At 35.6% G+C, this 144,179-nt stretch overlaps 9 protein-coding genes and 1 pseudogene across 15 annotated transcripts in view; 3 read left to right on the forward strand and 7 right to left on the reverse strand.

The window, feature by feature from the left end:
- Positions 1 to 3,492, reverse strand: part of LOC116138858 (ATPase 8, plasma membrane-type-like) — a 3,877-nt gene extending 385 nt beyond the window's left edge. The window contains exons 1-10 of the mRNA XM_031424517.1: positions 3,445 to 3,492; positions 3,006 to 3,362; positions 2,593 to 2,907; positions 2,162 to 2,488; positions 1,957 to 2,076; positions 1,644 to 1,871; positions 1,234 to 1,543; positions 649 to 1,163; positions 326 to 499; positions 51 to 233 (exon numbers count right to left, since the gene is read on the reverse strand). Coding sequence (XP_031280377.1) covers positions 51 to 233; positions 326 to 499; positions 649 to 1,163; positions 1,234 to 1,543; positions 1,644 to 1,871; positions 1,957 to 2,076; positions 2,162 to 2,488; positions 2,593 to 2,907; positions 3,006 to 3,362; positions 3,445 to 3,492 — 2,577 coding nt within the window. The remainder of the gene's footprint in view (positions 1 to 50; positions 234 to 325; positions 500 to 648; positions 1,164 to 1,233; positions 1,544 to 1,643; positions 1,872 to 1,956; positions 2,077 to 2,161; positions 2,489 to 2,592; positions 2,908 to 3,005; positions 3,363 to 3,444) is intronic.
- Positions 3,493 to 9,028: 5,536 nt separating this feature from the next.
- On the reverse strand, positions 9,029 to 9,701 carry LOC116138921 (60S ribosomal protein L39). Its single transcript, XM_031424598.1, has 3 exons — positions 9,598 to 9,701; positions 9,359 to 9,462; positions 9,029 to 9,275 (listed from the first exon to the last, which is right to left on the reverse strand). Exons 1-3 carry the CDS (start codon positions 9,598 to 9,600, stop codon positions 9,227 to 9,229), a joined length of 156 nt encoding a protein of 51 aa, XP_031280458.1. The 5' UTR covers positions 9,601 to 9,701; the 3' UTR covers positions 9,029 to 9,226.
- Positions 9,702 to 12,977: 3,276 nt separating this feature from the next.
- Positions 12,978 to 17,071, forward strand: LOC116138918 (DCN1-like protein 4). Its single transcript, XM_031424595.1, has 10 exons — positions 12,978 to 13,262; positions 14,405 to 14,474; positions 14,919 to 14,993; positions 15,086 to 15,122; positions 15,323 to 15,406; positions 15,542 to 15,602; positions 15,716 to 15,822; positions 15,976 to 16,041; positions 16,515 to 16,650; positions 16,757 to 17,071. The coding sequence occupies exons 1-9, from the start codon at positions 13,184 to 13,186 to the stop codon at positions 16,605 to 16,607; spliced, it is 672 nt and encodes a 223-aa protein (XP_031280455.1). The 5' UTR covers positions 12,978 to 13,183; the 3' UTR covers positions 16,608 to 16,650; positions 16,757 to 17,071.
- A 2,559-nt stretch (positions 17,072 to 19,630) lies between these two features.
- Positions 19,631 to 22,153, forward strand: LOC116138801 (class V chitinase CHIT5a-like). Its single transcript, XM_031424469.1, has 2 exons — positions 19,631 to 21,644; positions 22,006 to 22,153. The coding sequence occupies exons 1-2, from the start codon at positions 19,631 to 19,633 to the stop codon at positions 22,026 to 22,028; spliced, it is 2,037 nt and encodes a 678-aa protein (XP_031280329.1). The 3' UTR covers positions 22,029 to 22,153.
- A 1,463-nt stretch (positions 22,154 to 23,616) lies between these two features.
- LOC116138775 (vegetative cell wall protein gp1-like) lies at positions 23,617 to 24,321 on the forward strand. Its single transcript, XM_031424447.1, has one exon. The coding sequence runs from the start codon at positions 23,621 to 23,623 to the stop codon at positions 24,197 to 24,199; it is 579 nt and encodes a 192-aa protein (XP_031280307.1). The 5' UTR covers positions 23,617 to 23,620; the 3' UTR covers positions 24,200 to 24,321.
- A 1,325-nt stretch (positions 24,322 to 25,646) lies between these two features.
- On the reverse strand, positions 25,647 to 27,315 carry LOC116138937 (class V chitinase CHIT5b-like). The gene is made up of 2 exons (XM_031424621.1): positions 26,188 to 27,315; positions 25,647 to 25,730 (listed from the first exon to the last, which is right to left on the reverse strand). The coding sequence occupies exons 1-2, from the start codon at positions 27,296 to 27,298 to the stop codon at positions 25,687 to 25,689; spliced, it is 1,155 nt and encodes a 384-aa protein (XP_031280481.1). The 5' UTR covers positions 27,299 to 27,315; the 3' UTR covers positions 25,647 to 25,686.
- A 9,661-nt stretch (positions 27,316 to 36,976) lies between these two features.
- On the reverse strand, positions 36,977 to 39,836 carry LOC116138802 (annotated as a pseudogene).
- An 82-nt stretch (positions 39,837 to 39,918) lies between these two features.
- On the reverse strand, positions 39,919 to 81,587 carry LOC116138879 (putative receptor-like protein kinase At4g00960). Of its 7 annotated transcripts, XM_031424555.1 has the most exons (10): positions 46,307 to 46,537; positions 46,045 to 46,226; positions 45,288 to 45,935; positions 45,083 to 45,214; positions 44,848 to 45,008; positions 44,524 to 44,734; positions 44,197 to 44,434; positions 43,956 to 44,106; positions 42,633 to 43,886; positions 39,919 to 40,478 (listed from the first exon to the last, which is right to left on the reverse strand). In XM_031424555.1, exons 3-9 carry the CDS (start codon positions 45,922 to 45,924, stop codon positions 43,578 to 43,580), a joined length of 1,839 nt encoding a protein of 612 aa, XP_031280415.1. In that variant the 5' UTR covers positions 45,925 to 45,935; positions 46,045 to 46,226; positions 46,307 to 46,537; the 3' UTR covers positions 39,919 to 40,478; positions 42,633 to 43,577. The 7 variants fall into 7 exon arrangements, with proteins under 7 accessions (XP_031280415.1, XP_031280412.1, XP_031280411.1 ...); XM_031424552.1 differs by having other exon boundaries at positions 45,288 to 46,226; positions 46,392 to 46,547; XM_031424551.1 differs by having other exon boundaries at positions 45,288 to 46,226; positions 46,314 to 46,543.
- On the reverse strand, positions 57,090 to 57,728 carry LOC116138880 (G-type lectin S-receptor-like serine/threonine-protein kinase At1g67520). Its single transcript, XM_031424556.1, has 2 exons — positions 57,560 to 57,728; positions 57,090 to 57,393 (listed from the first exon to the last, which is right to left on the reverse strand). The coding sequence occupies exons 1-2, from the start codon at positions 57,725 to 57,727 to the stop codon at positions 57,268 to 57,270; spliced, it is 294 nt and encodes a 97-aa protein (XP_031280416.1). The 5' UTR covers position 57,728; the 3' UTR covers positions 57,090 to 57,267.
- A 770-nt stretch (positions 81,588 to 82,357) lies between the features above and the next one.
- LOC116138803 (probable cyclic nucleotide-gated ion channel 10) lies at positions 82,358 to 96,937 on the reverse strand. The gene is made up of 6 exons (XM_031424470.1): positions 96,738 to 96,937; positions 96,567 to 96,655; positions 96,244 to 96,464; positions 95,940 to 96,128; positions 94,196 to 94,385; positions 82,358 to 82,632 (listed from the first exon to the last, which is right to left on the reverse strand). Coding segments are annotated over exons 1-6 (966 nt in total). The 5' UTR covers positions 96,740 to 96,937.
- Between the last annotated feature and the right edge of the window lie 47,242 nt (positions 96,938 to 144,179).

Here is a 144,179-nt window from a genome sequence, read left to right on the forward strand (position 1 = left end):
TGCGTTTGTTTTATTGAAGAATTTTTCTGACGTTGGTTTAGTGTAAAAACCTTGTTCTGGAGCATGTTATCCCAGGCCCTGCCACTCAATGCATAGCGAATGAGGAACTTGATGGGATCAAGAGGGAAGTATGTGACAATGCTGAACAGCCAGATGACTCCAGCCCATCCCCATCCAACGCCGTCAACTCTTGCAAAGCCCCAGCTTGCATATACAGCGATAAGAGTGGCAAGCTGTGTATAGAACAAGCACCAAAAAGTTAGAAACTAATATTGATTCAAGCATTGTCTTGTGCAAGTGAAATTTTTACATGAAATTTACTGACCAATTGTGCTACAAGGAAGGCAGTAATAAGCATGAAACCAGGGCGCTCCAGGAAGGACCAGCTCCTTGACCTTGTTACAAAGATAAGTGCTTGACTGATGATGCTCACTTGGAGATACAGAGCTGATGCAAGCTGATCTGGTTTGTCAAAGATCGGTCTCACTCCAAAGTTTTTCTGCAATTTTTAAGCTTATATTAGCTTCACTTTATGAATCCGGGTTCCAAACTGGAGACTAGCCGAACCCTACAGTCTCGAACTCACAAAACCTTTGGGAGCAAACTACATGTTTTTGACTTTATATTCTTAGTGAGTTAGTTACTTACAGAGAAGAAGTTGGTGTCATGGACAAGCCAGAAGAAGATTGCAGTCCAAAGAGCCATGTAGGTTCCGAGGACGATACCAGTGGCAAAGATCTCCTTGAGCTTCCATGAGTCGGGCATTGGAGATGGCTTCACTCTATCCTTGGAGATGGTCATGATGGTACCATCATTGAGTACGGCAATAATCAAAACCATGAATGGAGGGAAGTCGAACTTCCAGATGAGAGCGACGAGCAAGAATCCCAACACAACTCGGATGGTAATTGAAACTGCATATATTGTGTAGTTCTTCATCCTTTGGAAAATGGCTCTGCTTGTCAATACAGCACTGATGATCACACTCAATCCGGGCTCAGTTAACACAATGTCTGAGGCACTCCTGGCAGCATCGGTCGCATCCGCGACTGCAATGCCGATGTCTGCCTTCTTCAGAGCTGGGGCATCATTCACACCATCTCCTGTCATACCACAAATGTGTTTCCTCTCCTGTAGCTTCTTGACAATCTCATACTTTTGTTCTGTATAAATTAAAGCACTCAAATGAGATATGAATCTTGTGTTTAGTTGATGAAAATGAAAATTACATACCGGGGAAGACTCCAGCAAATCCATCAGCCTTCTCAATTAGCTCATCAACTGGTATGGAAGAAATTGACTCATCCTGGCTCTGACCAAGGAGAGAGGATGAGGGGTACATATTTGTGCCCATCCCAAGTCGACGACCGGTTTCTTTGCCAATAGCGAGTTGATCACCGGTGATCATCTTAACATTGACACCAAGGTCAAGAGCACGGCGGATAGTCTCTGCACTGTCATGCCTTGGAGGGTCAAAGAGAGGCAAGAGACCGACAAACTCCCATGGACCTCCAGGACTTTCCTTGGTATTCTCTGGGACTGTCTGCAAATGGAGAGAGCATATGGCCCAATTCAATTAGTTAGGAATTCATAAGTACTGTAGAATCATCATGAACAAGTACTGCATATTTAGGAAAATTCACCTGTCTGGCAACTCCCAAGGAACGCAGACCGCGTTCAGCAAAATTGGCAATGATCTCATGAGCCTTTTTCAACGTCTCACCACGGAGCTCACAGAGATCAATGATCTGTTCAGGAGCACCCTTGCTGCTTCTGTACCAGTCCCCATGGTTGTCAATGTAGGTGATTGCAGTGCGCTTGTCCACTGGATTGAAGGGTAAGAAATGCACCTCAGTGATTCCAGCTCTCGCCTACAATACGAAAACAATAATTTACTTCACTGAGTCTGAAGAATCTACACACAACCAATGTTATTGAGATGGATATTGTATATACCTCCTGGGGGTCACTCAACATTCCAACAATTGAAGCATCAATAGCATCCTGATTTTCAGTCCTGGAAGCCCTTGCTGCATACAAAACAAGGCCATCTTTGTCGGTGTCCTTTACAAACACCTGAAATTGTAGATATACACACCATTATTATAAGGAGTCAAATTTTTTTTTTTTTTTATCCATGGCATTGGCTTCAGACACCAACCTCAATAAGGCTTTTATCTACTGTAAGCCTGTTGAGGGTGAGAGTTCCCGTCTTGTCACTGCAGAGAACATCCATTCCAGCCATTTCTTCAATGGCAGTCATCCTCTTTGTGATGGCACCTTGCTGTGACAGCCTATGTGATCCAATAGCCATTGTCACTGACAATACTGTTGGCATGGCAATTGGGATACCTCCAATAAGAAGCACCAATAGATTGTCAATACCATCTCTGTAACTCCTGCGCTGGATTGGATACATCACGATGATCTCAAGCAACATCCCCACTGCAATCGAGCAGATACAGAAGTTACCAATGGCTGTCAACACCTGGACAATCAAATTGAAACAAAACAATGAGTTAACACTCAATTCATATGTGAGAATTTTTATCATCAGTAATGAGAAAAGTCACAAATGAAGGCCAGCTTTACCTTTTGGAAGTGGCCAACATTGTTAGTGTTATCGACAAGGTGAGCAGCTTTGCCAAAGAAGGTATGGACACCAGTAGCAATGACAACAGCCTCAATTTCACCTTGCTTGCAGGTTGAACCGGAGAACACCTCTTCACCAGGGTTCCTTGTAACCGGGAGGGACTCACCAGTGAGGGCAGCCTGATCAATCTTCAGTGGATCTCCCTCCAAAAGACGAGCATCAGCCGGTACAATATCTCCCAACTTGATACTAATTATATCTCCTGGTACCAAAATCTCTGCCTCTTGCTCTCTCCATTTCCCATCCCTCAACACCTGCAATACAAGTTATACAGTTATTCTCAAACGCAGACGTTTGCAATGTCAGGAAATTATTTCTGGCTTCACAAAATGCGAAGTTAAAGCAGAATTACCTTAGTTTTAGGGGCAAGACCAGCCATCAAAGCAGCTGCAGCATTACCAGCATTGTTTTCTTCAATAAAACTAATAGTAGAGTTGATAATCAACAAAGAAACAATACCAATGAAGTCAGGCCAATCCGGCGGCTTGCCACCTCCATTGGCTAAAACAATGGCCATGATAGCAGCAGCTTCCATAACCCATGATAAAGGATTCCACATAAAACCTAAAAACTTGAGAAATTTACTCTCCTTTTTCTCCTCAAGTTTATTCATACCAAATATTTGAAGCCTTTTTTCTCCTTCCTCTTGTGTTAACCCTTTTTCTGTACATTTTAGCTGCGCAAAAACTTCTTCCATAGGAACTTTCTCCTGCACAAACACAAAAAACAGTGATCAAACACAACTCATTGAACAAAAAAATTAAGCAAAAGGGTAATCAAAGTTTACTTACAAGATCAACATTTTCTTTCTTAATTTCTTCTAATGATATATCGGCCATGCTGCAAGTTTATTACAAAAAAGTAGGGAGAAAATAAATAAAAAAATTGCTAATTAATGAAGAAAGAAGAAGCTTTGATCAGATCACAAAACCGCCCTTTATTGCTCTTCTTCTTTCTTCAACTGTCTAATTTATTCAAGTTATTCTAATAAGGCCTCCTCTTCACCCATACTCTATTTTATACAAAAAGAGAGAGAAAGAGGAAGAACGAAATTTGTTTATTTGAAACCAATATTACAGTGAGGCAGCTAACTCTTCCCTTCAATTCTGATTAGTTTTATAGCTGATTTTTTTGTAGGAAAATTAGAGGGAAAGAGTGGAATTCGGAGATGGTTGGTTTTGCTTCCAAAAATGTCTCCGGATTTTTCTTCAAATTGTTGAACTAGGCTCAAATAGTTGGATCGGTTCTTCTCTGTTCAAATTTGGTTAGTGTCTGTTGAATCATTTGTGTCAAAAATTTTGTCGTTAAACTCTCCCCCCGCAATATCAAAAACTATATCATATACTAAAAATGATATTCCAATTCTGTACTTATAGTCTAATTAACTTATCTTATAATTAATTTAATCTTAATGAACTTCAGACCCCTTTGCTATGGAAGCTTCATTACTGAATGAGATGGTGATAACTGGTGCATAAAAAGGATGTCAGTGGTAGCCATGGATATGTTCTCCAGTATAATTGCCGCATAAAAACTGCATTCGATCAAGTGACATTACATACTATACACAAACCATGGGGGAGAAGATCTATCTTTATTTCAGGACTTTCCAGTCAATGGTAACAACAGTATGTGTGCTCCGCAAGAATATCCCATTCTCAATGAAACTACCCAATCTACTAGTGAGTGATATTGTCATGAAGTAAACCCTCCAATTGCATGTACCTCGACTAATCTCCAAGATCCTGAAGTTAATGATAATACACCCAAGAGTTCTTATCGTTCCACCCGGCCATCCAGGGGTGGTTCACATTCTACTACATTGTATACACAGAATAAGCAAATTAAAGATGTTTATGTACATATAACATCATTTGGATGATGAAATAATTAAGATTATAGAGTTTCATTATTATTATTATTATTAAAGTATTGGAGGAAATTAATATGTAAGTATAAAAACAATTCATATTTTCCAATTACTGACTTCACTTAAATTTTGCAAGTTATACACCAAAGAGAAGACTGAGATTTGTCTATTTGGAAGCAATATTATACTTGGGCAGCCAGAAATGTCTCCGGAATTTGCTTAAAATTGTTGAACTAGGCTTCTCCTTGGCCTCTCTTTTGTAAATTTGGATTTCATGGGTCAAAATTTTAGCCATTAAACTCTCCCCGTTGTATCAGAAACTACCATATACTATTGAATCGTTAATAATTAAATGTCTACTTAACCTAAGTTATAATTTATTTAATATTGATGAACTTGAATTTCTTACAAAGTTGATCCATGTATACATCTTTTATTAGAGTTAAATGGTGTGGATGTCCAAAATGAAACTGCTAAAAAGGTAAAGATCACCAATTCATTCGGATCACCAGTTCATTCAAACCCCTTTGGTATGGAAAATTGACCCCGTGGTAGGTACAAGTAGGGCTGCAAACGAACTGAGCTGTTCGCAAACAGCTCAATGTTCGTTTGATAACAGTTCGATTCGACTCGATTACAAATTGTTTGTGAAGAGTTCGATATTCGTTCAATAATGTGTTCGATTCGAGTTTAGATATGAGGTGTTCGTTTGATTATGTTTGCAAACATATTGCGTTCGAGTGATCCATCCGTTCGCGAACATCCTGTTCACTTATTTGTTTGTTTATGTTCAAAAACATGATATAGATTATTATATATATTTATATGGTGCTAAATTTATCTAAGGATTTTCTATAGCTTAGTGTTAAAAATGCAATTCTTTTTACTTTAAGGTCCTTAGTTTGAATTGCATTAATATCATATTTGTATTTTTTTCTTTTTTTTTCTTTTTTATATAATGTTTGGTTTAGTTTGGATGAATTTTTTTAATGGTAATCAATAATAAAATATTATGATACTTTTTTTTTATATATATATAATATGTTTAGATTTTTTTTTTTAAATGTCATCAATAATTAAATATATAAGTATATAACATTTTAATTAATAATTAATAAATTATTATAATACATAACATGACAAATTTAATAACATAATAGATTGTATAATGAAGTGATATACTCCCTCCGTTTCCAAATAAATGACGCTTTAGCTAATTACACACTTTTTTATACACTGATTTTTTTAATGTAAACAAAAAGAGAGAGGAGGCGTGGGCATACAAAAAAGTGGAGAGAGAAGATTGAGGCAGACACGTAGAGCAGAGAAAGAGAGAGAGAAGAGATGTGGGCCATCGCAAAAATGGGAGAATAGAGATATCAGACAACTGAGACAAGACAAGCGACACTTATTTAGAAAAAAAATTATACCCTCAAAATGACACTTAAAAAAAAACGGAGGGAGTATAACATAGCAAATCTAATAACATAATAGCTTCATATTTTTCCAAATGTAATCAATAATTAAATATTATGAGATAGCATTTCAATTAATAAATAATAAATATAATATGGTAAATTGATGAACATAGCATATTGTATAATCAAGTGATATATATCATGACAAATTTAATAACATAATAGCTTAATTAAATATAAGTTATATATATAACAAATTAATTATACATTTGTATTGATCATATATTACAATAGACTCTCATACCACTATGAATTTATAGGTATTGGTACAAAATATATATGTAGAGATTTAAAATATTTATGATAATTTATATAATGATAATATACATATATATATATAATTTTGATAATTTAATAACATATTTAACATATTTAATTTATAATTAATATATTTATGATAATAATTTTGTATATACACAATAATAATAATAATAATAATAATAAAAACTCAAATCCAACAAACTAACTCAACTATTCTATGTTCGTTCGAGTTCAAACACGATTTTGAACAACCCTTTGTGCTTATCGAACGAAGGTGTTCATTCATGTTCGATTCGTTTGCAACCCTAAGTATAACCAACCAACCAACCAACCACGGGATGAGTCCATGGTTGGCTGGTTGTACATATCGACATGTGTGAAAGATTTACTCATAAGGAGTTATTTTATTTATTTATGATAATTCAAAAAAGAACTTCCTTTTTAAAACAATAAGGCTCCGTTTGATTCATTTTTTTACACTTTTTAGAAAAGTTTTTGGATAAAAGTTAAAAAAAAATTGAATTGGACGGGTATTACGACGTAGAATTTGGAAATAAATAAGAATACCCCCTGTGTTTGTTTATTTACTAAACACCCCCTGTGTTTGTTTATTTACTAAACACCCCTATAATAAAACATTAAAAGTTAACAAAAACACTCTCAATCTGTCCATTAAATATGGACAACCGGCCACCACCACCGGAGGGTGGTCGGAGTCATCGTATCGGCGCATGACCAGCTGGATCTTGCAAGTCGTGTGCCGATATGACATTTTTCGGCCAGATCTACGGCTAGATCTAGCCATTGACGGCCAGATCTGGTCGTATTTTCTCGCCAATGACGGCCAAAGATACGACCGTCGTTAATGGTCAAGCCAAAGATACGACCGTCGTTGATGGTCAACGACGACCATGGGTTGGCCGTCATTGATGACCTGCTATAGCCAAAGATCTGGCCGTCAACAGCCAAATCTTTGGCCTTAGATATGACCTTTTCCGACCAGATCCATCGTAGATCTGACTGAAAAATGCTAGATCGACGCACTACCGGCCAGATTCAACTGGTAGTACGCCATTGTACTAGATTCCGACCATTTTCCGACGGTGGTAACCGGAATCTGGTAAATATAGGTTGCTAGGGTTTTTTTGAAATTTTTAAAAAAATATTTAAGGGTTTTTAATTAAATTAACAAATTTAAGGGGTTTAAAAAAAGTTGAATAATATTGTAAGTTTTTACAATTTTACTATTTAACTTCATTGAAAATACTAATAATAGTATTCCCAAAAAGGAACAAAACAAAGCCTAAAACTACACTTACAACTTTTTCATGTAACTTTTTTATACAACCTTAAGGTGATAACTCAATTGATCTGTTTGTATTTGGACAGATGAGACCTACTGCTACTTTACCAATTGCAAACTGCCACATCAAGATTATATGAAAAAGTTGTAAGTTTAATCCTACTCTTTCTAAAATAAGCTGACATTATATGCCTTTTTAAATCGTTCATGTATATCAAACACCGTCCATGATAGGTCAAACAATCAGATTAGCACACATTAATCTGTGTATAAACCACACATGATGCACCTTGACCAGACACATGATACGCTTTGATCGGCCGGACGCACATTAATCCATAGACCAGACATGAGCCATACCATACAAATATGATAGACGAGATTGGTTAGACACATAAACAAGGTATAAGGAAGTTGTTTCCATTCAACTGAAACACATCAACAGCTCCATAAGTGCATTTAACAGTCATTATTATCAAATCTAAATCTCAACAAAGTAAAATTTAAACAAAAGAATAAGTAATGCAAGCAAGCATGTATCTCTAAGCGTACTATTGTTATGATATGGTGATAATTGGAGCACAAAAAGGATATCACCAGTAGCCATGGTTAGGTTCTCTAGTATAATTGCCGCATAAAAACCGCATTCGATCAAATCACATTACATACTATACACAAACCATGGGGAGAAGATCTATTTTTATTTCAGGACTTTCCAGTCAATAGTTACAACATCAGATGGGCTTAGCATGAATATGCATAAACATGAAATCAAAATGGTTTTTGAAACTCCTGATGTATTCCATTGTTAATCAATATCTCCACTTCCCTTCCCTACAAAAGCTGATATAAACAATCAACAAGAAAATGACTACTTACATCTATCTGGATAGATTTCACAGCCTCTCTTTACTCACTAATTGAACATATGCAGAATTCTGGTGATAAGGCCACTGTCTCTACACCTACCAACCTCAAATAAACAGACTCCTCTGAAGAAAATGAATTTTTCATCTTCAACATAGCAACTAAAATTACATTAAACTCTTCGACCAACTTCACAAATTATCTTCTACATGTTCAGTCTCCTTGATCCTCACTGAACAAACTTCAATTGTTTTTCATGAACATCTAGTCAACGGATCGATCATAAAAATGAAAAACAACCTTATGCCTGAGATTCTAATGCACTGTGCCACTCAAGTACAATCAGCGTAACTCTTCCTCTAACTTATGCTCACGCTAATAACTTCTGACCATAACTAGGTTCAGATTCTTGTGGGGAAAAATACCACAATTCCTATGCAAAGATGATATTACCAGAGAAGACATGCATCCATCAAAACCATACAATCCCATTAGAAAACTACCTTACTTTGAGTAAACTCAACCACACCCCATCGCATAGGAGAAAAGAAAATAACATTGAACACATTCCAATAACAAAATGATTAAGAGAGGCATTAGAAAAGCAACTTGAACATCTCACATTGAGATAGATAGATTAGTTAAGGTCAAAACCATAACTCGAAAAAATAAAACATACAATAAATCTCAAAAGATTAATCTCTCAGTAGCTCCAAAAATTAAAACAAAACTCAGTCTTGCAATTAAACTAATAAGACTTAAGAAAATCAAATGCTTAAACTAACTCATCCATCTTAGAACCCTAGCTTGGTACGGCGCCAGTGCCTACGCTTCGCATTATACCTGCAACAAAAACAAACAAAACAAACCCATCAACTAAAATGCTTTCAACTCCAACAACAACAAAAAAAAAATCCCATCAATACCTGATAGTGTTGTCTGTGCGCATACGGATCCAGTGAGGGATGGGCCTGTTCTGTCTCATCTTCTTCGCCAGCTTCTTCTTGATGATGAACGTCTTGTGTGACGGCTACACACATAAAAACTCAAGTCAAACACTTACATTTTTGTGACATATATATATAAAAAAAAAAAACTAGAGCTTAGGAGCCAAAAATAAGCTCGACACAGTGACCAAAAGACCTGAAACAAGATGGGGTTTTACCATTTTTCCTTGCGGAGCTTCGGAGACCAGAGGTTGACGAACCTAAAGCTGCTGCTGCTGCTGGCGAATAAAACCCTAGTTCGAGACGGTTAGGTCGGTTTATATAGTACAGTTATTTCAGCGGTAAGCACTGAGTTGGGCTTGTGTTATAATATGGGCCTTTTTGGTAGGATTATTAGAGGCCTTTTATGATGAATGCATTTGGGCCGTAATTCTCTTAGCCTTGGAATCATATGACTAATATACTGAGGTCATCTAAGATCAAAAGTCAATGCTAAGATAAGTTTACTCTAGCCACCCCTGCGGGCGGATGGGGCAATATAAACTCTTAGGCGTATTATTTAAGAGGTCTTAAAAAAATTAGTAGTTAATAGGGGTAGTCACTGAAGGGTTTATTTGGTCATTAACTTCAGGACCCTAAGGAATTAATGAAGGTATGTGCAAGTTAGCCTAAACACCATAGGTAGACCTGGCAAAACAGACGGGTGGGTCAGGTCTAAACAGGTGCAGGTCTCACGGGTACGGGCTCAAAACGGGTCGATTTAAATAGGCTAATATTTTGGACTCGCACCGTATCTTATGCAGGTATGGGTGGACCTGCGGGTGCCCGTACTGTTCATTCCAGTTTTAGATTTTTGTAGTTAAACCCCAAAATCTTCCTAAAATCTTGATTCTTGAGCAAAATTTAAATTTGTTACCAACCAAACAGAAAAAAGAAACCCAATTTTTCTCCCAAGTTTTCTCACCAACCAAACAGAAACCCAGAACCTAACAAAGAAAAAGATAAAAAAACTTTATCGATTGTCCTTTCATTCCTTATCAACCAAATAAACCCACATAAAAAAAATCTAAAAAAAGAAAAAATTTACAGAAGAAAAGCAACAGCGGGCTGCCGGAGAATCGTGTTATAGTGGTTTCCAAAAGAATACAAATGATTGACATTTGTTATCTGCAGAACAATAAGAATAGAGCAAGAAGAGCAACCCTTAATGTTACTAGATTGTAGCTGAGGAGAAGCTAAAGAAGCCGGAGAATCGACTCCAAGAATTGGAGAGCTGCTGAAGAGTGAAGAGTAAAGACGAAGGAGATGAGATCAAATCGGCGACGGTGATACACATACCTTGATGCGCTGACAATGGAGACTGCAAACGTGGCTGATGAGAAACAAAGACAGGAGAAGCGACGACGATGGAGTTAGGGATTTTGGTGACGATGGGTTTGAGAGAAGGTTGATGAGAGACGGAGAGAGTGAGTTTGAGTTAGGGATTTTGAGATTTGGGGCAAAATGAAAAGGGGAAAGGGTTAAAAAAAAAAAAAAAAAACAAACGGGTACCCGCGGGTGTACCTGCTTGACATGTTGGCAAAACGGTTGGGGTCGGGTACGGCTAGAAGAAAAACGGGTCCAATATTAAAGACCCACACCCTATATTTTTATCCAGGTTTAGGGTTGACCTGCGGTCCAGACCTGTTTTGCCCGGTCTAACCACAGGTCACAAAAGAAAAAAAAAAAAAGTTTACTCTAATAGTGGATCAAAAGAATGACCAAAACCTATTATATAAAGATCGAAGCGTCACTGATTGGTAATCTTGCTCTAATACAAATGATTCTCATTTGACTTAGATCAAATCATTAGTTGTGTTCTCACTTTAGTGTACCATTAGATCACTACGATGACCAAGATCCATAAGACCAAAGATTGAAGCATTAGTAGCGAGTAACCTTACCCCAATACAAATGATCAAGACCTATTAGACCAAAAGTACAATATTAATAGTTTCTTTAGAGTCTGTTTGGGAGTTTCATGGTAGCAGTTATGAGACCGTAGCGGTTTTGAAAGGTTTTTAGTAGCGGTTTTTAAAATACCCAACTTGTGCTTGAAAGTTTATTTTCCAACGGTTCTGACAGTTTTTTAAAATGATAAATTTATATATATGCCCATAAAAATACTCAACTTCAACCAATTCTTGGGAGTTTTGTTTTTTCAATTACAAGGTAAGAGTTCTTTATTTGTTTTATACTTATTAGTATTTTATAACTTCAAATGCTATAAAGTCTCCTTATCATTCTTCACAATTTTTTGCAGCATCTGGAATGATTGAAAAATTATAGCTCCACTTCTCTAATAAAGCATCTAGAAATGAGATTTTAATAATTTTTTTTTATTTTTTTATTTTTTTATGATTGCTTAAAATTATTTTATATTTAATATGGTTGGAGACGTGCATAATACGGTTAAATTTTTTTTTTGGATATAATTTGGATAGTTTTGTAGTTGATAGAGTATTTATGAAATAAAATTTTAAAACCAACTAAAACATCCCGATTTAAGGTGTTTTATAAACCTCTAAAAAATACACTACACATGTAAATACTGTATATAGGAGTTTGTTAGACTTGTATAGGTGTCATTTGTTCATTGGTTGTATAGCTGTAGACAAATTGTATTTTTGGTTGAGTATATTTCTTCCCTGCTATTTATATCAGTAGTTTTACATTCTTTGTAATTTCTTCGATTAATCAATGAAGTAATTTTCTTCTCGTTTTTCTTCTCTCTGTTCTTGTTCAATACCAGTGGAAAAAAAAAAAAAAAACTCTCAAACAGACCCTTATGCTCTAACATTTTTGCCAATACATTATCCTAATTTTGTTCCGAATTGTATTCTCTAATAAAAAATATAGCTCCATGAGTAAAAGCTCTTTTCAGGATGAATTCTATGATGTATTGGCGTCTGGTGATGAGTATATATAACGCAGATTTAGTAATAAAGTCTTATGCTATGAAAGTATGAATGCATAAGCAAGTAAAAGAGTACATGTGTTGAGCTACCAAAGAAATAATAACCCTGAAGAGGTTAAAGCAAGATCTAATTGAAAATGAAGTGAATTATTATTATTATTATTTTTTTGGGTAAACTAATAATTACCTCTTCCACGACTTAAACACAAAACAACGGCATATAACTAATTTCATTAATTAAAGAGTTTGTTGTTTAGCCACAAAGAAAATGAAATGAATTATTGATTGTGTCATAAAGACACTTATGCTCGATCGTCCTTCTAAGGAATATAAACTTCTAAAAGATCTTTTATACTGTGTCCGATCCCAAAATTATATTGAAATCAATACTCACTTAACCAAAACTGAAGCTTCAGTAATCTATTAGACTGAGATCGAAGCCTCAATAACAATTAATCTTTACCTTAACAAAGATAACCAAAATCCATCTAACCAAAATTGAAGTATCATAGTGGGGTACCGGTGATGGGTAACTTTACCTGTAGTGGGGTAACCTTACCCTAGTAAAGTAGGTACTGATTCCTGCATTATGACGGACCAAATTAGAGTTACATTAACATGAAACCATAACCCACACCTAACTCCCGAACCTAAGCGTATGAGGAAACGGTATATATATACCTGTAAGTACACAAGCTGCTCTCTCTCAATCTCAAATCTCTTTCAACTGTTAGTCAAACTGGGATTTTGTGGTAATCAGATCAGGCGGTTGTGGTTGGGTTCTCGTTTTTTGATCTCCAAGACTTTTCAACAACGAGAAATTCATTCAAACACCATCAGTCACCACAATGCCTCGCTCTTGCAAGAGAAAATCATCGGCCCCACCTAGCCCTTCACGTGTCAAATCTTTTTCTGACTCTCGTTCTGGTACCCACTTCTATTTTTCTTTTTAATTTTCAGAAAGTTCTTTACTTTTATGTTTGTTTGCCAAGAAAACGCGGGAAAGTGGAAGAAAGATTGAAACCTTTAGCTAATTTATTAGAATTTGTAGTTGAGAAGATACTTGTTTGTTAAACAGCAAGGAGAATCGATGTAAAAGACTTTTATTTATTCATTTATTTATTTTTATTTGGGGTTTGTTCAAGTTTTGTTATTTTAAAGGAGGGATTGATTATGTGCTGAAAGTTTCAATCTTTTTGTTTGATTGCCTAGAAAGCGCGGGAAAATAGCAGAATGTTAAAAAGGAAATAAAAAATTGAAACATATAGCTAAAAGGAAAAGAAAGATCGAAACTTTTAGGAGATACTTTAAAAACTTGTAGCTTTTGTTTATTCGTGGACTGTTTTGAGATGAAAATTGTTTGTTGAATGGCTAGGAAAGTTCAAAAAATTTCTTTTTGGTTCTAATCATGTTATGTTATTTCTAAGGAGTGGGAGTAATTAGATCTTATTGTTGTTGTAGTTAAGTTTTTATCTATTAATTTATTGCAATAATTAGAGAGTTTACAGTTTTGATTTAACAAAGAGGGTTTCGGATTTAGGATTTGGGGTTTTAACTTTGGTTTTGCGATTGAGTTTACTACACTTAGTAAGTTTAATGGTAGACAGGTGAGGGACTTGGTGGGGCCTATGATTTTGGGAAAAAAAAAAAAAGTGTATGTGGCTTGTTTTTGTTGGATAGACTTACTGATGACGTGTTACGTTTATTCCGTACAAGTTTTTTCCATGTTAGTAGTATCACCTTGCAAACTCTTATATAGAAGTTAATGTAATATAAAGATAATCCAAAGGGAAATTAAAATAGATGATATGATGAAAACACGGCAGTATTAAATCATTTTGTATGTAAACATTGATATAATGAGTTTGCAGGTATAATACTCTATTCTTCTAAGTTTTAACTGAATGCATGATTTGCAGGTGTGTAAACCTGGGGTATGATTTTGATTTATTTGTGTCTAAATATTGATCACCTACAATTTGCTAGAAGTTGTGTAAAAGTTTTGTTTTCATCTGTTTAACCATGGATCCCGTAGTGTCTAACCATATGATGCTTGTTTTTCATGTTAGTTAAAGCTAAAACAAAGGATGGGGAACGAATAGACTTGTTCAATAAATATGCAAACAATGGTATAATTGAGTAAGTATCTACAATTCTAAAACAAATTTATCATGTTTGTTGTGTTCTTGAAATAGTCATTTAACTGCTATCATGCTAGGTAATTACTTCTTTCGTTTGTATATCTTTCCTATAAATTTATTTTTTAATCTAATTTCGTAGGAGTTTTGTTGTACGGCATGTGTGTTTATTAATGACGGTTGTCTTTACTTCTTGTTTTCTTGTTCATCAGCCAAAATGGCTAATGTTCCCTATTTAAACTGAAAAAAAAGCTCTTTATTTATGTATTTGTTAATGAAGAAATCTGTCCATCTTAATATGAGAATTATTAGAAATCTGTTGTAATGTTACAACTGTCTGAAAGTTGATGTAAGCACAAACGGTGGTCAATGAAGTTGATGTTATAGATTCTGCATATTTGATATTATTACTGAATTTTTCATATTTTTATGTTTTGATGAGCAGTCCAGATGGAATTATGGTTCTTTGCAAGGATCTGGAAATGGAGCACACTGATGTCAGGATATTGTTGCTTGCTTGGTATCTATTCTAATGTGGAATCAGTGCTGGTTTGTGCTTCATACTGATTAACTTTTTAACTGATATTTAGTTTTGGTTTTCTGTAATTACAGGAAATTGAAGGCAGCAAAGCTGGGTTATTTTACCCAGGTAAGCCATAGCAGTGATTTTAGAAACTTGTAGGCTTATACTGCTATTATAAATTTATTATTGCTCTCAGTGGTGTTGTACTAGAACAAATCACTATTCATCTAATGTCTTTTAATTTCACTGTTTTCATCTAATGTCTTATATATATATACATGTCTTGTATGCATTAATTATGTGATGATTGATCCTAATTTTGTCAGGATGAGTGGCAAAAAGGTCTTAAAACCTGTAAGGTTGACTCTCTTAGGTCACTGAAGAAAGCAGTTTCAGAACTGGGGAAAGAGGTATTTTCATTCGTTTCGTATAGTTTCTTGACTTACTTGAACAGTTTTTGCAGTCATGTTTTGTATGTGATAATATATGCTTCTTAACAACTGGCAATTGGGTGAAAATGCTTCATGTTTTTGTATCCTGTAAAGGTTAAGGAGCCGTCACAACTTGAGGATTTCCATTCTTTTGCATTCCGCTACCACTTAACAGGTGAGACATATCTTTTAATGACATGGAATTTCCATTTTTTTGTTTCAATGAAAACTCTCTCTTCAAATTAATATTTCAATAAGCCCTGATATTTTTTTTTTCAATTTCTTCAGAAGAGAAGCAAAAGTGTATAGACATTGAGACCATCTGTGAATTGCTAAATCTTGTTCTAAGGTCCCAATTCTGTCTCCAGGTTGATTCGTTAATTGAGTATCTAAAGGTTGGCAGCAAAACTAACTTCTCATTTCTTTTTTTGGCGCACTATTCTTTTGAGATTTACTAATGAGTTTGTTGATGTGGAGTACATGTTGTCTTCTCAGTATTTCCTCTAATGAAACTTTTTTGCCATGGTTGGGTTTGTTTCTTCTTTCAGGTCCAGAGTGATTACAAGGTGATAAACTTGGATCAGTGGGTGAATTTTCTTCGCTTTTGCAGAGAGGTAAGCTAATCGTTTGTAATATATACATCTTTTTGAAATTTTGCTAAGTCTTCTAATCTAATCAATGAACTTCTCAGATCCCAATTGGATTAAAGAGCCCACTAAGTAGCTCTAATTTACAAAATAAATAACACAAAGTGATTAATTTCCATTTTCTGGAGGATATATGTGATCAGGATCCTATTATTAGAAAACATAAAGCAAACATGTTTCTCTCACGTTGCACCATTCTCTAAACTATGTTTTAACGGTTAACATAATTTTGTCTTTACAAATTATTTCTAAACGACAGGACAGTATATGGCAGGAAAAAGCTTTGTGTTTAATTGTCAAAGTTGTATCTGTTAGCTTTTCACTTTCTCGACGTAAATATATGTGCATTGCATTCTACATGGGAGTAAATTCATGTTGGAGAATGGTACTTGGCCGGTTTTTTTGCAATGTTCAACCCATTCAATATTTCTTCTTGGCAGATTAGCTTTCCAGATCTTCAGAACTATGATGAAGCCCAAGCTTGGCCCTTGATCCTTGACAGTTTTGTTGAGTGGTTGAGAGAAAAGCAATAGATAGTTTCGACATCTAATTGTGCTATGCTTTTTTTTATACAAGGTAACTATCCCTTCTTAGACAACTGCTTCTGAACTCTAGAATTCTGGAGTATACGTAAGAGAATCCCGAATTCTGAACAACTTTGTTTCGATGGTTTTGTCTACAGCACTTTGCAGAATCCTTAACCATGCTTGCTCTTCTATAAACCACTTATACCGGACAACTACATGGAGACACGACAATTACTCAAAAAAAAATTTTCTGCAACAATTTTTTTTTGATATTCGATTGGTTAATTGTTGAATTTCTCCACTAACCGGTTTGAGTTCAAGAGCCAGTTTTGGTTAGAGTAATCGCTGTATAAGACTAGATTTTCAATCTAAATAGTTATAGCATATTCTGTTACATTCTTTGTTCAGTTCTGTCTGTTTTACCTTCCATCTGCCTGATTCCAGGTGCTTTGATTGTGTGGCCACTTTAATTGCTGATCAGGTTTTTTTATTTTTTTATTTATTTTTTTTATCCTACAACGGATTTACAGTCGACCAACTAATTATAGGATGTTACGTCGACATGTGTCACATTCGTTCTATGATTAGCTGGTCTTACCATATATCTGGTATTTGGAAACCAAAATGGTGTTAAATTAAACAAAATATATTAAATGCAGGACTAGTTCTTTTAGTATTATGTTATGTTTTAGTAAAAACTAATCGGTGATTTTATTAGAAGAAAGAAAATTCTTAATATAAAATAATTATAATTAAATTTTATCGATCTATGTTATCAACCTCCATTTCTCTGAAATTTGATTTGAATACTGATTGGTTCATCTATAAAATAAATTTTTTTATTTTTTCAGTCGCCCTATTCGATCTATTACCAATATCTTGTTTTGTTACGTACTTTGTTATATTCTAAGCAATCGAATCACTTGAATTCTAGCCCAACTTGCTCTTGATCAACTGAGTAAACTGCAGCTCTTCTAACTTGCTTTCGTGATAGCCCAACATTCTTGAAATTACACACCGGCAACTAAACTCCCCTACTATACCGCTACTTTCCCTCTCCTGATCAATTCTAGCCTGGTCAGGCGGCCGGCTAATACCAGTGCAAGCACGGTTCTGTACTTGTTGCAACCGAAGGATATAAAACAAAAGGATGGAGTTATCCTTTGCCTTATTGGAAAGGAACAAGGGAAGTGCTCCAGTCCGAAAGAGGAGGAGATTTAGAGTTAGATAATTTTTTTTTCAATGAAGAAGTCAATTGGTAGATCCGAGAAAACTGATTCAAAAAGACTATGAATCACCAAGTATTGTCCGATGATTTAACAAAGGAAACACATAAATTCTTCAAAATTCTATTACCATCTTCCTTACACATAATTATCCTGTGTGAATTTCGTTTATGTCCATCAAAACAGACAACAATATCCACCCAAATCCTGAAACAAAACTGACAGAGTAACCAACAGGAAACAAAATTCAAAGAGGTTGAAAATGGCAGGGCCAGACCAAGTAGCACAACATTCATCAGAGGTTCTTGGCCAGCGTAAAAGCCTTGGCCAGTGTCCGATAAAAATGGCGATTACAGGATTTGCTTGTGCCGGCGTCATTGGCTACCTTGTTTTGTACTCCAAGAAAAAACCTGAAGCCTCGGCTCTTGATGTTGCCAAGGTTACAGCTGGTGTTGCCCATTCTGACAACACTCACCCACCCAAATAGATTTTTCTGCCATTTCCAGGATCATTTTTAGTATTTGATTTTGCTGTTTCAACCTGTTTGGCATTGTTATGGGTTTGAAAGATTCCTTTTTGTTGTATTGTTTCACGATTCTTAACAAATAAAATATATTATATGTAACACTATTGTCCTTTAATTTTTCGAATCATTTTTTTAACATCAGATCTTTAAAAGTTCAGCAAACTCAGTTTAATCGAAAACCCTCTTTTATTTTAATAAAAGGAATGATATCTATATACATAAGTGGACTAGAGATTCACAAAGAGAAACTTGTATAAGATAACAACACTAATGTTCAGTTCTGTGTGTTTGAACAAACAAACTATACAAAATTGACTCGAAACCCTGTCGCAATTAACATGAATTAACCAGCCTAATATCGATTTGATAATGAAAGGATGATGTAAAGGATCGGATGAAGCCAAGGAAGAAGATGATCAGCTATGAAAAGTAAGCAGAATAAGAAGAGAATGTGCTTTCAGTAGTGAAAACCAAGACCAAATGTTCATTGAGATTATGTAATTTGTCATCAACTTATGAGTTTCCAAATATTTATTTGCTTTTTATGAAGTCAAACTATGCTAAAGATGCCCAGAAAGGTCTTTGATTTTAGCTTTTATTTTTGATCTTATTGATCAATCTTGTTTTATAACAAGAAAGATGCTAGAAATGTGATTGTCACTTGGTTAAAATCCAACACAAACTCCAGGAAAAAGGTATATTTTGTTTAACGAAGTACAGAGGAATAAAAATGGCATTTAAAGGAAAAAAACCCCCAAACATATCCAGGTTTGATGAAAACAACAAAAAGTCAAGGTTGGTGTTACCAACCAAATCATTGAATATGAGAAGCATAAGAAACTACACAATTGGCATTCTGCTACGAAATTTCTTAGATGTAAACTTAAAGTTTAGATATAAAATTTTCACTATCAAAAATTGACTCTTGCTGTAAAAGCTGAAATGAGTTTGCAAAATTTTAACTTTTAATGAAAAAAATTATAAATTTTCATGAACTGCTATCGAAATCCTGTTTTTTGAAAAATACAGACATTTGTATGAGATGCGGATTAATGTGTAATAATATGTAGTGTGACCAAATCAAAGCTCAAACTTCTTCTTAGCAAGAGTCTGAGCGCAAACCTCCAAGCATATAACCAAATAAAGCCATTAATGGCGATAAAAACATAGCCTTATTGCACCATCAATGTCCTGATATATAAGCATATGCTTCTTCATGGTAAAACTAAGAAACCTGCAATTATCACTAGGCCTTGACCATCAGGAAAATTCTGACAATGGGTAGGCTGAAAACTATGTCTTTTTTCTGGACCATTGTCCTGATTGCTTGTGCAATCTTTCCATTCTCTACAGGATTTCCTTACAGGAGTCTCACTAATTATCCACCAGAAAATCAATATTCTCCAGGGCCTGGAACATCAGCTCCAAAATCTTCCCCAGCTTCATGGTCTCCTGCAGCGTCACCAGATCCTTCATGGCCTATACCATTGACCCCTTCAGAATCTTCATCTCCATGGTCTCAGCTTTATCCTCCAGCTCTTTCACCGGCTAAAACAAGGCCTGAACCATCCACTCCTGAAGCATCTCCATCTCCATGGTCTCAGCTTTATCCTCCACCATCAGAATTCAGTCCTATATCTTTTTCACATTCATTGCCTCCACTTGCAGAATTGGCTCCTTTCTTGCCTCCATTGCCAGCATTGCCATATCCTGCGCCTTCATCTCCAGCACCAATGCCTTCTTCTGTGACTCCATATCCATATGTTGAACCTCCACCTCCAATGTCCTCTTCCATGCCTCCATCAATGCCATATCCTGAGCCTCCATCTCAATCTCCAATTCTATTATCAATGCCTCCTTATCCATCTGTTGAACCTCCACCTCCAATGCCCTCATCCATGCCTCCAACAATGCCATGTCCTGAGCCTCCTTCTCCAATTCCATCTTCAATGCCTCCTTATCCATCTGTCGAAACTCCACCTCCAATGCCCTCTTCCATGCCTCCAACAATGCCATATCCTGAGCCTCCATCTCCACCTCCAATTCCATCTTCAATGCCTCCTTATCCATCTGTCGAAACTCCACCGCCAGCTTCTATGCCCCCAACAATGCCATATCCTGAGCCTCCATCTCCACCTCCAATTCCATCTTCAATGCCTCCTTATCCATCTGTCGAAACTCCACCGCCAGCTTCTATGCCTCCAACAATGCCATATCCTGAGCCTCCACCCCAATCACCAATACCATCTCCAGTATTTCCTCCCTCCAATGGTATCAAAGGGGGATACTGGCCTGTCTGGATAGCTCAAGATGTCCCTCCTTCAGCAATTCCGATGACATATTTCACACATTTATTCTTTGCCTTCGCTTCTATAAACTCCTCAACTTATAAGCTCTCCATCACTAAACTTGAGGATCACTGGATGAAGAACTTCACAGCCACTCTCCACACTCAAACCCCACCGCTAAAAGCTGTCCTATCCATTGGTGGAGATGGAATAAGCCCTGATACTTTCTCCAAAATGGTCAATAAAAGTGAAAATCGTGCAATCTTCATCGAATCCACCGTCCAAGTAGCAAGAAAATATGGCTTTGATGGCCTAGACTTCAGCTGGGTATTCCCAGCCACAAAAGAAGACATGTCAAACCTTGCACTTCTGTTCAAAGAATGGCGAGAATACGCTGAAAATGTGTCGAAATATTCTGCAAAACCTCGCCTTCTCCTCTCCGCTGCAGTTTACTTTTCTCCTGATTTTTTCCTATCAGATGTTCCCAGGAGCTACCCTGGAGTTGCCATTAGAGACAATCTTGATTTTGTCAACATTATGAACTTCGACTACCATGGAAGTTGGGACACTTCAGCCACGGCGGAACATGCTTTGTTGTTTGACAATACTAGCAGGATTAGCACAAGTTATGGAATGGATGCCTGGCCTATGGCCGGAGTACTTCCTGAAAAGATTGTGATGGGGCTGCCCATGTATGGCAGAACCTGGAAGCTGAAAGATCCTGAAGAACATGGAATTGGTGCACCAGCAGTCGGAGTTGGCCCTGGAACGCAAGGAGTTATGTCATACAAGGAAATAAAAGAGTTCAATGAGGGCAATGACACCACTATGGTGTATGATAATGCCACAGTTTCTCAATATTCTTATAAAGGAACAGACTGGATTGGGTATGATGGACCTAGTTCTATCGACGATAAGATTGAGTATGCTAAGAGAAATGAGCTTCTTGGGTACTTTTTTTGGGTACTTGGGTATGACAGTGATTGGGAACTCTCCCTAGCAGGTAATTTTTCTTGCATTATTTCATGATTTGGGTGACATAACAATTGAAATTCTGAGCTGTGGACGTTAATATATGTTTCTTTACAAGAAATATTTTTATATATCATGTTACAATACAATTCGTCAATGAGAGTATATCGTATCAAGCGTTGGTAGAGAATATTTGATTTCTTGTCGACTGATTATATTACAACATGATGCACAAAAATATATTTTTGGTGTTTATAGTACAAGAATTGGAAGACAAAATTTTACAATTTTCAACATGGCAAAATTTATCTGAGTTTTCAAAAATATTTTTCATTCTTTCATGACTTGTAATGTTAGACTAACTGAATGAATTTTGTGTTTCGTTTTGGCAGCTTCAAACGCATGGGAATGGTAGAAGATTTCTGCTTATTATCATGAGCTTTTTCTATATTTACTTCTTAATTTGGATGTGATAAATAAATTTCATATTCCATGCTTGTAATATCATATAGTAACTTTGATACACTATTTTCCCCCACAGGAGGACATAAATGATATGGATAATGGTTTAACAAGTTTATGGGTTGACATGAGTATATCTCTATCGTTAAAAGTTACTATTAACAGATTTTTTTTTTTTTTTTTTTTTTTTTTTTTTTTTTGGGTGTTTTAGTTATTAGAAGTCATTGTTAATTCTTACAAAATCTAGAGATCGACTTGTAAAAAAAGCATCCGACATGGTGCATCTTGTATCATTAGCAAAAATATTTGTAATTTGGTCTATAAGATTTGGATTCTCATAATTAAATAAATGTGTTTTAGGTGAATAATGATTACTGAAGTCCAAAAGTAAACCCGTGTGAGTTAGATAAAAACAATATATTTACTTATAAAAATGCTTGTGTGAACCCAAACTTTTACAGACAAAGATTTTATAAGACAAATATATATATATATGTGTGTATTTTGTATCTTAATGGAATCAGTGTCGTATCTAATTAGGGATTGGTAACGTTTCTAAATACCAATAAATGTGCCTTATTGTTCATAATATTATATTAATGTATTCTTATAAAATCTAGAGATCAACTTCTAAAAAAGCATCGGACGATCTTGTATCATTAGCAAAAGGATTTTGTATTCTAGTTTATAAAATTTGGATTCTCATAATTAAGTAGACGTGTTTTGGGTGAATGATGCTTATTGAAGTCCAAGTAACCCGTGTGAGTCTATTTAAAACATATAATATTTACTTGATAAAAATACTTGTGTGAACCCAAAGTTTACAGGAAAAATACGTTATAGATAAATACAAATATTCAAAAGAAACTCCAGGAAAAAGGTATATTCTGTTTTACGAAGTACCATAGGAATAAAAATGGCATTTAAGGTTATGTGTGAAGCACTTTTAATCAATTAAATCACTTTTTTGTTTGTTCTGTGAAAAACCCTTTGAAACACCCCCAAACATATCCAGGTTTGATGAAAACAACATAAGTCAGGTTGATATTACAAACCAAATCATTATTGAACTTGACAAAATTAATATACCGGCTTATGGAAGCTAAGAAACTCCACGACAGTCTTTCTGCTATGAAATTTTTTAATGTGAACTTAAAGTTTAGATATAAAATTTTCGCTATCAAGAATTGACTCTTGTATGTAAAAGTTGAAATAGGACTGCAAAATTTTTCTTTTACAATAAAATATATAAATTTTCGTGAATTGTTATCAAAATCTCGTTTTTCAAAAAAAAACATATGTAAGAGACATGGATTGATGTATAATAATATATGTATGCGACCAATCAAAGCTCAAACTTCTCTTCGCAAGAATACCTCAAGCATAGAACCAGAAAAAGCCATTAATGGCGATAAAACATAGTCTTCTTGCACTATCACACCCTGATATATAAGCATATGCGTCTTCATGGTTAAACTAAGAAACCTGCAATAATCACAGGGCCTTGGTCTTCAGGAAAATTCTGACAATGGGTACCTGAAAACTATGTCTTTCTTCTGGACCATTGCCCTGATTGCTTTTGCAATCTTTCCATTCTCTACAGGATTTCCTTCCAGGAGTCTCACTAATTACCCCCCAGAAGATCAATATTCTCCATTGCCTGGAACATCAGCTCCAAAATCTCCCCCAGCTTCATGGTCTCCTGCAGCTTCACCAGATCCTTCATGGCCTATACCATTGACCCCTTCAGAATCTTCACCGCCATGGTCTCAGCTTTATCCTCCAGCTCCTTCACCGGCTAAAACAAGTCCTGAACCATCCACTCCTGAAGCATCTCCATCTCCATCTCCATGGTCTCAGCGTTATCCTCCAGCATCAGAATCCAGAACTATATCTTTTCCATCAGCATTTCCATCTTCATTGCCTCCACTTCCAGAATTGCCTCCATTGCCATCTTTGCCTCCACTTCTATCATTGCCGTCTTTGCCTCCAATATTGCCATTATTGCCATATCCTGAGCCTCCATCTCCATCACCAATGCCTTCTTCTGTGACTTCATCTCCTTCTGTTGAACCTCCACCTACAATGCCCTCTTCGATGCCTCCATCTCCATCTCCTTATTAGAAGCTAATCGTCTATGAAGATTATTGCTTATTATCATGAGCTTTTTCTATGGTTGTTTCTTAATTTGGATGTGACAAATAAATTTCATTTTCCATGCTTTTAATAGTAATTTTGTAGCATTTTGACACAGTATTTTCCCCCACACGAGGAGGAGATAAATGATATCCATATTGGGAAAAATAAATCAACTATATTATATATATTTCTTCAATCAGGGACATCAAGAAATAAGTAAAGATCAATGTTAATACTTTTTTACTCATTAAGCAATTAATTAAAAGAAATATTTCATTACACTATATATCTTGAAGGCCTTGATCGTTATAAGTTTTTGTTAATTATAACTTTACCGTTAATTTTGGTACCTCGTGAACAATTTAAATAATGATATTGATAGTGGTTTTAACAAGTTTATGGGTAATAGGTGTAGATTAGTGTTGAAACCACAGCCAAAACACATACAATGATAAAGCAGACAATTGATTTATCCTGGTTAATTCTAATAAAGAAATTACGTACAACATTCAAATAAAGTATTTTATTGAGTTTCAGTAATTTGTAGAATACGATAATAATAAGTATTAACGGTTTACTCTCATGCTCTCTATTTTTCACTCTCTGGATTTTTTTATTATTATAAAATGCATATAATAGAAAACCTAACCTTGTTTGGGCTTACTCGATCTAACCTAGCCTAGACCCAAATATTTGCAAGTCAATTCTAAACCCAATTACTAATTGGGCTTGTCATGAAGGGGCAGCGGGACCTGAATGCGTCTGCGTTAGCTGATAATCCGTTAAGGTCATGCGAAGTATGAACCATATCCAACAATTAGTATATCTCTATCATGAAAAGTTACGATTTACAGTTTTATTTATTTATTTATTTATTATAAGTCCATTGTTATATTCTTATAAAATCTAGAGATAGACTTGTAAAAAAAGATCGAACGTGACACATCTTATATTGTTAGTGAAAAAGGATTTTGTGATTCAGTTTATAAGACTTGGATCCTCGTAATTAAGGTAAGTATACATGTTTTGGGTGAATGATACTTACTAAAGTCTAAAAAGTAAACCCGTTTAGATTTAGATCAAAAACAGATAATATCTATTTGATAAAAAACGCTTGTGTGAACCCAAACGTAAATTTGTGAACTTGATCTTAAAGCCAATAAGATCTACTTGGTTGAACTTGACGGAATGTTATAAGACAGGGATGTAATTTGTATTAACGTTTCTAATTACCAAATCAATGTGCCTTATTTTTCATAATATATTAATATTAATATTTGAGTGAATTCTTATAACTAAAACATCTCAAGAGAGTGAGGATTTAATTATGGCATTGTGATTTCCTTCATCCTTGGATGCTCTTCTTTTCAAATGCATAAAAAAAAAAAAAAAAAAAAAAAGCAGAAAAAATTTCATTACATGAATTATTAATCAACCCAACCGAAAAAAAAAAAAAAATCTCCACGCTTGAACTACGGAGTTTCATTCCAATCATTGAGAATCCATGCCCTGGAAGCTGCAAATATAATAAATAAAAATAAAAATATGAGTTATGTGGTTCGTTTAACTCTAAATCAGTGAAATTTCATCCAATAAAACAGAAGAATTATAAATCTCCAAAATAATATATAAGAATATCGGAAATAGGACAATTAGCCTGCTACATCCATCAAAGGAGTAGTTCCTCGTCTTTTTAAGTATTTTAGATCAAACAACTCAATTTTAAATAATTGAAACCGATCAAAATCAATCAAATAAGACTATTATCATCGATCCCTCGAGAATCACTTAATTTTATCGACATCTATAACTTTCAGAATATAAAAAAAATCCTTTAAATGACTCATCTAATTATAGAAAACCCCTTTAAATAATTGAAAGATTGTTATATTTTCTTGAAAATAATAGATGTCGATAAATTGGACAATCATTTAAGGGGTCTTTATGTAATAAGAGGTGGAAAGTATCGTTACCTTGGGTTGAAATTTTCCATTCGTGATCGAAACTGACGGCCCAAAAGAAGTACCCACGAAGCCCAAGGGCCTGCGCATACCCAATTTTTATAGTGGTTGATATGGGATCATCATACCCGATCCATGTTGAGCCCACAAATGAATATGTGGATACACTTTCCAAATCATAAATCACAGTGGCACCATTCTTCTTATTAAACTCCTCCACTTTGTAGAAAACCAGCACACCATCCTCTCCTGGGCCAATTGCAAGTGCTGGTGATCCAATCCCGTTAGAATTTGGTTCCTTTAGAATCCAAGACTTCCCATAGAGAGGAAGGCCCATAACCAATTTGCTTTCCGGTACACCGGCCCTTAGCCACGATTTGAGCCCGTAGCTTGTGCTTACGTTGCTCGTTGGGTCGTACAATGCGGCGTGGGCTCCCGTTGTCGTGTTATCCCAAGACCCGTGATAATCAAAGCACATTGGACTAACCCAATCTAGATTTTGAATAATTGAATCAACTGGGTATTTTCGGTAGATTTTGTCAACGAAAAAGTCTACGGAGAAGTATACGGCAGCAGTGAACAGTAGAGGAGGTTGGTTTGTGGCCTTAGCCTCGTTGTCAATTGCGAGCCGCCATTCGTGAAATAGGTGGCCCAAATCATGCATCTCTTTTGGGGTTTTAGGGAACTCCCAGTCAAGGTCCAGCCCATCAAACCCAAATTTACGTGCAACCTCAAGAGCTGAATTTATGAACACTTTACGTGACTGAGGATTGGAAGCTATGAGAGCAAAGAGTGTAGAGTCAGAACCACCACCACCGATTGAGAAAAGCGTCTTCACCATTGGAGTTTTGTGGTGGAGGGTGGTGGTGAAGTTGGACAGAAGAATAGCCGTCGAATTCGTGATTTCAAACTTGTATGTAATGTTACTCGGATTAAGAAAGGCATAGTATATATGTGTGAACAAAGATGTCTTTATGGCTGATGGAGGGAAATTCTCAGACGATGAAGGCCAGTAAGCAGCTTTGACTGCCGGTGGCGACGCTACGACAGAGCTGGTGGCAGCCATGGTTGTGAGGCAAATAACCATAGAAAAGAGAGACATATAATATTTGATACATGCCATTTTTCTTAGAATAAAGTTCTAATATTTCACAAATGCACCCCCATAATGAAAGAGGTTGCGTTTATATATACACATAATACAAGTAATGTATAGATAAATAATTCAAAGGGGTAGATGAGAAGACAAATATTTTTCAAAGTTTTGGAGGGTTGTGTTTATCCAAAGGCAAATGGGGTTCAGATTCTTGAGGTTAACAAAATAATTAAGGTTTGATTATAGTTAAAATGATAGTTATGTATATTTCTTGAGACTAGTCTAGTTGATTAGGTATTTTTCAATTAATTAACACTTTTTATGATGACCTATTCAAAGTTGTGTTAGAAAAATCAAGTTACTTTGTCCACTTCTTATTGGCATCAAGCTTAATGTTTGATTGAATTGGTTAATTTGCTTCATCAAATAAATATTGTTTTGTATAAATTTAAGAGTAATTAGCATCAAAATGAATTTATTTTTGGGGCATAAAGAGAACACAATAATATTTATAAATTAACCACCCCTGGGTGACTGGGTGGTCAAATATGTACTTTTGGGTGTATTACTCAAGAGATCATGAGTTTGATTCCCCTCGGTTGTTAATAGGGATGACTTTGAAGGATTAGTTGAGGTGTGCGTAAGTGAGCTCGGACATCTCTGGTCACCAAACAAATAATTATAAATTAGTCTCAACTAATCTTAAAGATTTAAATGATTAAACTTCAATGAATTTTAGTTCAAATGGTTGAGATATGAAAAGTCATAACAAACGTTAAACTTGGTCTCTTAAATAATGCATAAGATTTAGACTTGTAATTTTCAAAGTACCATAAAAAAAAAAAAAAAAAAAAAAAAATTATATATATATATATAAAAGTCTGCTTAAGGACCCCTTTAGTCTCAATGGTTTACCAAAAAAACAATTGAAAGAAACATCAACCCATGAAACATGAGGGAATAAATATATATAAGAGAGAGATTCAAATGAAAATAATTAAATAATTAATTTTCAATTAATCAACTAGAAAATTTCTAACTTTTATTGGGTGGTTCATGTGTTTGTCTAGCATTTGTGTATGCTTGTGAAAGTGAAGGGACATATGGAAGGAAGATGATAATGTCAATGATTTTGAAAGGTGTAGGTTTTTAGCTATTCTATAATCAAAATATTAAGCACTTTTAAATAATATGACAACTTTTGTAATGCTTTTATATAGAAAGTAATATCCCCTGGCCACTTCGTTGAGTGGGACTTGGAGATTATAAAGATCACATATTATCCCACCACTTAAATAGTGGTAATACGACGTAGCTTGATACTGTTGGCAAATGTCCTAATTATGGGTTAATATGGATTAATATTTTGATTTAATCAAACTGGGTAAACATAGTCCAATGAGATATTTTAATGGGTTTTGTGATCATTTCTTGAAAGCCTGATATACTTCATATTTAATTGATCTGGGTTATGACGATGTAAGTGTGGACTACATAATTCATTGAGCCTGTAATAGGAGGACCCAATAAATTATTATTAAAAGGCTAAGTCGCCTTTCCAGATGTATGATCGATTACTCTCATTAATTTGGAAAGGATGATCGACAATCGATCGATTCAATTGGAAGATTCTGTGCATTCAATAATGGCTCAAATAGGTTTGTCCGCTCTCTAATTTTATTTAGTCAATATTTTATAAACTAATATGTATATCCTGGGTTATCATTGAATTGAATTGAGATTATGTATTGTTTTTGTGATTCAGTGATGAGATTGCATGAATAAATTCATGTTAAAATTTATGCTATTAATCTTAAAGAAACATGACTTGAGATATAAAGTTTATGATGTGTTGTGTTAGTCTAAATAATCAATCTAAAGCCTACAATCTCATCTGGGTTCCAACTATGGGAAATTGTGAATCATTAAAATTTATGCATGCCTTTTAGGAACATCAATAGACGTATTGTATCATTTTTGAGCATTGAAGAAACTTACAACATAGATGGTCTGTCCACTGGATTTTCTTGTACACATAACGGTGCAACTTAAATACATCTCATAATTTTACAAGGCAAAGATGAATCATCGAGTGCCAGGTCAATAAACTCCATACTTCTGCTGTATTTCCATTGTTCATATGCCTGCTTACAAGTCAAATGCATTTTATTTCAAGAAGATTCAAACTCTCATTTGTGCCATAAAAACATGCACTCCTCCTGCCACTTATGGTTTGCAAAAGTAGGACTCCAAAGCTATAAACGTCATATTTCATGGAGTATATCCCTTTCTTTACATACTCAAGAGTAGAGCTGGGCATTTGGGACTGGGCCCAAAAGCCCAGCTCCAAAACCCGGTCCTAGGACCGGTCCTTGAGAGGATCAGACCTAGGAGGCCTGGTCCCTAAACGGGACTAGACCTAAGGAGGAGGGCCCTCCTCCAAGTCCCAGGCCTGGGCCCAAAATTTTTTGTATTTTTTCAATATAGTCCCTTGTCAAATTACATAAAACCTCCTATTAATTTTAAAATAAATATAAATTACGAGGGTTAAAATTTTTTTTACAAAATTTATAAAAAAAATCTTCCAGGTCTAAAAAATTTATAAAATTTATAAATTTTACCCCTAAAAAAAATACTAAAAACCCCCTATAAAATTTTGTTTTGCCCCCAAAATATAAAAAAAATTGAGAGGGGAAAAAAGATTATCCAAGCCCCATGGGACCAGTCCTTGAACCGGCCTTGGGCCCATGGGACCAGTCCCTACCAGGCCTAAGGCCTGGTCCGGGTCCTAATTTTTCTCATGGGCCTGGGACCGGTCCTAGGCCCATGAGTGACTGGTCTCATTTGGGACCAGTCCCAAACGGGCCCAGGCCTGGGCCTGCTTGGGACTGGTCCCTACCCACCTCTACTCAGGAGGAATGCAGCCACTGCAGATATTGAATATCAATGAAAATTGGTTACTATATGGCAAAGGAAGCATAATAAAGATAATGTGAAGTGAATTACTTACTATATTCCAACAAGTCTGCCTGTGTTTGCTTCTATACATGTTTCCTGAAAAGTCTAGCCATTCTGAAATATGAAATTTTGGGGTTCATCTCTCTGTCTAGTAAAATATTGCTAGCTTTGATCCAGGTTTGTGCAGCTGAAAATTGTAAGTGATAAGAAGAAAGAAAAACGAAAATTAGGAGGATGATATTTTTGCTTGCCATAGAAGAAAGTTAATTGATGCCGTGTCCCATAAACATATGTTAAGATATGGAAACCGGGAAATGAAGACTAATAAAGTCCAATTTATGATTAAAATGCCCTCAAAAGATATAGTTAGGTATATATAATCGAGAGAGTAATGTTAGGTCCACAATCCAGTCTCATCATATTTTTTCATAATCCCGATGTGACAACTCGTCATTGGTCAGCTTGTAAAATGTGTCTCGTCTGCTTATTTGCGAGCTAACCAATGACGAGTTACCACGTCAGAGATTGTGAGAAAACTTTGTAGACCTAACATTACTAATAATAAAGGTATAGTTAAGGGTAGCGTGCAAAGTTTATAAAATGATTCATGATCGTCTTCGTTAACATTGTCGATGTTGCAATACTAGTATAAACCAAGATATTTTTGAGCTTATTGATTGTCTATTGATTCATCTGATGGTAAAGGTACAAAGGTTGGTGGATAAAGTAATGTGATCCAGTTTAATGATGGTAAGGGCAAGCTTCTAAAGGTTGTTGGGAGAGGAGGGTGAAATGAATATAATGACTGACATAGTTGACTTAGCTTGCATGATTTCTAGAGATTGAATTCTGAATATTTACTGTCACGCCAATAACAAATTTAAAGGGACAATTTTGGCTATTACATAACAATATACAACTATACAAGTTGATATTGAGTTTATAAAATTTTCGTTTATGTTTTTGATACAATGTTGTATAACACAAACATAGGTGAAAGCCTCTTCCTAGACCCAAAGGTCCGAGACGACCCGATATAACATTATATTATAAATTTGTAACAAAACCTCAGAGGAAGGAGACAATTATTTTTCTTTCCAGTGAAATTCAAAGTTCGCCACTAACATTGCAAGTAAAGTTCCTCCACTACATGAACATTGTTCGATATCAAGTCTTATCCCAGATTTTGCATTCAAAGCGAACGAGTGTTTTCATATTTGGCAAAGTCAGTGAACGATGAATTGCCATGATAAGTAATACGGTAATATCGGAAATATGAAAGAAAAGCTGGGCTCATGTACATGTTTCCTGAAAAGTCTAGCAATTCTGAAATCTGAAATTTTGAGTTTCATCTCGCTGTCTAGTAAATATTGCTAACTTTAGAACTCGGTGAATGATTGTGAAATTCGAGTATTCCTGGAGATACAGAAGTTCTTTTGTAACCCCTTCAATGATGTTGACACACTTTGCCAATCTAATACATACCGTCTAATCAGGTCTGTAATGACAAGTTTAATTATATCACAAGTTTCTGCTTTCTGCAGCTCCATAATCTTATTTAATTAGCTAAATCTGGAAGCATCAAATGATGCATTCTAACCAAAGAGACAGAGATCCAAGCTTTTGTTTAACTCACAGTTTCATGAGTGGGAACATATTGAAAAGCTAGCGCTAATAGAAGTTCTAGCTCAGTAGTGTTCTTGCCTCAAAAGCAACAGCATCCCTCATTCATCTAAAAAGTTGCCATATTATTCGAAGTCTTTACTGTCAGGCCATAGCCAAAACAATCTATGCCTTGAAATCCATAACTCTTATCGAAGATTCAATGAAATCTTCCTGTGAGAAGAATCACTAATCATGAAGACAAAAGAAGAGTTCACTTTGTTTCCCAAAATGAATGACCTGTTGCATTCTGTCCATTCCAGATTGACAATAGAGTATTTATCAACTGGTTTTTGCGCCTGACGATGTTGGCAAAGGTTGAGAAGTATTTTAACTGGGAGGGATAGAAGCTGGTAGGTTGAAGAGTCTACATTGGCAAAAGCAAAATAAGGAGAGTAACAAGGCAGAATTTATTTCTGATATGGGAAATTCACTACCAGGATACTGATAAGTCTCAACTAATCTTAAAGATTTAAATGATTAAACTTCAATGAATTTTAGTTCAAATGGTTGAGATATGAAAAGTCATAACAAACGTTAAACTTGGTCTCTTAAATATTGCATAAGATTTAGACTTGTAATTTTCAAAGTACCATAAAAAAAAAAAAAAAAAAAAAAAAATTATATATATATATATAAAAGTCTGCTTAAGGACCCCTTTAGTCTCAATGGTTTACCAAAAAAACAATTGAAAGAAACATCAACCCATGAAACATGAGGGGATAAATATATATAAGAGAGAGATTCAAATGAAAATAATTAAATAATTAATTTTCAATTAATCAACTAAAAAATTTCTAACTTTTATTGGGTGGCTCATGTGTTTGTCTAGCATTTGTGTCTGCTTGTGAAAGTGAAGGGACATATGGAAGGGGAAGGAAGATGATAATATCAATGATTTTGAAAGGTGTAGGTTTTTAGCTATTCTATAATCAAGATTAAGCACTTTTAAATAATATGACAACTTTTGTAATGCTTTTATATAGAAAGTAATATCCCCTGGCCACTTCGTTGAGTGGGACTTGGAGATTATAAAGATCACATATTATCCTACCACCTAAATAATGGACTTCAAAGCATGTCTCTTAACTTAAACCTAGATATTATCTTTTCAAATGGTTAGGAGTAACCCAAGATATCCTAGTTTGAGTCGAGAGGACGCACTTTGAGCTCCATTAATTAAGGTGGATAAGAGATAAATCCGAGCTCTACCAAACATGATGGGTAGTACTATACATGATACTCATAATTCTTCGAGCCCTATTCAGTGAGGTGGATAAGGGATATTACAGTCTAAGGAAAAGGAGGCTGTTGAGATGTGAATTCACAAATTTCAGTCACCATAATATATGTGTAACTTTTAAGTTATCAACAATGCATAGCCAATATTGAACTGTTAAGAGTACCCTAAACAATTAAGTAACCAAATCCGAAGAATTAAAAGGGTAGAATACAAGAACATTGTTAGATATTTCGAAGTCTTATCCCAAATTATTCGTTCAAACTGATCTTGTAATATCTTCTACCCACTTTATCTAGTGAAGCTCAGAGAATTATGATCATCACGTATAGTCCTATCCACCTCATTTGATAGGGTTTAGATTTATCTCTATGGGATGATCTTAATTCTCCAAGCACCCATTAGATGAGGTGAATAGGAGATATTACAAATCTATTTGCCATTGCCAGTAAACGATTTGCAAATATAAGTAATGTGGTAATACACTAATGCCACAAGCCCCACTACAAATGGGTAGGTGATAGTACAAATCTATTTGATATTGTTGGTAAATGATGGATAGCAACGATAAGAAATGTGGTATTACAACGTAGCTTGATCCTGTTGGAAAATTTCCTAATTATGGGCTAATATGGATTAATATTTTGATTTAATCAAATACGATAAACACATAATCCAATGAGATATTCTAATGGGCTTTGTGATCATTTCTTAAAAGATTGATAAACTTCATATTTAATTGATTTGGGTTATGATGATGTAAGTGTGGGCTATAAAATTTATTGAGCCTGTAATGGGAGAACCCAATAAATTATTATTAAAAGGCTAGGTCGTCTTTCCAGATGTACGATCGATTACTCTCATTAATTTGGAAAGGAAGACAAGCCTCATGATCCACAATCGATCAATTCAATTGGAAGATTCTGTGCATTCAATGATGGCTCAAACAGGTTTGTCTACTCCCTAATTTTATTTATTCACTATTTTATAAACTAATATGTATTAAATTGAGATTATGTATTGTTTTTGTGATTCAGTGATGAGATTGCATGAATAAATTCATGTTAAAATTTATGCTATTAATCTCACAGATACATGACTTGAGACATAAAGTTTTATGATGTGTTGTGTTAGTCTAAATGATCAATAAAAAGCCTACAATCTCATCTGGGTTCCAACTATGGGAAATTGTGAATCATTAAAATTTATGCATGCCTTTTAGGAACATCAATAGACGTATTGTATCATTTTTGAGCATTGAAGAAACTTGCAACATAGATGGTCTGTCCACTGGATTTTCTTGTACACATAACAGTGCAACTTAAATTCATCTCATAATTTTACAAGGCAAAGATGAATTATCGAGTGCCTGGTCAATAAACTCCATACCTCTGCTGTATTTCCATTGTTCATATTCCTGTTTACAAGTCAAATTCATGTTATTTCAAGAAGATTCAAACTCTCATTTGTGCCATAACATCATGCATTCCTCCTGCCACTTATGGTTTGCAAAAGTAGGATTCCAAAGCTATAAACATCATATTTCATGGAGTATATCCCTTTCTGTATATATTCAGGAGGAATGCAGCCACTACAGATATCGGATATCAATGAAAATTGGTTACTATATGACAAAGGAAGCATAATAAAGATACTGTGAAGTGAATTACTTACTATGTTCCAACAATTCTGCTTGTGTTTGCTTCATGTACATGTTTCCTGAAAAGTCTAGCAATTCTGAAATCTGAAATTTTGAGTTTCATCTCGCTGTCTAGTAAAATATTGCTAACTTTTAGAACTCGGTGAATGATTGTGAAATTCGAGTATTCCTGGAGATACAGAAGTTCTTTTGTAACCCCTTCAATGATGTTGACACACCTTTGCCAATCTAATACATACCGTCTAATCAGGTCTGTAATGACAAGTTTAATTATATCACAAGTTTCTGCTTTCTGCAGCTCCATAATCTTATTTAATTAGCTAAATCTGGAAGCATCAAATGATGCATTACTAACCAAAGAGACAGAGATCCAAGCTTTTGTTTAACTCACAGTTTCATGAGTGGGAACATATTGAAAAGCTAGCGCTAATAGAAGTTCTAGCTCAGTTGAGTTTCTTGCCTCAAAAGCAACAGCATCCCTCCATTCATCTAAAAAAGTTGCCATATTATTCGAAGTCTTTACTGTCAGGCCATAGCCAAAACAAGTCTATGCCTTGAAATCCATAACTCTTATCGAAGATTCAATGAAATACTTCCTGTGAGAAGAATCACTAATCATTGAAGACAAAACAGAAGAGTTCACTTTGTTTCCCAAAATGAACTGACCTGTTGCATTCTGTCCATTCCAGATTGACAATAGAGTATTTATCAACTGGTTTTTGCGCCTGACGATGTTGGCAAAGGTTGAGAAGTATTTTTAACTGGGAGGGGATAGAAAGCTGGTAGGTTGAAGAGTCTACATTGGCAAAAGCACAAATAAGGAGAGTAAACAAGGCAGAATTTATGTCTGATATGGGAAATTCACTACCAGGATACTGATAACTAGCTTTGATCCAGGTTTGTGCAGCTGAAAATTGTAAGTGATAAGAAGAAAGAAAAGCGAAAATTAGGAGGATGATATTTTTGCTTGCCATGGAAGAAAGTTAATTGATGCCGTGTCCCCTAAACATATGTTAAGATATGGAAACCGGGAAATGAAGACTAATAAAGTCCAATTTATGATTAAAATGCCCTCAAAAGATATAGTTAGGTATATATAATCGAGAGAGTAATGTTAGGTCCACAATCCAATCTCACCACATTTTTTCATAATCCTTATGTGACAACTAGTCATTGGTCAGCTTGTAAAATGTGTTTCGCCTGCTTATTTGCGAGCTAACCAATGATGAGTTACCATGTCGGAGATTGTGAGAAAACATTGTAGACCTAACATTACTAATAATAAAGGTATAGTTAAGGGTAGCGTGCAAAGTTTATAAAATGATTCAGGATCGTCTTCGTTAACATTGTCGATGTTGCAATACTAGTATAAACCAAGATATTTTTGAGCTTATTGATTGTCTATTGATTCATCTGATGGTAAAGGTACAAAGGTTGGTGGATAAAGTAATGTGATCCAGTTTAATGATGGTAAGGGCAAGCTTCCAAAGGTTGTTGGGAGAGGAGGGTGAAATGAATATAATGACTGACATAGTTGACTTAGCTTGCTTGATTTCTAGAGATTGAATTCTGAATATTTACTGTCACGCCAATAACAACTTTAAAGGGACAATTTTGGCTATTACATAACAATATACAACTATACAAGTAGATATTGAGTTTATAAAATTTACGTTTATGTTTTTGATACAATGTTGTATAACACAAACATAGGTAAAAGCCTCGAGATTTTCCTAGACCCAAAGGTACGAGACAACACGATATAACATTATATTATAAATTTGTAACAAAACCTGAGAGGAAGGAGACAATTATTTTTCTTTCCAGTGAAATTCAAAGTTCGCCACTAACATTGCAAGTAAAGTTCCTCCACTACATGAACATTGTTCGATATCAAGTCTTATCCTAGATTTTGCATTCAAAGCGACCGAGTGTTTTCATATTTGGCAAAGTCAGTGAACGATGAATTGCCATGATAAGTAATACGGTAATATCGGAAATATGAAAGAAAAGCTGGGCCGATTTGGTTCACTATTATTACCCCATCCTATCTTAAAAACCTAAAAATATATTTGTTTCAATATTCTCAAAATCCAATTCTACTTTATTCAACTTTTAAAACATTAATAATTATTTTCCTCGTAAAGATAACCCAACTTTACTTTTTCCAAAATACTATTCTAACAATAGTGAATCTAACGAAGCCTATATTCATTAAAATGTTTCTGAGTTATGAACATTTAATCCATGAAACCCAGAAATCTCATCTGGGATCCAACTGGTAAAGTTGTGAATCATTAACTGAGCATATTTCTTGCCTGGATCAATGTTGAGCTACTTCCCATATTTTTGTCACGCTTTACAGGAAATGCAGGCCTTCTAGGAGTAGAAATAGCCATTGTATATTTTTTGAGCATTAAAGAAACTTCCAACATGGAATGTCTGTCCACTGGATTTTCTTGTATACAAAATGTTGCCACTTACGTACATCTCATGATTTTGCAAGGCGAAGATGAATCATCCGAGAGATGGATCAATAAACTCCATGCCTCTGCTGTATTTCCATTGTTCATATGCCTGTTTACAAGTCAAATGAATGTCATTCCTCTTAATTTGTATCGTAAAAGTAATTAAGTACATATTTATGTCTAGTCCAGCAGCACATTAGAGGAGAATCCTTTTTCAAATATGGTAAAATTAGATTCCATCATGCTCTTATCCACCATACCCTTAATTCATCCATCACATTCGTATGAATGTATCCTTAATTATGTGTTGCAATGATATCAGAATCAGACCAAATTTATAGGTGGAATCATGAATATTGATTGAGTCATGCATGTCATGAGTCATATATGTTTCAGAGAAATATGCTAATTGTTTCTTCTCATATAGCTATCTTTTTTTTTGGGGGGGTTTTTTCTTTAAATGGTTTTGAAAACTGAAATTCCCAGAATATCAAAAGTTCTTAAAGATTCTCAGTTCTGTGGTGAAAATTATCAATTAAGAATGTATATCTCCCTACCTGTCCGTGGTGGCAGCAACTTCTGTGAGATGAGGGAGTATTTTTCCATCAAGCTGCTTAATTCAGCATCAAATTCTTTCTCTAGCTCCAACTCTTCTTCTAAGTGCCTGCGCCTCATTGCGGACTTCTTATCTTCGTGGACTTTGATTTTTTGGTCCCTCTCCTCTACAAACTCTTCCATTTCTTTGTCTTGAAATTTAATGAAGTGGGCCATTCTCTCAACCCTGCGTAAGAGAAAGAACATATCAGGATTCTAAATTTCTAAAATTCAAGTGTAAGTAATTTATTTTAAAAGCAATCAATCTTAATTATATACCTCTTCTTGTAGTCTTCAGTGTTGGAAGGATTTTCAATTGACTGCTTCACCTTCTCTCGCTCTTGTTGCTGTACCATTTCAAAATCCTCTTCCTTCAAATCTCTAGCTTCGTGAATAATTTTGATTTGGTCCTTAAAAAATTGCTCTTGGAAGTCCATCTACAGAAAAATTACAAAAATAAATAAGAAAGGAGTTAAGAGGAAATAAGGGTTACACATAGGGGGTTGACCAAGAAGTACAAGACATTAATGAAATAATAATAATAATCAAGACAGCTAGCATAGATAAAAAGACTTAATCAACCATGAGTTAAAGGGTTCAGTGCAAGTAATAGCCATTTCTTCAGGGAATAAACTGTGCAACCAAGGACTTCGTTTACTAGCCTAAACCATCCATAAAGCAAAATAACACAGTTATTGGTCAGGTGAAGCTTAAATACACTTCAACTTCAACAAGGAAAAAGCTATAAGCAACTGAATATCATACCTCTTCCTTGTTTTGTGCGTGTTGCAACCTGGTTCTTTGTTTCACGATGCAGTTCTCCTCCATAGTCTTTCTCAGCCTCTCACTCACAATACTGAAAGATGCTTCAAGAGATTTAGAATGCCTTTGCGCTTTATCGACTATGTTCTTGAAATAGCCAAGTTGTTGATTGTCCTCACTCATTTGCCTAATTTGCTTGACAACCATTTCCTGATACGATCTCAACTCAAATTTCAGCTTGGATTTGCCTAATGGATTGCAAAGCATGTTAAACATAATTAAGAATTGTATAAGGAAATTCTTTATGTATAGAATACCAAAAAAAAGAGATGCTTTGATGCATTATGGTTAACATGAGTGTTCACAGGATTTATGATGATTTTGAACAAACCCCTGCCGCCATACATGTCTGTGTATATAAGACACACACAAATACATATAAATAGATAAATAGAAAGATAAATGGAGATAGAACCTTGTGAATGCTGATTAAAAAAAACCAAATCTCCTCAGCGCCATAAAACAATCAGTTGGCGCTTTCCACCAGGAAGGAATAACACCTGCCGATGATTCATGCTTCGTCGTGTTCCTTGCTCAGAAAAATGCTTATGCAGTCGTTCAGCCTCTAAGTAGCCCCCTGCAGAATTCTCAAAAATCAGCACACTAATGCCTGATGCCCTGTGGACCATAAGAATGTCAGCCTTCACAGCAGCGACGAACTGAAGTATGCAAGAAGTTCCTGATTCCCATCCCAATCCACTGAATGCAATACAATAAAAAAGATGAGTTATATTGTGAGGATCCAGCAAATGTACTTCTTAATGACAACACAATCAAGCTGCATTGTGATCAAAAAGTAAAATTTAACATTAAAATAACTCTATTGTAACCTCTATACAGAAAGCAAGGCAATGTAACTTTACCTTATCATTCTATCTTTCTCCAGTTTAGTGTTCAGAATGACCACCATCGTGGCCAATTATATCATGATCTTTGTCCTCATCCTTTAAACCTTTCCACTTTCCAAAAATTCAGCAACTGGGTAAGGCGAAGTTCCTCGTCTAGCGCTCCTCTCCAAAAGCTCAGCAAGTTCTCTGGAAGCTTGACCTCCTGATCCTTTAGTTTTTTGCATGGGTCATAAAGGCTGCAGGCCGTGGTACCAGTCAATAGCACCTGGACCACGTTGGCATGCAGGACAGTGCCACTGCCTTGCCGGTTCATTTATCTCTTCAACAGTCAAACTATCCAAACTTTCAAAGAATTTGCTGAACCATCTGCTCTCCGAGTCTCATGACTCTTTGACTGGTATCTGAATCAAGTCATCGCTAAAAGTTCATCATCTGAAATATCTACAGCATCGGATTTGTCATCAATGTCATCATCATAATTTTCATCAGCATCATCCTCGTAGGCTTCAGAGACACTTTTGTCTTTTTGGCCATCTTCAAAACCTCTTGACGGAGTAGAACCAGTCACAGGTTGTGGGGCCATATAATTTTTCTCAGGCATCCTGTTGGTTAGCCGTGGCCTTCGCATTACCTCAACTGGGTTGTGTCCTAGAGTCAGCAGTTTGTGCCCAGGTTTTCCCAGGATTCCTTCCAGAGCCCCCATTGTTGCGCATGCCTGATTTTTGAACCATATCTGGACGTCCCCATCCCTTTGTACTAGAATCTTGGGTAGCCCAGGGTTTTGCTGGACTTCCTTGCATAAACCTCCTTCGCATTACCTCAATGTCATCATCATCATCTTGGGCTGGATCCCCGCTGATATCATAGGCTTCAATAACATTTTTTCCCTTAAAGGATGGGTTGCAATTAGCACCAGCCGCAACAGGTATTTCACCGTTTCTTTTAGAACTCATCTCTGTGCACAATTCCGGATCATATTTTAAAATAAGACTCGCGTCAAAAAGTTTAACAAGTAATTTCACAAAACCAATTCATTTTTCATATTTAATTTTACACTTAGTCATGTAAATAGCAACATCAGAAAACCATTGATAGAAATGTTACACAAAGAACATTTAGGCCCTTCACGCAAAACTCAATTGCACTGAGTTAACATAACAATTTCTGAAGGCAAACCTGAGTTATAATCGCACCAAAACTATAAACAAAAATGAAATACATACGATTTCTTGAATAGAAAAAAAAAAAAAAAAAAAAAAAAGAAAAAAGGAGGAGGATTGCTCCATGATGAAAGTCAAGGTCAAAAGTGGCCCGAAACACAAGTTTTCAAATAATGCAAAAGATAAAAGTGCACAAGAACAAAGAACTCAAACTCACCGTCAGTGCGAAGATTCCGGAAACTGCGACTCAACTTAGGCCACGATCAACGACTAGAACACGACCGATTACAAACTCCACCGCGACGAAAAAATGCAGCCAATTTGAGCAGTCCCGCGAACTGAGTGAAAGTGCCGCCAACTCAACAGAACAAAGCCGCCAAGAGTCCGACCAAGATTCAGGCGAAAATTCCGTCAAGATGCCGCCGAAAGCGGGGGAGAGTAAAGAGAGTGAGAAGTAAAAGAGAGACTGAGAAGAGTTAAGCAAAGGAGTTTTCGAATTTGGATGGTTCACCTCATATGCTACACAATATTTCGGTATAGTACAAGAGATTACTTATAGCCCCTTATACTTTTAATTAATATCACATTTAACCTTATAATTTCTTAAAGCTTAACATAACTATATACATACTCCTATAATTTATTATTATCAAGTGAATTTCCAAGGGCAAACTCTAATTTATGATTAAACTGTCCTTAAAAACATATTTATTACTATCATTTAAGAGCTTATTGATAGTGTATTAATGCATTGAAAGAGAATGGTACAAAGGTTGTTAAATAAATAATAAATGTCATTTAATTAATTAGATATAAAATATGGTAGTAGAAACCATTAGTTTTGTAGTCGGACGACAAGACTTTAATCATCTGCATGGATTATCCAGAGGTCTTGTGTTCGAATCCTACAAAATATAGGGTGTTCAATGGACATTGGGATCCCGAGGATTAGTGTGAGAGACAGAGGATCATTCAAGTTATTTGCTAGGTATTGTAGTATAAATGTATAATACCTTGACTTACACTTCGACTATGGTCAAGAGTCAAATAGTGAGGCTCAAAACACATCCCTCTTGATTATCATTCATGAAACCCTACAAACTCATCTGGGTTCCAATTGGAAAAGTTGTGAATCATTGAAAAAGTAAACTTGTTGCCTGGATGTTGAGCTACTTCCAATATTTTCATCACGGTTTACGGAAAATGTAGGCCTTTTAGGAGTAGGAATAGCCATTATTTCAGTCTTGAGCATCGAGAAAACTTCCAAGATGGATAGTCTCTCCACTGGATTTTCTTGTACACATAATAGTGCCACTTGCATACATCTCATGATTTTACACGACGAAGATGAATCATCGATGGATCAATAAACTCCATGCCTATGCCGCCTTTCCAAAGTTCATACGCCTGAAAACAAAGCTTAAAATTATGTCCTGCTACAAAAAATGATTGAAAATTTTCATCACTGACTTACATATTCAAGAAGGTTCAAATTTTCGTATGCGCCGTAATAGCATGTATTCCTCTTGCCACTTATGATTTGCAGAAGTAGAACTCCGAAGCTGTAAACATCATACTTCATGGAATAGATTCCTTTTCATACATATTCAGGAGGAATATAGCCACTGCATTAATGGATATTAATGAGAAGTTGGTGAAGTATTTGACAAAAGAAGATATAAAATGAGAAGCCATGGATGGAGTTTAATTACTTACTATGTTCCTACAATCTTACCTGTGTAAGCTTCACACACGTCTTTGCTGAAAAGTCTAGCATTCCAAAATCTGATATCTTCGGGTTCATTTCAGTGTCTAACAAAATATTGCTCNAGCAAAAAAAAAAAGAGGAGAGCTCCATGATGAAAGTCAAGGTCAAAAGTGGCCCGAAACACAAGTTTTCAAATAATGTAAAAGATAAAAGTGTACAAGAACAAAGAACTCAAACTCACCGTCAGTGTGAAGATTCCGGAAACTGAGACTCAACGTAGGCCAAGATCAACGACTAGAACACGACCAATTAGAAAATCCACCGCGTCGAAAAAATGCCGCCAATTTGAGCACTCCCGAGAACTGAGTGAGAGTTCCGCCAACTCAGCAGAACAAAGCCGCCAAGAGTCCGACCAAGATTCAGGCGAAAATTCCGTCTAGATGCCGCCGAAAGCGGTGGAGAGTAAAGAGAGTGAGAAGTAAAAGAGAGACTGAGAAGAGTAAAGGAGTTTTGGAATTTGGATTGTTCACCTCAAATGCGTGTTGTATATTTATGAGCTAAAACACGGCGCCGTTTGGATAATATCAATAGAGTCCCTCATATGCTAAATACTATTTCGGTATAGTACAAAAGAATACTTATAGGCCCTTATACTTTTAATTAATATCACATTTAACCTTACAATTTCTTAAAGTTTAACATTACCATATACATACTCCTATACTTTATTATTATCAAGTGAATTTCCAAGGGCAAACTCTAATTTATATTAAAATGTCCTTAAAAACATATTTATTACTATCATTTAAGAGCTTATTTATTGTGTATTAATTCATTGAAAGAGTATGGTACAAAGGTTGTTGAATAAATAATAAATGTCATTTAATTAATTAGATATAAGATATGGTAGCGGAAACCATTAGCTTTGTGATCAGACGACAAGACTTTAACCATCTGGATGAATTATCCAGAGGTCTTGTGTTCGAATCCTACAAAATATTGGGTGTTCAATAGACCCTGGGATCCAGAGGATTAGTGTGATAGACAGAGGATCATTCAAGTTATTTGCTAGGTATTGTAGTATAAATATATAATACCTTGACTTACACTTCGACTACGGTCAAGAGTCAAATAGTGAGGCTCAAAACACATCCCTCTTGATTATCATTCATGAAACCCTATAATCTCATCTGGGTTCCAACTCGGAAAGTTGTGAATCATTGAAAGAGTAAACTTCTTGCCTGGATGTTGAGCTACTTCCGATATTTTCGTCACGGTTTACAGAAAATGCAGGCTTTTTAGGAGTAGGAATAGCCATTGTTTCAGTCTTGAGCATCGAGAAAACTTCCAACATGGATGGTCTCTCCACTGGATTTTCTTGTACACATAATAGTGCCACTTGCATACATCTCATGATTTTACACGACGAAGATGAATCGTCGAGTGATGGATCAATAAACTCCATGCCTATGCCACCTTTCCAAAGTTCATATGCCTGAAAACAAAGCTTAAAATTATGTCCTGCTATAAAGAAATGATTGAAAAATTTTTATCACTGACTTACATATTCAAGAAGGTTCAAATTTTCGTATGCGCCGTAGTAGCATGTATTCCTCTTGCCACTTATGATTTGCAGAAGTAGAACTCCGAAACTATAAACATCATACTTCATGGAGTAGATCCCTTTCCGTGCATATTCAGGAGGAATATAGCCACTGCATAAATGGATATTAATGAGAATTTGTTAAGTATTTGGCAAAAGAAGATGTAAAATGAGAAGCCATGGATGGAGTTTAATTACTTACTATGTTCCTACAATCTTGCCTGTGTTAGCTTCACACACGTCTTTGTTGAAAAGTCTAGCCATTCCAAAATCTGATATCTTCGGGTTCATTTCAGCGTCTAACAAAATGTTGCTCGATTTCACATCTCGATGAATGATAGTGAAATTCGAGTACTCTTGAAGATATAACAGTCCTTGAGTAACCCCTTCAATAATGTTCACACGCTTTTGCCAATCTAACACATATCCTCTTATTGGGTCTGCAAAATGTTACACGATTGATCAGAAACTGATGCAAACAATGACAGGTAAACAAAAGATAGAATCGAATTAACTGTATAATGCTTACCAAAGAGATACTTATCCAAGCTTTTATTCGGCATGTACTCATATATCAGCATTTTTTCTTCTCTTTCAATGCAATATCCCAAAACTCTAAGTAGATTCACATGCTGAAGTCTTGCAGTAAGTGAAACCTCATTTTCAAACTCCTCCAGTCCTTGAGTAGATGTTGTCGCAAGTCTCTTGACTGCAATTTCCTGATTACCATGTAATTGACCCTGCCACAGTTAATACCAATGCTTAGCACTGGCTGCTGCATATAAGCTCAATTTTTTTTCTGCTTCACAGACTCCTGACATTCATCAGAACCTATAATATCGCGCATATTTACCTTATATACAGGGCCAAATCCACCCTCACCTAGCTTGTTTGCATTAGAAAAGTTGTTTGTAGCGTCTTTGATGCTGGCAAAGCTGAAAACTTGCAGATTTGGAGCATTGCTTTCATGGTTTTGGGGAATAGTTATGCTTCTTCTGCTTCGAAAAATCGACCCTGGAATGGAAAAGAGGAACAAAAATCAATATGATTCTCCTTTCATATTATGAAAACTGAAATCTGTTGAATACCTTTTATCTTGATTACTTTTCTTTGAAAGTAACAAATCATGCAGGCTGTTAGGATAAAAACTGAAGCAATTGGAAGCAAAATCGTCAGCAGTAATCGCCTCCTATTTTCCTGATTCTCCTTTTCTGCAGAAGCTGTAAATTTAATTCACTAAATCAATTAAAATCTGTCTTCAAAATTCAAGAATTGATATGAACAATCACTCACCTGCCAGAGAAAGTGCCCAATTATCATCATTAGACAGCTGAAATGCATTGTAACCAAGGAGTTTCTTCTCCTTGGCATAAGCAATTTTTGCTCGAATCGTTTCAACTCCATCAAAATTGATCCAAGTTGCTCCAATGGTGAATACATTCACTGCATAGGTAGCATTGTATGCGGAAGCAGCTCCGTAACCATAATTCTGAATGAATGCCCTGATTAACTTGTACCCGATGGAACCATCAATGGTGATAGCAGGCCCTGAAGCAGGTGCGCCGATAGCTTTGTCATTTGGGTTCGCTAGTGTCCATGCATAGCCATGGTAAGGCACACCCAGAACCAGTTTGTTAGCTGGAAATCCTCTGCTTAACCAGTTGTTTATACCGAAATCAGTACTAATATTACTTGCAGGGTTGTACAAAGCAGCATGGGTGCCCGTAACGTTATCCCTGGACGGCAGAAAATAGTCATATGCAACCACATGTGCCCAGTCCAAGTTCCTTTTCATCGATTCAATCGGATAACTCACAGTTTCATGATTTGGAATGTACCGAACAGCCGCTGTCAGTATTAGTTCTGGCTCACTAGAGTTTCTCGCATCAGAAGTAATTGCAGCTCTCCACTCATCTAAAAGCCTTCCCATATTATTCAAGTCTGTACCGTTGGGCCACAGCCAGAACAAATCAATCCCTTGAAATCCATAACGCTTGGCGGTTTTTATGGAAGATTCAATAAAAGACTTCCTATGAGAAAGATCACTAACCATTGAAGATAGAACTGAATAGTTCACTTTTTTGCCCAATATGGATTGACTTGTTGCATTCTGTCCATTCCAGATTGACAGAAGAGTTGTAACTGATGGACTTTTGCCTCTGATGGTACCACTAAAGCTTGAGAAGTATTGTTCATTGGCAGATGGGATGGAGAGCTGGTAGGTGGAAGAGTCTACATTGGCAAAAGCACATATAAGGTGAGTAAACAAGGCAGAATTTATTTCTGATATGGGAAAATCACTACCAGCATACCAGTTACCAGCTTTGATCCAACTTTGTGAAATAGAAAACTTCAACCGGCAAGTCATAATAAAAAAGAAGAGGAAGATGATCATACTTTTTGTTGCCGCCATAAACAAAGCTGCTTGATACTTCCCTAGGACTAGATTTTTTAGCCATGCATTAAACAATTAGAAAATATTATGAGACAGGTTCAAGTCATTTGGCTTCTGTTGCTTGTCAAGACATGCCCACTTGTTAAATTTTTTATGAATTATTGAGAAAGAGAGTAAAAGGAGAAATTGTATTTATATTAAATCCTTTGTTACTATTCATGAAAGGATTTTAGACTATCATTTCTACATTTCACACAGCTGGCAAATTGTATTTATAAGTCATGGATTCGGTTAAATAAAATGACAATTTATGAATAGGGGTTATATTTCATTTTCTATGTGATTTTACCCTAAGTCACGGATTCTCTTGAATAAATAGACAATTTTTGAGTAAGGGTTATATTTCATTTTCTCTCCTGTTAAATCGTTTAATATTAAATTCATTTGAAAATACTGAAAACCCCATTAAAAATATAAAAACTCCATTAAATTATCATTTTGACAGCTATAGAAACTAATCAAAGTATTATCAATTGATTGATTGTGGCTGCAAGCTTGCAGTCTTCAGTTAATGTAATCTTTTGAACTCAGAAACGTGTCAAAACTTGAACCAGGTTTTTCTTGTTTCTTTTTGAGGTTGAAGTTGCGTAAACGTAAAGGCACTAAGACTGCTTCCTATGGTGGGTCAAGGGTAAAATAACGACCCATCCTCTTGACTGTATGTTTCCCCAAAAGGGATTTTCTTACTTTAAATAAATTGAAAGAAGGCTATGCTTTCATGGGCCAAACTTTATAGAGCCTTCACGAAGGGCTGATGAATAGAATTGGCTTCTTAGCTTGTGGCACTACAGAAAATTGAGCATCGGCTGAATTCCACAAACAAAGGGTGCATTTGATTCAATATTTCTATCCATATTCTTAATCTTACTCTCAAAATATTGTTTGGCATATTACGAGAAATATCAATATATTTTTTAATTACTTTTAGACTCCTTAAGTTTATTAATTTCATTAAATATCCCTAGAAAAAAGTTTAAAAGTTAACAAAAACACCCCCATCCACCCATACTTGCTAGATTTCAGCAACCACCACCGGTGGTAGCTGGAATCTGTCACAACAGCCTACACCACGATCGAAACTGGCTAGTAATTCACCGATCTGACCATCAACGATGGCCAAAGGAATGACATTTGTTGACGGTTAACGATGGCTATATCTTTGGCAGTCGCTGTAACAACTACTGAAAACTAGTACCATGCATGCATAATAACAATAGAAAATTGGGCCCAAAACTTTCTTTTCATTATAAGTCATATGTCTTTTATACACAATGAAATACTGTTTACAAAAAAGTCATTTTTAAAAGACAAAACAGGGGAAACAGTGTAGTTATTGCTCTTCGCTTGCCGACGCCCCTCCGACTGCATCATCACCTAGATCCTGCACCCACAAAGGAAAAATAACGGGGTGAGCACAAAATAATGCTCAGTAAGTAAAACCCTCTATCTGTTTGTCCCCGTGTATAATACTCTTAATTCTTTCCTTATACTATTTCTGTTTCTACTAAACGTCATGGCCTCATCTTACCGGAGGTACGGCCGGATGGCATTCACACAGTACCATCTCACTCTCCATGACTATCGGGTGGAATTCACACAGTACCAACCCGTTCTTAGTGGCTACCGAGTGGGGATCACGAAGCACCTACTCGGTTTTCATAACTATCAGGTGGAGCCCACCTAGCACCTACCCGTTTCTTATGACTTTTGGGTAACGATCACCAAGCATTAACCCGTCTCTAATCACTGTCGGGTGATGATCACAAAGCATCAACCCACTTCTAATAAATGTCGGATGATGATCACAAAGCATCAACCCACTTATCTAATAACTAACCGGGTGATAGTCACAAAGTATCCACCCATTTCTAATACTTATCGGGTGACGATCACAAAGCATCAACCCATCTCTAATGGCTATTCGGGTGGTGATCACAAAGCATCAACCCGATTCTCATAACCGTCGGGTGATGATCACAAAGCATCAACCCATTTCTACTACTCTTCTCATTCACTCTATTCTAGCATTTTTCATTCTCTCTACCCTTAGAGTAGTTGCATCCACCAAGTTCTCTACTCATAGAGTAATTGCATCCACAAAGTTTCCTACTCTTTCTTAGGTCACTTTTCAATGCATAAATAATGCATATGGATGGTTCATCTCCATTATTGCACTTAGGAAATACCAACAAGTAATGTTGCAAGAATTAAGGTTCACTACTCATACTCAAACCTCTATTAGGCATTTCATCAAACAACTCAAGTGCATTATAAAACTCTACTATAGCAATGATTCTAAATCTTTCTCTAACCATCCAAAATAGGGAGAAACCCCCTCACATAGCCACAAAACCTGCCAAATAAAAACACTTCCAAAAAGGGGATCCACAATACCCCTTCAATTCCATCTCAAACTACCATTCCAAACCACAACTCATTTCTTATCTTTGGAAGGTATAACCAATCACAAGGCATAGAAATCTCTATTTAAACCTCCATACATGGCATATCACATGTATATCACATACATACATCATTTCTATCAAAACCCTAATCAAGAAAATTCTTAAATCTCAACTTGGGTTGGGATTTACTTACCTTGTTATGGAGAGACTTCACCAACTCTTCCTTTCACTTGGTTTGCTTGACTTTTTCTCTACTCTTAACCAAAAGAACAAAAACCCTCAAACTTCAATATAAGCTAAAACTCACAAAGTTTCACAACCAAAGTAAGAATCCTTACCTTAGGAAGCCTTAGGTTGATTTTCTACCCCAAATCACTTCAAAAACCCCTTGGAACTCCTTGCTCAAAAGAAAGAGAAGTTGAGAGGGAGCAAGAGAGGAGAGTTGCGTTAGAGAAGAAGAATGAAGGGTTTGCTAATTCTTAATTCCTTTTAATGAAATTTATACACAAGCATTCCCATTTTGCCCTTACTCTTCTTTGGGAATTCTATCTATATCCTTTGATTCATTACAAACACACCCCCAAGTCAACATATTCAAGTCAACATATTCTCCATGAAAAATCCTTACATTTTACTCCCCACTTTTCCTACTAATTAGGGGTAGAAAGGTCAAATTGCCCTTAGGGAAGAAAATATCTAAAACTTAGCAGACATTTTGGTCGGCCTGTCGCCGCGGCGAAGAAGCTTCTGTCGCCGCGGCGAAACTGTCCAGAGAGTTTCCCGTGGTTTCAACACACCTTCGCCGCGGCGAAGATTATTCTTCGCCCCGGCGAAGATTGGCACACTGAACTTCTTCTATTTTCAACCAATTTCAGGGCAAACATTCAACACAACACTCAATCAAACAATATTACCAAAAACCAACTCAAATAAGAGCGAAAGAAGAAACAACAACTACGTACCTCAAGTGGGGTGTTACAGTCGCTGACGGCCAAAGATGGACTTTTGCAACGTCATACCAACCAGATCCGACTGGTATATGTCGTAACGCAATTTTTTGGCCAGATTCTGGGTGGTGACCAGAATCTGGCACTGAGGGTGGTAGGGGTGTTTTTGTCATTTTATAAATTTTTTATATATTGGGGTATTTAGTTAAATTAGCAAACCTAGGGGGTTTTTTTTTTTTATAAATTTTTAAATTTTAGCACGTAATACTCCCTTATTCAACTAGCCAATATTATTCCCAAAATCCTATCCAAAATAATAAAACAAACGGACACAAAATATTTTCTATAAACACTTGAATGTAAAAACACTCATTACATTTTCAAGCAACTTTTGTGATTATCTGAAACTTTCCAAGGGCATCTTCCATCATGTTCCAGGACAGACTAGGCCTACTTGATCGGTGACTAAGTGCGAATATATCAATATCTTCTCTAATTATGTACCATGAGAGGCTATATTGTCTTTCGGCTACCAGTTTGGTGATTGTTTACCTTATTGACTGGGCAAATTTTCACCTTCAATGCACATTTACTTTCCTCATCTTCATCTCTTTTAACTGAAAACGCAGGCCTTTCAGGAGTTGGGATGGTTGCAGTTTCGCTTTTGAGCATCGTATAAACATCCAACATGGTTGGTCTATCTGCAGGATTTTCTTGGACTCATAGTAGAGCTACCTGCAAGCGTTTCTTCAGTTTCCATGGAGAAGACGAATCGCCTAGTGATAAATCGAAAAACTCCATGACTTCACCTTCTTTCCACAATTCATACCCCTGAAGTAACTTAAATGTTACCCAACTTTGGCCAAGTTTCTTGCTATAGTACATCCTAATTTTTTTTCAAAAAATTAGGATGTCTATAGGAAAGAATGACTGGTAACTTACATATTCTGAAAGGGTCAAATTTTTGCAGGGGCCACAATAGCATGCAGTCTTCTTGCCACTGATGATTTGTAGAAGTAGAACTCCATAGCTATAAACACCATAATTCATGGAGTATATATCTGTTCTTACATACTCAAGGGGAATATAGCCATTGCAATTCAACGTAAACGCCGAAAATTGTCAATAATTCAACAAATGAAACATATAAAATGTCATGTTTTGTTAAAACCTTGACAGACAAGTTAATTACTTACTATGTTCTAGTAATGCGGCTGGTTTTCGCATCACATTCATCTTTTGTAAAAGCCATAGCCATGCCAAAATCCAATATCTTGGGATTCAGGTCTTTGTCCAATAAAATGCTGTTAGCCTTCCGGTCTTTGTGAACTATCGTAAAATTCGAGTATTCTTGAAGATATAAAGTCCTTTGAGTAATCCCTTCAAATGATTTGAATGCGTTGTTCCCAATCTAATAGATACCGCCTCCATGATTGTGCAGAAAATTGGAATTATCAAGAAGCAAGAACGAGGGCTTCTTTGAAGCTTAGATGATTAGGCCTATAGATAAGAACCAGAACCAGAACCAAAACCAAAACCCAAGAGTTTGCACACCAAAGATGTAGAAATCCAAGCTTTTGTTTGGCATGTGCTTGTAAATCAACATATTTTCTTCCCTCTGAGTGCAAATCCCCAAGATCGGTACCAGATTTACATGTTGCAACCTCACGGTAAGCTCGACTTGATTCTTGAACTCCTCAAGTCCTTGATGAGAATTTTTGGAAACTCTCTTCACTGCTATCTCCTGTCCTATTGGAAATTTCCCCTTAAATATATATACATAGTGATCACTAGCTTCATTCTTGAACTCTTGAAGTCCTTGATGGATTTTGAGATCAAACAGTTTCTAATATTACCTTGTAAATAGGTCTATATCCACCCTCCCTGAGCTTTTTGTCACTTGAGAAGTTATTTGTAGCTTCTTTAATAGTTGTAAACCTGAATATTTACAGATTGTTTGCATTTTTGTTAAGATTTCTGGCAGCTGATGCTTTTGTTTTCAGTTTAGACTGCAATCTTTTCATACTACTTATAACCCCTGAAACGAATGTAATGAAATGCAAAAATAGGAAATAGTTAGGCAATCATTCAATTTCATTATGGTTATATAATTAGAGTCAAATTACCTCTTGGCTTGAGTAATATTCTTTTCAAAAAACACATTAAGATCCCCAATAGCAGCAGAAATGTTGCTAATGTAACCAGAATAATCATCAGAAGCTGCTGTTTGTTTCTACCGATCATCACCAATCTTTTGTGATAGCTAGGCCTGAAGCCGGTGCACCAACTGAAATATCATGGGAATTAAGAAGCGTCCATGCATAGCAATGATAAGGCAAACCAAGTACCAGCTTCTCAGCAAGTAGTCCTTTATCAAGCCATTCCTTTATACTATCATTTGTATTGAGCCAGCCTGATGGGCCATATAAAGCAGCATGAGTGCTGTAAAATTATCTCTTGTAGGCAAATAGTAATCATATGCTAAAAGATGCATCCAATCCAAGTTCTTCTGCATTGAATATACAGAGTAAATCATGGAGTCGTTTGCAGGCTAGTGATGACAGCTCATTACCAATATCAGCTGTGACTTGTCAGAGTTTCTTGACTCAGAAGTTACTGCAGCGTAGCACTCATCTAAAAGGGTTCCTAAAAATTGGTCATTTTGGTGCTTCTATTAGGCTTTACACCACAAAGGTCTTGGCCTTGGAAGTCATAAACCCCAGCAGTTTTTATGGAGGAGTCAATGAAAGTCTGTCTTGAAGATGTTTGGTTTATCATTGAAGAAAGGATAGTAGAGCATTGCCGTCCAGCCCAGATTGATAATAGGGTCGTAACTGATGGATTCTTGTGCTTCACAGTACTAGAGAAATTAGAGAAGGATTTTTCATAGGTGGAGTTTATTAAGATGTTGTCAGTGGAGGAATCTATGTAAGCATACTACACATAAGGTGAGTGAAAAGAGCACAATTTATGCCAGAAATCGGAAGCTCATTGCAGGAAATCCAGTGGCCGCCTCTAATCCAACTTTGACAGTATGAGAACTGCAAACTGAGGGACAGGTATAGGAAAATAAGGCTGATGGTTTTGCAAGCCATTGATTCGTTGTACAAGAAAAAATTTAGCCAAATTTGAAGCAAATTTTAGTATATGCTAATGCTAATTCTAATTCTAATTCTAATGTTAGGCAAATCGGAAGCTATCTAAGGTAAGTAAGTGTGCGCAAGAAAAAATTGAATTTTTTTATATGCTAATCAAGCTTTCAATAGGAAGGAAATTTTACTTTTAAAATTTTTGGTCATTCTTCGGTCAACTGTTTAAAAACTGTGCATTTGTGTCAGACAAAATTAAAGGATGCACATCTTTACTGAATGCATAGCCAGTCAACTATAAAAAATCCCAGAATTGTCAAATTTTTGAGGTTACTGCTACATATAATTACCACCACCACCAATTAGGAGTGAGCAGGAAAAATTGAAATTGTCATACCTGGAAGCATTTTTGGTCGATATACTGTCATACAATTACCAAGGAAAATTGGATGAAACCCTTAAGACGGAAAGTGACACCGACATTCTTGTTTAATAACCACATTAATTGAATATTCCATGAATCGGATATTCATCCGAAAAAGTTGACAATTAATTAATATAGTTAGATTGACTTATCCTCTTTATAAACCTGTAGATGATTGTGTGCATATAACAAATAAACTAAAAGAAAGTATTGCATCAGCTATGAATAGTAGTACAGAACAAAATTAACTCTACAGAATAGAGTTACAGGTAAAAGAATTAATCAATGCCTTATGGTGTTACAAGGGATGCAAACAAACAAACAAACAAACAAAAAAAAATTGGAAAACTTGAGTGTTTCAGAGGAATTCTGCAATCTCCCCTGCATGCAGTAATTATTTCAATATCTTTCAAGATTAGTCATTGACTCATCGCGGTACCAGTTGAGTAATTGTTGCATCATTGACTGAAAATATTTTCACCTTGACGATGCAATTACTATCCTCATCTTCATCTCTTTTGACTGAAAAAGCAGGCTTCTTAGGAGAAGGGATGTCTTCAATTTCACCTTTGAGCATGTTATAAACCTTGAGCATGGTTGGTCTTTCANATAATCAAATAATGTCCGCATTCATTGGTAAGCACTGGTGAACACCTTGAGCACCTTGTACTTAATAAATGGCTGAAGTCTAATTTATGCCAAACTATGACCCTACATTATTGTAACCAAGAAGAGAAAAAAAACTTGTATTCATTGGTAAGTCAATATAAACTTAATAGATTGCTAAAGTCCAATCGACATTTCCTGTTATTTTCTTGGAGGACAAATAATTACGTATGTAATATGTAATATGTTGAGCTGGAATATATGTCACTCATTATTTTTTCTTAGACGGCTCTTTGTTGTTGCTTTTTTGTTCTGAGCTAAACATCTCAATGTCTTAAAAAAATTAGCTTAAAGTAAACCAATAAAATGACATGCATCAAGTCAATGTCATCGTATTGGCCTTTTCTTCGAATTATCCATATAATACAAGATGAAACTACAACCAATTAATCGCTTTCATAGTTGGCATCCATGTTTAATGGCAATAGGTTCAATAACATTGCAGAAAATTATAATGGTCAAATTAAGCAGCTTCCTACCCGATCTCCAAGGACCACCAAATATTGGTCTTGCAAAAGCCTAGAGTCATCTTGCTACCACTTCAGAAATTGTTGCATCATCAACCGAAATTAATTCTGAACTTTTAGTCATTTTCTTTTCATCACTTTGTTCTGAGACGGCAGGCTTCTTAGGGCTGATTACTGTATTTGTGGATCCAGTTTTGAGCATCGAGGAAATTTCTAACATGGACAGCCTATCATTTTGGTTTTCTTGGACACATAGTAGAGCTATTTCCAAGCATCTCATTAATTTACATGAGGATTGTGTATCATCTAATGATGGATCCACAAACTCCATGCCTTTGTCATCTTTCCATGACTCATATGCCTGAAATTTTATATGAAAATATATATATCGAATTAAATATTTCCAATACTAATTAGTAATATTAATGGCAAACTTACATGCTTTAGAAGGCTCAAGTCTTCATGTGAGCCATATAACGATGAAACCTTTTTTCCACTTATGATTTGTAGAAGTAGAACCCCAAAACTATAGACATCAAGTTTAGTTGAATATATGCCTCTTTTAACATATTCAGGAGGGATATAACCACTGCATTGAATTATCAGAGATAGTGTGTTAAGCATGTGTCTTAACAAGTGCAAGCTTACAAAGCAATATAGAATAAAAGAAGATTTACGTGTATTTACTATGTTCCAACAATTCGTTCTGTTTGATGATCATTTTCCACAAAAATTTTGGCTATACCAAAATCTAATATTTTAGGCTTCATATTTTCATCCAATAATACATTACTTAGTTTCAGGTCTCGATGAATAATAGTCAATCTCGAATATTCTTGGAGATACACAAGTCCTTGGATAATCCCCTCTATGATTTGAACACGTTTTGTCCAATCCAAAAGAATTCGTGNGAGGAACATAGCCACTGCAATTCAACATAGGCAAGAAAATGCCATTATTCAACAAAGAAAACTTATAGAAATAATGTGTCACATATCAATTTAAGCAAGTTAATAACTTACTATGTTCTAACTATGCGGCCTGTGTTAGCTTCGAATTCATCTTTCGTAAAAGCTTTAGCCATTCCAAAATTTGATATTTTGGGGTTCATTTCTTTACCCAACAAAATGCTGCCAGCCTTTAAGTCTCTATGAACTTTTTTAAAGTTTGAGTATTCTTACAGATATAAAAGCCCTTGAGTAACACCTTCAATGATCTGAACACGCTTTCTCTAATCTAAAAGATATCGTCTGTTAGCATCTGTAGAAAACTAGACTTGTAATCATTTGGTCAATTAAAAACTAGAAGCAAAAACAACAAGACAGTCAAGTTTCCACAAGTCCTAAAACATAACTGTTTTCGCTTATGTTTTGATCTTTCTAGAAAAGAGTAAGATTACATATATAAACTTGTATAGGAGTGACATATCATTCATCCATTTTGGTATCAGTTTGAAGAGTTTGTAAGCGTAATATTGTTACATGGACAAACTATTTAAACCCAGTTAAAGATATATAGATCATAGTTGGAAGTATAGAGTTTGCATACCAAAGATGTAGAAATCCAAGCTTTTGTTTCAGCATGTGTTCATAAATCAGCATCTTTTCTTTCTTTTCAGTGCAAATTCCCAAGACTTGTACAAGATTTACATGCTGAAGCCTTGCAGTAAGCTCAACTTCATTCTTAAACTCTTTAAGTCCTTGATGAGAAGTTTCTGAAAGTCTCTTGACCACTATTTCTTGTCCCTTCATTAACCTCCCTTAACAGTTGAAACCAAGTACTTTTTCAAACAAAATTTATATACAAACTGATGTGACACAATAGGCTTAATCTAATACTTTAAAAAATATCATGAACACCCTGTATATGGCATCAGCTGGACAACTCCTAAACCAGCACCTTATACGTTACAATCTGTTAGTATTACCTTGTAGACAGGACCGTATCCACCCTCGTCGAGCTTATTATTGCTCGAGAAGTTATTTGTAGCCGCTTTAATGGTTGTAAAACTGAATACTTGCAGCTTATTTGCATCATTGTTAAGTTTTTCAGTAGCTGATATTTTTATTTTTAGTTTAGATAGTGAACTCTTCATAGTACTCATAATCCCTGAAACCAAATATAATGTAAAGCACAATTCAGTCATATAAATGGTCAAATTACTCTATTTCAGGGTTGATTATAGCACTCATATTGAACTGCAAGCTTAAGTTACCTGTTGATTTGAGTACTCTTCTTTTCAAGCAGCAAATTATGGCATTAAGAAGCAGCATAAGTATTGCTACTGTAACAAGAATTATTATCAGTAACTGCGACTTGTTTCGTTGATCTTCAGTACTTTCCTTTTGAACTAAAAATATGTTTCTTATGTTCATTAGATTCACATAGTTGTTAAACTTCTCTAATATTTTAATAATATGATAAATTGGAAACACTTGGGATTGATCTTCCTAGTGAAATTCCCCTGTATTTTCTCTGTTAAGCTAATAATGGAAAAGATAATTGAAGAANCGCTTTCTGTAGTCTAAAAGATACCGTCTGTTATCATCTGCAGAAAACCAGACTTGTAATCAGTTGGTCAATTAAAAACTGGAAGCAAAAACAACAAGACAGTCAAGGTTTCACAAGTCCTAAAATTTAACTGTTTTCGCCTATGTTTTGATCATTCCATAAAAGAGTAAGATTAAATATACAAACTTGTATAGAAGATAGTTGGAAGTATAGAGTTTGAATACCAAAGATGTAGAAATCCAAACTTTTGTTTGGCATGTGCTCATAAATCAGCATATTTTCTTCCTTTTCAGTGCAAATTCCCAAGACTCATACAAGATTTACATGCTGAAGCCTTGCAGTAAGCTCAACTTCATTCTTGAACTCTTCAAGTCCTTGATGAGAAGTTTTTGAAAGTCTCTTGACTGCTATTTCTTGTCCCTTCAGTAACCTCCCCTGACAGTTGAAACCCAGTACTTTTTCAAACAAACTTTATATACAAATTGATGTGACAATACGCTTAATCCAATAATTTAAAAAATATCATGAACACCCCTGTATATGGCATCAGCTGGACAATTCCTAGACCAGCACCTTACATGTTACAATCTGTTAGTATTACCTTGTAGACAGGACCATATCCACCCTCGTCGAGCTTATTATTGCCCGAGAAGTTATTTGTAGCTGCTTTAATGGTTGTAAAACTAAATACTTGCAGGTTATTTGCATCATTGTTAAGATATTCAGCAGCTGATATTTTGATTTTCAGTTTAGATAGTAAACTCTTCATAGTACTCATGATCCCTGAAACCAAATATAATGTAAAGCACAATTCAGTCATATAAATGGTCAAATTACTCTATTTCATGGTTGATTATAGCACTCCTATTGAACTACAAGCTTAAGTTACCTGTTGATTTGAGTACTCTTCCTTTCAAGCAGCAAATTATGGCACTAAGAAGCAGCATAAGTATTGCTACTATAACAGGAATTATTTTCAGTAACCGCGGCTTGTTTCTCTGATCTTCAGTACTTTCCTTTTGAACTGAAAATATGTTTCTTATGTTCATTAGATTCACATAGTTGTTAAACTTCTCTAACCTTTTAATAATATGATAAATTGGAAACACTCCAGATTGATCTTCCCAATGAAATTCCCCTGTATTTTCTCTGTTAAGTTGATGATGGAGAAGATAATTGAAGAATGATCAAATGAATAACAAGTAAATAACAATTCCATACCAGCTGAAGAAAGCTCCTATTTGTCATCATTAGCGAGCTGAAACACATAGTAACCGAGCAGCCCTTTCTCTTTGGCATAAGAAACTTTTGCTCTTATAGCCTCTACACCATCAAAATTGATCCAATTTGTTCCAGTAGTGAAGAAATTCACCACATAAGTGTGATTATACACTGAAGCAGCTCCATAACCATAATCTCGAACGTACGATTTGATGAACTTGTAGCCTATAGAACCATCTATTGTGATACTGGGACCAGAAGCCGGTGCACCGATAGCATTTTCAACTGGACTAACCAGTGTCCAGGCGTAGCCATGATAAGGCAAACCCAGAACAAGTTTCTGAGCTTCAACTCCAATTCTTAGCCATTCACTTATACTATAATTGGTATTGAACCAACTTGAAGAACCATATAAAGCAGCATGAGCGCCTATAAATTTATCCCTTGTAGGCACATAATAGTCATATGCTAAAACATGTATCCAATCCAAGTTTTTTGTCAAGGATTCTATTTGGTAACTGATCGAGTTGAGAACAGGCAAATGATGGCTGGTCATTACCAGTAAAAGCTGTGACTTACCTGAGTTTCTTGCCTCGGAATTTACCTCATCGCGCCATTCGTCGAAAAGGGTTCCTAAATTTGTCATGTTGATTGTTCTATTTGGCTTTACACCAGCAAGGTCTAGGCCATGGAAGCCATAGAGCCTGGCTGTTTCTATGGAGGATTTGATAAAAGTCTTTCTGGAAGAAGATTGGTTTATCATTGAACCAAAGATTGATGAGTCTTGTCCTGCACCCCAGATTGATAAAAGTGTTACAACTGACGGATTCTTGTGTTTCACAGTGCTGGTGAAGTTGGAGAAGGATTCTTCAGAAGTTGAGTTGATAGAAATATGGTAGGTAGAGGAGTTTATACGAGCGAAACCGCACATAAGGTGAGTGAAAAGAGCAGAATTTATTTCTGAAATGGGGAGCTCACTGTGAGAATCCCAGTAACCACCTCTAATCCAACTTTGTGACGAGTTTTCGCAGTTCGAATGGGGAAGACAAATGAAGAGGAAGAAGAAGAAGGCGATGGTTTTGTCAGCCATTGACGGAAGGAGGCTCATGTTTTGCAGGAAATGTGAATGTTCATATAGCAAGTTGGCAAAAATACAACAGAGCAATTTTCCTCTGTTCACTTTATGGATAGATTTCGTGGAAAAATGATACACTTTCTCCTTTTTTGGACCACATGTTAAATGTAGAAGAGAAGATGTTTTTCTTTACAAGAAATTTGTGATGCTTTGTTTTGTAGTGAAAAAACTATCTAACAATGTTGAATTTAGGAGATGGACGGGACCCACAATGTTGAATTTAGGAGATGGACTAGGCTCCCCTCTTGACTCTGACTTATTGTTGTGACAGTATAATAAGCTAATGCACGCATACCACATCCATATGTAGTTGGTGACATGAATATACCGAATTATGATATGACTTACGTAACCTCTCATACCTTGATGGGAACCCACCCTGCCCTTTTCCTTCTCAACGTGAGATCCGAACATTCCCACTTTTTTCGGTGTGACTTAAAACTTACGTTTTTTACATTTTGTATAACCCACTTCCTGTGGTGGGGTTTGAATATTTGTCTTTTACTCACCTTAAATAGTGAGGTTTAGAACACATCCTCTTTGATTTTAACCTTAAATTTCATATTTGAAAATTGGGTTCGAATTAAGGGGAATGCACTTGAAACCTACTATTTAAGGTGGGTTTAAGAAAACCCGACTATCAGAAGTAGAGAAGATAATATGTAAAAATTGTAACTATTAGAACCCTATTGAAAAAAATGAGTAAGGGATATTGTTACAAGTGTCATGATCCTATCATGATATTCCAGATCTTGTATATAAAGGTATGATTCCAAAAAAAAAAAAAAAAAAAAAATACTGTCAGGTATACATCCATTTTGACAATTATAGATGTGAAAAGGGTTATCTTTTTGTCAATGACTGGAATTGCTGCAAGGAGGACTTTTCTCCCGATGGTTTTCGTTTTTAAAATTATGACCGGAATTGAAGTGCGGTGTTGGCTTCTTATTTTGCCTCTACATGCTCTTGTTGACGTATTAGAGACAGAGCGAAAGAGGTATTTTTAGGAGACCAAATATTAAAGGTGATTGAGACTGCAGGGGCTCCACAAGTTAATTTCTCTTTGGAAATTAGTATTACGTGCAACTTCCACCACACACAGCAAATCAAGAGGAAGAATGTTAAACAAAACTTGACCGTTGATTTACGGGACACATTCCTAGCTATTTCCATATTGACAAGTAATTACACACTCCTACCTACGTGCTAATGCTACGTACATATCTTGACCTCATGCAAACACATTTATTTAATTATGAGGATTCAAATCTTATAAACTTAATCCCAATATCATTTGTCAGCAGTGTGAAATGTAACAAAAATTTTGTACATTTTATATGGTATATGTTAGAAAATTCTTAATTGTGGGCTAAAATTAATTATAATTTGGTTTGATAAAATTGGGTAAATGTATAGTTCAACAAGATATCCTAATAGGTTTATATGATCATTCAAGAATTTATCCAATACCTTTTGTTTTATATAATCTGGGTTGACGATAAGTATGAGTTTGAGCCTTTAATGAGTTTTAGAGTTTATTAGACTTTTAATAAGAGAACCCTATAAATTGATATAAATTGACCCGGATGGATGCTCCCACCAGGCCCCACGTGCACGTGGTGGTGTCTGTGGGTGCATGATTTTTCTAATATTAATTTAGAATTCTTGGAGCAATTTCATTTTTTAGATTGTTAAAAAATATTAAATAGATTATTTATATGTAATGGTTGGTTTATTTAATATTTTTATGATGAATATTGCATGGAAAATTCTGGCAAAATTTGTGAAAATTATTTCACTATTGGTTGAATATTGTGGCATGTTGTACTCTCCCTATACTATGTTTTATATCTTATACTCTCAACATTGTCATATTTGGTTAATTCTGTACATAGCTGGAGAACAAACCTTAAAGAGAAATTATTGTTCACTAGATTAAAATACGACAGAGTTAAATTAAGATTGTCTGAGATAATTGGGTATTATATCTCATGAAATCTTAATTATGGCAATTAAAATGCAACATGATTAAATTGAGATGAATAATTATAATACTACACCAATAATATCCTCTCTCACAAACTTTCTTTCACAACCTTGACGTAACAGATTACAATTGATCAGTTTACAACGGGTCCCACATAGGTCTCACATAGGTCTCACTAATTAATTGCAAGCTGACTAATTGTAAGCTACCACGTCAGGGTTGTGAGAGAGTTTGTGAGAGAGGGTTATTGGTGTAGTATTACTTAGTCCAAGATAATTGGGTATTATATCTCATGAAATCTTAATTATGAAAATTAAAATGCAATAGAATTAAATTAAGATTGTTTGAGATCCCATGAAATCTTATTATGGCAATAAAAATGTAACAGGATTAAATTAAGATTGTCCAAGATAATTGGGTACTATATCTCATGAAATCTTATGACAATTAGAAATGCAATAGGATTAAATTGAGATTATCCAAGATAATTAGGTATTATATCTCATGAAACCTTAATTATGGAAACTAAAATGTAACATGATTAAATTAAGATTGTCTAAGACAATTAAGTATTATATCTCATTAAATCTTAATTCAATTAAAATGCAATAGGATTAAATTGAGACTGTCTAAGATCTCATGATTAAAATACAACTGGATTAAATTAAGACTGTCTTTAGATAATTGGGTTTTATATCTCATAAAATTTTAATTATGGTAATTAAAATGCAGCAGGATTAAATTGAGATTGCCAAAGATAATTGACTAATTGAGTATTAATTAAACCATTGGATGACCACCTTGTACTTAATAAATTGCTAAAGTCTTATCGGAACTGATCTCTGAAGTGGCAAACCGCTATCTTTATACCAGTAACCGGCTCTAATCCAGGTTTGTGCTGTTGCTTGTTGCAATATTATTATTGCTGAAGAGAGCAAAACATGGAAGATACACATGTGTATTTTTTGAAGCCATTAAAGCTTTGTAAAGAAAGTATTTCTATGGTTGATATTTATAGTAAAAGAGCTCTTTTTTTGTGTATTTTGAATTCTACATAATTCGAAGGTCGAATATTGCCAGACACATACGAAAGCTGGCCATCAAGTTCTAGAATTTTGCCGTGCTAAGAAGGTTAAACGATTGTAGAATCATGCATCTTGACTACGTCATAAAAGTTTTAATATAATGAAGTCAGCTGTAATTGGAGAATTCACTAGAAAGACTCTTTCCTAGACGTCATGATTTTGTAAAACAAACACAGCCAGAGCCAACTACTTCTTTGTAATCTCGTATTTTCTTTGGGGATTTTATTTATTTATTTATGTGAATTAGGAGGTAATGTGTAAGAATTGAAACTTTGGAGAGTTTTAGTAAGAAATAAGGCCTGGTGGGTTTATTAAATAGTTTTGTAGGAACACTTGTGGAAATTGGAAGTGTGAAATCTTCACACGACTATATGAAATTGATTAAAGATGAGGGGTCTTATTAATATTGTGTCATGCAAGGGCACATGCTAATTTTCTAGGGTGAGATCGTGTAAAACAAAACTTTAATTAAAGGATTTTGGGGTGCAGACGTAGAATCAAAGACTAAGGGATGCATGATAATTGGCCATTGCAAGATGGATTAAAGGTAATTTTTTTCTGGAGAATCAGCCCCCGTTTTGGCACCTTATTTTGCCAATGATGGTTATGAATTTCTATTAATTGGATGAGGAGAAGAAGACTGGGGGAGTGGAGAAAGAGATAGCCAGAGAATGAAAGGAAAAAAAAAAAAAGGTGAGAGAGGAGAAGCTTGTTTTTTTTTCTCTTTCTCATTTTGCGTTCATTCCTATATAAATTGAAAGAGAGAAAACAATTTAAGTTAAAGTAGAAGAGGGCCGAGAGGTGATTTGTAGGGAAGAATTTTAGAAGGGTAAAGTACTAAGGCTCCGTTTGGTTCATTATTGGGTAGTTTTTAGAATAATCTTTTGAAAAAAGTTAAATGGGGGGTATTACAAGTAGGATTTGGAAATTATAAAAATACCCCCTATATTTGTTTTTACTAACACCCTATAATAAATATTAAAGTTAACAAAAACACCCCCAACCCACCATTAAATACAGATAGCCGGCCACCACCGCGAGGTGGCGGAGTTACCGTATCGGATATGACTGGCTCGATCTTGCCAGTTGTGCACCGATATGGCCCTTTCTGGCTAGATCCACAGTGGATTTGGCGGAAAAGGCCAGATTTGCAACTAGATCTGGCCATTGACGGCCGATCTGGCTGCATTTGGTCATCAACGATGGCCAAAGATACGGCCATTGTTGATGGTCAACCCATCAACGACAGCCTATATTGGCCGTCGTTGAAGCTAGATCTTTGGCCGTAGATCTGGCATTTTCGACACATTACCAGCCAGATTCAATCGGTAGTGCGCCATTACATCAGATTTCGGAATGGTGGCCGGAATCTATAAGGGTTGCTGGGGTGTTTTTGTCAACTTTTAAAAAAAAATTTGGGGGGTTTAGTTAAATTAACAAATTTAGGGGGATTAAAGGAAATTAAATAATTTAGAAACTATTTGAAAAGGTGAAACAAACACAATTTGTGTTAACTTTTTGGGAAAACTAGAATAGTTTTCCCACTATGTGAACCTAATGGAGCCTAAGTGTTAGGCATGCATTTTCAATCCTCATCGTATTTTATCATTTTCATTTCCCTCATTGTTTAGATCCCAATTCTTATTTCAATTTTGAATCAAATGGTGAAGAGATAGGAGGACTGAGCACTTAGTTGAAAGCAAAGGAGAAAGTGTGAGTGGAATATATACTAAAATGATTTTCAAAGATTTCATTCCTTATTTTCCTACATTTGTGCATGTATACAAAATTAATGATAGATTAAAATTGTGAAGGATATTGCATGTGCATTTCGGTTGCTGGAAAGTTGTATTATGTATAATTTGTATAATGCCCTGCTGGTATATTATATTAGTTGGCGGTGTGCTTGGAAATGTTGGGTTGAGTTATGCCAACATTGGTTTTTGGTTGATACTTGTTATTTTGAATCTTTGTCTTGTGAGATAATTGAAATGTGTGGTGGTTGGTTAGTTGGATGATTTTGCAGTAGATTGGGGTTTTGAAAATTTGATTTTTTTTAGTGCTTGTTGCATGTGTATGTATACGGTGTTCATATGGAATTAAAGGTGTTGAATGTTTCTTTTGACTAATGAAATGGTTTAATTATGTGCTGGGTGGGGTGGAAGTGGAAAAAAAATATATTAAGAAGGTGTTAAGATGGGCAAATGAATTTTCATTAATAGGAATGGTTATAAATTTGTTTATGTAAATTTTAATCTTTTCTCTGGATTATATGGAAATGCATGCTATGTTGGTTAATTTGATTGGTATTGGCTCTTTTATTGTTTACAATTAGGAGTATTTTATTTGTTTTGAAACAAATGGTGGTAGAATGAATTGGAAGGTTGTGGGTTAGTATAAATTGACTTGATTAGAAACATGAATATGGGTGATACTAAAGAATTTTGAATTTTATATGAATGTTCTGCTAAGCTTTGTGATGATGGACGGCTGGAAAATTTGGGAAATAATGGGCATGAGATGCTGGCCTATATTGTATAGAATGTGAACGTTTACTTTGCCTAAAAGGTTAGAGATTGGCTGGATTTTTTGGAGGTATGGGTACGAAATCATGAGCTGGAGGTTTACTTAAAGTGTATATATATTTTTTGCTATATTGTTGTTGCATGTGTGGCTAGATATTTGGAGTCATTAGTGTAGTAATTGCTGCATTTCATAAACTGCGGACTTGATTAAACGTGATTGTGAGGGGAATAAGTGTTGGAAGTTGTAAAAAGGTAGAATGGATATGAGTTGGTAAAAAGGTAGAATGGATATGAAGTTATGAGAATTAAATACTATAAATGGTACTTTTATTTGGAAATTGCAGAAAAAGTGTGGAATAAAAATGTTAGATTTTTTTTTCTATGGGTAGTAGCAATGTTCTGAAAACTGGACGGACCGTCTGGTCGAGTGTTCGACTAGCTACCGACGGCAAATCCGGTCCGGATAGATAAAAAAGTTATTTGATTTAAACTAGATTGGACCGCGGTTGGACTATCGGAATAGTGCCGAATCGTGGTCCAATCGCAGCAAATCCCGTCGGAATTCGGCATGTTCGACAGCGAAAAACATGACCATTAGGGATGGCATCTCCACGACAAAACCCAGCCATTTTAGCCACGTGTGTCAACCTTCGTCACTCGCCGTCCACCTAAAGTTTACGCTACTATCGGATTTTTTGTTGATTCCGGCGAGTTACGGCGCCGATGGAACTCCCTAGCCACCACCATCAAATGCGGGGCACTGTACATCAAAAGCCCCATAATTCCAAATCTCGATTGGCCGTCGATCGTCCGCTGCCGCCACATCACCAGTCTCTTCGCGCGACAAGGGTGTTTTGGATAGATTTCAAACCTTAAGAGAGTATTATATAGGGTGTTTTGATGAATTTCAAACCTTCGGGACTAAAAAATTTTTATAGAATACGGTCTAACTGACGATCCAACGGTCAAACTGGGAACCGGACCCTTGAATGGTCATAGTCCAATCCGTTTTCAGAACATTGGGCAGTAGGCTCTTGGCAGCAGGGGGTTCATGTGCATGTTAGAAGTTTGGGACCTAAAATGATAGTAAATATAGGGTTGTAATAGAGTTTACACTTTTCTATTTTGATGTGGTGAGCATTGCATTCATGATTACATGCCTTTTTATGAAATTTATATCATATTATAATCTATATAGCAATAAGGCCTGCATGATGCATATTTGTAATGAAATTGTGGATGCATGATATTATTATGTTTTGACTCCCGGATTGGAAACCCGTACCATCCTCTCCAGACATCAGCTAGTATTTGATATTTATCCTCATGAGCGCATTGAGATGGTATGTTCTATCTAAGATTGGGATATCCTACTAGGACAAGACGGAGCCTAATGAGCTCGGGTAGGATTACACCAGGCGGTTATTGGCCGATGTGGGATTTTGGATGCCGAGGGTAGACCGTGGGCGAGATTATTAAGATACATATCATATGCCCGAGGGTAGACTGTGGGTCGAGCATGGTTATCCAGTGATGTTCGTACCATCTCGAGGGTAGATTGCGGGTGGGGTAGTTTCTGTCTGAGTTAGGGATGGTTCGGATAGTTATGATCCAAGTCCCTAAGTGCTAGTAGGGTGGTGATAATTGATTTATTTTATGATAGTGGTGTGTGATTTCATGGCAAACGAGAATATATATATGTGTTGTTGCCTATCATAAGTGCATTAGTGTTGTTGGCATGCAATGGATTATTCATGCATGTTTTCAAGGTAAAGTTATTTTCGTATAAATATATTATCCGCTCACTGGGCTTCCCAGCTCACTGTTTATGTTTCCTCCCCAGGATCGTAGATCGGGTTCGTGTGGAGCATACTCTACGCTCTAGGTTGGCCTTGACGCATGATGATCGCATCTTTTTACAAACTTAGTGGACTTGATACTACGTTTCTTTTGTAACCAGATTTTCAGTTCTCGCTGTTAGAATAATTATTATGTATTTCGTTTCTAAATGTTAAACATGCAAGTGCACTACTTTCACTTCGTCTATAAATAGAATTATTTTTATGAACTTTTTATTTATATAGAGGATTCACCTTCCTTTCGGATCTTGAGTCTCCTGGAGCGCCGGATCTGGTGGGATAAGGATACTCGGAGGGGGCATGACATTCTTCGAGTCAACTAAGAGTTGGTACTAAATTAATACCTCTTGCCCTTCTCCATGCATGAACCTAGGGTTAATACGCCTTGATTTTGGCCATAGAACCACAACTGTTTGTTAGAAAGACTTCAGGTCAACTGAGCATTAATGTTATCTTTTCCCAATCTTAAAATGTGCAGGGATGCCGTGTGTCCATTGTCATCCATATCTAAGCAAATAGCAACTCAATCATACTTTGGTTAGGCCACAGCCAGAACAAATCAATCCCTTTAAATCCATAACGCTTGCGGGTTTCATCGAAGATTCATAAAAGACTTCCAATGAGAAGAATCACTACTATTGAAGATAGAACTGAATAGTCACTTTGTTGCCATATGGATTGACATGTTAATTGTCCATTCCAGACTGACAGAAGGTTGTAATGATGGACTTTGCAAGATGGTACCATAAAGCTGAGAAGTATTGTTCATTGGCAGATGGGATGGAGAGCTGGTAGTGGAAGAGTCTACATTGGCAAAAGCACATATAAGGTGAGTAAACAAGGCAGAATTTATTTCTGTATGGGAAATTCACACTAGCATACCAAGTAACCAGCTTTGATCCAATTTTGTGAAATAGAAAAATTCAACCGGCAAGACATAATAAAAAAGAAGGGAAGGGATCATATGTTTGTTGCCATAAACAAAGCTACTAGATACTTCCCTAGAATTTTGCCATGTATAACAATTAGAAAAATATTTTGAGACAGGGTCAAGTCATTGGCTTCTGTTCCTAGTCAAGACATTTGACATTGTTAAATTTCTCATGAACTATAGTATTAGTAAATACAGAAAATAGGTGGATATGACTTGGTCTCAAAGGTCATAGATTCTAATGTGTACTGTCTTCGGATCCAATAAATTAATAAGTCAAGGTTCTGTTAAATAAATAGACAATTTTTAAATAAGGGTATATTTCATTTTCTTCCGTGAGATCGTGTATGTTAAATTCATCCATTTTCTAGAAAAATATTCGAAACCCCAAATATAAAAATTCATTAAAATATCTTTTTGGCAGCTATAGAAACTAATTAAAGCATCATCAATTGATGGCCGAACGACCCAAGGTTTGCCGAACAAAAATTGGTACCAAAAGGTTGAAAACGACAATAGGTACCTTCGTCATGTGCTGTTAGTGATTTCTGTTTGTTAATAGTGAAAAGACTAAAATGCCCTTGAAAGTTTGATATTTTAGTTTTTTATAAATTTAAAATTCTAAAAACCACCCTAGGTTTGCTAACTACTAAACACCACATATATAAAAAATTTTATAAAATGACAAAAACCACCCCCACCTCAGTGCCAGATCCGCCACCACGCGGAATTCGCGAAAATTGCGTTACACACAGACCAGCGGATCTGTGTCGTAACGCAATTTCCAGCCGAATTCAGTGGTGGCACGGAATCTGGCACTGTAGGTGGTGGGGTGTTTTGTATTTTAAAAAATTTTTATATATGGGGGGTTTAGTTAGATTAGCAAACCTAGGGGTTTTTAGAAATTTTTAAATTTATAAAAAACTAAAATATCAAACTTTCAAGGGCATTTTAGTCTTTTCACTATTAACAAACAGAAATCACTAAAGAACATGAGGAAGGTACTGTTTGTCATTTCAAACCTTTAGGTGCCAATTTGTCGTTATGAAAAACCTTGGGTCGTTGGCCTCAATTGATTGATAGAGGATGGCTCAATATTTCTTTGTGGCTACAAGCTTGCTGTCTTCAGTTAATATTTGCTTTTGAACTTAGAAACGTGGCAAAACTTGAACCAGGTTTTTCTTGTTTCTTTCAAGTTGAAGTTGCGTAAAGTAAAGGCACCAAGGCTGCTTCTGTGGTGGGTCAGCGTAAAATAACTACCCACTTCACTGTAGTTCCCACTTCACGTATGTTTCCCCAAAAGGGATTTTCTTTCTTTAAATAAATTGAAAGAAGGCTATGTTTTCATGGTCCAAACTTATAGAACCGAGAAAACTTTTTGTAATATAGCGTCACATTTCACAAAGGGCGTGATGAATAGAATTGCTTCTTAGCTTGTCGCACCATAGAAAATTGAGCATAGGCTGAATTCCAGAAACAAAATATTTCTATAAACACTTGAATGTAAGAACACTCATTACATTTTCAAGAAAATTTTGTGATATCTACAACTTTCCAAGGGCAGCTTCCATCGTATTCTAGGACAGATGGCCTACTTGATTAGTGATGACGAGAATAGTTAGTATCTTCTCAGTTATGTACCATGAGAGGCTACATTGTCATCTGGCTACCAGTTGGTGATTGTTGCCTCATGAACTAAGCAAATTTTCACCTTCAATGCACATTTACTTTCCTCATCTTCATCTCTTTTAAATGAAAATGCAGGCCTTTTAGGAGTTGGGATGGTGCAGTTTCGCTTTTGAGCATCGTATAAACATAAACATGGTTGGTCTATCTGCAGGATTTTGTAGTACATAGTACAGTACTAGCAAGCATTTCTTCAATCCATGGAGAAGACGAATCGTTAGTGATAATCGAAAAACATCCATGACTTCACCTTCTTCCATCATTCAAAGCTTAAGTAATTAAATGTTACGACTTTGGCCAAGTTTCTGCTATAGTAAATCACAATTTTTTTTTTTTTAATTTTTTTTAAATCAGGATGTTACAGGAAAGAATGACGGTAACTTACATATTCTAAAAGGTTCAAATTTTGTAGGAGCCACAATAGCATGCAGTCTTCTTGCCACTAATGATTTGCAGAAGCAGAACAATCATACTTCATGGAGTATATACTTTCTTATACTGGTAATATAGCCACGCATAGCTATAAACATCATACTCGATAGCTATAAACATTTTTGTGAGGTGACGCTACATATAACTACCACCATCTATTGAGAGGAGTGAACAGGAAAAATTGAAATGTCATACTTTGAAGCATTCTTGGTCAATATATTTGTCATACATAGGGGTAGTGAAATCCAGTTAACTGGACTGGTTTGGCACTTTCTTGAACTGAACCGGAATTCGGTTTGAATGAAAAACCAAACCAAAACCGAACTGGTTTTCCACTTGAATCAGATACTAATTCAGTTATAAAGGTTAACGGTTTTTCTTATTGGATTTATCCTATAAATTCCTTCTTCTCGCTTTAATCATATAAATCCCTTTTCCTTTCCTTTCATCTCATCTTTGTCCCATAGTACTCTATATTTAGAGAACTACTGCATTCTTGAGGATACTCTTATCTCTCATTTAATTTCTTTTCTCAAAAACAAAAAACCCAAACAAAATCTTAAAACTTTTCCAAAATCCCAAAAAAATGGCACGTTAATTGTTTTTGTTTTTTCCCCCACTTTTGTGGGTGTTGCCCGCTTGGGTTCCGTCAGCAGTGGGTCTCCAAAGCTGCTCCAACCGGCCAGCCGAACCCTGCACCACAAAATAATAAAAAAAATAGCAAGCCCTCACTCCACAACAATCGCAACAAAATTCTCGGGCTACCCAACCACAACAAACACCCAAGGTGATTGGATGAAACCCTCGAGACAGAAAGTGACACGACATTCGTTTAAGAACCGCTAATCGATATTCATGAATGGATATCATCCGAAAAGTTACAATAATTAATATTAGTAGAGTGACCATCCTCTTTATAAACCAAGAGATTGTGTGCATATAACAATAAACTAAAAGAAAGTATTGGATAGCTATGAACAGTAGTAAACAAAAAACTCTACAAAAGAGGTGGGGGGAAAAGAATAAACAAATGCCCTTAGTTTACAAGGGATGCAAAAAAATTAAAAAAAATTAAAAACCTAGTGTTTCAAGGACTGCAATCTCCCTCATAAAAACAACAGAATTACACGTGAGTGCAGTTATGAGATTCAATTACTTCAATATCTTTCAGAATAGTCATCGACTCATCGGTTCGGTTGAGTAATGTTGCATCATTGACTATAAAATTTTTCACCTTGAAGATGCATTACATCCTCATCTCATCTCTTTGACTGAAAAAGAGCTTCTTAGGAGAAGGGATGTTCACTTCACCTTTGAGCATGTTATAAACCTGAGCATGGTGGTCTTTCAAGGATTTTCCTGGAACACAATAAAGCTACTTGCATGCATCTCTTTAGTTTCAATGGAGAAGAAGATCATCCATGATGAATCAAAAACTCCATGCCTTCACTTTTCTCCACAACTATACCCCTAAAGTAATTCAAATGTTACCAAGCTTTGCAGTTTAAAGTTTCAAAGAAATTTGACTAAATTTTGTTTTTCAAGTGAATGGCGATTATAACCATTACTGGCTCCATCTAGAAGTTTCATTATAAAAAAACACAAAGTTCACAGGAAAAACTGTAATGGATTAAAGTTGAATTGAAAATCAAAAAAAGTGACTACATATTCCAAAAGGGTTAATTTTTGTGAGCCATAGTAGCATGCGGTCCTCTTGCCACTTAGATTGCAGAAGCAGAACTCAGTAACTATAAACACTACTTCATAGAGTATATACCTTCTTACAATTCAGGAGGAACATAGCCACTGCAATTACATAGCAAGAAATGCATTATCAACAAAGAAAACTTAGAAATATGTGTCACATATCAATTTAGCAAGTTAAAACTTACTATGTTCCAACTATGCGGCCTGTGTTAGCTTCAAATTCATCTTTTGTAAAAGCTTTAGCCATTCCAAAATCTGATATTTTGGGGTTCATTTCTTTATCAACAAAATGTGTAGCCTTAAGTCCTATGAACTATTGTAAAGTTTGAGTATCTTGTAGATATAAAAGCCCTTGAGTAACACCTTCAATGATCCAACGTTTTCTCAATCTAAAAGATACCGCTGTTGCATCTGCAAAAAACCAGACTTGTAATCGTTGTCAATTAAAACTGGAAGCAAAAACAACAAGACAGTCAAGTTTCACAGTCCTAAAATTAACTGTTTCGCTATGTTTTATCTTCTAAAAAGAGTAGTTAATATACAAATGTAAAGAAGTAATTAGTCAGTTGAATTAAGTAAATTACATGAAACATTAAACATTGTTATAGAACATAGTTGGAAGTATAGAGTTTGCATACCAAAGATGTAGAAATCCAAGCTTTTGTTTGGCATGTGTTCATAAATAGCATCTTTTCTTTCTTTCAGTGCAAATTCCAAGACTCTACAAGATTTACATGCTGAAGCCTTGCAGTAAGCCAACTTCATTCTTGAACTCTTCAAGTCCTTGATGAGAAGTTTTGAAGTCTCTTGACTGTATTTCTTGTCCCTCATAACCTCCTGACAGTTGAAACCAGTACTTTTTCAAAAACTTTACTATACAAACTGATGTGACACAATAGGCTAATCCAATAATAAAAAATATCATGAACACCCTGTATATGGCATCAGCTGGACAACTCCTAAACAGCACCTTACATCTTATACTGTTAGGATTACCTTGTAGACGGGACCGATCCCCCTCGCCGAGCTTATTATTGTGGAGAAGTTATTTGTGCCGCTTAATGGTTGTAAAAATGAATACTTGCAGCTTATTTGCATCATGTTAAGTTTTCAGCAGCTGATATTTTGATTTTCAGTTTGATAGTAAACTCTTCATAGTAATCAAATCCCTGAACCAAATATAATTAAAGCACAATTCATCATAAAATGGTCAAATTACTCTATTTCAGGTTGGTATAGCACTCATATTGAACAAAGCTTAATTACCTGTGATTGAGTACTCTCTTTCAAGCAGCAAATTATGCTAAGAAGCAGCAAGTATTGCTACTGTTACAAGAATTATTATCAGTAACCGCGCTTGTTTCATGATCTTCAGACTTTCCTTTTGACTGAAAATATGTTTCTTATGTTCTTAGATTCACATAGTTGTAAACTTCTCATATTTAATAAATGATAATGGAAACACTTGGGATTGATCTCCCAGTGAAATCCCCTGTATCTCTGTTAAGAATAATGGAGAAGATAATTGAAGAAGATCAAATGAATAACATAAAAAATTCCATACAGCTAAGAAAGCTCCCATTTGTCATCATAGAGAGCTGAAACCATGTAACCAAGCAGCCCTTTTCTTTTGCATAAGAAACTTTTGCTTTATAGCCTCCACACCATCAAAATTGACAATTTGTTCCAGCAGTGAAAAATTCACCCACAAAGTAGATTATACACTGAAGCAGCTCCATAACCAATCTCAAGTACGATTTGATGAACTTGTAGCCTATAGAACCATATATGTGATCTGGGACCAGAAGCGGTGCACCGATAGCATTTTCAACGGATAACAGCGGTCCAGGCGTAGCCATGATAAGGCAAACCCAGAACAAGTTTTAGCTTCAACTCCAATCTTAGCCATTCACTTATACTATAATTGGTATTGAACCAACTTGAAGAACCCATAAAGCAGCATGAGCATAAAATATACTTGTAGGCACATAATAGTCATATGCTAAAACTGAATCCAATCCAAGTTTTTTCAAGGATTCTATTGGTAATGATCGGATGGAACAGGCAAATGATGGTGGTCTACCAGTAAAAGCTGTGACTTACCTGATTCTTGCCTCGGAATTTACCATCGCGCCATTCGTCGAAAAGGGTTCATAATTTGTCATGTTGATTGTTCTATTTGGTTTACACAGAAGGTCAGGCCATGGAAGCCATAAGCCTGGCTGTTTCTATGGAGGATTTGATAAAAGTCTTTCTGGAAGAAGATGGTTTATCATTGAACCAAATGATGAGTCTTGTCTGCACCCCAGATTGATAAAAGTGTAAACTGATGGATTCTTGTGTTCAAGTGCTGGTGAAGTTGGAGAAGGATTTTCAGAAGTTATTGATAGAAATATGGTAGGTAGAGGAGTTTTACGAGCGAAACCGCAATAAGGGTAGTGAAAAGAGAGAATTTATTTCTGAAATGGGGAGGTCACTTGTAGAATCCCAGTAACCACCTCTAATCCAACTTTGTGACGAGTTTTCCAGTTCGAATGGGGAGACAAATGAAGAGGAAAGAGAGGAAGGCATGGTTTTGTCAGCATGAAGGAGGAGCTCATGTTTTGCAGGAAATGTGAATGTTCATATGCAAGTTGGCAAAAATACAACAGAGCAATTTTCCTCTATTGACTTATGATAGTTTCGTGGAAAAATAACACTTTCTCCTTTTTTGGACCACATGTTAAATATGTAGAGAGAAGATGTTTTTCTTTACAAGAAATTTGTGATGCTTTGTTTTGTAGTGAAAAAACTATCTAACAATGTTGAATTTAGGAGATGGAATAGGACCCCTCTTGACTGACTTATTGTGTGACAGTATAATAGATAATGCACGCATCCACATCCATATTTAGTTTGGTGACATGAATACATGATTTGCGGACACTCCTCCTTCAATCCAAGTTCTTATACCATAATCGCCACTAAGAATACTGGTTGGGTTGTACAGAGCTGCATGAGCCCCTGTAAAATTCGACCATTCTGGCCTGTTGTAATCACTAGCTTGAACATGAATCCAATCCAAGTAATTCTATATCGACTGTGTTGGGTAACTTCCTGGATGTATACCATTTGGTGTATAATCGACCCTCGCAGTCAAAATCAGTGGTGACTGGCTAGACTTTTTTGCCTCTAATTCTATTGCAGCTCGCCAATCTTGAAAGAGAGTGCCCATGTTAGTCATGTCAGAGCCTGATAATCCAGGAATCCAAGCAAGGTCTAGGCCTCCAAAGCCGTAAAGCCTGGCTATTTTCATCGTGGAGGCAATGAAAGTTTTTCTGTAAGAAGGATTGCTCGCCATTAGAGGATAGCCAGTTGAAAGGGTTGAAGTTTCACCCCCAATGGATAGAAGTGTAGTGACTGATGGGTTTTTTCGTTTCACTGTTTCTGTGAAGGTGGAGAATTTATTTTCATCGGAAGGTGGAATAGAGAGCTCGTAGGAGGTGGAATTCAGATCGGCAAAAGCGCAAAGAAGGTGAGTAAAGAGAGCAAAATTAATCTCCGAGGCGGCAAAACCGGTACCTTTATACCAGTAACCGGCTTTTACCCAAACTTGTGATTTTGCTGGTTGATTTATGCCAGAACGACTTACACATACCCAAGGTTTGGCAAAACAATAGGTTGGTACTCAAAAGGTTTTGAAATAACAAATAGGTACCTTCCGTCATGTTCTATTCGTGATTTTCGTTTGATAATAGTGAAAAAACTAAAATGCCCTTGAAAGTTTGATATTTTAGTTTTTTATAAATTTAAAAATTTCTAAAAAACCCCCTAGGTTTGCTAATTTGACTAAATACCCCAATATATAAAAATTTTATAAAATAACAAAAACACCCCCGCCACCCGTAATGCCAGATTCCGGTCTGAGCGAAAAATTGCGTTACGACATAGACCCGTTGGATCTGTGTCGTATCAAGTCGATCTGGACTTTTCTGGCCAGATCTGCCACGGATCTGGCTAGAAAAGGCCAGATCTACATTTGGTCTTTTTTGGCCTCGACGGCCAGATCGACGCGTTACGACACAGATCTGACGGGTTTGTGTCGTAACGCAATTTTTTAGCTAGACTCCGGCCTCGACGGCCAGATCTGGCCGTAGATCTGGCATTTTCTGGCCAGATCAGCCACGGATCTTGCCGAAAAATGTCAGATCTACGCGTTATGACATAGATCCGACGGGTCTGTGTCGTAACGCAATTTTCCAGCCAGATTCCGACGGTGGTGGCCGGAATCTGGCACTGCAGGTGGCGGGGGTGTTTTTGTTATTTTATAAAAATTTTATATATTGAGGTATTTAGTCAAATTAGCAAACCTAGGGGGTTTTTTAGAAATTTTTAAATTTATAAAAAACTAAAATATCAAACTTTCAAGGGTATTTTAGTCTTTTCACTATTATTAAACGAAAATCACTAACAGAACATAACGGAAAGTACCTATTTGTCGTTTCAAAACCTTTTGGGTACCAACTTGTCGTTTTTGCAAACCTTGGGTATGTGTAAGTCATTCGGCCTTGATTTATTGCTAAAGAGAGGAAAATATGAAAGGCAATACTAGTAATACTTTTACTCGCCATCGAAGAAAGCTCATGGCAAGTATGGCTATGGTTAATTTATAGTGAAGATAGCTCACCGTTAATGCAATGCTCTTGGTCAATTTTCACGGCTAGAAAAATTTATATTGGGGTCTGATAGGTGGGAGAACCCCTAACCTTAAGTACCACACTAGGTAATGTGAGATTCTAACATTTACATATTCAAATTAACTTTTTAGGACAAAGAAATTAGTAAAATCCAGAAAATTAAAGGTCAGAAAAATGGAAATCTAATTTATGCCAAACTTTGAACATTTACATAATTGTAGCCAAGAAGAGAACAAAAACTCGTATTCATTGGTAAGTCTTATCATACATTTCCTATTATTTTCTTGGAAGACAAAAAATAAGCTTCAAGTAAACCAAAAAAATGAAAGCATCAAGTCAAAGTCATCGTATTTGCTTTTTCTTTGAATTATCCATATAATACAAGGAGAAACTACAACCAATTAATCGCTTTGATAGTTGGCATCCATGTTTAATGGCAATAGGTTCAATAATATTGCAGAAAATTATAATGGTCAAATTAAGCAGCTTCCTACCCGATCTCCAAGGACCACCAAATATTGGTCTTGCAAAAGCCTAGAGTCATCTTGCTACCACTTCAGAAATTGTTGCATCATCAACCGAAATTAATTCTGAACTTTTAGTCATTTTCTTTTCATAACTTTGTTCTGAGAAAGCAGGCTTCTTGGGGCTGATTACTGCATTTGTGGATCCAGTTCTGAGCATCGAGGAAATTTCTAACATGGACGGCCTATCATTTTGGTTTTCTTGGACACATAGTAGAGCTATTTGCAAGCATCTCATTAATTTACAGGAGGATTGTGTATCATCTAATGATGGATCCACAAACTCCATGCCTTTGTCATCTTTCCATGACTCATATGCCTGAAATTTTATATGAAAATATATATATCGAATTAAATATTTCCAATACTAATTAGTAATATTAATGGCCTGTTCTTGGGGAAACTGACATGCTTTAGGAGGCTCAAGTCTTCATGTGGGCCATATAAAGATGAAACCTCTTTTCCACTTATGATTTGTAGAAGTAGAACCCCAAAACTATAGACATCAAGTTTAGTTGAATATATGCCTTTTTTGACATATTCAGGAGGGATATAACCACTGCATTGAATTATTAGAGATAGTGTGCTAAGCATGTGTCTTAACAAGTGCAAGCTTACAAAGCAATACAGAAGAAAAGAAGATTGATGTGTACTTACTATGTTCCAATGATTCGTTCTGTTTGATGATTATTTTCCACAAAAAATTTGGCTATACCAAAATCTGATATTTTAGGCTTCATATTTTCATCCAATAATATATTACTAAGTTTCAGGTCTTGGTGAATAATAGTCAATCTCGAATATTCTTGGAGATACACTAGCCCTTGGATAATCCCCTCTATGATTTGAACACGTTTTGTCCAATCCAAAAGAATTCGTCTACAAGGGTCTGCATTTATTTATTAAACACAAATTAGTAATACTCAAATCAATGTTTTCAAAGCTGCGAAAATAAGTTAGTTGAAGAGAAATTATTGTACCAAAAAAGTGGTAGTCCAAGCTTCTGTTCGGCATGTACTTATAGACCAATATGTGAGAGCGGGAAGGAGTCCTTGGGGCAGGCTTTGTTTAAGTCCGTGAAGTCGATGCAGACTTTCCACTTTCTGTTCTTTTTCTTTGCGACCACGACATTCGCCAGCCATTCGGGATAGTGGACCTCTCTGATCATACCATTGCTCAGAAGCTTTTCAATCTCTTCATTGACGATCCGGTTACGCTCTAGTGCAAATTTCCTTCTCCTCTACTTCACCGGCGGGTGATTCGGATCTACCTTGAGTTGGTGGACTATTGCCTCTGGATTGATTCCCGTCATGTCAGCGTGGGAACGGGCAAACAGTCTTGGTTCTGTCTGAGGAATTCTATCAGCTTCTCTCTTGTCTCGGGCTTGAGGCGGGAACCTATATGTGTCTTTCTCTCGGGATCGTCCTGATGTATCTGTACTTCATCCAACTCTTTCATAGATGGTTGATTCGGCTCGATCGGAGGGTTTGGATGGGACTGTGATTGCTATGAAATGTTCCCCTTGCCCTTGAAGGCATTCTTGTAGCAATCTCTGTAAGCTTTAGGGTCACCCTTGATCTCTCGTACTCCCTATTTGGTAGGAAACCTTATCGTCTGGTGGAAAGTGGATGGGACCGCTTGCATGTCATGGATCTAGGGTCGGCCCAAGATGACATTGTATGGTGAAGGGTAATCGATCACTAGAAAGACTGTCTGTTTGTTTACTCTGCTAGCGTAAATAGGAAGGATGATTTCTCCGATGGTGTACTTCTGCTCAGAACTGAAACCGACCAGCAGTGTTAGCTGCCTGTTGATGTTTGCTTCTTTCAGACCCATAGCCTTCACCGCTTCAAGGAATAGGATAGTTGCTGAGGAACCTCCATCTATGAATACCNAAGCTGAAAATGTTACCTTCAAATTTGAGCTTTCTCCCCCAGCAATAATATATAACAACTGCTAGTAGGAGAACAGTTGCTATTGTAACAGTCAGGACGATTACTAGCAAATTTGTCTTATTTCTTCCTCTTTTATTATCCTCTGTAGCTGAGAATTTTTTTTTTTTTTTCCCAAAATGAAAAATGATCACTATATTATAAAACGATCCACAAAGATACTTTACAATAAATTTATGTTTAGCAAGGATAACTAAGTGCAAGTGGTATAGAGGTAAAGTATGCAATACACTAATAACTAATTAATAGAGCATGTCAAATCCAAGTATAGGCATTGATAAAGAGATTGACATGGTTTCACAAAAACTAGTACATATATCTATGTAATGTTGAGAATATGCAAAGTCATCTTAAAAGTATAAAATTTTGCATTCTCTTTAATGTGTTTCTCTCAATGTAAATTTTATAAATACATTGTACTATAATACAACCCATGCAATCTTCAACCAATTCAAGTGATATCGATATCTTTCCTTCTTCTTTTAGCAAATCAACCATGCCACCCAAAGTTAATACAATAACTCAATTGACTGAAAATATGTTATGCTATCTTAAATATTTAATGTAAAATAACATATATTTTTTATAATATACAAATAATTATTACTATGCGGAGGCAAGTTCCTTAAGATGAGATCTAGAAAAATTATAATGTATTATTATAAGGGCCAGTAAGCAGTTATGACGAGTTACGGCCGACAAACGGGAGGTTACCAAGTCTCGGGATTGAGGTTTTTATAGAGTGGAGGCCGATGGTTCAGGTGGTGGTTGAATTTGGCCGTTGTAATAAGCCAGAATTTGGATGGAAAAGCGAAAACCTAACTATGATAAGGGTGTGTTTGCTAGATTTCAAACCTGTAGGGACCGTTATACTTTTCAAGCATGTGTTTGCTAGATCTTAAACCTTGATCATCAGTCAGACCTTTGGTTTAACTGGTCAACCCGGGACTTGGTCCCTTGGTCGGGTGACACCCCAGATTGGGTTTCAAAACATTATCATATAAAAGTTATTTTTATATAGAGTATCATTATAAAAAAAAATTTATTATATATATATAATTTCTCCACCTTCCCCAACATAAAGTAAAGGAGTAATGCTAGACGTACAAACAAATTTTACAAAGATTTTTGTACAAATTGATGTGATAAAAAATGAATAAAAGAGTGAATATGATAAGTTTGACTCTTTGTATACACTCTTCAATTCATTTCCTACCACATTAATTTGTACAAAAATCTAAAAAACTAAATTTGAAGGATAGGGTTATTATGTTCTCCTAATAGGTGTATGATTCTTCTTTTTCTCTTAATAAAAGTTTATGGTAACGACGAAATCTGTTAAAATATACATATAATCAAGTAGTATTTCTAAAAAATTTCCAACCCCCTAGGATATACTCCCTTGATTGTAACAAACATTAAATAGTCAGAGAGTAGAATCTGAACTTTTAAAACTGGCACAACATCAAAATGACAGGTAGTTTGGTTCTTAAATAATAAGAATGCTCCCAATTAACCGATTATGTAAGCGTGTTAAATTCAAAAGGAGTATATTTTAATATTTTAGAATGCAGGACCTAAAATAGTTGACCAAAACCTCACGGTGCATAAAGTTTTTCTCTCCAGTTAAAAACCAAACAAGTGAATCACTAATAGCTTATAATTTACCTGCAACTTCTGAAAGCACCCAATTATAATCGTAGGGAACTTCCCACACATAGTAACCCCGCAGGCCCTTCTCCTTGGCATAAAAAACTTTAGCTTTAACAGCCTCAACATCATCAAAACCAATCCAAGCTGTTCCGATTGTGCAGTAATTCACAACATAAGTTGCATCATATACAACTTTAACACTAGATAAATGTTGCCTTATACGGTCCTTGATACCTCTATATCGCATAAACCCATCTGTTGTAATGGCTGGCCCAATTGCCGGTGCACCAATTCCATTATCATCAGGATTCACTAGCGTCCATGCATATCCAAAGTAAGGCAAGCTCAAAACCAACTTATTTGCGGACAATCCTCCCTCAATCCACGTGTTTATACCGTAATCCGCGCTAAGAATACCAGTCGGGTTATACAGAGCGGCATGAGCGCCCGTAAAGTTCGACTTTTGTGGCGTGTAGTATCCAGTACATTGAACATGAATCCAATCCAAGTATTGTTGCATGGACTGTGTAGGGTAACTTCCAGGACGTATGCCCTTCGGTGTATAATCGACCCTTGCGGTCAAGATCAGTTGTGGCTGGCTAGAGTTTCTTGGCTCTGATTCTATAGCGGTTCGCCAATCCTGAAAGAGAGTACCCATGTTAGTCATGTCGGAGCTTGATAATCCAGGAACCCAAGCAAGGTCTAGGCCTCCAAAGCCCTAACGTCTAGCTATTTTCATCGAGGAATCAATGAAGTATTTTCTGTAAGAAGAATTGGCAGCCATTGAAGAAAAGTTGGTTGAAAGTGTTTGGCCTCCACCCCCAATGGATAGAAGAGTAGTGACTGATGGGTTATTTTTTTTCACAGTTTCCGTGAAGGTGGAGAAACTATTTGTATCCGAAGGTGGAATTGACAGCTCGTAGGAGGTGGAATTCAGATCAGCAAAAGCGCAAAGAAGGTGAGTAAAGAGAGCGGAATTGATCTCCGAAGTGGGCAAACCGCCATCTTTATACCAGTAACCGGCTTTAATCCAGGTTTGTGCTGTTGCATGTTGCAATATTATTATTGCTGAAGAGAGCAAAACATGGAAGATAACACCTGTAGTATTTTTTGAAGCCATTAAAGCTTTGTAAAGAAAGTATTGCTATGGTTGATATTTATAGTAAAAGAAGTCATTTTCCTTGTGTATTTTGAATTCTACATAATTCTGAAGGTCGAATATTGCCATACACATACGAAAGACTGGCCATCAAGTTGTAGAATTTTATGAGTTGTTATTAACAAAATGCCCAACTTATTTGCCTTGCTAAGAAGGTTAAACGATTGGAGAATTCATAGCATCTTGACTACGTCATAAAAGTTTATTAATATAATGACGTCAGCTGTCATTTTGGAGAATTCACTAGAAAGACTCTTTCCTAGACGTCATGATTTTTGTAAAACAAACACAGCCAGAGCCAACTTCTTCTTCGAGTCAAGTCAAGTCAAGTAAGGGTTAATACGCCTTGATTGTGGCCATAGAACCACAACTGTTTGCTAGAAAGACTTCAGGTCAACTGAGCATTAATGTTATCTTTTCCCAATTCTTAAGAATGTGCAGGGAATGCCGTGTGTCAATTGCCATCCATATCTAAGCAAATAGCAACTCAATCATACTTTGGTTAGGTCACAGCCAGAACATATCAATCCCTTTAAATCCATAACGCTTGGCGGTTTTTCTGATAGAATTTGAGATGAGTTTGACTCCTCACCCAATAAGGTCTTATTGAATGGGAGGATTACCCATTCTTATAAACCAATAAGCTTGAGCGTACCTAGTCGATGCGAGACTCCAACACTCTCTCTAACGGTCAAGCCCATATGTTGGGTCATACCTGTTATTGGAGGTAGTTGCTGGTTCTAACTCCTCACCCGCTAGTCAAGCGCTCAACTCAACTGAACCTGAGTTCTGATACTATAATAGAATTTGAGGTGGGTCTGACTCCTCACCCAATAAGGCCTTGTTGAATGAGAGGATTACCTCCTCTTACAACCCAATAAGCTTGAGCGTGTCTAATCGATGTGGGACTCCAACAATCGAAGATTCAATAAAAGACTTCCTATGAGAAGAATCACTAACCATTGAAGATAGAACTGAATAGTTCACTTTGTTGCCCAATATGGATTGACCTGTTGCATTCTGTCCATTCCAGACTGACAAAAGAGTTGTAACGGATGGACTTTTGCCTCTGATGGTACCAATAAAGCTTGAGAAGTATTGTTCATTGGCAGATGGGATGGAGAGCTGGTAAGTGGAAGAGTCTACATTGGCAAAAGCACATATAAGGTGAGTAAACAAGGCAGAATTTATTTCTGATATGGGAAATTCACTACCAGCATACCAGTAACCAGCTTTAATCCAATTTTGTGAAATAGAAAAAAAACTTCTCTGGCAACACATAATAACAAAAAGAGGAAGATGATCATTTTTTTTTATTTTTGCCATAAACACAAGCTGCTTGATACTTCCCTAGTACTAGAATTATTATTATTATTATTATTATTTTTTTTTTGTCACATTAAGATTCAAGGTAGGAAATTTATGTTTAGCTATATATAAAACAATTAGAAAGTATTTTGAGACAAGAATCAAGTCATTTATATTATTAGTAAATGCAGAAAATAGGTTATATTTCACTTTCTCTCTTGTAGATCGATTAATATTAAACTCTTCCACTTTGTTTAAAAAGTATTGAAAATCCTGTGAAAAATATCAAAAACTCTATTAATATAGCTATTTGTTATATAGTTAAGGGACTGACTTTAATGAACTTTGCTAAAATGACATTGTCTTTTAACTAATAACAACTCATTCCTTTACAATTTACAAATTGCACCTCAGTCCTTTGACTTATTGGTCAACAAAAGCATCTCATATTCTATACGAGGAAACTTCAAATATATAGACGGTCTTTATCATTTTTTGTTAACAGAGTACTATTTGGAAGCATCTTATTAATTTCAGCATATTTAAACAAACACTGAAAGCGAATTATAAGTTTAGAAAAATAGGCATAAACAAATTAAAGAGGTTAACATGTTTAGACATTATCGACTAGGAGAAAACAATTCTACAATAATAAGTGTTCGAGAACTTCCGTCAATTTATGTTTATTTGTGACTTGATTTTTCTTGAAATTTTTTTTTAAAAATAGGTATAGTATATTAGTTAATGAAAATAGAATTAATGGTTTAAAAACACGGTTTCATTTCTTTTATTCGTCAATTCATAACTATTTAAATTCTAAGCTTTTGAAAAAGGAGAAAAAGAAATAGAGCGTGGATAAATAAGTGAGGACAATGATTGAAGTAATAAAGCAAGAAATTAAAAGCTATGTTAAAATTATTGTAAAGGAAACTTCAAAAATATAACACTTTCATAATAGTTCCATATTTATTGTAATCATAAGTCATAACCTAAGTAATTAATTAATTGAAACATTTGCAAGAGAACCTTCCTCTAACAGTCATAAAGCAAATTTGTAGATTAAAAGTAAAAAAATATATTATATATTGAAAAATTAAAATGAAAAAATAAAGCCATATTAATTTGTTAATAGTACTCAATACAGTCATAAAGCAATTAGTAGCAATTGTAAGGAAAGATGATAGACTTTGTCAGGTGTGAATGAGGGTGTCCGTCACTCCTCATTGGATCCTTTTAAGCCTTGGTCAGTATAAAAATTAGAAATTAACACTAATTTCTTCGAAGAGAAACATGAAAAAAAAATATTAGCAGGTGCAGCAAGAACTAAATACTAAGCTCTGGTTTCAGTACAGTTATCTTCCCTTGCACTAAACAAAGTCAAATTAAATTTAACAAAAGTAAAACCCAAGTTTATGCAATTTGATTGAATAATTAAATTTTGGTTACAGTAAGTAAATTATAATTTGTTCTCAAGGTACAAGTAATTAATTAAGTCTCAAAACTTTACTCATTAGAATTAATTAGAAATAATCTTATCATGTAATTTGTTATACTTGTCTTTAACATACCAAAACCAAATAATTTAGCAAGGAAATGGGAGACAACGATTATAGGTGTGTATAGAGAATATTTCAGTGAATTTATGCCTATTTGTAATTAATTGAGATATTTTAGGATTAAACTAATCAACTTATTTATGACTCATTAAGGCGGGAATGGGATAGGTGAAAAGCTAATTGAAAAGGATATCATGGACCCCTGATTCCACCTACCATCTGTCATCGCTCCAATCCTTGCCTTCTCTAAAAGTGACACGCCTCATTACATTGATTCCTTTTCATCAATTGTATTTATAATTATTTTCTTTTTTTGATTGTACCATACTACAATCTCTCTAACTCTAGTCATAATGGGTGTTCATGTAAGGCTTACACACAACTGATACCATCAAACTATCATACTCAAAATCTAATAGAGGATATTTTCAACATTTATATAATATATAGAATTGAATCCCATGTACGAGGTGTTAACTTAGAAGGTCTGATAAATCAACTGTGGATATGGGGTTCAAAATTTTGATTACATGTACACATAGTTTGTAACATAATACATTTATACAGAACTAGCAATGAGAGTGGTTTAATTAAGGCTTCATTAATTTTGATTGACGATGAGTTGATTCTCATCCATTGTTTCTACTGTTTCACTCAAAAAACTTTCAAAAGTCATAATAGAAAGTGTTATCCAATTTGAAAAACATAAAATTTAATGTTGATTTAACATTTTACAAAAAACAGTTCAATTAAAGATTAATTGTTGAAGTGAATTTGAAAAATAACAATACAAAATACACGAGATTGTTACTATGAGCTGCGAGGAAAACATGAGTGTGTTCTACTAGTTAGCCAATCCAAGCCACAATCATTTGACAGCCATGACATATATTGATTTCAGATTAATGCATCACCAAATAATTATTGATTAATTGAGAAGTATTGTTGTACTACGATTTCGGTACCATCATATATATGTCAATACCAAAGAACTAAATAATTTTTTTTTTTTTCTAAGATCTAATTATTGAGATTAATCATATTGAACTCTTTCAAAGCTTATATTGATTATCTTAAAACACAAAATTATTGTATGGAAGGACTAAACATCTTACTAATTCTAGTTTTAGTGGGGGCCGTCACATAAATAAACGTTACTACATATTATGTAGCTTGACAAGGATATATATGCTTAACTACTCATATAGTATCATCTCATCCTTATTAGGTAAGACGATTGAATTGTGACATACTTATTAATTCAATTAACTACAAAATAAATTATTAAAATGCTTGCAACATTTTACTGGATCAAATATTCTTCTTTCTTCTATATTAAAAGTCTTGCATTGATTGCAGTTAATTAAGTAGATTTGGAAATTTACATTATGACTTATTAGGACTTTAAATAACATAGTTTATTGAATTTAACATTTAATAACTACCGACATATGTCCAATCCCACTCGGACGTTTTCTAAAACCTACATTCAAGAATCTTATAACTTTCCCAAAATATCTACCCAAATTGTATTTATATATTTTAAATGTCATAAAGAATTGTTAGATTTAAAATATATATATAACTCTCCATTTGTTCAATTACTTTTTTTTAACGCCCTTTATTTATATTGTACATTATTAATATACCTACTATTTTTAAAAAAGAATTTGTATTATGTGATTTTATACTCCTCTGTTTATTTGTTTTACGATCATCCTAATAATTTCAAAATAGCCTAACTAGTTTGTGGTAAATTTAATCCCCTGTCTCAGCCCAAAATATTTTATTTACAATTACAATGTAGTCTATGAATCACAACAATTATAAGTTGCCTGACAGTGTTAAACTACTGATTCAAGAGCTTTGTGAATTAAATACAATTATTGACAACAAATAAATATTCAACTTAGTTAACTTGACACTTAGTAAATGATTTTTAACAAATGTTAAAAGGCTAACAGTTTGTCACAATGGACATAGTTAATCGACATTGCATATGTTAAATAACTATTTCATTGACATAATTTTCCACCAGTACTCATGTAGACTATATAGTCAAATCTGAAGTTCTATAAATGACTGTATATACATAAACCCCACAAGGCGTTTAACTCCGCAAGTCAAGAGTCATTTAACACTATGCAAGTATAATATCCTCTTCGTTATTGATATTATACACTGAAGATTATTGGATTAATAGAGATACTGTAATGCTCGATCCAGCCACCATCATATAATCCGTGAAAATTGATATTCCACACTGAGAAGTTGGGTGGGGTTCCTTAATTTTTCCAAAACTCTTTTGACAACTGGGAAAAGATAGGACATACATTAAAAGCAAATAACAACAAGCGAGAAAAAAGTTCACAGCTATCCAAGAAATATGATGAGACGCAGATGGTGTTTTTTTTTTTTTTTTTTTTTTTTTTTTTTTTTTTTTTTTTTTTTTTGGTTTGGTTGGTGTGTTGTGGGTTTGTGGGGGGGTGTGGGGTGATTTTTTGCCACCTCGTTGGGGGGGCGACATTGAAACAACACTGGGACAATTTTTCCTGCTAATTCATTCCAATTGCAATCAATACTTTTGTGGGGTTTGTCTGGTTTTACCCACCAACCGAACTGCGTGGGAGCTCCGCAATTTTCCTCATATATCAAACTGTTAACTAGCATAATCCCTTTCCAAGCCCAACTATTAAATTTCATTGATAAATGTCAAATAAACATATGATTGCATTTTTAGAATAAAAGATCTGTAGATTGGTAAAAACATTTTTAGTAGCCAAATTAAGCTTATTAAACGCAAAAGGAAAATATAAAATTGTGAAACTACTTGCACGTCTTGGTCAAGTAAAGTATAGGAATTCAAGTTCAACAAGTCATTTCGCAAATTACAACCTAATTAATAAAAAAGCATTATCTATAATATAAGAATTGCTATAATTATTTGTCGAAATCGAACCCCCCAGAAGAAAGAAACAACACAAGAGGATAAAAGGCATCATGACGCGTGTCGACCAAACAAGAGGAAGCCCCCGCCTTCAGCGAAATCAGGAACCTCCAACCCACCCCCCCCGAGTGGGCGCAAAACACGTAAACAAAGAACGATTTTCATCGCACAAGGCCAAAGAATAGATGTTTATACTGGGTGTGGACACCACAGTTCAATAATTCTAGATTTGTGACAATTAGATGGATGAAAAGGCATGTGAAAAATAGGATTCAATAAAATAAATATGTGATAGTAATGGAGATATTAGTCAATTGAAGATCAACACTAGATGAATTTGAATATATATATGTAGGTAAGTTGTATAAGTAGTGATTGTATATACCCCAGCTAGAATTCCAATTGGAAATGATTGTTGTACCCAATTGCACACTTTTTAGTATAACAATAGTAGACACGGAAAGACAGAACTGAGAATTTTTGCACTTCCGCACCTGACTACTTCTCGGCTAGGGAATTATCAGGTGGGAAAAGCTCTTGCTTTTGATTTACAGGTTGAGGTGAAAAACTTTGTTACAACTGCACACGACACACACACACACACACACACACACACACACACACAAAACACACAAGCACAAATATATTATATATATAATATAATATATACTAAGAATCTATATTATAATTCATTTTCACTCTCCTATAATACACAGACAAGAAAGTGACAGTTAATTTAAAAAATTACACCCTCAAAATGACTTTAAAAAAAAAACAAAGGGAATATAAAATCCTATCTCAAAAACAAATGATTCTAAACATATGGATAATATGATAATAATAAAGTACTATATTTATGGGTCACCTTCATAATAGGTGCGTTTGGTTTATATTTTGGATAGGATTTGGGAATAATACAGATTTTTCTATTTCTATTTCTATTTATTTTAAATTTTATCCTTATAAATCTTTGAGATTTTGAGAACGGAATAGCCGGCCGTCACGGTAAGTTGGATTTTGTTTGAAACCCCGTTTTTAATTAATATTATAATACTTACATATTCTTTTGATTTTTACTTTTAGTAGGGGATCTATTAGTTTTTAAAATTTTATTGGGAGTAAAAATGAAAGGAATAAGGAGCGTTGGGTTTGCACGTAATGGTTTAAATCTTGATCAAAAGGTGGAAGAATGTAATCTATTTAGGGGTGAAAATCAAGTCGAGCCACTCAAACTATACTTGATGGTGGCTTAAACGACTTCCGCATTAGTCGAGTCAAGTTTGAGTAGTTAATCGAGTAAAACTTGACTCAGTAATTTGCGAGTATTTCCAAGCTCGATGGTTAAATTGATAGTTTTTAAAGTATAGGGGTTATATGTGATTTAAAAGTTATAAAATTTGAAAATGCACCCCTGTTAGATGAGCTTGAAATCGAGTTCAAACTTGAAACCGATTTAAAACTGACTAAAAACCGAAAAAAGCTCGATTATACGAACTTGAATTCAAACTCGATTTCCAATTTCAAGTACCGAGTTCGAGTTTGAACTTGATTTCTCAGGTTCGATCAGGCTTGAACTCGAATTCGAACTCGGTACCATAGAGATCGAGTTGAGTTCAATTGACCAAATACTCGACTTGATTCTATTCACCCCTAAATCTATTAGATGTATTCTATTTTTGATTTGCATTTACAACGAGTTGTCACAAGCATTGTAGAGAAAAGATCAAGACATTGTAAATGCTATGGCCCTAATCAACGTCTCCAAAACAACGGTTACAATTGTTGAGAGAGAAGGAATGAAATATTGTTGAGTAAAATTTATTCATTTTGCCAAAAACATAATATTGCCATTTGAATATGGATGAGTATGTTTGCAATTCGAGAAGCGGCCACGATGAAGAGTTGAGCACATGAAAAATTTGCATCACTAAGAGTTGAATTGTTTATATAGTGATAGATATGCAACTTCAAGAACTTAAACACTCGTTTCACTAAGGTTAGTACTGAGCTGCTTCTTTGTATGACATGTTTAGATCCAAGTATTTCATTCTCTGCTTTTGACAAGTATAAGTTGATCTGTTTGCCAGTTTATCCAACTGATTTTCTGCACATTGAGTTGATGGTACTTGAGAACCATACTTAGGATTATGTTATTGACAGACGTCCTTGTGATGAATTTTGCAAAGTTAGAAGGAATTAGTGATTTGGCTAAGATTTAGTTTAGTTTAAAAAGGACATTTTGTACCATTGATGTATAAGCTTGTGAAACTTGCATTGGTGTTTACTAGCTCCGACTGCGATCGTTGAAAGGACTTTTTCTGCAATGAATCTTGTGAAACGTTGGTTACGCAATCGAATAGAAAATCAATGGATGAATGATTGCTTAGTCACCATATTGAGAATAATGTATTTGATACAGTTGATGATGAGATAATTATCCAATGTTCAGAGATATGAAAAACTCGTCGAGGACAATTGTAGAAAAATTGTTTATTTTTACAAAAATTGTGTTTTTTAAAGATATTATTTGTATTTTGTAACTTTTTGTTGCTCATCATAATGAAAAAAAAAAAAAAGTATGAATATGATGGTTTTAATTTTTTTTGGTTTATTTTTTGCCCCCATCAAGTGAAATTCCTGGATCCGCCACGCTTTAAATCCATAACGCGTCCGGTTCTTCCACCTTGTCCGAGCTTATTTTCTATTGAAAATCCGTTGGTAGATGCCTCGATATCAGCCAATGTGTATTCTATCAGATTAGGAACATTGCTATTAAAATCTCCAGTTGCTACTGCTCTATTTACTTTACTCATTTGTTGTTTACTGGATTCTAACATCCCTGCTAACCACGGGATGAAATATGCGTGTAATGCAAAGGACATAAAAGATTTTTAAAATGGTTCGACAAGTTATAACTTGAGCCTACATCCACTATTATGTTATTGTTTTTGGGTGATTACAAGAACAATATAATATGCCTTGAATAATTTGCTAATCCCGAAAAAGAAAAGAGAGAGAATATCGGGATTGCAATCAAATTCAAATTGCAACCCCAATATTTTTGTGATTGGGCTCTAAGATCGTGCTACCAATGGTGTTACTCTTATCCCTTCCGAAATATCCGATATTTAAGCTTATCCCTAGTTTGTCGAACAACTACAAAGGCTCGTTGCGACTAGCTTGTGATGGGTCGAGCTATCCCTCTCGACAAGCTTACATTTGGTCGTCAGACCAAAATCTGGTCAAAAAATTGTTTTACGACCCAGACTAGTCTGATCTGTGTCGTAACACGTTGATATGACTTTTTTCGGCCAGATCCATCACAGATCTGACCGGAAAAGGTCAGATCTATGGCCTGATGTGGTCGTCGACGACCAAAAAAGGCCAAAGAAGTCCATCTTCCATCTTTGGCCGTCGTTTTCAGTCAATGATGGCCAAGATTCTTTGTGATGGCTAGATTGGTGAACTACCGGCAAGTTCTAGTCGTGATGTAGGCTGTTGTATAGATTCCGACTGCCACCGATGGTTGATGGGGGTGTTTTTGTTTATTTTTAAACTTTTTTCTGAGGGTATTTAGTAAAATTAATAAACTTAAGGAGTCTGAAAGTAATTAAAAATATAATCATATTTCTAGAATAATGTACGAAACAATATTTGAAGAATAGGATTGAGAATATGGATAGAAATAAGAAGCCAAAAGCACCCAGTACTTTTAGTTTTATATTTTCAATAAAATAGTCACGTGGACTCCTCAATCCATATATGCCAACTGTTAGCCGGGATTCCTCATGTAATGTTTGGGTTGTATGTGACATTAACCGCGTGATCCTGCAATCATGGACCCTTTTTTCAACCTTGTGGACTCCACCTTGATGTTACAATACATCTGACTAAATTTTCAGCTTTGCAGATCATTTGGTGGAGATTACTTTTGAGTTGCAAGGAAATTTATTAGAAAGGGAATAGGTTACGTCCCCTTCTATCAGCTGCTTGTCTTCTACATTGCAAGAAGGTTTTCAACCACCAGCAACTTTTTCTTCAGATCTTTGAGCTCTGAATCAGTGAATCTACCCCCTCACTAGTGTTAGAATTGGTGACCACTTCAACAATAAAGGGTTCGTCTATAAGATGCGGCGTACACAATGATTCTCTTCAATTATTTTGGTAGTGATAGTATAGAAATTATAAATAGACTCTAGTTTATGAATATTAAGAAATATTGGAAATATCAAAAACTACATCCAAATTCAAAGAGAAAATTTGGTGCAAGGATATGTATGCATAGCTCATCGAGACAGCTTATAATATCAGCATATATGGCATAAGCACTAAGTAATTGCTTCATCAATTAGAAGATATTTGTAAGAGTGGAAGAGCACGCAACAAATAAACGATAAATAAATTAAGAATATTTCGTCAATTTATGTATTTTCCTTGAGTAATAAAATACCCTATAGTGTGCCTTGAAGAGTGGATGTAGGCTACCTTAGCCGAACCACTATAAATCCCCTGTGTCAATTGTTTTTCTGTTATTTCATGGTTTTCTTAATCTCTTATTTGATTGCTTGTTGATTGATAAGATCGTGTTAGCTCATTGATTGATTTGATAAGCATAACTGAAAGCCCTAATTAGTCACTACATTAACAATTGTGTATTATTTTAGAGTATCAAAATTTGAATGTAGATTTGGTTTTAAATATAGAGTCAAGATGGTTATGGTAACTCAGTCAATTCATGCAGGTACAATTAATTTGGAAATTATAAATATTTACAGGAGCTGAAGAGTTGAAAAACAAAACAAAATAACCATTGATGGAGAAATTTTACAATGACTGTTGATTGTTGAGGGCTCCTGATTTTACATATTCGAACTAGAAGAGACTACGGACTAGATAGGGTCCCGGCCAAGGGAAGGGGGAGTGAAAAAGGAGGAGAAAAAGAGAGGAGGAGAAGAAAGAACGGTGAAAAAATAATCACAGATCATAGAAACTTAAGGCACGTGACATCTGATTAATTAATTAATCAGAATTAATAAAATATTATAGGCTAAGCAGAGGCATGTGACATCCATTATATAATATAATAAAATTTGAATTTTAACAACTCATCAAAATTTTAATACTTGTAAACTTCAATATTTAAGGGTGCGTTTGGTTTATTATTTTTGATATGATTTTGGGAATAGTATTGGGTTGTTGGATAGGGGAGTATTACGAGGTAAACTTTAAAAATTTATGAAAAAACTCTTAGGTTTACTAATTTAATTAAAGACCCTAATATATAAAATGACAAAAATACCCCCACCACCTGCAGTGCCAAATTCCGGTAACCACCGTCGGAATCTGGTCAAAAAATTGCTTTACGACACAGACTAGTCGGATCTGTGTCGTAACGCATTGATATGGCTTTTTCCGGCCAGATCCATCACAGATCTGGTCAAAAAATGCCAGATCTACGGCCTGATGTGGTCATCGACGACCGAAAAAAGTCAAAGAAGTCCATCTTCCATCTTTGGCCGTCGTTTTCAGTCAAGGATGGCCAAGATTTAGTCGTCGTTGACTGTCAACGACGACCATTTCTTTGTGATGGCCAGATCGATAAACTACCGGAAAGTTCTAGTCGTGGTGTAGGTTGTTGTATAGATTCTGACTGTCACCGATGGTTGATGAGGGTGTTTTTGTTTATTTTTAAACTTTTTTCTGATGGTATTTAGTAAAATTAATAAACTTAAGGAGTTTAAAAGTAATTAAAAATATAATCATATTTCTAGAATAATGTGTAAAATAATATTTGAAAAATAGGATTAAGAATATGGATACAAATAAGGAGCCAAAAGCACCCAGTACTTTTAGTTTTATATTTTCAATAAAAGAGTCACGTGGACTCCACAATCCATATATGCCAACTGTTAGCCGGGATTCCTCGTGTAATGTTTGGGTTGTATGTGAAATTAACCACGTGATCCTGCAATCATGGACCCTTTTTTCAACCTTGTGGACTCCACCTTGATGTTACAATACATCTGACTAAATTTTCAGCTTTGCAGATCATTTGGTGGAGATTACTTTTGAGTTGCAAGGAAATTTATTAGAAAGGGAATAGGTTACGTCCCCTTCTATCAGCTGCTTGTCTTCTGCATTGCGAGAAGGTTTTCAACCACCAGCAACTNGTAAACTCATGATGAATGTTTCAATAAATATGATTGTTTCAATAAATATGATTGTTTCTTTTATGTTTATTATGAACTAATTCTCTTTTCTAGCGCTAAGATGTAACCCAATTTATGAATATGTATTGACTTAAATTGTTGTTAATTCCTATTGAGCTTTTAATTCTAAGTTTTATTATTGTGCATAATGCTTTCAATTCTTAAGGATCCGAGAATTGAATGATATCATGGGTTGGGTTGAGATCGAGAGATGAAACCTGATTTGTCTAAGGTAATAAAACCATAGATTGAGCGAACGCTAGAGATAGGTGACCGCGATCTGTGAGGCTCTGGTAAATTCTATAGAACTTAATGATCTCTTAACTCCTAAATCCAACTTAGAGATATTTTGGGTTGTTGCTCAAGGGTTAATTTGCTAATTGTTCGAGAGAAAGTTAGTAGAATTTTAGGGAATTTGGCTTTTAGAATATGCCTAATTAGGTTAGCAATAATTGTCAATCCATAAGATTAAATTGGTGTGAAATCTATGCCCTAGGTTTAGTTATATTGATCTTGACTTCAAAGTGTTTACAAATTCTGCATTTGTTTAGTTTCTAGTTTATTACTTTTTCATTAAAGTCATTCTTAAAATTCTATTTTATTAAATAGCAATAGAATAGACTAGTTTGGTACTTGGTAGGTAGTTCCCTTGGGATTCGACACTCGTTTACTTGAGCTTTATTACTTGCACGATTTCGTATACTTGCGAAAAGTCTGTTAGTATTTAGTTCCTTCAGGCAAACATTTTTTAGATATTTGGTTTGGTCACAATAAGGAGGAACATGAATAGTGCATCCGGTCAGATTTTTGAAGCCAGCCTCCCAAAATTCAGTCTCTCTGCCTATGGCTGTGTAAAACCACAAGGCTCCAAACATCTAAAATACCAGAAATTGAATCAAATCAACAGTTGATTGAACATAAATCAGAGAAAAGATAATAAAGTAATTGAACTTACATGACTTGCATACATATAACTTAACATGAAAACAACAGCCCATTCACTAAAGGTGCCTAAAGTCCTCCTCTCTGTAAGTAATGAGGGGCATGTTTGGCTTATTATTTCTGCCCATATTCCTAATCCTATTCTCCAAATAATGTTTGACACATTATTCCAGAAATATTACCATATTTTTTTAATTACTTTTAGACCCCATAAGGTTATTAATTTCATTAAATACCCCATGAAAAAAAAGTTTAAAAATTAGCAAAAACACCCCCGCGACCCATACTTGCCAGATTCCGGCAACCACCGTCGGTGGTAGCTGAAATCTGTACAACGGCCTACCTGCCGACCAGAAATGGCCGAAAGTTCACCGATCTGGCCGTAACGACGGCCAAAGAAATGGCTGTCGTTGACCGTCAACGACGGCCATTTCTTTGGCCGTCGTTATAGCCAGATCCATCTAGCCGGAAAATGCCATAACAACACGTTACGACACAGATCCGACTGGTCTGTGTCGTAACGCGATTTTTCGGCCAGAATTTGGCACTGCAGGTGGTGGGGGTGTTTTTGTCATTTTATACATTAGGGTGTTTAATTAAATTAGCAAACCTAGGGGTTTTTTCATAGATTTTTAAATTTTACCTCGTAATACTCCCCTATCCAACCACCTAATATTATTCCTAAAATCCTATCCAAAATAATAAACCAAACGCACCCATAAAGATTACACTCAACCATCACTTACATGATGAATAACGCAAAGTCTTTGGATTTCGATTTGCGAAATTGTTCTTCAAATACTGGACCATTCAGTAAGTATATAAAGATTGATTGGAGGATGCTGAGTCAATATATATATGAAGCCTAGACGGAAGCAAAAATTAAAGTCGAAAACTGTCTTTATCTTTTCACTACACTATATGCAATTAAATAGATGCTAAATTAGTTGGTTTATTTGTTATTTGAGCTAGAAGAAACGGAAATTTTAGGAAGAAGTACAGTATAAAGGAAAAGTAAAGAAATGTTGTATGTTTAGTCGAAGTCTCTGTATAATAAAGGGTACAACTCAGCATATGAGAACTTTAATTTGATAAACTAATGCTTTTTGTAGCACCTCTTCAGAAGATTGTTGGAATTTATTCTTTATTGCATGAGTGGGGCAAAAGGAATAACTGTTTGTTTCTTTCTCTTATTACTTTTCGATCTTTATTATTATTATAATCAGTTCAATTATGATTAAAGCAAGAATAAAGTGATTGTATAATAATTGCTTAGACTCTAGATTTTTACAGCAAAAAGAACTGGGTAGACGGGCCATTTTTAAAACAAAAAGTAAAAAATGTGATATCTCAAACCATTTTTCCTTGTTATCTAAGCAAATGGAAATGTTCGAAAACTTGTGGGATTTATTATGTTATGAAAACAATAATAATAACNAGTTGATTGAACATAAATCAGAGAAAACATAATAAGTAATTGAACTTACATGACTTGCATACATATAACTTAACATGAAAACAGCAGCCCATTCACTAAAGGTGCCTGAAGTCCTCCTCTCTGTAAGTAATGTGGCCACTCGGATTGACCTTAGCGCATGTTGAACAATTAGGACGTATAGGGCATTCCAGATACACTTCTTTCTCGTGCTTTGAAACATAGACAAAATCACAATCATCTGAAAAGTTTTGATGCTCGCAAAAGAAAAAGAGTTACTTGATAATTTGCCTTACTTTATAGAGAAATCAGAAATGGAAACAAATTAGAATTAGCTGTAAAAGAAATTGCCAAACCTGTGGAAGAGGGAAAATGGCCACAAGGTCCATGAAGAAACGTATCCTCGCAGTTTTATATAAATTAATCAGTCCCGAAGTTGACGTGTAATGGAATATATAAAATAAATCAAAGACCGAACGGAGGAGGGTGGCAGCAATCCCCCAACTTTTCTCCACGCTAATGCACCTTTTCTCATCATTGATCACACGAGTGTAGAAGAACATAGGATCCAAAAATGCTGCAGTCATACATAATATAAGAGCAATCTCATTAGCACAAGGCCCCTGAGGATCAATGATTAACTTCGCATAAAACAAGCTTTTCTTCACAATGCTACAACAAGATTTTGGAAGTTCTTCGGTGCTTTTATGTTTGAGTAATTCCCTTTTGTTAAGTTTCCTTGCTGTACCTTCCTCTAAAGCAAGAGACCTGATCAAATTCATACTTACAATTGAGAAGTATCCACTACAATTTAGAGGATGAAGCAAATTATTATGAAAATTATACTTACATGATTAATGATGTCAAGGTTCCGAGAAGAAGAAGCAAGCTTTGAATTATATTTCTGCGGATTCCTTCAATCAGAGAATCTTCACAGATGATCACTGAAATGGGATATGATTTCTATCAAGTTCATTGGAAATATGATTAAACTATTAAAGAAAAGTCTCAGCAAGATGGCATTAACGAATAACTAATTAGCTGCTCTGTTGATTTATGATTTAAAATATATGTACGTAAAATATTGCCCCAATTTGGTTGGAGCATAGCATCAAAAGACTTTGATATTATATTCTTCCAAAAATGGAATATAAATAATAATTGTTCGAATTTTAATATTCCTTCCAGCTGAGGCATATCCAGCAGAGTGTAGAAAAAAGAGAAAAGTATGGTTAGTGGCCCGACTGTAATGGTTGTTCCAGAAGTAGCTGAAAGAATAATATTTTATGCAAAAAAGGCGTATAAGATTTGCATGTCCCACTTAAAACAATATAAAAGCGATTCGGCGAGAGTTGCCATTTAATCATTGGGAGAGTGTCCACATTCAGCAAAGAAATATTTGATCCAATGAGACTGTATTCACACACATACTAATTGATTTTTTCCTCCAAATTGGAGCATGCAATGACTTTGATTTCTTTAGTTAACTAGAAATATATGTTAATTATTTGTTCATATTTTAATATTCCATCTAGTTCAAGAATTATTGTAGTAAAACTTAGTCTAAATTGCCAGAGAAGTATAATATAAAGGAAATAATAACAGCTCTTACTAATTTCTTAAATAACTAAAGTATCTAACCTCAAATATCGAATCTTTAAAAACAAAGCAAGCATAAAACTCTTTAATTATGTCTTTATAACTTTATCTGGGTTATCCATAGGGGTGAGCAAGTCCAAGTACCCGCTTAAAATCAAAGGAACTGGAGTCAGACGGTTCCTTAGATTTGGAACCGGAACCAGAACTAGAACCAAAACCAGCCGGTTCCGGTTCTAGTTCCTAGAAATTTGGAATTGGAACCTGAAATATAAGTTTTGATTTCGGGTACCTGGGATAATTTAATTACCCCTACTTTTTTAAAAAGACAAATAACCCTCTAAAAATTCTCATACACGCCTAATAGTTTGCAAAAATTACAAATACACCTCAAATGTATCCTATGGCATGTAACTTAGTGGAAAAGACAATGGCAGCGTTTGTTTATGTACAATTATTATTATTTTTTGAATCGTGAGCATTATTTCCTGTGATATGGAGGTCATTAATTATTCCGGTCAATTACCCTACCCAGGTTTCTTTCAATGGATTTATAGTAAATTCAAAATCTACAAGTTCATGTGCAAAACCATGTAAAATATTATCTTTGGAGGAGTTTTTTGTTGTTTGAAGAAATTTAATTTTATTTGTAACGCTCGAGTGGAGCTCTCAAGCACTACTGTAGCCGCTAGAGTGAAAAGTACGAAAGTATGGAGTAAAAGAGGAAAAAAAAAAAAAATGGATGAAAGGACATATAAACTAAACCAATTAAGAATGGGTCAATTTGTAATATACACGAAAAAATGTCCTTCAGTGATTTCCCCTGATTTTACATGTATCGGTCTAGCCCAAGTTTTTGACCACCATAGTCCATAGCCATAGGACTTATTAATATGCAGGTCATATACATATTAGAAATCTTTGTTTTTACTATTAGAGTTCTTGAGTTAGTATCACAAATTAATTTAATATTAATTTCCATTTAAATTAATAAGATTTCTGCCTGATAATAATATTATGCCATAAAACTCTTTCCAAGAAACGATGAGGAAATACAGAGCATTTAATATTCTTCAAAAAAATAAGAGGAAATTAAGTTCCTGAATGGGGTTCACAGCACAGCAGATATAGGTAGAAAATCTTAAATAGTTAAAAAAACCATTAATTATAAATAAAATTAAAATAATAGAGCGACGAGATTGTGATGATAATTGATAGGCCACGCTATGTAAAGCTATATGATTAATCCAACCCAGAAAGATCGAAATATTCTAGCAAAAGAAATGAGAATTCTACAACTCAATAAATAAAAAAAAGGCCCTGACATGAATCTTTACGATTGGTATTTACCTATCTACAACTATCTATATGTTCATGTTCTTCAAAAATGGTATTATGAACCACTCCGCGGCTGAGACTGTGTTGGTGGTATTCGGTATTCCCTCTTAGGACCTCAGGTAGATGTTTGTAGTTCTTCCTATAACGCAAGACCCTTCTAACACCAAAACGATTGTATGAAAGATTATTGTATCCTCAAGGACAACAATCCCTTCAAAGAAGTCGCGAGTTGTGTGTTTTACGGGCATTGGGGCTCACAGAGTAACACTGTAACCTCCGTCGGGGTATTTTCCTAGACAAGCCTGGCCTGGTGATTTTTCCGACGCAAAAGAGAAATTGTAATTTGGGATGCAGAGTTTGTGTTTTACTACACAGATCGGTATATGTATAGTCATATACATCAGCTCACCAAAATTTTATATGAAAAATGCCAGCACTATATAAACATATCATATCATACACGCTAAATAAACATATTTTGTCTCCATTACTAGATATCTATCCACTTTTGTGTTTAAAAAAACATATTACTGGTCAGATAAGAATTTTATCAAACATTTTGTAAGCAATTCCCTAAGTACTTATTTGAGGACTTAATGAACAAAACTATACAAAGGCAACAAAGACAAGTCACTCAAATAAACAATTTGCTGTAACCTCTAGAATACCAGTTGAGGAGCATCACCGAATATTCCGCAAACATAGAACGTTTTATTTAGTGTCTTCGATGTGCAAAAATCTTTTAGAAATATGTAGTTTGCTGATCTTTCACACATTAACCCTGTAAAGGTTAAAAGCCAGGAATATAATCATAATTCCTGGCTAATTTATTGTTCCTGAAATAATCTCAGACCCTCTTTGCTCCAAATTGTTCCTGACTAATATATCTTTCAAGTCGTCCGCTATAAGAACAAAGGCTTCCACGTTTGTAAGGCAACAGTTCTGGTTGAGATTGGGAGGTTGGCGTGGGAGGATGACCCCGAGCCCAAGAAACAAGCTCATTTCCAAAGTAGTCACCATCTTTAGATGATAATTTTCACTTTCGAAATGATTCATGGAAGTATAGGTCCATAATTTTCCCTGTAGCACGAAGAAACATCTCACATTGGGTCTCCTCCCTCACAATCCGAGTGCGCTCAATAAGAAAACTGGCTTCACACGACCACAGAGATGCCACAATGTTGGCTCACTCCAATTTCCAAACTTCTACCTTCACATTCAAGAAAAGATAAGAATAATCAAGAATATGTAAAGTACATCAATTCTAAGCGGAAGGAACGCACTTCTTGAGAATTCTAAGCAAAGTTCTTGTTTTATCATCTGTATGAGGTCGTCAGGAAGAATATCGAGCAAATTTTTAGATTAACACCTATGGTTTCCTGCCAAGCATATTGCCGAAAGTACTCTTCCACCTGCCGTCGGAGATTATTGATAGCTTTTGGAAGGGCTTCCATTGTTTATATCTTTCAACTTCCGTTTCATCTCCTCTTGTCTTATAGTCTCGACTGTAAATATACCTGTTTCGGAAAATGCACTACAGAGATTGAAATTCACAGTGCTTCATTCCATTGAAATTAACAGACGAATAAAAAAATACCAACCTGCATCCTTGCAATTAGAAGAAAAACAACAAAACTCCAGTCAAGGTAATCGAAATTATATAGATATTTTCCGAAGTCAGTACCTGTACTAAGCGACTGGCCGAAACTACTGCAGAAACAGATATATCAGACATGATCTAAAATTAATTGAACAGGAAAGGTATATCAAAGAACAAAACTCAGATTCTGCAGGCCCCATCTAAAACAATAAAAAATCTTTATTCTATAGTCTGTTGTATGAAGAATCCATACTATAGGATCCTTGATTCCAAAATTGTAATTAGTTGTATTTAATTCCTTAGGCAAACATTTTTTAGATATTTGGTTGGTCACATAGGAGGAACATGAAGTGGGCATCCGGTCAGATTTTTGAAGCCAGTCCCAAAATTCAGTCTGTCTGCCTATGGTGTGTAATACCACAAGGCTCCAAACATCTAAATGACCAGAAATTGAATCAAATCAACCTTCAACTCTGCAACTAATGTCATCTCGGGGAGTGAGTACCCCACTTCTAACTTATTTTTGCAAGAAATTTGTGACATAAAAGAGTTGCTAGATGAAAAGTGTTCTGATGATGATGATTTCATTCGATCAATGGAAGGAAAGATAAAAGGAAAGTTTGACAAGTATTGGGGGGAATGCAATTTGTTAATGGCAATTGCAGTTGTATTGGATTTGAGGATGAAAATGAGGTTGTTGCAATTTGCCTACCCACAATTCTTTCCTAATGAAGAAGCACAAGACAAAATTGATGAATGCGAGCTGCCTTGTATGAGATTTATTAAGAATATGCGGCGGAAAGTCAATCTTCCACCAGTGAACCACCTGTACAAATCAGTTAGGATTGGCGGGTGAATGTACAACGCCTTAAACATACTAGTTCACAATTCTGTGAGTTTGTTAGGACAACTCAAACGGTGCAACATGAGAAATCTAGAAGAGAGGTGTTTGTTATGAGACGAGGATGATACTTCGTTTGATGCGTTAGACTATGGAAGCTTAATCAAATGAACTATCATATTTTATCTACGATGGCTCGTGAAATACTTGTCATTTCAATCACCACGATCGCTTCAAAGGCAACTTTCAGTGTTGGGAGTTGAGTTAGTGACACTTATCGATCATCTTTCGTATAATATTTAATCCAAAGTACTGCTTAATGATTCTTTTGCTTCTCGTTTGGTATTTGATTCTTAATTGGTTTGGTAGATGGGATCTTTGATTGAATTTGTTTTCTATTTTTACCCTTTTGACTCTAGCAACAAAGAAAAAACTAGTCTAGTGTTCGAATGGAGTCCCTCTAACATTAGAGCATTAGAGTAAAATTGTTTTTAATAAATATTTTATTATTTCTTATTTTATATACATTTATTATTCCTCTTTTAAAATTTTCTATTTTATTTCTTAGTTTTTATAATATATAATTGTTGATTTTTTTGTGGTTTGAAGAGAATTCCCATTTGAAGTTTATTCAATTTTTTGTAACGCTCGAGGTGGAGCGAAGATCTCAAGCTATACTGTAGACAAACGCTCTATGAGTGAAACAGTTATCGAAAGTTATGGAGTAAAAGATGGGAAAAAAACAAAAAAAACAATTAAGAATTGGGGTCAATTTGTAATATAGCGCACGAAAAAATAAAAAAAAAAAAAATGTCTTTCAGGATTTCCGACCTGATTTTACATGGCATCGGGCTAGCAAGTTTTTGATTGTTCCACCGTCCTAGCAATAGGATATATTTAATCTTGCAGGGTCTTAACATAGATATAGAAATACGGGGGGAGGTAGTTTACTATCGGTCTGCCGCAGCGCGCGGCCGCGTGGGGTGTAGTCCCCCCCGGGAGGCGGGCCGGGCGCGAGACGAGGGGGGGGCAGCCGGCGCTGTGCCCCGCGGGGGGCGTGGCCCCGCTGAGCGTGGAGGGCCGGGGGGGGGAACAGAAGCGCACCCCCAGCGCGGACTGGCGTGTCGGGTCGGCTCCCGGAGATATTCCAGTCTTCAGGTCTGATGCGTCCTCTGGGCTCTAGCTGGCTGTGTTGACACATTTGGGGTTGTGGGGGCTCGCCCGAGTGTCTGGTCGGTAGAGGCGAGCTACTGGTCTGGCTGTATTGCCCGCCGTGGGCGCAGCTCCGCGTTGGGTGTCGTGTTGTCGCTTTTCTGCGGGGGACTTGCTGCTGTTGTGCGTGGCCTTCGCGTGTAGTCGTTTGGCGCCGCCTGCCGATCCGATCAATGAGACTGTGTGTATGCCCTAAAACTTCCTCTTTTCCAAGAACACCGCCGGGGGGAGGGAAAAATTACAGGCTGCAGTTAGATATTTCCCTGCGAAAACGGCGCCCCAAGGGCAGCTAAAACTTAAACCACCACACGGTCTTGCCCCCCTCCTTTCGGCCTTCCCAACCAATATGTAAGTTCCTGAATGGGGTTCACAGCCAGCAGATATTAGGTAGAAAATCTAAATAAGTTAAATAAAAAAACATTAATTATTAAAAATAAAATTAAAATAATAGAGCTTGACGAGATTGTGATGTAATTGATAGGCCACCGCTATGTAAAGCTCATATGAATTAATCCAACCCGAAAGTATCTGAAATATTCTAGCAAAAGAAATGAGAATTCTACAACTCAATAATAAAGAAAAAAGGCCATGACATGAATCTTTACGATTGGTATTTACCTATCTACAACTTATCTATATGTTATGTTCTTCAAAATGGTTATGAACCACTCCGCCGGCTGAGACTGTGTTGGTGGTATTCGGTTCACTCCTTAGGACCTCGGTAAGGTTTGTATGTTTTCCTATAACGCAAGACCCTTCTAAAACACCAAAACGATTGTATGAAAGATTATTTATCTCAAGGACAACAATCCTTCAAAGAAGTCCGCGAGTTGTGTGTTTTACGGGCATTGGGGCTCACAGAGTAACACTGTAACCTCCGTCGGGGTATTTTCCTAGACAAGCCTGGCCTGGTGATTTTTCCGACGCAAAAGAGAAATTGTAATTTGGGATGCAGAGTTTGTGTTTACTACACAGATCGCGTTATAGTTCATTATATCATCAGCTCACCAAAATTTTATATGAAAAATGCCCGCACTAATATACATATCATATCATACACGCTAAATAAACATATTTTGATCTCCATTTACTAGATAATCTATCCACTTTTGTGTTTAAAAAAACATATTATGGTCAGATAAGAATTTATCAAACATTTTGTAAGCAATTCCCTAAGTACCTTATTTGAGGATAATGAACAAATCTATACAAAGGCAACAAAGACAGTCCACTCAAATAAACAATTTGCTGTAACCTCTAGAATACCAGATTGAGGAGCATCACCGATATTCCGCAAACATAGAACGTTTATTTAGTGTCTCGATGTGCAAAAATCTTTTAGAAATATGTAGTTTGCTGACTTTCACCACATTAATCCCGTAAAGGTTAAAAGCAGGATATAATCCATAATTCCTGGCTAATTTATTGTTCCTGAACAATAATCTCAGACCCTCTTTGCTCCAAATTGTTCCTGACTAATATATCTTTCAAGTGTCGCTATAAGAACAAAGGCTTCCACGTTTGTAAGCGCCTTAACAGTTCTGGTTGAGATTGGGAGGTTGGGTGGGAGGATGAACCCAGCCCAAGAAACAAGCTCATTTCCAAAGTAGTCACCATTTTAGATGATAATTTTCACTTTCGAAATGATTCATGGAAGTATAGGTCCATAATTTTCCTGTAGCACGAAGAACATCTCATCAATTGGGTCTCCCTCCCACAATCCGAGTGCGCTCAATATAGAAAACTGGCTTCACACGACCACAGAGATGCCACAATGTGGTCACTCCAATTTCCAAACTCCTCTACCTTCACATTCAAGAATAAGTATAAGAATACATCAAGAATATTGTAAAGTACATCAATTCTAAGCGGAAGGAACGACTTTCTTGAGCAATTCTAAGCAAAGTTCTTGTTATCATCTGTATGAGGGCGTCAGGAAGAATATCGAGCAATTTTCTAGATTAACACCATGGTTTCCTGCCAAGCATATTGCCGAAGTACTCTTCCACCTGCCGTCGGAGATTATCTGTAGCTTTTGGAAGGGCTTCCATTGTTTATACTCTTTCAACTTCCGTTTCATCTCCTCTTGTCTTATGTCTCTGACTGTAAATATACCTGTTTCGGAAAATGCCCAGAGATTGAAATTCAGTGCTTCTTCCATTAGAAATTAACAGAGAATAAAAAAATACCAACCTGCATCCTTGCAATTAGAAGAAACACAAACTCCAGTCAAGGTAATCGAAATTATATAGATATTTTCCTCGAAGTCAGTACCTGTACTAAGCGACTGGCCGAAACTACTGCAGAATACGATATATCAGACATCGATCTAAATATTAATTGAACAGGAAAGGTATATCACATGAACAAACCTCAGATTCTGCAGGCCCATCTAAAACAATAAAAAATCTTTATTCTATAGTCTGTTGTATGAAGAATTCCATACTTATAGGATCCTTGTAGATTCCAAAATTGTAATTAGTTGTTTTTAATTCCTTCAGGCAAACATTTTAGATATTTGGTTGGTCACAATAAGGAGGAACATGAAGTGTGCATCCGGTAGATTTGAAGCCACGCTCCCAAAATTCAGTCTGTCTGCCTATGGCTGTGAATACCACAAGGCTCCAAACATCTAAATGACCAGAAATTGAATCAAATCAACAGTTGATTGAACATAAATCAGAGAAACTAAAATAGAATTGAACTCATGACTTGCATACATATAACTTAACATGAAACAGCAGCCCATTCACCTAAGGTGCCTGAAGTCCTCTCTCTTGTAAGTAATGTGGCCACTCGGATTGACCTTAGCGCATGTTGACAATTAGGAGTATAGGGCATTCCGATACACTTCTTTCTCGTGCTTTGAAACATAGACAAAATCACAATCATCTGAAAAGTTTTGATGCTCGCAAAGAAAAGAGTTACTTGATAATTTGCCTTACTTTTAGAGAAATCAGAAATGGAAACAAATTAGAATTAGCTGAAAAGAAATTGCCAAACCTGTGGAAGAGGGAAAATGGCCACAAGGTCCATGAAGAAACGTATCTCGCAGTTTATATAAATTAATCAGTCCCGAAGTTGACGGTTAATGGAAATATAAAATAAATCAAGACCGAACGGAGGAGGGTGGCAGCAATCCCCCAACTTTTCTCCACGCTAATGCACCTTTCTCATCATTGATCACACGAGTGTAGAAGAACATAGGATCCAAAATGCTGCAGTCATAATAATATAAGAGCAATCTCATTAGCACAAGGCCCCTGAGGATCAATGATTAACTTCGCATAAACAAGCTTTCTTCACAATGCTACAACAAGATTTTGGAAGTTCCGGTGCTTTATGTTTGAGTAATTCCCTTTTGTTAAGTTTCCTGCTGTACCTTCCTCTAAAGCAAGAGACCTGATCAAATTCATACTTACAATTGAGAAGTATCCACTACAATTTAGAGGATGAAGCAATTATTATGAAAATTATACTTACATGATTAATGATGTCAAGGTTCCGAGAAGAAGAAGCAAGCTTTGAATTATATTCTGCGGATTCCTTCAATCAGAGAATCTTCAAGATGATCACTGAAATGGGATATGATTTCTATCAAGTTCATTGGAAATAGATTAAACTATTAAAGAAAGTCTCAGCAAGATGGCATTAACGAATAACTAATTAGCTGCTCTGTTGATTATGATTTAATAAATATGTACGTAAATATTGCCCCATTTGGTTGGAGCAGCATCAAGATTGATATATATTCTTCCAAAAATGGAATATAAATAATAATTGTTCGAATTTTAATATTCCTTCCAGCTGAGGCATACAGCGAGTGTGAAAAAAGAGAAAGTATGGTTGTGGCCCGACTGATGGTTGTTCCAGAAGTGTGAAAGAATAATATTTATGCAAAAGGGTATAAGAATTGCTGTCCACTTAAACACAATATAAAGCGATCGGCAGATTGCATATCGATTAAATTGCGAAGGATGCATTTTGATTAGTTACGCACTATCGCAGAAATATGTTGATTCCAATGGACTGATCTTAGCACAACAATCTAATGATTTATTCCGCCAAATTGCATGCTAATATAATGATTTTTTAGTTACTAATTCAAAAATTAGAATTTGTATTTATTAGAAAAAAATAATAGTCTAATTGTAGCAGAAAGTATCTATAAATATATCTAATATTCTTAAATAATAAAGATCTAATCCTCAAATATCATCTTTAAAAACAATGAATAAACTCATCAGTAATTTTACATCAGTGTACAGTAATATCACGCTCAGGTGAGCAGCAAGTACCCCTAAAATAAAGGAACTGGAGTCAGACGGTTCCTTAGATTTGGAACCGGAACCAGAACTAGAACCAAAACAGCCGGTTCCGGTTCTAGTTCCTAGAAATTGGAATTGGAACCTGAAAATAAGTTTTGATTTCGGGTACCTGGGATAATTAATTACCCTACTTTTTAAAAAGACAAATAACCCTCTAAAAATTCTCATACACGCTAATAGTTTGCAAAAATTAAAAATACACAAACCTAAATGTATCCTATGGCATGCAACTTAGTGGAAAAGACAATGGCAGCGTTTGTATTCTATATTATATTATTTTTTTGACGTGGCATGTTTCCTGTGATAGGAGGTCATTAATTATTCCGGTCAATTACCCTACCCAGGTTTCTTTCAATGGATTATAGTAAATTCAAAATCTACAAGTTCATGTGCAAAACCATGTAAATATTATCTTTGGATGATTGATAGAATAGCTTGAAATTAAGGAGATAGGCTGTCTAAATAAAACCCAGTACTCATACACCAATTTTAAATGTCAAACATACAATTCGTTATCAAATCAGCAGTAATCACTACCAGAACTCGAAACACATTATTTGACGGGGCAGCATCATGTGATGATATAACTTGTCAGCCAGAATCAATGTCCGGGTGGATTTCCTCGGTTCCGTCTACGATGACGCCAGGTAGATTGTGTGACACTAGCACTGTGAGACCAGTGGGCGTTTATGAAAGTTCAAAAGCTGATACTTTGCAAATATTTTTTCAGGTCATCGGCCATAAGAGCAAAGGCTTCTAGCCTTTTTTTTTTTTTTTTTGGTTGGGTAAACCGATAATTTCATTAAAAATAAAGAATACAAGAAGAGGGAACTCACAAAAGGATCATCTTGGACAAGACCAAGAGAAAACAAAGGTAGGGGCCACATCAAAAACAAGCCCCGAAAGACAAAATAACATAAGGCCACTATAACAAAAGAAGAGCAGCACTATCCAATGTCTCATAACGATGCATCACAAAGCAAGCACAAGAAAAGATCCATATCAAGCAACTGGGATATCCATTTGTAGGGTAGAGAGGACTGGGGTTTCTTTTGAATTTAAGAGACAATAACCGCAATAATTCTCCATATATAAGTTTTTCAAGAGTTCCCGTTTCTTTCTTTTACCTTAGAAAAGTTGAAGCCTTCTTGCCAACAATGTAAATAGATGCCCCAAAAAGAATCTGTTGATGAAAGGCTTCTACTTTTGTAAGCGCTTGAATGGCTCTGGTTGAGATAGGGAGGTGTGGAGGAGGGAACATACCGAGCCCAAATCTCAAGTTCTTCTCCACAGATGTCACCATCTTCCAAATGATCTTTTTTTAGTTTGTGATAATAATTGCTAGTGTAGCCTATTGTTCTATTCTTGGATAAATGTGTCCATAGCGAGCCTTGAACTACAGAGAGTATTTCATCAATGGGTCTCCCTCCCGAACAATGTAAAGCGCTCAATATAGAAAACTGGCTTCACACAATCACAAGTGTGTCCATGTTGCTTCACTCACTTTACAAAATTTCTACCTTGAGTTCTTGAATCAAATCTACTCAAATACCTACCGCAAGCACTGTGTCAGAACACAAATGGATAAAGAGAGGAGGCAAATGCACTTTGTCACCATGTTAAAAAAAAAATTGATAACCAATGATTTAAACTCTCTTGAAGGTAAAAAGGAACCAACTTTTTTGACTAATTCCAAGCACAGTTCGCTCTTTATTTTCCACTTGAGGTCCTTAGGGAGATTATTGAGCAAATTTTGTACATCAACACGCCATATTTATCGTTGATATTTCTTAACATGTCCTTGGAGATCCTCAGAGAACTTTCTGAAGCCTGATGCGACTAAATCAACTATAGCAAGTGCACTAGTCGTGTTCAAGTAATAAAGTTGTGATGATGATGTGGCTTGAAATTGCCATGGTGGAGTCAACATCAGTCAAAGAAAATGGATTCAAGTCAAAGCTAATGCGGCATCGTTTTGGCTATCAAACTTAAGTGCCCTATCTGGCACCCGCATCCCATTTTGTTGTAACAAACTCACAGCTCACCCCTCTTTGTTTCTGGTTCCTTCTCAGCCCTAGCTCTTCGTTCATGACAGAAGATTCTAGTGCTCTCCTTCTCAAACAAATTGCAGATCATACTGGATAGTTGGAGGATGATCAACGGAGTCTTGATGTGTATAAAATCAGACCATTTTGTGCGAGTAGAGAGTTGGTAGAGAGAGGGCTTAATCGGGTGTGTTCTTTCTTGTTATTCTCTGGTTGTTTACTCTTTGTAACCTTGGTTCTTTTGATTAATGAAATACCCTATGGTGTGCCTTGAAGAGTGGATGTAGGCTTCTTTAGCCGAACCACTATAAATCCCCTGTGTCAATTTCTCTTTTTGTTTTGTTTCATGCTTTACTTAATCTCTAATTCTATTGCTTGATAAGATTGTGTTTGCTCGCTGATTGATTTGATTAGCATAGTTGAAAGCCCTAATTAGTCACTACAAATTGGTATCAGAGCCTATCTGAGTTTTATTTTCTGTCGTTGTAAATCTTGTTCCAAAATCATGTCCACTAAATTTGAACTCGAAAAGTTTACAGGGGATAATGATTTTGGACTCTGGAAGATGAAAATGGAAACTGTGCTGATTAAAGAAGGACTAGCATTAGCTCTGAAAGGGGAATCAGAGCTGTCTGACACCATGACTGAAACGGAGAAGCAGGATGTCCTCAACAAAGCTAAGAGCTCCTTGATCCTAGGATTGGGGTGACAAAGTCCTGCGAGAAGTGAAGAAGGAGAAAACTGCTGATGAGATCTGGAACTGGTTAGACTCCCTGTATCAATCTAAAGTTATTCCTAATAGACTGTATTTAAAACAAAGACTGTTTGGTTTTAAAATGGATGAGCAGAAATCTTTAAAAGACAATAAGGATGATTTTCTGAAACTTATACAGGATTTAGAAAGTATATCAGCAGAGATTGGTAATGAAGATCAGGCTGTAATTCTTCTAAATTCCCTACCAAAACCTTACTCCAATTTTGTAAGATATTAAAATATGGTAGGCAATCATTAAAATTAGAAGAGGTTGTAGAAGCAATCACAGCTAAGGATAGAGAGAACAGAATGACATTAGGCAGTGATGGGGAAGGTCTCCTGGTAAAGGGTAGATCAGAGAAGAAAAAATGGAAAAAAGGGGCAGGGGGGGCAAAATAGGAATAGATCTAAGTCCAAAATTGGGAAATGGAAGTGCTTCTTCTGTCACAAAGAAGAGCATCTTAGGAGAGACTGTCCTAAGAGGAAAAATAAGAAGAAGCATGGAAAGGAGGAAGAAGAGGGCAATGCTAGTGTTGTGTTTGAAGGTTATAAAAGTTTAGAAGTATTAGTCATCTCTGCAGGTAGAAACAGTGAAGAATGGATCTTAGACACATGATATACCTACCACATGACACAAATAGGAGTGGTTTAGCTCTTTTCAAACTATAGATGGTGGAAAGGTTGTGATGGGAAATAATGCAGTATGTGGCATTAAGGGCATAGGTACTGTTAAGCTGAGCCTTCACAATGGCCTAATCAAAACACTCACCGATGTAAGATACATCCCTGACCTGAAGAGGAATCTAATATCACTAGGTACCCTAGACTCAATAGGACTAAGTTACAAAGCTTCAAGTGGAAGTCTTAGTGTAATGAAAGGGTCACTAATAGAGATGAAAGGTGAAAAGAAAAATGGTCTCTATATGTTAAAGGGTAGGACAGATTATGGCATAGCTACTGTAGGGTCTCTAGTAACACAGGATAAAACCTCACTGTGGCATCAAAGGTTGGCACATGTTAGTGAAAGAGGGTTAGATGAGTTGAGTAAACAGAACCTGTTAGGAGGGGATCAAACTAGAAACTTAACCTTCTATGAACACTGTATTTTTGGCAAAATGTGCAGGGTGAAATTTGGATCTGGTAAGCATTACTCAAGCTCACCACTTGAGTATGTTCACTCAGATGTATGAGGACCAGCTAGACACTACTCACTAGGGGGCTGTTGGTATTTCATTAGCTTTGTGGATGATTATTCTAGGCATGTCTGGATTTATTTTCTGAAGACTAAGGATGAGGCATTTCTTAGGTTTAAGGAATGGAAAATAATGGTTGAAACTCAATCTGGGAAGAAACTTAAAAGGCTTAGAACTGATAATGGTCTTGAGTTTGTGAAAGATGAATTCAATAGTTTCTGTAAAAACCATGGAATTGTTAGGCACAAAACTGTTAGAAATACCCCACAACATAATGGTCTCTGTGAAAGGATGAATAGGACTATCCTAGACAAAGTTAGGAGCATCCTGTCAAACTCTAAGCTACCTATAAAATTCTGGGCAGAAGCTGCACATACTGTGGTGTATTTGATTAATAGAACCCCTTCATCTGCCATAGGTTTCAAGGTGCCCTTAGAAAAATGGACTGGACACCCGATAAAGCTGGACAACTTAAGAGTTTTCGGGTGTCTATCTTATGTTCATGTAAAGGATGATAAGCTAAAACCTAGAGCTGTAAAGTGCCTGTTTCTTGGATATCCAGAGGGAGTAAAAGGTTATAAGTTCTGGAATCAAGAAACCAAGAAGTGTATAATCAATAGGGATGTGGTTTTTAGGGAAGAGGTCCTTCCTAGACTAGAATGTGAACCTGGAAAATCAGTTGATAGTGACTCAGGATCAAATCTCTTAGAACTGGAAATTCAGGATGTAGTTACTAATCATCAAGGTGGAGTTGATGAGACAGAGGAGAATCCTGAAAATCCTAATATAGATGAATTGGATGAGCAAGAAGAACAAAGAGAACAGGAACCAGACTTGACAAACTATCGCTAGCAAGGGATAGAACTAGGAGAGTCATTAAACCTCCCAACAGATTAGGATATGCTGACCTGGTAGCTTATGCACTTCAGGTAGAAGAGGAATTGAATGATGAGCCTAAAACATTTCAGGAAGCAATTTTAGGACTTGATAAAACTGAGTGGAAAAGGGCCATCGAGGATGAAATCAGTTCCTTAATGAAAAACAATACCTGGACCCTAGTTGATAAACCAGAAAACTGCAAGGTGGTTAAGTGCAAGTGGATCTTCAAAAGGAAACCAAGTCTAACCGCAAAAGATTCACCTAGGTATAAGGCTAGACTGGTTGCAAAGGGATTTACTCAAGTGGAAGGCATAAACTACAATGAAATATTCTCCCCAGTTGTAAAGCATGCATCAATCAAAATTCTGATTTCTCTGGTTGTACAATTCAATCTGGAACTGGAGCAACTGGATGTAAAAACAGCCTTTTTACATGGTGACTTGGAAGAGAATATTCTGATGGAGCAGCCAAAGGGATATTCAGGACCAGCAGGTAAAGTTTGTCTTCTAAGAAAATCACTTTATGGCCTAAAACAATCACCACGATAGTGGTACAAGAAATTTGATTCTTTTATGATTGAAATTGGCTTTAATAGATGTCAGTTTGATAGCTGTTTTTATTTTAAAAGAAATTCTGATTTGACTCATACTTAATTGTTGCTTTATGTGGATGACATGTTGGTTGCTTGCCATGACAAAACTAAGCTTATTCGATTGAAGAAAATTCTCAATACTAAGTTTGAAATGAAGGAGCTAGGTCAGGCTCAAAAGATTCCTGGTATTACCATTATAAGAGACAGAATGCAGGGAAGCTTGAAGCTGGTTCAAGAAGAATATGCAAAGAAAATTCTGCAGAAATTCAATATGCAGAATGCTAAGGCTGTCCAAACTCCCCTAGGGCAACACATCAAACTTTCTCATGATCAGTGCCCGAAAACAAAAGAAGAGCAAAAGGAAATGTCCACCATTCCATATGCAAGTGCCCTGGGTAGCCTAATGTACCTAATGGTTTGCACCAGGCCAGATCTGGCATATTCTGTGAGTTTAGTAAGTAGATTCATGAGCAATCCGGGAAGACTCCATTAGTCTGCACTTAAATGGATTCTAAGATACTTACAAGGATCAAAATCTGTGGGCATAGTTTTCAGCAAGAACAAAGAAGAAAAATACTACATTAGAGGGTATATTGATGCTGATTATGTAGGGGACTTTGATAAGAGAAAGTCCACTTCATAATTTGTTTTTACACTGTGAGGAAATGTGATTAGCTGGAAATCAAAGCTTTAGCATATGGTTACACTATCATTAACAGAATCTGAATATGTAGCCTTGACAGAAGCATCAAAGGAAGCAGTATGGCTCAAGGGTTTTATGAATGAACTGGAGCTAGAACAGAAAATTGTGGAGATCAAAAGTGACAGTCAGAGTGCAGTACATCTGTCCAAGAACCAAGTCTTCCACGAGAGGACAAAACACATAGATGTAAGACTGCATTTCATTAGAGAATTGACTGAAAAAGGAGAAGTCAAGGTTGAGAAGATAAGAGGTACTCACAACCCTGCAGACATGCTCACCAAACCAGTCACTGCAGATAAACATAGGCTCTGTATGAGCCTATTACATGTTCAGGCATAATTCAGTTTTTCCTAGGCCACTTAGGGTGTCAATTCACAATCCAAGGTGGAGAATTGTGATGATGATGTGGCTTGAAATTGCCACGATGGAGTCAACATCAGTAAAAGAAAATGGATTCAAGTCTAAGCTAATGCGGTGTGGTTTTGGCTATCAAACTTAAGTGCCCTATCTGGCACTCGCATCCCATTTTGTTGCAACAAACTCACAGCTCACCCCTATTTGTTTCTGGTTCCTTCTCAACCCTAGCTCTTCGTTTATGACAGAAGATTCTAGTGCTCTCCTTCTCCAACAAATTGCAGATCACACTGGACGGTTGGAGGATGATCAAAAGAGTCTTGTTGTGTATAAAATCAAACCATTTTGTGCAAGTAGAGAGTGGGTAGAGAGAGGGCTTAATTGGGTGTGTTCTTTCTTGTTATTCTCTGGTTGTTTACTCTTTGTAACCTTGGTTCTCTTGAGTAATGAAATACCCTATAGTGTGCCTTGAAGAGTGGATGTAGGCTTCCTTAGCCAAACCACTATAAATCCCCTATGTCAATTTCTCTTTCTGTTTTGTTTCATGCTTTACTTAATCTCTGATTCTATTGCTTGATAAGATTGTGTTTACTCACTGATTGATTTGATTAGCATAGTTGAAAGCCCTAATTAGTCACTACAAAAGTGATGAGTTTGAGTATCGTCCCACAGAGATCAAAGCAAATATTCCTAATTACCTAAAAGTACTTACATGTTATTTGAGAAAACAGAATTTTAGAGTGTAAAATAATGGATTAAAAATTGTGAAACTTGAAGGAATGTGGAAGAAAAACTTCTAAACTACTTCTAAACTATAGTTTACTACAGAGAAACAGAGAAAATTGCTTGAACTGTAAGCTGATTCATTAACAAAAAGCTTATTATAGATTGCTTTATATACAGTAGCAACATAGTAGTTAACTTCATTGAAACGACATCACTTTGGCAGTTTTACAAACTAAGCCCTTCACTTTATAGACTAACCACGTTCCCCTTGAAACCAAGCCTAGGTCTATTCTTTGCAAACCTGACTTCTTAGCTTTCTTCACTTCACAGTCTGACTCTTTTACTCACAGTCCCCCTAAAACCAAGCCAAGAGTCTCTCCTATCTTGCAATGTGCACAACTGACACTTCTGAATTGTTTTGTCACTGAACTAATTGTTGCTATAGTTATACTTTTGACCAAAAAAAAAAAAAAAAAAAAATTTAACTTCGCAGAAGAGAGCTGAGGTCCAGAATGCCAATTATTCATAGTGTCAACTTCATATCAGTGGCATAAAAATTCTGCACTCAGTATCAGTACACATCTTCAACTCCTCAATCTTAAGAAAAATTTGTTCTGTAGTTAATTACTGCAGTACATGGCTTTAACTTCTCAATCTTAAGGAAAATTTGCTCTGTAGTTAATTACTGCAGTACATGGCTTCAACTTCTCAATCTTAAGGAAAATTTGCTCTTTAGTTANATTCTTGGTATTACCATTATAAGAGACAGAATGCAGGGAAGACTGAAGCTAGTTCAAGAAGAATATGCAGAGAAAATTCTGCAGAAATTCAATATGCAGAATGCTAAGGCTGTCCAAACTCCCCTAGGGCAGCACATTAAACTTTCCCATGATCAGTACCCGAAAACAGAAGAAGAGCAAAAGGAAATGTCCACCATTCCATATGCAAATGCCCTGGGCAGTCTTATGTACCTAATGGTCTGCACCAGGCCAGATTTGGCATATTCTGTGAGTTTAGTAAGTAGATTCATGAGTAATCCGGGAAGACTCCATTGGTCTGCACTCAAATGGATTCTAAGATACTTACAAGGATCAAAATCTGTGGGCATAGTTTTTAGTAAGAACAAGGAAGAAAAATACTGCATTAGAGGTTATGTTGATGCTGATTATGCAGGGGACTTTGATAAGAGAAAGTCCACTTCAGGATTTGTTTTTACAATGTGGGGGAATGTGATTAGCTGGAAATCAAAGCTTCAGCATATGGTTACTCTCTCATCAACAGAATCTGAATATGTAGCTTTGATAGAAGCATCAAAGGAAGCAGTATGGCTCAAGGGTTTTGTGAATGAACTGGAGCTGGAACAGAAAATTGTGGAGATCAAAAGTGATAGTCAGAGTGCAATATATCTGTCCAAGAACCAAGTCTTCCACAAGAGGACAATACACATAGATGTAAGAATGCATTTCATCAGAGAATTGATTGAAAAAAGAGAAGTCAAGGTTGAGAAGATAAGAGGCACTCACAACCCTGCAGACATGCTCACCAAACCAGTCACTGCAGATAAACATAGGCTCTGTATGAGCCTATTACATGTTCAAGCATAATTCAGTTTGCCAAGGCCACTTAGGGTGTCAATTCACAAGCCAAGGTGGAGAATTGTGATGATGATGTGGCTTGTGTATGCCACGGTGGAGTCAGCATCAGTCAAAGAAGTCAGCTTCAAATTAAACCAATACGGCAGCGTTTCAGCTCAGACTTAAGTGCCTTATCTGGCACACGAATTTCATTCTGTTGCAACAGAATGTGTAGCTCTTTTCATGCCTTCTCTGGTTCCTTCTTTGCCTTAACGACAAAAGATTCTAGTGCTCCTCTGCTCTAACAAACTGCAGATTTTTCTGCACAGCTAGAAGATGATCAATGGGGTCTTGATGTGTATAAATTTGTGACCATTTTGTGCGAATACAGAGGGTGTAGAGAGACGGCTGAAACGAGTGTGTTCTTTCTTGTTATTCTTTGATTGTTTACTCTTTGTAACCTTTGGTTCTCTTGGTTAATGAAATATCCTATAGTGTGCCTTGAAGAGTGGATGTAGGCTTTCTTAGCCGAACCACTATAAATCCCCTGTGTCTATTTCTTCTTTTTCTGCTTAGTTTCATGCTTTACTTAATCTCTGATTCTATTGCTTGATAAGATTGTGTTTGCTCACTAATTGATTTGATTAGCATAGTTGAGAGCCCTAATTAGTCACTACAAATTAGTATCAGAGCCTAGTTCGAATCTGAGTTAGGGTTATTTGAAATTCATTTTCTGTCGTTGAAAATCTTATTCCAAAAACATGTCCACTAAATATGAACTCAAAAAGTTTACAGGAGACAATGATTTTGGACTCTGGAAGATGAAAATGGAAGCTGTGCTGATTAAAGAAGGACTATCATTAGCGCTGAAAGGAGAATCTGAGCTGCCTAACACCTTGATTGAAGCAGAGAAGCAGGATGTGCTCAACAAAGCTAAGAGCTCCTTGATCCTAGGACTAGGTGACAAAGTCCTGCGAGAAGTGAAGAAGGAGAAAACTGCTGCTGAGATCTGGAGCAGGTTAGATTCTCTATACCAATCTAAAGCTGTTCCTAATAGATTGTATTTAAAACAAAGATTGTTTGGGTTTAAAATGGATGAGCAGAAATCTTTAAAAGACAATAAGGATGAGTTTCTGAAACTTATACAGGATTTAGAAAGCATATCAGTAGAGGTTGATAATGAAGATCAGGCTGTAATTCTTCTAAATTCCCTACCTAAACCTTACTTCAATTTTGTAGAAACATTAAAATATGGTAGGCAGACACTTAAATTAGAAGAGGTTGTAGAAGCAATCACAGCTAAGGATAGAGAGAACAGAATGACATTAGGCAGTGATGGGGAAGGTCTCATGGTAAGGGGTAGATCAGAAAAGAGAAACTGAAAAAAGGGGGGACAAAATAGGAATAGATCTAAGTCCAAAACTGGGAAGTGGAAGTGTGTTTTTTGTCACAAAGAAGGGCATCTTAGGAGGGACTGTCTTGAGAGAAAAAATAAGAAAAAGCATGGAAAGGAGGAAGAAGAGGGCAGTGCTAGTGTTGTGTCTGAAGGTTATGAAAGTTCAGAAGTATTAGTCATCTCTAAAGGTAGAAACAGTGAAGAATGGATCTTAGACACGGGATGTACCTACCACATGACACCAAATAGAGTGTGGTTTAGCTCTTTTCAAACTATAGATGGTGGAAAGGTTGTGATGGGAAATAATGCAGTATGTGGCATTAAGGGCATAGGTATAGTTAAGCTGAGCCTGCACAATGGCCTAACCAAAACTCTCACCGATGTAAGATACATCCCTAACCTCAAGAGGAATCTAATATCACTAGGGACCCTAGACTCAATAGGACTAAGTTACAAAGCTTCAAGTGGAAGTTTTAGTGTAATGAAAGGGTCATTAATAGTGATGAAAGGTGAAAAGAAAAAATGGTCTCTATGTGTTAAAGGGTAGGACAGATTATGGCATAGCTACTGTAGGGTCTCCAGTAACACAGGATAAAACCTCACTGTGGCATCAAAGGTTGGCACATGTTAGTGAAAGAGGGTTAGTTGAGTTGAGTAAACAGAACCTGTTAGGAGGGGATCAAACTGAAAATTTAACCTTCTGTGAACACTGTATTTTGGCAAAATGTGAGGGTGAAAATTTGAATCTGTAAACATTACTCAGGCTCACCACTTGAGTATGTTCACTGAGAGTATGGGGACTAGCTAGACACTACTCACTAGGTTGTAGGTATTTCATTAGCTTTGTGATGATTACTCTAGGCTGTCTGGATATAACTTCTTGAAGACTAAGGATGAGGCATTTCTTAGGTTTTTAAGAATGGAAACATTGGTTGAAACTAATCTAGAGAATAGAAACTTAAAAGGCCTAGGACTGATAATGGTCTTGATTTGTGAATGATGATTCATAGTTTCAAAAACCATGGATTGTTAGGCACAAAACTGTTAGAAATACCCCAACAGAATGGCCTCTGTGAAAGAATGAATAGTGACAATCTTAGACAAAGTTAGGAGCATCCTAACAAACCTCTAACCTACCTGTAAAATTCTGCGCAAAAGCTGCACATACTGTGGTGTATTGATTAATAGAACCCCCTCACTACCACAGGTTTCAAGGTGCCCTCTAGAAAAATGGAGTGGATACCCCATAAAGCTGGACAACCTTAAGATTTCGGGTGCCTATCTTATGTTCATGTAAAGGATGTAAGCTGAAACTCGAGCTATAACTGCGTGTTCTTGATATCTAGGGGAGTAAAAGGTTATAAGTTCTGGAATCTAGAAACCCAGAAGTGTAGTAATCAGTAGGGATATGGTTTTGGGGAAGATGTCCTTCCTAGACTAGACGTGAAACCTGGAAAATCAATTGATAATGACTCATGATCAGATCTTCTAGAATTGGAAATTCAGGATGTAGTTCACCCAATCATCACGGTGGGAGCTGATGAGACAGAGGAGAATCCTGAAAATCCTATAGATGAATTGGTGAGCAGAAGAACAAAGAGAACAGAAAGCCAGACTTGATAAACTTCAACAGCTAAGAATAGAACCAGAAGAGTCATTAATCTCCCCAACAGACTAAGATAGCCAGACCTGGTAGCTTACTGCACTTGTCCGTAGACAGAACAGTGAATGATGAGCCTAGAACATTTAAGAAGACTATATTAGGACCTGAAAACAACAGACAATAAGAGGGCAATCGACGGATGAATTCCTCATTAATGAAAAAACAAACCTGGACCTAGTTGATAAACCAAAAAACTGCAGGGGTGGCAAGTTGCAAGGGGATCTTCAAAAGGAATCTGGTCTACTTCAAAGAATCACCTAGGTACAAGGCTAGACTAGTTGCAAAGGATTCACTCAAGTGGAAGGCATAGACTTAATGAAATATTTCCCAGTTGTAAAGCATGCATCAATCAGAATTCTGATTTCTTAGTTGTACAGTGTAATCTGAAACTGGAGCAACTAGATGTAAAAAAAGCTTTTTTACATGGTGACTTGGAAGAGATATTCTGATGGAGCAGCCAGAGGGGTACAGGACAGCAGATAAAGTTTGTCTTTTAAGAAAATCACTTTATGGCCTAAAACATCACACATGATAGTGGTACAAGAAATTTGATTCTTTTATGATTGAAATTGGCTTTCTAGATGTCAGTTTGATAGCTATTTTTATTTAAAAGAAATTCTGATTTGATAATACTTACTTGTTGCTTTATGTGGATGACATGTGTTGCTGCCATGACAAAACTGAGCTTACCGTGAAAGACCAACAATGCATGCATGAGAGAGAGAGGTGGAAATGGAGAAGAAAGCATGAAAAAGTGGATGGTTCAAAAAAAAACGTTTTCATGCAAAGCTTGAAAGAGATTATACCATACTCCTTTGCTTGGTGATTGATGAAGATAGCCTCAAAAGGATGTGAAACTCCACACTTAAACCCCACCTTGACAGATTAGGGAGTGGCCGTGGGTTTGAGAGAGAGTTTTAGTTTGTTTTTGAGTGAATAAGTGGAGGAGAATGAACTAAAATGCAACCTTTTGTATTATATATACTTGGGCAATTTTGTATTATTTATTTTTCACTTCCAAACCCAATAAAAATCTATTTAAAAAGGGACCCCACGAATTTATTATCAACCTTTGAATGATCAACATTATTCAAAGGCCCATGTAAACTAAACAGTTTACATTAACAACCCATAAATTTACCTTTTTTACCCTTTAACTATTTAAAGGTATTTTTGTTCATCTCATTAATCTTAACACTTTAAGATATAATAATTAAATATAATTAATTATGCTTGACCTTTTAACCTTCAAAATGTCACAAATAATTTTCTATGTAACTATTACTATAGAAATCATGTTTATTACTTGGAAGGTGCTAGCCCTCTTCAGATAATCATTTCTCTCTCTCATCCTTCTCTAACTTCTCGAGGGCTATTGGTATGAACATGTAGGTCCACCGTGGATTAGCGTTGAGCCGTGGTTCGGGAAATCGAAAACATGTCCAGAGGCCCAACGACTATGGTAAACATCTAGAATGTGCCATAGTCCCTAAACCACGTGAAGAAAATACTTCATCGAACCCATTTCAGATCATACGTACCATGCAGGTAAAGTCCCTCCATTGAGATATCCTGATCGAGCACAGATTCATGGAATGTCAAAATCCTAAACTCGATCTTCTACCGATACGTCGAACAGTATGTCTGGAACTCGTCATCACAACTTGCTTTTGTTATGACTAATAATAGAACTCCGGCCAGAGATTCTGATTTCCAACATTTAGTCAACGTTCGTCTAGGAAACGAATCCGGATGGAGCCGCGGTACTCCCGATCCTAATTTTCGAGTCAAACGATCCCTCTTGACCATCGTTCGTTTCCGATTGAACAACGCATGACCAATAGGCTTTATTATACGAAACATGATTAGTCTCGTACTTATACACCGTATGAACCTACACATCCATATCGGATCCGACTACAATGTCTTAGGTCAAAGGACTACATCGTGACCTGATATAACCAAACGATAAATCATTGACTACATGCTTTCCAAGTGATTTGTCGTTATTTCGGTCACATTCGAAAAACAGTTCACCAACGTTAATCCATACCAATGCCATGGACATGACTATCATCGTCATCCGTACTTATTCAACTCATGATATCTTTCAGGAAGCATCGATATGCCTACTGTGCAATATAGTTGCCCAAATTAATTGCTTCGTAGGGAACCCTTTTCGATAATTCATTTACCGATTAAATGAATATCTGGACAATTCATATACTACTTTATTTTAAATGCATGACTGAATAAAGGAAGCAAATTATATATATGAATTGAAGAACTCTTTCTTTCTTATTTATGAGATATATAGATACAAGACAAAATGCTCTGAAACCGACAACACGAATGGTTTCTAGGGCATACACTAATACACTAACAACTCGATTGAAGAAATCCTCTATACCAAGTTGAAATGAAGGAGCTGGGTCAGGCTCAAAAGATCCTTGGTATTACCATTATAAGAGACAGAATGTAGGAAGCTTAAAGCTGGTTCGAAGAATATGCAGAGAAAATTCTACAGAAGTTCAACACGCAGAATGCTAAAGCTGTCCAAACTCCACTAGGGCAGCCATCAAACTGTCTCATGATAGTTGCCCGAAAACAGAAGAAGAGCAAAAGGAAATGTCCACATTCCATATGCAATGCCCTGGGCGCCTACTGTACTAATGGTTTGCACCAAGCCAGATCTAGCATATTCGTGAGTTTAAGTAAGTGATTATGAGCAATCTGGGAAGACTACATTGGTCTACACTCAAATGGATTCTAAGATACTTACAAGGATCAAAATCAGGGGCATAATATCAGTAAGAAAAAAGAAGAAAATAACTACATTAGAGGGTATGTTGATGCTGATTATGCAGGGGACTTTGATAAGAGAAAAGTCCACTTCAGGCTTTGTTTTTAAATTGTGGGGAAATGTGATTAGCTGGAAATCAAAGCTTCAGCATATGGTTACGCTCTCATCATGATCTGAGTATGTAGCCCTGACAGAACATCAAAGGAAGTTGTATGGCCAAGGGTTTTGTGAATGAACTGGAGCTAGAACAGAAAACTGTGGAGATCAAAAGTGACAGTCAGAGTGCAATACATTTGTCCAAGAACCAAGTCTTCCACGAGAGGACAAACACATCGATGTCAGGCTTCATTTCATCAGAGAAATGATTGAAAAATGAGGAAGTCAAGATTGGAGAAGATAAGAGGTACACACAATCCTACAGACATGCTCCCAAACCAGTAACTGCAGATAAACATAGGCTCTGTATGAGCCATTACATGTTCAAGCATAGTTCAATATTGCCAAGGCCATCAGGGTGTCAATTCACAAGCCAAGGTGGAGAATTGTGATGATGATGTGGCTTGAAATTGCCACGGTGGAGTCAACATTAGTCAAGAAAGCAGATTCACAATTTAACTAAGACAGCGTCGTTTTAGCTATCAAACTTAAGTGCCCTATCTGCACTCGAAACCCATTCTGTTGCAACAAATTCACAGCTCATCTCTCTTTCTCTCTGAGCCCATTTCAGGCCTAGTTCTTCGCTCATGACAAAGTTCTAGTGCCCATCTTCTCCAACGGATTGCAGATCATACTGGACAACTGGAGGATGATCAACGGAGTCCTAATGTGTATAAAATCAGACATATGTACTAGAGAAAAAAGAGCAGTGAGAGGGCTTTTAATCGGGTGTTTCTTTTTGTATTTCTTGGTTGTATACTCTGTAATCTTTGTTCCTTGATTAATGAAATACCCTATAGTGTGCCTTGAAGAGTAGATGTAGGCTACCTTAGCCAAACCACTATAAATCCCCTGTGTCAATTTATATATGTCTTTTTATGCTTTACATAATCTCTGAATTGATTGCATGTTGATGAAGTTGTGTTAGCTCATTGATTGATTTGATCAGCTTAGTGATAACCCTAATTAGCATCTACAATCTCACACACGAAATTATGAAGTTTTATATGAAGATGAAAAGTTGTTGACTTCACAAAAAACAATTAATTATTGATATTAACATGTACGTTCAAACCTAAAGATGTTTGTTGAGAAAATATATAGTCATTTTAATTAAGTTTATTCTATTTGATGTCTTTCTCGCAACTCAATGAGTAATCAGATTAGGTGTGGAAAATGATATGCAAAAGCTTTTTAGAATTCATATTTTACAAAATAGGTAAGGTATGGGCTATTACATTTAAAAAAAAAAAAAAAAAAAAAATCAATACCAATTTTTAAGTTTACTAACAATAAAAAAATTTAAAAATTAGATATTGAAAAAGACATTAAAAACAAAACAAAAAAAAAAAAATTATAAGAATCGATTTAAAAAGAAATGGGTTTCGGTATACTTTGTAGTTTTTATTTTTTTATGATAAGCAAATAACCCTATTCCTTTAAGTAATTGATCCTCAATTTAAGTGGTTTAGACATCAAAACCTTAAGAAGATAAACAAGAAATACTTGAAGGTGAAGAATAAATAAAAAGGAAAAGTATAAGAAACTAAGATTATGTGAAAGCAAAAAGAAGATATGCTAATTTCATTCTTTATGTGATTTATGCCCAACTATAGAGTAGGTTGAGCTAAAAAGAAGAAAGAATCAATGAATTGCGGATACTGATCAAACCAGAAACTACCAAGAACTTTCTTAATATTAAGAGGTGCGTGCTATCAAAGTGAAAATTTGCATGATCAATATACATGGAAGCAGACCAAGACCTTGCGGAAAATCAAAGTATGACGTTGAGACTTCCTCATCAAATGATGAAATAAATTGATTGAGAGGAATTTGTTATTTCAAGTACATAAAGAGACCTTAAGAAAGACAGGAAACTAATTGTGGAAGAATTGAATGGGAAAATATAAATAATAAATATGAAGTTGTTCCTATATGTATATTAATTGTTATTATTCATGATTATATCATCCTTTAATCTTCAACTGGTTTCTTTTACAAACACCTGAGTGGTTGATGATAAAAGAGTAAAAAATGATTTATGAACTCCTGAGTTTAGTCCCTCTAGGCACTAATAGGGATAACTATGGGGCTCTTACCCACTTGACCGTTTCAAGGCCTCGGAGAGTAGAAATACGCATAAGCTGGCCGGACACCCTAGTGATTAAAAAAAATGGTTTCTTTCATAACATTTTTACACAAAGATGAGTGAATTAAGAAAAGTAACATATTTTATGTGTACAATTAAATTATCCTCTATCTACCTATTTAGGTTAAATCTATTAGAAAATGGGCTCTTTCCATAATTTAAATTGCAGATATGGATGCTAGACCCCAAAACCAGGGATAAATCTTGTTTTGTGTTGTTATTTAGGTTAACATCTATTAGAATATGGGCTCTTTCCCGATTTGGACGTATTGTTATTTGTGTTGGCTTAAACTGTTCATTAGTAAATCTTTTGGTTTTGTTTTTACACTGTTTAAAATATTAAAATATTTCATATCGTCAAATGCAATCTAAATATATTAATTATAAAGAGCATATAAAAATACTGTATAACTTATACCCAATATATTTATATTATATTTATTTACGATTGTATTATTAAGTTTAATTAACCTCTTGACCCCATTAAATGAGTTGTCCGACGTCCCTATATGTAAGTGAAAGGAAAATATACAGATCATTCATAATGTTATCCTCACAGTATCAAAGACTCAATATTCAAAATTCAATACAATAGAAATTTATCGGAAAAGCCCCTAATATTAATATATTTTTAAAAAAATTATAAATATAAATATTTATTTGATAATTTTTTGGATATGAAAAAATATTTGAAATATGCCTGAACTACTTTTCTAAAAAATAAAAAAAAAATAAAAATAAAAAATCCAAAAGACATCACGTCTATACTCATTCGACAAATTAAATTCAATTTAAAAAATTGACTCAAATTACAAAATTTATCCTCGATTCACCATTATACTTTCAAGTATGTCATTTAATGATAGAGTAGATCATGAGGTTTCCCTGTGGCCTAGCATATCAGTTTCTAAATTTATAAATAATAATTTACTTTTTATGTATCAAGTTCAAATGTAGTGTAGAACATGTATAATGTTTACTCGAAGAAATGCATAATTAATTACAATAGCTAGTAACAATACATTTAGAAAAGATTTAACATGGGTCATTAATAAGGGGATAAAAAGTTAGAGCATAGGTAGGCCCGCAGCCAGTCCAGAAACAGCCACGTGCCATGGTGACGTGAGCAGCACGCTCCTGTCAGTGAAGTGGGTGCGCGTCAGACCAACCCAGAGCTATAGCGATTCCACGTGTCCAATCCTGCACCAAATCGCGTAATCACTCTAGAGGTGGGTAATGGGACATAAAGAAAGATTTGCAGGATAATCCACCAACTCACAGACTTAGTAATGATAACCTTAATCCATCCCACTATAAATTGCAGCTCTTCTCTCATTTAAGGGATTAGCTACTCTCTCTAAAGAAATATAGCATTCTCTCTCTTGTATAATCATTTGTAAGTCAGTCCACTTAACGCGACCTGACCGCTATCTCTTTAATACAAAATCAGTGGACGTAGATTTGCTTCCTTAGCATCCGAACCATTTAAACGCTGTTATCCAATGCATTTACTTTCATTCTCACATTTACGTGTATCTTCTGGACCGCTCAGTATTTCACACGTGCATTTGATTGATGTCAAATCACGCATCAACATATATAATCTTAAAATTTGCTTTAGAACACACAAACCAAGTTAAAATGGAATCCTAAAACATTGGGATTCAAGGTACTAAATTTATAGAATATCACGTTATCCACACCCAATGAGGATTGACATCATATCTTTTCTATTTTTTTTTCGTCTATCTTTCAATAATATGAATAATGGTTAGTAAATAGAAAATTAGTATCTAGCTCATAATTTATAGTGTTAACCCTCGCAATTCAGCAACAGTGTCTACTAAAACTTTCAAAAAAGATAGTCCGATGCTTTTACCTAGGCTCAATTTTCAGGTTAATTGATTAATTTAAAATTCAAAAGAAATAAGCATAATAAAGTATGCTCATGTGGTCCCACGACTGATGATTCCAGTCTTGGAAATCAAGAACTTCTTTTGGAAGGTTTTATCTCCAAGCAAAGTAATATGTGACTATTTTATATTTTAAGATTTTATGGATATTAATTTTTTAACTCATGCAATAAGAGATCTATGGAATATTGGAAGGAAAAATATAATGAAGTGAACTATACTATAATTTAGGGTGCGATCAACATCATTATTTCAGTAATATTCATCTTATATTACTGTCTTATCATGTTTAATTATCAAGTAATAAAAGTTGCTGATAAACCTTTAATACCAATAGTATTCATTATAGGATTATACCTATGAGGTAGGTATGAGCTAAAAAGGAAGAAATCAATTGAATTGTGGATACTGATCAAACCAGAAACTACCAAGAACTTTCTATATTAATGAGGTGCTGCATATCAAATGTTGAAAATTTGCATGATCAAAATATACATGGAAGCAGACCAAGACCTTGCGGAAATTCAAAGTATGACGTTGAGTTAATTCCTCATCAAAGTGATGAAATAAAATTGATTTGAGAGGAATTTGTTTATTTCAAGGTACATAAAGAGACCTTTAAGAAAGACAGGAAACTAATTGTGGAAGAATTGAATAGGAAAATTATAAATAATAAATATGAAGTTGTTTCTATATGTATATTAATTGTTATTATTCATGATTTATATCATTCTTTTAATCTTCAACTTTGGTTTTTTTTAACAACCACTGAGTGGTATGATGATAAAAGAGTAAAAAATGATTTTATGAACTCCTGAGTTCGAGTTCCTTTAGGCATCAATAAGGGTAACCATTGAGGCTCTTACCCACTCGACAGTTCTAAGGCCTCGGGAGATTAGTTGACGTGTACACAAGCTGGCCCGAACACCTGGGTGATTAAAAAAAATGGTTTCTTTTCATAACATTTTTACACAAAGACGAGTGAATGAAGAATAAACTACCCATATTTCTCTTACGTGTACAATTAAATTATCCGTTCTATCCTTATTTAGGCTAACATCTATTAGAATATGGGGCTCTTTCCTAACAATTTAACTTCAAGATATGGATGCTAGACCCCAAACACCAGGGGATAAATAAGGGTCCGTTTGTTTTATTATTTTGGATAGGATTTTGGGAACAATATTAGGTAGTTGAATAAAGGAGTATTACGAGGTAAAATTTAAAAATTTACAAAAACAAACCCCTAGGTTTGCTAATTTAACTAAACACCCCAATATATAAAAATTCTATAAAATGACAAAAACACCCCCACCCACCCGCAATGTCAGATTCTGGCCACCACAGCTGGAATCTGGCCGAAAAATAGCGTTACGACCGGTCGAATCTTGCGGGTAGGGCATCGATATGGCCTTCGGCTAGATCCACCACGGATCTGGCCGGAAAAGGCCAGATCTACGGCCAGATCTGGCAATCGAAGATCGAAAAAGTCCCGATCTGACCGTCAGATCGATGAATTACTAGCCAGTTTCGGTCTTTTGTAGACTATCGTGACAGATTCCGGCTACCATCGACGGTGGTTCCCGGAATCTGACAAGTATGGGTAGATGGGGTGTTTTTGTTAATTTTTAAACTTTTTTCTGGGAGTATTTAATGAAATTAATAAACTTAAGGGGTCTAAAAGTAATTAAAAAATATACTAATATTTCTCAAATAACAAAACAAACAATATTTTGAAAATATGGGTAGAAATAATTTGTCAAACGGAGCCTAAAATTATCTCCATCTAATTATTTTAATGTTTTATATAATTTAATATATCCAGAATAACAACCGTCGCTGTTCTTCCCCTTCGAACTAATTAATTAATAAATCATGAATCATGACCAATAATGATGTCAAAGAGCTGAGTCATTGTGCTGAAATCAGCCCTCGAGGCCTCGACAACAAAATCTTTTTAAGAGAAAAGTTCAATAACGCTTCCACGTACTGTAAAATATCAGTCTTATTTTATCAATTTTTTTCAATTCAGTCAACTATGCTTCCATTACTCTTAGTTGGAAAATAAACAGCTGGTGTCTGACGAACTATGGTTATCAGTTTGTGTCTGACGATTTGATATTTCATGTTTCTGGGAAATTTCCTCAAAGACAAGTCCTTCTATTCTTACTCCAAGCATAAGAACAAGATCTTTCCCAATCTTAATTCTAACTCCATTAACAAGTTATACTTTGTTCAGATTCGAGACAATGACAAGGCTTGTGATTGATGAAAGTATCTTGGAAATAAAATTAGAGGCCATTACTCTCCAATTTACAATTTGTACTAAGAATAATGTTATCCATACCACTACTGTCAGGTTTAAGCTGTTTATTATTAATTTTTTTTTTTTTTTTTTTCTAATATCATTGTGATGTCTATGCCAGATTGCACATACTTCAACTAATCTTTCAGGGTCTTAAATCAAGTAAGAGCTCCAGTAGTCACTTCTATTAGTGTTTGAGTAGACTCAAACTCAAGAACTCATAAAACTTTCTTTTGCTCTTTTCCCATCAAACCACCCAATGATAGTTTTAATTATTAATTTTTACACATCTATGAAGTAAAAGTCGTTCTATATTGATTAGTTGGATCTGGTAATTATATTTCCGAGGAAATTAACCCTAAGTAGATGTGGAAAATGGGGTACAAAAAAGTTCACTAAAATTAATCTTTTACAAATTAGGTCATTGTTTATCCGATTAAATCGCTCAACTACCAACTTTTTGACGAGCACTAGTAAGAATGAAATTACTTGAAGCTCAAGAATTCTAGATCATATACAATTTTTTTTTACTTTTTGCATGTACCTCGTTCCATCCTTTCTATCAAATCAAATTAAGAAGAATCTATCATAATCATAAATAAGTATGTATATATATTATAAACCCATTCTGTTGTTTATGCCTGTGATGAAGTATAACCCAAGGAAGAATAAATTCAATTGAGACTACTCACCAAACATGAAATTACAAAACAATTTCTTAATATATATCATGCATGTTAGGTGTCTGTCTACTAAATCATATTAAAGAGACATCTGCTATTCAGCAGCATATGTACAATTTTAAATTGGAAGAAGACAAAGACGAAGACGAAGACGAAGACTTCACGAGATCATTAATATCAAAGTCATGATTTAACCTGACATTAGTTAAGTTTGTAAAAAGAAGTGGGATTTCCATAATTGGAGAATACAATTAGGAAATTACTTCACCATTTTGGCTTGGAATATTTTTGTTCAAACTTAAGCTCAAGTATTGTGGAAAAACTTTTATTCGAGACACTCTTTTGCATAAGTTTCTTTTTTGACGTTGAAAATATTTTAGTAATTAACTTCTACAGAAAGAGAACGAACTTGCAAATTTATATTATTAGCATTAGATTGTTCAATAAAATTGATGTTAATAAAGAAAGCAGAATCAAATTCTTTGCGTTTGTTGCTGGAGAATTTTATTTTATCATTGATTTCAAAAGTATGAATATTCTATATATCTTGTTCATGGATCTTGTATGCCTTACTTACTCCATCTAGATGCCTTCTGTTCTCTTCAGAAGCTGCTGCCCAATTTCTTATATAAAAGCCTTATGACTTGCATGTTTCTGATTCCTTTTGTGAGCTTCACACTTACGACTAAAATGACACCCTTTAACTGATCAATATATATTATAATATAAGTATGATACAGTAGCTAATTGGCATATTGGAAGAAGCTGGGAATTATTTCAAACTTTTCATCTTGGGTCTTTAGATGGACTTCTCATATGGCCCAAGATGATAAACTATCCTACTAAATTTGCTAACACTTTATTAATGAATTATTGGTTTTATTTAGCCCATTTTTCATCTAGTCACTCATATTAATCTTCTTTATGTGTATACCGATTAAGTGATTATTGCCATTTCATTCTGATAACAGCCGAGACACCTCTGAAGTTGTATTTTCTTCGAAATAAACTAGAGAATTATATATTTTTTAATGACGGAAATAAACTTGTGTCTTTAACGATTGAGTCTACTGATTATTGTTCAATTACATATATGTTTTTGTCATGGGTAATTTCTAAGGGGTAACTATAGTGAACTAAGTAGTCACCCCTTAGAAATTACCCATGACAAAAACATATATGTAATTGAACAATAATCAGTAGACTCAATCGTTAAAGACACTAGTTTATTTCCGTCATTAAAAAATATATAATTCTCTAGTTTATTTCGACCCCTTATGTTATTTTTGGAATATGTTGTTTATTCATTGTAAACATTTAATAGTTGTCTAGTATTCGAAAGTGAAAAAAACTTTTGCCATTGCATAGTCGGTTCCTCCTATGACTTATTGCGTTTACTAACATTTGTCAACAATTCAGTACTGACGGTAAATGTTAATAAAACAAAATTTTAATCAATTTTTTTCATATCAAAAGTGTAAGATTTTTATTTAATGTTAACGGATGATAAGATTTTGTCTTTAATGTCGACCAATGACACTATTAGTTATGGTTTATTGTTACTAATTAATGGATCTATTAGTATATATAATAGTATCTTATAATATCCCTAGAATATTATTAGTATATATATTAGTATCTTTTAATATCCCTATAATATATGATTATTCCTATAATTAAGCTATAATTTCATGTCATTATGCTAGGTTAGAATATTTTCATATAGTGTATTTCCTTACTAACTTTGGCATTCTCCACTATATATAGAGGTCTCTTTTGTATAGTTTTGACACACAGAAATATACAATCATATGATTCCTCAAAACTCTCTTTATTTCAACATGGTATCAGAGACACTACTCTGATCTTCTTGTCCGTGCAAGCCGTTTCATTGATGTTTCCTTTCGCACCAACCTTGGCTTTCCCTACACTGACAGTGAGATTTTCATGGTTTTACATCCCATTTTTGCTCCATTTTTTAATCAAATCTGATCATAAACGACGTCTTGAGAATTTTATCGGTGTTTCTGTGTCAAGATTTTCCCGATACGCTTCCGCACACTCCTCCTGAATATTCTGCATGTCTGACCACGCACCACACATCTCCAACAAAAATTTCAAACCTGTTACAGCCAACTTCAAGCCCAATCCAAGTAAGCCTTCCCAACCCATTTTTCTTTCTTCTATAAATCAGCCCATTCGGTTCAAAGTCCAGCCCAGGTCCACCCGTTGACTTGCTAACCGTTGACTCGTTGACCCAAAAAAAAAAAAAAAAGGTATGTCTCACTCCTCTCCCAACCTTGATACCATTGTTCATCCGATTGATAATATTTTTAGATGGCTCAAATTATAATATGTGGGCTCAAAATATGGAAGTATTTCTTAGAGGACGAAAATTGTGGCATTATATTTCTGGTGATATTCTTGCCCCCAAGCAACAAGATGGTGAGAGTCTTGATAAGTTTGCATGTCGGCTTGAAGATTGGCATAGTATTCATTATAAAATATTGTCTTGGTTTATCAATACTTTTGTTCCATCCATCCATAGCTTGCTTCCCAAGCTTGGTAATGCTCAAGCTGCTTGGGATTTTCTTGTTAAACGATACAACTACACTTATGATGCTTCGTTGCAGTTCCAGCTTGAGACTAACCTTTATCAGATGCGTCAGGAATCAGGTTAATCCATTGCTGATTTCTATTCTCAAGTTGATAATCTTTGGGAACAGTTGTCTACTGCAGATCCTCACCTCAAATGTTCTGATGACATTGCATTGTTTGCAACCTACCATGATCGTCATAAGTTTATGCATTTTATGATGGCACTTCATGAGGATTTTGAATCTACTCGGGCCTCTCTTTTGAATCACACACCTCTTCCCACTCTTGAGATTGCAGTTGCTAAACTTATTTCCGAAGAAAATCGTCATTCAACCATGAAGATGCAAACTCCAGATTCAGTTGTTGCTGCCATCCCTCAGACTACCTTTGGATCTTCTCCAGCCTCGGGCCGTTTCCCTTCTCAGTCCTCAAAGATTGTCTTCTGCAAATACTGCAAACATTCAGGTCACTCTGTTACGGAATGTCGAAAATTGGAGAACAAAAATTAGTCTCGGGCCCCTTTGTTGCAAGCTGCTGCCGTGGCTCCAACTGCTCGTTCTGCTCTTGAGTCTGCTGCTGAGCCTTCTTCAGTGTCCACTATTCTCATTGCTACTGACATTGAGGCATTAATTCATCAGGTTTTATCCCAGTCTTCTAGTGCTTTGTCTATCACCTCAGGTACATCTCTTTGGTTTTTTTATTCTGCATGTTGTAATCACATGACCTCTGATTCCACCATTTTTAACAAAAATCTACTCTGTCAACCAATCCTATCATATATACTATTGATGGTTCTCATTTATCTGTTAGTCAAATTAGGTCTATTTCCTCCCCTACCTTATTTATGGACAACACCTATCTTGTTCCCAAGTTATCCTTAAATCTCCTTTCAGTTGGTCAACTTTGTGAATTAGGTCTTCAGCTTACCTTTTCTAATGCTGGTGTTGATGTGCAGGATCCACAGACGGGTCAACTCATTGGGACAGGCCGTAAGATTGGACGTCTGTTCGAGCTCACTTCTTTGCAGCTTCCATCCCATCTGTCTCGCTCCATTGTTACTCCTACCATCTCTTCCCAATTATGGCATTCTCGGTTGGGTCATGCCTCTATACCTCGTGTTCATCTTTTAGCCTCCCAAGGTCACCTAGGTTCTATAGGTTTTGAGTCTTTTGATTGTGTTTCCTGTCAACTTGGCAAACAAACTCATTTATCTTTTAATATAAGTGACTCTTTTTCGACTGCACCTTTTGATTTGATTCACTCTAATATTTGGGGTCTTGCCCCCATTCCTACTAAGGGGGGATCTCGTTATTTTGTTATCTTTGTTGATGACTATTCTCATTATACATGGCTATACTTGTTACAGCATCGATTTGAGCTTGTTCGTGTTTACCAAACTTTTCACAAAATGGTACAAACTCAATTTTCTCGTACCATTAAAGTTTTTTGTTCAGATAATGCCATGGAATACAATGACAAAACTCTCCTTGAGTTCCTGAATCAACAAGGCACAGTGTCACATCATTCTTGTCCCTATACCTCTCAACAAAATGGTCGTGCCGAACAAAAACATCGTCATATCCTTGATACTGTAAGAGCTCTTTTACTTTCTGCTTCTTTACCTGAAAAGTTTTAGGGTGAAGTTGCTCTTACTGCTATGTACACAATCAATCGGGTACCCTCACCTATAGTCCATAACAAATCTCCTTATGAGCTTCTCTATGGTATGGTTCCTAACTATTCCTTACTTCGTGTCTTTGGTTGTGCCTGTTGTGTTACTCTTCCTCCTCATGAACGGACCAAACTAGAACCCCATTCTCGATGATGCTATTTTCTTGGTTATGGCTTAACTCAAAAAGGTTATTGTTGTTATGATCATATCTCCATACGTCTTCGAGTCTCTTATCATGTAGAGTTTTGGGAACACAAACCATTTACTAGTATATCCACGTTCTCCCCTTCCTCCTCTAACCATTCACTCATATTCACTTATCCCTCTATTGCTCTATTTTCTGACTCTTCTGCAAAGATTCCAAGCTCTTCAGACAGTTCTTCCACTACTGCACCTAATCCAATTGATGCATTTGATGAACCTCGTCGTTCCAGTTGGGTAAGTGTTCCTCCTACTCATCTTCGTGATTATCACTGTTTCTCTATCATTGCCACCCTCCACGAACCTCACAATTATCGTGAGGCTTGTACTGACCGTCTTTGGCTCACAATTATCGTGAGGCTCATACTGACCCTCTTTGGCAGCAAGCTATGTCTAATGAATTGAATGCTCTCGTCAAAACACATACTTGGGATCTGGTGGACTTGCCTCATGGTAAAGCTGTAGTGGGATGCAAGTGGATTTATAAAATCAAGACTCAAGCAGATGGATCAGTTGAACGCTACAAGGCTCGACTTGTTGCTAAGGGGTTCACCTAGGAGTATGGGATTGACTATGTGGAGACTTTTGCTCTTGTTGCTAGACTTACATCTGTCAGATCTTTACTTGCAGTTGCTGCTATCCAACGTTGGGAACTTTTTCAAATGGATGTTAAAAACGTCTTCCTTAACAGTGATCTTACTTAAGAAGTTTACATGCAGCCTCCACCTGGCTATGAGCATCCTCTAGATAAAGTTTGTCATCTTCGTTGTGCACTTTATGGGCTCAAACAGGCTCCTCGAGCTTGGTTTGAGAAATTTCAATCAGTGGTTTCTCAACAAGGCTTTCTTTCTAGCCCATATGATTCTGCACTCTTTCTTTGCACTACTGGGGCAAGTACTATCCTCCTTCTTCTCTATATAGATGATATGATTATTACTGGTGATGATATTGCTGGTATTCGAGATCTTCAAACTTTTCTTAGTCAGAATTTTGAGATGAAGGATTTGGGACATCTTAACTACTTCCTTGGCCTTGAAGTTACTTCAAATCAGGATGGATATTATGTCACTCAAGCAAAATATGCCTCTGATTTACTTTCCAAAGTTGGGTTGACAGACAGTAAGATAGCCACTAGCCCACTTGAGTATAATACTAAGCTTCTGGCCACTAACGGTTCTCCACTTGAAGATGCAACTCTTTATCGACAGTTAGTTGGCAGTCTCATTTATCTTACTATCACCAAGCCTGACATTTCATATGTTGTTCATCTGATCAGTCAGTTTATGAGTGCACCTCGATCTACCCATTTTGCTGCGGTTCTTCGAATTCTACGCTACATCAAGGGTACTATGTTTCATGGTCTGCACTTCTCATCCCACTCCTCTCTGGAGCTACAGGCCTATTCTGATGCAGATTTGGCTGGTGATCCTATTGATCGTTGCTCCACCACTGGTTATTGTTTCTTACTTGGTACTTCTTTGATTTCATGGCGTAGTAAGAAACAGTCTATTGTTGCCCGTTCTAGCACTGAGGCTGAGTATCGCGCTCTTATTGATACGACATCTAAACTTTTGTGGTTATGCTGGCTTCTAAAAGATATGGGTGTTCCTCAATCAATAAGTTCTCCTCTTCACTGTGATAATCGTAGTGCCATCCAGATTGAGCATAATGATGTGTTTCATGAACGTACTAAACATATTGAGATTGATTGTCACTTCATCCGCCATCATCTTCAGCAGGGTGTCCTCCAGTTACATTCAGTTTCTTCTGAAGATAATCTTGTTGATATTTTTACGAAATCCCATCCACCTGGTCAACTTGGTGATCTTGTTTCCAAACTCTAGTTGACTTCGCCACCAAGAGTTTGAGGGGGGGATGTTAGTATATATACTAGTATCTTATAATATCCCTATAATATTGTTAGTATATATATTAGTATCTTATAATATCCCTAGAATATATGATTATTCCTGTAATTAAGCTATAATTTCCTATAATTATGCTAGGTTAGAATCTTTCCATATAGTGTATTTCCTATTAACTTTGACCTTCTCCACTATATATAGAGGCCTCCTTTGTATAGTTTTGACACACAAAAATATACAATCATATGATTCCTCAAAACTCTCTTTATTTCAACAGGATCAATGGTTTACTTCCACTCTTTATGTTTTTTTACGTACTACAAAGATAAAGTATATACATGATATTTTTTCAAGGAGACAATCTAATTAAAAGGTAGCTTAAAAATTTGGGAGTTGTACAAGAGCACACTAACATGTACATTAATAGTCCAATTGCAATTTATTTAGCAAAAAGAAAAAAAAAATCCATTTAACAAATTTTTAACCTCATGCAATAAAGATCTATGGAATATTGGAAGGAAAAAGTATAATGAAGTGAACTATACTATATTTTAGGGTGCGATCAACTCATTATTTCAGTAATATTCATCTTAATTACTGTCCTTATCATGTTTAATTATCAGTAATAAAGCTGCTGATAATACCTTTAATACCAATAGTACTCATTATAGATTATACTATGAGGTAGGTATGAGCTAAAAAGGAAGAATCAATTGAATTGGGATACTGATCAAACCAGAAAACTACCAAGAACTTTCTAATATTAATGGGTGCGGCATATCAAATGTTGAAAATTTGCATGATCAAATATACATGGAAGCAGACCAAGACCTTGCGGAAATTCAAAGTATGACGTTGAGTTAATTCCTCATCAAAGTGATGAAATAAAATTGATTTGAGAGGAATTTGTTTATTTCAAGGTACATAAAGAGACCTTTAAGAAAGACAGGAAACTAATTGTGGAGAATTGAATAGGAAAAATATAAATAAAAATATGAAGTTGTTTCTATATGTATATTAATTGTTATATTCATGATTTATATCATTCTTTCTTCAACTTTGGTTTTTTTTAACAACCACTGAGTGGTTATGATGATAAAAGAGTAAAAAATGATTTTATGAACCTGAGTTCGAGTTCCTTTAGGCATCAATAAGGGTAACCATTGAGGCTCTTACATCGGACAGTTCTAAGGCCTGGGAGATTAGTTGACGTGTACACAAGCTGGCCCGAACACCTGGGTGATTAAAAAAATGGTTTCTTTTCATAACATTACACAAAGACGAGTGATGAAGAAATAAACTAACATATTTCTCTTACGTGTACAATTAAATTATCCGTTCTATCCTTATTAGGCTAACATCTATTAATATGGGGCTCTTTCCTAAACATTAACTTCAAGATATGGATGCTAGACCCCAAACACCAGGGAGAAATAAGGGTCCGTTGTTTATATTTTGGATAGGATTTTGGGAACAATATTAGGTAGTTGAATAAAGGAGTATTACGAGGTAAAATTTAAAAATTTACAAAAACAAACCCCTAGGTTTGCTATTTAACAAACACCCCAATATATAAAAATTCTATAAAATGACAAAACACCCCCACCCACCGCAATGTCAGATTCTGGCCACCACAGTGGAATCTGGCCGAAAAATAGCGTAGACCCGGTCGAATCTTGCGGGTAGGGTCATCTGGACCTTCGGCTAGATCCACCAGATCTGGCCGGAAAAGGCCAGATCTACGGCCAGATCTGGCAATCGAAGATCGAAAAAAGTCCCGATCTGACCGTCAGATCGATGAATACTAGCCAGTTTCGGTCTTTGTAGACTATCGTGAAGATTCCGGCTACCATCGACGGTGGTTCCGGAATCTGACAGTATGGGTAGATGGGGTGTTTTTGTTAATTTTTAAACTTTTTTTGGAGTATTTAGAAATTAATAAACTTAAGGGGTCTAAAAGTAATTAAAAAATATACTAATTCTCAAATAACAAAACAAACAATATTTTGAAAATATGGGTAGAAAATTTGTCAAACGGGCCTAAAATTATCTCCATCTAATTATTTAATGTTTTATAATAAATATCCAGAATAACAACCGTCGCTGTTCCCCTTCGAACTAATTAATAATAAATCATGAATCATGACCAATAATGATGTAAAGAGCTGAGTCATTGTGCTGAAATCAGCCCGAGGCCTCGACAACAAAATCTTTTAAGAGAAAAGTTCAATAACGCTTCCACGTACTGTAAAATATCAGTCTTATTTTATCAATTTTTTCAATTCAGTCAACTATGCTTCCATTACTCTTAGTTGGAAAATAAACAGCTGGTGGTCTGACGAACTATGGTTTCAGTTTGTGTCTGACGATTTGATATTTCATGTTTCTGGGAAATTTCTCAAAGACAAGTCCTTCTATTCTTACCCAAGCATAAGAACAAGATCTTTCCAATCTTAATTCTAACTCCATAACAGTTATACTTTGTTCAGATTCGAGACAATGACAAGGCTTGTGATTGATGAAAGATCTGGAAATAAATTAGAGGCCATTACTCTCCAATTACAATTGTACTAAGAATAATGTTATCCATACCACTACTGGTCGGTTTAAGCTGTTTATTTTAATTTTTTTTTTTTTTCTAATATCATTGGGATGTCTATGCCAGATGCACATACTTCAACTAATCTTTCAGGGTCTTAAATAAGTAAGAGCTCCAGTAGTCACTTCTATTAGTGTTTGAGTAGACTCAAACTCAAGAACTCATAAAACTTCTTTTGCTCTTTTCCCATCAAACCACCCAATGATAGTTTAATTATTAATTTTTACAATCTATGAAGTAAAAGTCGTTCTATATGATGATTGGATACTGTAATTATATTTCCGAGGAAATTAACCCTAAGTAGATGTGGAAAATGGGGTACAAAAAAGTTCACTAAAATTAATCTTTTACAAATTAGGTCATTGTTTATCCGATTAAATCGCTCAACTACAACTTTTTGACGAGCAATAGTAAGAATGAAATTACTGAAGCTCAAGAATTCTAGATCATATACAATTTTTTTTACTTTTGCATGTACCTCGTTCCATCCTTTCTATCAAATCAAATTAAGAAGAATCTATCATAATCATAAATAAGTATGTATATATATTATAACCCATTCTGTTGTTTATGCCTGTGATGAAGTATAACCCAAGGAAGAATAAATTCAATTGAGACTACTCACAAACATGAAATACAAAACAATTTCTTAATATATATCATGCATGTTAGGTGTCTGTCTACTAATCATATTAAAGAGACATCTGCTATCAGCAGCATATGTACGATTTAAATTGGAAGAAGACGAAGACGAAGACGAAGACTTCACGAGCATTAATATCAAAGTCATATTTAACCTGACATTATTTAAGTTTGAAAAAGAAGTGGGATTTCCATAATTGGAGAATACAATTAGGAAATTACTTCACCATTTTGGTTGGAATATTTGTTCAAACTTAAGCTCAAGTATTGTGGAAAAACTTTTATTCGAGAGACTCTTTTGCATAAGTTTCTTTTTTGACGTGGAAAATATTTAGTAATACTTCTACCGAAAGAGAACGAACTTGCAAATTTATATTATTAGCATTAGATTGTTCATAAAATTGATGTTATAAAGAAAGTAGAATCAAATTCCTTGCGTTTGTTGCTGGAGAATTTTATTTTCTATTTGATTTCAAAAGTAGAATATTCTATATATCTTGTTCATGGATCTTGTATGCCTTACTTACTCCATCTAGATGCCTTCGTTCTCTTCAGAAGCTGCTGCCCAATTTCTTATATAAAAGCCTATGACTGCATGTTCTGATTCCTTTTGTGAGCTTCACACTTACGACTAAAAACACCCTTTAACTGATCAATATATATTATAAATAAGTATGTACAGTAGCTAATTGGCATATTGGAAGAAGCTGGGAATATTTCAAACTTTTCATCTTGGGTCTTTAGATGGACTTCTCATATGGCCCAAGATGATAACTATCCTACTAAATTGCTAACACTTATTATGAATTATGGTTTTTATTTGCCCATTTTTCATCTAGTCACTCATATTAATCTTCTTTAGTTATACCGATTAAGTGATTATTGCCATTTCATTCGATAACAGCCGAGACACTCTGAAGTTGTATTTTCTTCGAAATAAACTAGAGAATTATATATTTTTTAATGACGGAAATAAACTTGTGTCTTAACGATTGAGTCTACTGATTATTGTTCAATTACATATATGTTTTTGTCATGGGTAATTTCTAAGGGGTAACTATAGTGAACTAAGTAGTCACCCCTAGAAATTACCCATGACAAAAACATATATGTAATTGAACAATAATCAGTAGACTCAATCGTTAAAGACACTAGTTTATTTCCGTCATTAAAAAATATATAATTCTCTAGTTTATTTCGACCCCTTATGTTATTTTTGGAATTGTTGTTTATTCATTGAAACATTTAATGTTGTCTAGTATTCGAAAGTGAAAAAAACTTTTGCCATTGCATAGTCGGTTCCTCCTATGACTTATTGCGTTTACTAACCTTTGTCAACAATTCAGTACTGACGGTAAATGTAATAAAACAAATTTATAATTTTTTTTCATATCAAAAGTGTAAGATTTTTATTTAATGTTAACGGATGATAAGATTTTGTCTTTAAGTCGACCAATGACACTATTAGTTATGGTTATTGTTACTAATTAATGATCTATTAGTATATATAATAGTATCTTATATATCCCTAGAATATTATTAGTATATATATTAGTATCTTTTAATATCCCTATAAATAGATTATTCCTATAATTAAGCTATAATTATTGTCATTATGCTAGGTTAGAAATTTTCATATAGTGTATTTCCTTACTACTTGGGTTCTCCACTATAATAGAGGTCTCTTTTGTATAGTTTTGACACACAGAAATATACAATCATATGATTCCTCAAAACTCCTTTATTTCAACATGGTATCAGAGACACTACTCTGATCTTCTTGTCCGTGCAAGCGTTTCATTGAGTTTCCTTTCGCACCAACCTTGGCTTTCCCTACACTGACAGTGAGATTCATGGTTTACATCCCATTTTTGCTCCATTTTTTAATCAAATTGATCATAAACGACGTCTTGAGAATTTTATCGGTGTTTCTGTGTCAAGATTTTCCGATACGCTTCCGCACACTCCTCCTGAATATTCTGCATGTCTGACCACGCACCACACTCCAACAAAAATTTCAAACCTGTTACAGCCAACTTCAAGCCAATCCAAGTAAGCCTTCCCAACCCATTTTTCTTTCTTCTAAATAAGCCCATTCGGTTCAAAGTCCAGCCCAGGTCCACCCGTTGACTTGCTAACCGTTGACTCGTTGACCCAAAAAAAAAAAAAAGGTATGTCTCACTCCTCTCCAACCTTGATACCATTGTTCACTCGATTGATAATATTTTTAGATGGCTCAAATATAATATGTGGGCTCAAAATATGGAAGTATTTCTTAGAGGACGAAAATTGTGGCATTATATTTCTGGTGATATTCTTGCCCCCAAGCAACAGATGGTGAGGTCTGATAAGTTTGCATGTCGGCTTGAAGATTGGCATAGTATTCATTATAAAAATTGTCTTGGTTATCATACTTTTGTTCCATCCATCCTAAGCTTGCTTCCCAAGCTTGGTAATGCTCAAGCTGCTTGGGATTTTCTTGTTAAACGATACAACTACACTTATGATGCTTCGTTGCAGTTCCAGCTTGAGACTAACCTTTATCAGATGCGTCAGGAATAGGTTAATCCATTGCTGATTTCTATTCTCAAGTTGATAATCTTGGGAACAGTTGTCTACTGCAGATCCTCACCTCAAATGTTCTGATGACATTGCAGTTTGCCACTACCATGATGTCATAAGTTTATGCATTTTATGATGGCACTTCATGAGGATTTTGAATCTACTCGGGCTCTCTCTTTTGAATCACACACCTCTTCCCACTCTTGAGATTGCAGTTGCTAAACTTATTTCCGAAGAAAATCGTCATTCAACCATGAAGATGCAAACTCCAGATTCAGTTGTTGCTGCCATCCCTCAGACTACCTTTGGATCTTCTCCAACCGGGCCGTTTCCCTTCTCAGTCTCAAAGATTGTCTTCTGCAAATACTGCAAACATTCAGGTCACTCTGTTACGGAATGTCGAAATTGGAGAACAAAATTAGTCTCGGGCCCCTTTGTTGCAAGCTGCTGCCGTGGCTCCAACTGCTCGTTCTGCTCTTGAGTCTGCTGCTGAGCCTTCTTCAGTGTCCACTATCATTGTACTGACATTGAGGATTAATTCATCAGGTTTTATCCCAGTCTTCTAGTGCTTTGTCTATCACCTCAGGTACATCTCTTTGGTTTTTTTATTCGCATGTTGTAATCACATGACCTCTGATTCCACCATTTTTAACAAAAATCTACTCTGTCAACCAATCCTATCATATATACTATTGATGGTTCTCATTTATCTGGTAGTCAAATTAGGTCTATTTCCTCCCTACCTTATTATGGACACACCTATCTTGTCCAAGTTATCCTTAAATCTCCTTTCAGTGTGTCAACTTTGTGAATTAGGTCTTCAGCTTACCTTTTCTAATGCTGGTGTTGATGTGCAGGATCCACAGACGGGTAACTCATGGGACAGGCCGTAAGATTGGACGTTGTTCGAGCTCACTTCTTTGCAGCTTCCATCCCATCTGTCTCGCCATTGTTACTCCTACCATCTCTTCCCAATTATGGCATTCTCGGTTGGGTCATGCCTCTATACCCTGTGTTCATCTTTTAGCCTCCCAAGGTCACCTAGGTTCTATAGGTTTTGAGTCTTTTGTTGTGTTTCCTGTCAACTTGGCAAACAACTCATTTATCTTTTAATATAAGTGACTCTTTTTCGACTGCACCTTTTGTTTGATTCACTCTAATATTGGGGTCTTGCCCCATTCTACTAAGGGGGGATCTCGTTATTTGTTATCTTTGTTGATGATATTCCATTATACATGGCTTACTTGTTACAGCATCGATTTGAGCTGTTCGTGTTTACCAAACTTTTCACAAAATGGTACAAACTAATTTTCTCGTACCATTAAAGTTTTTTGTTGATAAGCCATGGAATACAATGACAAAACTCTCCTTGAGTTCGAATCAACAAGGCACAGTGTCACATCATTCTTGTCCCTATACCTCTCAACAAAATGGTCGTGCGAACAAAAACATCGTCATATCCTTGATACTGTAAGAGCTCTTTACTTTCTGCTCTTTACTGAAAAGTTTTAGGGTGAAGTTGCTTTACGCTTGTATACACAATCAATCGGGTACCCTCACCTATAGCCATAACAAATCTCTTATGAGCTTCTCTTGGTTGGTTCTAACCCTAATATTAATATATATTTTTAAAAAAATTATAAATATAAATATTTATTTGATAATATTTTTGGAATATGAAAAAATATTTGAAATATGCCTGAACTACTTTTCTAAAAAATAAAAAAAAAATAAAAAATAAAAAATCCAAAAGACATCACGTCTAATACTTCATTCGACAAATATAAATTCAATTTAAAAAATTGACTCAAATTACAAAATTTATCATCGATCTCACCATTATACTTTCAAAGTATGTCATTTAATGATAGACGTAGATCATGAGGTTTCCCTGTGGCCTAGCATATCAGTTTTCTAAAATTTATAAATAAATAATTTACTTTTTATGTATCAAGTTCAAATGTAGTGTAGAACATGTATAATGTTTACTCGAAGAAAATGCATAATTAATTACAATAGCTAGTAACAATACATTTAGAAAAGATTTTAACATGGGTCATTAATAAGGGGATAAAAAGTTAGAGCATAGGTAGGCCCGCAGCCAGTCAGAAACAGCCACGTCGCATGGTGACGTGAGCAGCACGCTCCTGTCAGTGAAGTGGGTGCGCGTCAGACCAACCCAGAGCTATAGCGATTCCACGTGTCCAATCCCTGCACCAAATCGCGTAAATCACTCTAGAAGGTGGGTAATGGGACATAAAGAAAGATTTGCACGGATAATCCCACCAACTCACAGACTTAGTAATGATAACCTTAATCCATCCCACTATAAATTGACAGCTCTTCTCTCATTTAAGGGATTAGCTACTCTCTCTAAAGAAAATATAGCATTCTCTCTCTTGTATAATCATTTGTAAGTCAGTCCACTTAACGCGACCTGACCGCTATCTTTAATACAAAATCAGTGGACGTAGAATTTGCTTCCTTAGCATCCGAACCACTTTAAACGCTGTTATCCAATGCATTTACTTTCATTCTCACATTTACGTGTATCTTCTGGACCCGCTCAGTATTTCACACGTGCATTTGATTGATGTCAAAATCACGCATCAACATATATAATCTTAAAATTTGCTTTAGAACACACAAAATAAGTTAAAATGGAATCCTAAAACATTGGGATTCAAGAGTACTATAATATTATAAGAATATCACGTTATCCACACCCAATTTGATGGATTGACATCATCTCTTTTCTATTTTTTTTCGTCTATCTTTACAATAATATGAATAATGGTTAGTAAATAGAAAATCTATGTATCTAGCTCATAATTTATAGTGTTAACCCTCGCAATTCAGCAACAGTGTCTACAAAATCTTTTCAAAATAGATAGTCCGATGCTTTTATCTAGGCTCAATTTTCAGGCTTAATTGATTAATTTTTTGAAATTCAAAAGAAATTAAGCATAATAAAGTATGCTCATGTGTCCCACAATTGATGATTCCAATCTTGGAAATCAAGAACTTCTTTTGGAAGGGATTTTCTTCTCTAAGCAAAGTAATATGTGACTCTATTGACACTACAGACAAGTTAAATAACTTTCTTGATTCTGATTCATGTTTGTAATCGTCAAGATGAATGACATAAGGATTGTAATGTAAGTACGTTGATATTATTGGTCCATTTGTGACTTTATTATAAGAATAATATTGTATTGTACTGTACTGTACTGTACTGTACTGTACCACCGTTGCATGACTATTGCTATGTATTATCATCTATTTTAATTTATTATTCGGTGTCAATTTATTTTTTATTTCACATTTTTTGCATCTATCATATAATATAT

The sequence above is a fragment of the Pistacia vera genome, unplaced genomic scaffold (genome assembly GCF_008641045.1).
Source record: "Pistacia vera cultivar Batoury unplaced genomic scaffold, PisVer_v2 Contig344, whole genome shotgun sequence".
NCBI classification, from domain to species: Eukaryota; Viridiplantae; Streptophyta; class Magnoliopsida; order Sapindales; family Anacardiaceae; genus Pistacia; species Pistacia vera.

Coding starts and splice junctions, on each gene's coding strand:
- LOC116138921 (XM_031424598.1), bottom strand. Junction 9,276..9,358: donor CGCACAGACAACACTATCAG/GTATTGATGGGA, acceptor TTTTTGTTGCAG/GTATAATGCGAAGCGTAGGC.
- LOC116138918 (XM_031424595.1), top strand. CDS start 13,184: ATGCCTCGCTCTTGCAAGAGAAAATCATCGGCCCCACCTAGCCCTTCA. Junction 15,603..15,715: donor ATTCCGCTACCACTTAACAG/GTGAGACATATC, acceptor CAATTTCTTCAG/AAGAGAAGCAAAAGTGTATA. Junction 16,042..16,514: donor TTCTTCGCTTTTGCAGAGAG/GTAAGCTAATCG, acceptor TCTTCTTGGCAG/ATTAGCTTTCCAGATCTTCA.
- LOC116138801 (XM_031424469.1), top strand. CDS start 19,631: ATGGGTAGGCTGAAAACTATGTCTTTTTTCTGGACCATTGTCCTGATT. Junction 21,645..22,005: donor TTGGGAACTCTCCCTAGCAG/GTAATTTTTCTT, acceptor TCGTTTTGGCAG/CTTCAAACGCATGGGAATGG.
- LOC116138775 (XM_031424447.1), top strand. CDS start 23,621: ATGTCTTTCTTCTGGACCATTGCCCTGATTGCTTTTGCAATCTTTCCA.
- LOC116138937 (XM_031424621.1), bottom strand. CDS start 27,298: ATGGCATGTATCAAATATTATATGTCTCTCTTTTCTATGGTTATTTGC. Junction 25,731..26,187: donor ATGGAAAATTTCAACCCAAG/GTAACGATACTT, acceptor TTATATTTGCAG/CTTCCAGGGCATGGATTCTC.
- LOC116138879 (XM_031424549.1), bottom strand. CDS start 46,407: ATGGCGGCAACAAAAAGTATGATCATCTTCCTCTTCTTTTTTATTATG. Junction 45,009..45,082: donor AAAAGTAATCAAGATAAAAG/GTATTCAACAGA, acceptor TTTCCATTCCAG/GGTCGATTTTTCGAAGCAGA. Junction 44,435..44,523: donor CTTGGATAAGTATCTCTTTG/GTAAGCATTATA, acceptor AACATTTTGCAG/ACCCAATAAGAGGATATGTG.
- LOC116138880 (XM_031424556.1), bottom strand. CDS start 57,727: ATGAAGAGTTTACTATCTAAACTGAAAATCAAAATATCAGCTGCTGAA. Junction 57,394..57,559: donor GATATGGTCCTGTCTACAAG/GTAATACTAACA, acceptor TTCAACTGTCAG/GGGAGGTTACTGAAGGGACA.
- LOC116138803 (XM_031424470.1), bottom strand. Junction 96,129..96,243: donor CCATTTTCCCTCTTCCACAG/GTTTGGCAATTT, acceptor AAAACTTTTCAG/ATGATTGTGATTTTGTCTAT. Junction 94,386..95,939: donor GTTATATGTATGCAAGTCAT/GTAAGTTCAATT, acceptor CTGGTATTTTAG/ATGTTTGGAGCCTTGTGGTT.